This window comes from Meriones unguiculatus, chromosome 2 (genome assembly GCF_030254825.1).
Source record: "Meriones unguiculatus strain TT.TT164.6M chromosome 2, Bangor_MerUng_6.1, whole genome shotgun sequence".
In the NCBI taxonomy this organism is placed as follows: Eukaryota; Metazoa; Chordata; class Mammalia; order Rodentia; family Muridae; genus Meriones; species Meriones unguiculatus.
The window spans coordinates 106,764,015-106,885,910 of record NC_083350.1 but is presented as its reverse complement, the minus strand read 5'-3'; the positions used below and the strand labels follow the sequence as shown (position 1 = coordinate 106,885,910).

The following is a 121,896-nucleotide window of genomic DNA, read 5'->3' as shown; positions in this document are numbered from 1 at the left end:
GCAAACACAGACTATGTATGTGTAAGACTAACTGGAAAAGGAGAAGGTTGCTACACAGCTAAGGCATAGTTCTAAAGCAGCCCAGGTTACAGAGACCAAACATCTCTAAGAAATCGAGTTCTCCAAAGGCATGAGGGCAAGATGACAAGAAACAGAGGCTAAAGAAACTTCCCTTTCTTATTTAGTTAGCTTTACAAACAGAATATAATGCAAATAGGTAATACATACGTAAGCTCCCAATTTGACAAGATGGAAAACATATTTCATGTTGAGTACTTATCAAAATATGCCATATATAATTATTTTCCTGGTTCAGCATTTTCCTGTGAATTTATGGTAATCATTTGTTATGAAAACCATGTGTCAATTTCATTGTTACTATTTTTTCTTCACAGAGTTAAGATATCCGATTCTAAAAAGTTTGGTTTAATAATTTTTTCTTAATACTGTGGAGAATAAATCTGTTCTAAACTAAAACTTTACACTTCCTGGACAGCATTAATGATTCTGTGGCTGAGGGCTGACCCTGTGGGCACGAGTAGGGCACTATACCCACTTTCCTTCCAGAGGCGAGACCACGCACACAAGAACACTGAGTCACTGTATCAGTCATAACATTCCAAGTATATTATAGAATTTGCATTATGTAGATTAAAAAAATCTCAAGTAGAAAAAAAGGAATGCCAAAATATGATGTTCAAATCATTCCAATATTCAAAAAGCTCAGTCCCCATTCAGAAACAGATAAACAGTATATTTATTAAATGAGTTAAGACAAATAAACTTTACAAATAGACAAATAATAAAAGGCTCAGTGGCTAAAATAGATGGTAAGCATCATTAAAAGAAATCAACACCATCACGGTATCTCAGTTGGCTTACAAGTGGAAATGAAATTTTCAAAGAGCAATTTCACAGAAATGAAGCCAGTTTTTTTTCTTATAAACAAATCACCATTTCTTGGTTCAAAACTGATATCTGTTATGAAAATTACCATATCACATATTTGTAAGATGACAAGAAGTAGCTCATCTTCAGATTGCAACAAGTCTATTTACAACCACAAAAAAGGCAATGATGAGGAGAAAAGGATTTTTAAAAAATATACAAAGATTAAAAACATTTGGGATGCAAAATTAAACAAGTTTTTTTTGATTAGAAGATAAGAGAGAAAATGTGAATTACAGATGCTGATTTAGCTATACATACTATATAATGGGATCCAAAATCTTTTAACAGCTTGCTTTTTTCTTATATTTTTTTCTACTTACATAATGCTCTAGGAAATTTCTGGTAGAAATTAGTCTCTCCAAGAGAGAAACACACACTGAGCATGTCTTGCTATTACTTCACGGATGTCCTAAGACCCGCTTATGGATTCAAAGGTGGTGTAAAAAGCCATTGCCTTGAGTTGAAAAATGAAGACCGGAAAAGCTCGATACAAGCCCTCCAAAGCACATGCATGTCTAAATCTTTTGGTAGTTACATTCATATTTAAGCATAGCCAGAAAAAAAAAAGAAAAGAAAACTGAAAACATTTCCCTTTTCTCTATTCCCTATGCCTTGCAGGCTTCTTCGTGGATAGGGTCAATTTTTAGAGTTGAAAGGGTTCAAGAGGAGTCTAGTCCCCCACCCTCATCCAGGGTGAGTCATTTCCCCAATATCATGCAGCACATTAATGGCAAAATCAAGACTAGGAGCCTGCTTTGGACTCCTGGTCTAAATATGCTTCCCAGCATATCATGCTACCTCTTTTTACAGTATGAATAACTACAAATACCTGATGAGTAAATGTACAATGATGAATGCAACAGACCCAATGTGTTTCTAAGACTTGCAGAGCATTACTGCAGGCAACTGTTGGAGAGAAATATTCCTCCCACCCACCAAAAATTATCAAGCACCATCAACTACATGTTTCTTTGCGGGGTCAGCATTCTTGGATGTAGTAGTCCTCGTAAACTTTATGTCAGCCTGAGGATTGTATATCTGGTGAAATCTGCGCCAGGAAACAATACCAGTTTCTAAAGGGTCAAGACAAAAGGCAAATTAAATAAGAAGATAGATAGGAAAGGAGCAGAGAGCCCAGGAATTCAATTGATTCAGAGATGGGCATTTCAGCATATGGTTGCTTATTACATCTATATATATACTGTGTTTAGAAGAAGCTTTCCCCACATTTTCATGTGTTATCTTCTTTAATCTAATCTGTTATTTGGCCACTTAATAAAAACATATGTATCAGAAACAATGGTGGTCATTACTTCTTATAAAATGGTAAGACTATTTTATCTTAGATAAAACTAGGTTCCTTGAAGACTATGTTAGGTGGCAAAACTGTGCTGTCTCAGCCCATTTCTATGGGGTGACCAAGAAATAATTCAAACAATATTTCATGGGGCTGTTATGAGCTTGAAATTTATTCTAATTGTGGTTAAAGGAAACAGACCAATGCGTCACATATGTAGAACTAAGGAAAGGAGCTGAGCTGTCTTAAAAACCATTGCCGTGTATTTATTTAATAAAAGGGCATATTTATTTATGTTTACAAACAAGTTTCAAAAACAAAAGGGAAACATGTATGCTTCTACCTATTAACCTTTTTCCAAATGCCAAGAGCCCTCCTATGCTGTATGAAGGTCTCTAAGGAGTTATTAGAAAAAAAAAAAAATCAATACAGTTCACTCACAGTTCACCAAGACATCACTGAACTAACATATTTAGACAAAAACAAAAAGGACTAAAGGTTCTCTTGTAGTTTGATAGTTTAATTTGATTCGCCTGAAATAACAAAGGCATTTCAAGCATCTTTCATTGTGTATTTGATGTCCCTCAATAAACAGTCTACTAAATTCTGAACAAAGGTTATTAGCAAGTTTTCAAAAAATTTAAAAATTAAACAGTTCTTTCAAAACCATTAAGTAGTAAATGTATTTAAGAAACTAATTAGGACAGATGCCATAACTTCATTAGAACACCACTGCTCTTTTTTTGTTTTTGTATTGTTTTGTTTTCTTTTTTTGTTTTTTCTTTTTTAAACAAAGCATTAGTGTTATCTATTTGGCTATTAGTATTAGCAATTTATCTACAATATTTAACAAGATAAATTGTAGGCAAAAATTTAGTACAGTTTCAATAGAAACACCCCCTTTTTTTTCCTGAAAATACAGCAGTATTTGAAGGACTAATTTTTCTCTGCATTAGTTATAAGGAAGCTTCCCATCTATGAAGAACAACAACAAAAAAAAGTATCTACAAACCTTGTAAACAGATCTGTATCATTTATAAACATAAATAATCCAAATTATTAACAGCCAACAGCAGAAATTAAAGTATTCATTCAATGATCCAGGGCTCTCTGTCTTGCCCAGCGTCACTCCTCCCTCCCTCCCATCAAGGCCCGAGATAAACCACAGCTCTGCTAGCACACGGTCAGGACCACGTTAGGTACCATGGATGATCCACAGGTCACTTACGCCGAGCTACCATAGTTTACCTGTCAGTTCTTTTCTCCCACACCCCAAAAAGCACCCTCAGTCTGGCAGAAAGCTTTGCTTGTTTTTTTAAAAAAATAAATCTACATTCGTACAAGTGTGTCTTCTGTTGAAGTCCAGAGACAAGAATACTATCTTGTCCGTCACAATGTGTGAAGAGACTCAGTTTCGGTTTGTTTCTTTACAATGCAGCTAGAGTGTTAGCATTCGGCTTACAATCAGAGCGATGTTTCCAAACTATGTAGTGGGCTTCCTGGGGATGAAGAGGTAGCAGACTTGTTCATTTCTATTGTAAGGTGAATCCCGCTGTCAACAGCATTGTTATTTTTGTTAGGAGAGGGTGGAGGGCTGGAATTGCGTTTTGTAGGAGCATCATCTTCAGCATCAGTGTCATCAATAAGGGGGATGTGAGGCTCTGAATCTTCTATCCTAAACTCAGGGTGTGTCATAAAGTTGTGGATTGAACTTCTTGATTCTGGCTTTTCTAACCCTTCGTATAAAGAACTACGAAATGCATTCACCACTCGAATCTGTAAACAGCAGAAAACACAGAAAGATGTCAGAACACCAGCAACTTAAATGCAGCAATGGTTCACTTATGAGTTTGAATCCACAAACAGCTAGGTATGAGTGAATCATATTTGCATGTAATGCAGTGGAACTTGCAATACACTGTAAAAAAATGAGTATTTTAGTAGGACACTACAGAACAACAAAGCCACATACTCTAATTAAGAGGTAAACATTCAAAGAAAAACTAACAAAATCTCATTGTCACTGGCTAAAAATTTAATAGCCATTTTGTAGGATTTTTTTCCCTAAGAAGACAAAAACAAAAAACAAAATGAGAACTTAGCCATACACAAGCTTAGTTGAATTATCTTTAAATCAAAAAGCACATATTTCTCAAAACAACTCAAGCTAAACAATGTCAAGCACAAAGGGCACTATTTATCATGCTAGGAATTAGGGTGTCACCAACTATGAAAAAGCCAAGCAAATAAGCTGAATGCCACAATGAACTCACATCTGCCCCACTACTTCCTTAATTAGAAATTAAAAAATAAAGACAAAGCCAAATACAAATCTATAAAATGCTACTGAACAGCTATAAATATTTGAGTATATGCCATTTTCTACAAAAAGTGTTAGTGATTTTTTTTTTTTTTGTATAAGAGATCATAACTTAATCACTATAGTTCTTTGGAAAGAACAGATTCTAAACACAAACACACCCTCTGGGACTCTGAAAAATTCTTCAAGGAAAAAGACATGAGACTTCAGTTTTCTTTCTAGTAACTACTTAGACTTATATGGCCTTGGGTGTCTGCTATACACAGAAAACAAGGTTTAAAAACAAGCATAAAAATGCCATTGTATTCCCAACAGTAGGGCTCAGTAAACCAGTGTCATCCAAAACAAAAATTTTTTTTAAACATAAAATCAACTCATCTGAGCATTCACATCAGTTAAAATATGAATATTTTTATAATATATAAGTGTTAACTTTGTTTTAATTCTAATAATTTTAAGAAAGAAGGCACCATTTACTCATAAAGTTGAGAACTGACACCGACATTCTGGAAGCAAACAGTAATCACTAAAATCAACAGCAAAATGATTAAGAAACTTATTCAAGTAGGCATTTGAATATGCACAGTCAGGGTCATGTGCCCCTTCAAACTACCCTGTCTTTCTTTGTTTGTCTTCCCCGATTCACTGACCCCACCTGTAATCTGTGCTAGTCTAACCAGTGGTTTTCACACTGTGGGTCATAACCTCTTTTGAGTGTGCACAAATATGTGTGTTTCTCATATATCAGATATCCCAAATATCATATATTTACATTATGATTCATAACAGTAGCAAAATTACAGTTACAAAGAAGCAACAAAAATAATTTTATGATGAGGGTCACCACCTCATAAGGAACTGTACTAATGGGTAGCAGCATTATGAAGGTTGAGAACCACTGCTCTAGACTGGCTTGGCCCTTTACACAGAATATATAGTGGTGTAGAAGAGAGATGTAAATGAGTTTCTCTGTCGTGCCTACTAGAGGGTGAGGCACTGTAGTCAAATGGAATTCCTCAACTGTAACCAGATATAATACAGCCCCTAACCTCATGGGGTTGCTATGGAATTGGTGCAGTGCTAACACACACAGTTCCAGGACCTCTCAGACCTCAATGTGCACATGACCCAACTGGGGATCATGGGTGAAGGCAGCCTCTGAGGTCCCAGACAGCCTGCATTTCCAACAACTTTGTAACTGATGCCAAGAAGCTGGCCACACACACACAAAGCCAAATGCATCCTGCCCATGTATCTTATGACTTTATTACGTTATTCTATAATTCCACTTTATTCATGCATTTTTATTTTAACTCGACAGACCAACAGCAGTGAATACACTGCCAATTTCGTTTGTAACAGCAGACTCTTAGCTATGATGCATCCTTAAGCTAAACTGATTGTACAAAAGGGAAAAGCCCAAGAAACCAACCAAATATAAAGAACATAAAAGCTTATTCAAGGGCACACAGAACAAGGCAACCATATTTCAAGTAGGAAGGCAAGCAGCTGGCTATATACACAAGAGCTTTACTTCATGCTACTAACTTACTTTCTAAATAGGACAATATACAAGTTGAAATATCAAATTTATTCCTTAGCATCATAAATGTAATTTTACAGTTCTGTTAGCTCAGTTGAAAATCACATGCTTCTGGTAACCATGCAGTATGAACATGTTTAAAGGCATATACTCAAAAATTTATAGTAGTTTCATAAATGCTGAGCTACAGTTCTACTCCCCATATGAACTCTAACAGTTAGCATAGAGACAAGCTCCCAGATTTTATGTCTGATCTTTGGTTGTAATTGATCCACCTCTTATCTAACCCTCTAAGAAATAAAACAACAACAATGGCAACACTTGAGGTCTCAATCCACTTTACAAAAAGAAAGCTTTATGAAAAGCCTGAACAATGAACTTAAACATTAAGGAGAAAATGAGAAACGTTAGGTGTGTGAAGTAGGAAATGTTAATTTCATGCACTTAGGAACACACACTCACACCCCACAGGAGTAGAAGCAGTAGAAGAGGAAAACACTACATGTGTAGGGGTAGAAATATTTGTTACATCATGATGCTGGCTGGCGATGGAGGGTTGTCGCCTTAGAGCCCCCTGAATGGAACTTCCACTCTGGAAAGCATTCACTACATCCATCTGCAAGGAATCAGAGATTGTGACAGCTTGCTCAGCAAGAGAGAGAGAACAAGAGAAAGGACCGTTCCATCTACCAACATTTAAAAAGTAAAGAAAAAGGCACTTTCACAGAGCAGATAAATAGGCAAGAGTAGCATTTTGAGATGAAAGGGGAAAATAAAAGCTAGGGAAAAAAAGCTTAGGGCATATAAGAGACATTCTTTCATAATCAGTTAAATGTTTCACTCAGTTCAGCCATCAGTAGTATTTTTCAAAAGGATAAACTTGTGGGTTGGGAAGGCTAGAAAGGCAGTTAAAAAGCACAGGCGGACCTCTTCCCAGGTAAAAATCCTTATTCCCATCGACTTTCCTACCTCTCTACCAGACCCATACCTGTGTCTGAATTCTGTTCAGGCCTCTAAACCACAAGATCTGGCCACGCCGCAACTCCCTTTCAGCATGATCAATCTCTTCAACATCCTCTGCTAACTCTTCCTCAGGTATTTCTTCCTTTTGTGTTCCATGACCAGCTTCTTTTAGGAATTTTAAACGGCTAGTTGGAATTGTTGAAATAAGCTATAATACAGGGGAAAGAACTTAAGGTATTAAAAACTGCAGGACTATCCACCTATTTTTACCAATGAAGCAATGAGAGCTTGGTGACCAGACTTTCCCAGAGCAAAAATTATCCAGTAATACAGAAGAATATACAGTTATACAGTAGGACAAACTGTTTTCTGAATAGGAATCAACCTAATAGTTCTCATATTTTAAACATTAATGACAGTAGATTGTACAACCATGTTTTACTGTGGGTATGTATATAAAATTTCTATATGAACTCCTATTATTTACGTCAAATAAAATGAAATGGCTTACTAGATGCAAAACAAGCTTGTAATTCATTATTGCTATAAAAACTCAACAAGTAAAAACATATCAGAATTTAGAAAACCATTAGTTATACTAACATAGTTCAGTTAACTATTTTTGAAAAACTTAGCTATTTAAAATCTAATCAACATTGATCGATAATAGTAATACATAGCAAGAAATGCCTTCAGAAACAAAGAATATCAGAAACATCAATAATACACATTAATGTTTGAGTGTTAACAGGCAGTACCTATGGAGTAGAGTTTACCAAGGGGAAATCAAGATGCTTTCAGACATAGAACAGCCTGGAGAACTTCTACTCCTGTCATCGGAGTTCACAGAGGTAAAACAGGCTCAAATACGTGAAGCAACTTGCTCATGAAATGGTTAAGATTCCAAGCCTTCCAGGCACCAAAGCCAGGACTTTTTTCTTTTTCTTTTTTTTTAAGCATCACACACTTAAAATCAATAGACAATATCAACATAGGTCTGCTGCTGGCTTGTGTGTGCAGCACTGAGTTTCTTCTTCTTGAAATTAGGCAGATTTTTAGATTGTAGGCTGTGCTCTGCCTAACAGAGAACATTGCGAAATAATTAGAATGGTAATCAAAAAAGAAATGTGGACCAACTAGGGATCACAGAGAAAGAGATTTTTAAGATAATAAAAAACACTTTGAACCCAAAAGCACAATTAAGAAAAAGATAACGAAGATTGAGCTAAATAAAACCCGAGTTTGATCTGCAGAACAGCATTGGATGTGCTCACACAAGTTACATATGGTCACACTCGACGCTTTGAGCATGGACATGTCAGCACTGATTCTCCAGTACTAGTCTGACACTAGCAACAACAGCCTGAAGGTGAACACTGTGTTTGTCATTCCTACTCATCTTTAAAAGAAGAATGGCATGCGACTGCAAGTAAGATGACTATCAGTAGTGCTGAGGACACTATTATTTTCCTGGCATTTTCATTTATAGACACACTGTTACAAGCCACTTTATGCCTTAAAATGCTATTTTGTGGCTGATTTTTCCAGATACCATTTTTTATCCAACTATTTGCTAAATAAGGCTCAAATTTTCTCCTGGGCTTTTAAAAATACTAACTTATATAGTAAAATAATGGAAGTATGTGGTAAAGATACAGATGTTGATATCCTAACCAGTCATATATGTGCCATGCTTGTAACTGCAGCAATGTTTCAAAACTTAGCGGTGAGCAAAAGACCAACAAGCATAATAAAGAGCAACAATCTAGTCAAGCTGCTTAGAAAGAAGAAATCATTCCTGTGTCACTCAGAATTCCTTTTTGTGACCCAAGTGGTAACCAGAGTAAATAATAGAAATGGTTGGGAAGTTTTTTTTACAAAAAAATTACATTAGGTTTTAACAAAAACAGTGAGATTTTTACCTGGCCCCAGAGTAAGGTCCCCATTCCCAGGAATATTGACCACAGCCACTGTTCTATTGAAAGTTCTGAGCAGCTGAAAGGTTTCCCACCAAACTGCACAATTATTATCTGGAGGAGTAATCAAGAGTAAATTTATTTAAATTACAACCTAAATAAAGTAAAAATCTCTAGCACAAATTTTAAATATTTATAGTAAATTACGTTTACTAAAAATAAAAGTCTCACGACCAAAAGAATACCTGTAATATTCTTTCCTATATTATCCCAAATAACCATATCTTTTGGTATGCTTGAATAGTTTATGGCTTTCATGAAAGTTATTATGTGTTTTCTGGGAAGTACATGCTATAGAGATGAGGGCAGAATATACCACGTGTTTTCTCTTATAAATAGCAGTCACTCCTAGTTTACATTAAGATGTTAAGCCAACTATGCATTCTCTGAAACAGAAGAAAAGCAACCTGGCAAAGCTCTGTCAGTCTGTTCAACAGTGAGACTGAAGTCCAATGACACACATACATAAAATTCACATTGTGATTCCTTCCTGATTCTTAGTGTCTGACAACAGTACACCTAGGAATAGTATTAAGCAACAAAATAGTCACTTCTGTCTGAGTTTCACAATTATAAGTAGCTGTCAAATATTGAAATTAAAAAAAGCAATTATGGTACTTAGTAGTATAGTTACCATTTTTATATTTTAAAAAGCATTATAAATTTCATTCTTTGCAATTATTTGTTAATTTTGTTGTTTATTTTAATGTCAAGAATATTTGTATATTTGTCCAGATAGGGTAGTCACCGGTTTGCTAGGAATCTAGCATTCAGTTCCATTATAACTGATTTGGTAATCAGGTCTTGATTTTCATAAAAGAATGAAACTGAAATTGTTTTCTTGTAAATCAAGAAAACATGGAATGGAAAAATAAATGTTCAGTATTTCCAGACTTTTTAAAATTAAAATACCTTTTGTGTATACGTAATGAGGTGTGAAAAGAAAACATTAAGACACTGACAGAAAACTGGTAATTTTGTGACTGGCTGGTTTGGTCTCATTGAAGTAATTCTTTATGGTTAAAAAGAAATAAAGCTATTTGCTAAGACAACTGTGGAATTAACTTCTGAGGAAGCTATATACCTTCAGAATATACTTTAGAGCAGCATGAAGCTGGGAAGATGTCCAAAGTCATCTGGGAGGGAAGGTCCCCTCCCAGCCAATAATGTACAGAACAAAGTACCTGTTTACTGACCATGTCACATACTCAAATCTAAGCTACCCCTTCCATTTACTCACCTGTACCACAAAGGTGCCTAAAACAATTGTGCAGAAGATGGCATTATTAAAGATTCCTTCAAACACATTTCTTTCGCCATGAATTTTCCGGGCATTTATTTCATTGAAAAGCTGCATCAGCACAAAGGTATTGAACACAATAGTATAATGTTCTGAGGGGGGCGCGTGCAGAGGGGCATTCCTTCCACTGTCGATATCAAAAAACTTCTCTCCTGAAATGAAGTCACCATTTTGTAATTATCATTGAAATAACATGTTTCAACAAAGCTCATAAAAACAACAAAGCTTGGCCAGTTTCTGATCTGGAATGACTGCAAAGCAAGAGCTCAAATGGACCCTGGGATTATCTGGTGCAGGCCCGAACCCTATGGAGACACATCAGGATCACAGATGTAAGAGTCCGGATAAAAGCCTCTTTATTTCCGCCACTGTCTCATTCTCATCGTTCTCCCCAGACTGACTAGGCACCATGGAAAGTGACTGAAAATGTAAGGTACATGGTGGAGTCAGGGGCAGAACTTACGCTTCTGAAAATTCCGTCACACTCTAGCATACTGAGTGACATCAGTGTGCAACAGAAACAGTTCAACTGAGACTTGATCGCGTTGAGCTCTTACCAGCAAACAAGAGTGTGAACACCACTACAAGCTGATAGAATGCATGGCCCAAGATGTTCTTCATCATTGTGCGTGAGATGAGAGGCTTATTTCTACCATAAGGCTTCCGAAGCAGGAGCGACTCGGTGGGTGGTTCTGTTGCCAGAGCGAGGGAAGCCAGCGTGTCCATGATCAGGTTCACCCACAGCATCTGTACTGCCTTAAGTGGCGAGTCCTAGAAAAGACAGGCTTCCTAATAGACATTCACAACTGTTCAGAGAGGCCGCGACTTGGGAAGCCTTTAGGATTACAAAGACTTAATGGACAAAACAGATTACATTTTATGTTAATTAGCCTACAATATAATGCTTCATCATATTTAAATAATTAAGGACTTTAAAAAGGTAGAGCATATAATTTTTGCTTTAAAGTAAATATTAACAGTCACCTACTTGAGTAATACAAGCGCCCGTGAAAGCAACAATCACTGCCACTACATTAACAGTTAGCTGGAACTGAAGGAATTTTGAGATGCTGTCATAGACATTTCGTCCCCACATAACTGCTTTAACAATGCTTGTAAAGTTGTCATCTGTGAGTATAATATCAGATGCTTCTTTAGCCACATCAGTTCCAGCAATGCCCTGTTAAAAAAGTCTGTGAATTAGACTACATGTTTAAAATATAACTTAACATATGCAAATGTGTACCACTAATACTTAATAATAAAAATAATTATATTTATGCTAAAAGAAGATAATACTGTAGTTTTAAGATGCCAGTGAGAAAGACATTCAGGCTTAGTAGACATCATACATAAAGAAATGAAGCATGAAAAGCAAAATGCAAATAATGTTGCAAATAAAGGGATACCTCTTCCAAGAAAATACTAACAGAAAAAGACTGGACATGAAGTTGGGAGGGGGACATGTTGGAGGGAAAGGGGAAGCAGGAGGGGTGAAATGGAGGAGGTAAATATGATCACTACATATTGTACATACATACTTATGAATTCTCAAATTTCAAATATATTTTTAAAAATTTGAAAATACTAAGTGATTAACTGTGAGGGAAAGAAGCATTTGCAAAAACAAAAACCTGTAGGGACTGGAAGCAGATGATGAATGTTAAATAACTCAGAAGACTGAAGGAATCTGAAGCTATAAGCCATCAGTAGGAAATTTACTTATTCCCTCATTATGCAATTCCTATAAGGCTTAGGCCCTGCAGTTTCAGGGAACACTTAGAAACAGACACGAAATGAGACGCGCTCTTGAAGATCTGAAGACACTGAGGAAGCAATGAGAAGCCTCTGATTAGTAATACCCTCAACAGCAGAATGGTGCATCAACAGACGGTGGGTTAATAACAACAAGCTAACCGTACCTAGAAACATCATGGATAATTTTGATACTTTGATGCTAAACTAAAGATGGATTCAGTACCTATGACCCTGTATCATTTAAAACAGGCAGAAGCAACAAGCTGCAGAGGTCACAGGTAGCACCTGCTTCTTATACTGCACAGAACAGTGTTTACTTGTGTTTAGTTATGTATCTATGACTTAGATGCCTCTCTGTACATGGTCTACAGGTTAAAAAAAGTACAAGATGCTCAGAGCTCTTTCTCAAATTCATACGAGCAGGCAAACTGTCACTTCAATTCCATGGCCAGATTAAAGCAGGTTAAGAGGTGTGGGAGAGGAATCTCTCCAGTCAAACTGGTAAGCTCACCAACAACGTCTGAGTTACTGCGAAGAGAATCTGAGAATGAGTGTATGCCAAGTACATTAGAAATTATAGAAAAAAATAACTTAAAAAAGATAATTTGTAGGAAATACAAAAAGTTGTACAAAAGGGAACAATAATTGTAGATCGGATGGAATGGAGCTGACAGTCACAGTAAAGCCTGAATATTGATCTAACCAAACTGATGACACACACTGGAAGAATGGTGGGATAGAGACGGGCATGTACATGGAGCAAATGCAGTGCTGTGCCTGTACTCCTGTTAGCTATGTAAGTGTTGAGTCCTTATCTTCCTTGAGGAAGAACCAGTAGTCAACGCTTTGTATGCTGATAAAGCGCTGGAACCCTACGGTTTACACGCCTGTGTGTGTGTGTGTGGGGGGGAGGTGGCGGGTGGCTAAAATGGTCAATTTTCCTTTTGAGAGTCAAAAAATAAGGCAAAAGACATGGCATGTGGTAGGAACATTTGATACCCAATTTTGATACCCAACTTTAAAAATGCTACACACACACACACACACACACACACACACGCTGTATGGATTAGTATGAAAGCTGAAATAGAGCTTTACTAAAGTCTCTAGGTCATCATCTTAGTTTTAGGTTACATTATGAAGGCAAATCTCTTCATATCTTTGTTCAAATCTTTATAGACTTAATATTTAGTTATAAAAAGTTAGTCAGAATCCAAAGAAAACTCAATTCTACAGACAAGTATTTTGGGAACTTTGGATCAAAATAGAGTCAACAGTTTTTAATGCATTCCTCAGTGTAACTACCTGCACACATGTATCTAAAATGATTCATGCTTTAGCAAAAATGGTTTCAAGTCCAAGGCACCTTCTCCTTACCATCAAGCACTTACTCCTTTGCTTCGTAAGTTAATTTAATTTTTTGAATCTAATTTAGTTTTAAATTATTTAAAACCCTACACACAAATCCTACTGCCAACACAGCCTATGTATTGCATTTTTTTGTTTGTGTTGGTTGGTTTTGCTAACAATTATTTAAGACTCACAGGATATGTCTTATGCCCAAGTTTTGAGGAAAAAGAACAATTCGTTCTATGGAACTAGTTTTGTCACCCTGGTTCACCTTCAGGGTCACTGAAGTCATCTGCTAAATGCTGATGTGCAGCAATTGCTGATAGTAATGTTCCTGAAGGGAATGATGTTGCTTGTTGAAAGCACAGGCAGCACCTTCAAGTAATCCTCGGTGCACTTTGGGAAATCTTCCCAAGTTTCAACATTTCATGTCAATACAGCTGTTTAGGTGTAGGGTAAGGTGGGGAGAGAGGCTTATTTTTCCTTGAGAGAAATTTCCTTTTACCATCTCTCTTAATTAAATCCTACCACCATTGAGTTTTCTCTATCCCCATTTTAGCAACAAAATACTTGAGGACGATTATGCAAGTAGACCCTGGTACACAGAAAGATCCTCATACATAAAACCCTTAGTGTCAGACTGTGTTTCAGAATTCAGTGTCTCTCATACTTTAGGATAAGGAGACAAACTTAGCACCCCATAAAACACATTAATACTTCTACAATGGCCATGAATTGTCACATTTAGTGGAACAAATGACTATTCAGAACAAATTTTTGCAGTCCAATGTAAAATTTTCCAGTCCCATTTAAAAAATAAAAGGACTGGGCTGAATATTAAATAAAAATATTCAGATTTTCCAACTTTTTCTTTTTTGGTTAAGTTTTGGATTTGGTAATTAGGGTTATGGGCTATTCTCTAAAAGTAAAATTAAAAAGTAAAGAAAACACTTTAACCGAGGATTTTAGGGAAAAACAATCAGTCCTCACCCCTAAAAGCCACTCTATTGTAATGTGGAATCTAGATTGAAAAAATATGTAGAGTATCAAAGTCGAAGGACAAACTCTGGAGGGTAAAGGGCTAGCAGTGGGGGTGGGAGGGAATAAGAGAGGGTGATGGCTGTGTGGATTATGAGCAGAGTACATTACATACATGTACAGGGATGCCATAATGAAGCACATTACTTTGTACCTCTATTTAAAATGACATTTAAGTATTCTTTAAAAGCTGTTAGGTCACCATTGTTATAAGTTTGTTTACAAAGTTTTTTTTTTAAGTTTTATTTATTTATTTAGTCATTTATTATGTATACAGTATTCTGTCTGCATGTACATCTGCAGGCCAGAAGAGAGCACCATATCTCATTATAGATGGCTGTGAGCCACCATGTGGTTGTTGGGAATTGAACTGAGGACCTCTGGAAGAGCAGCCAGTGCTTTTAACCTCTGAGCCATCTCTCCAGCCCCTACAAAGGTAGTTTTAAGATTCAGGTAAGTTAACCAATGTTTAAGTATTTCCCAGATTCAAAGCAAATGTACATTGTTACAGCTGTCCAAAGGAAATCATCTTGTAGCCAGACTTCACAGTATCAACTAAAGCTAGCATATGAAATAATTAGATTTATAAACTCACTTAGGCTTATCCATTATCTCTTAAACTAATTTTGAGGAACATTGTTTAAAATCAATAGTAATTTTGACAATAAACAAACATGCAGACAACCCAGCTAGCAAACTGTATAGAAAAATTTGAGTAAGTTCCTACCATTGCAAATCCAACATCTGCTTTCTTTAGTGCAGGACCATCATTTGTACCGTCACCAGTTACAGCCACAACTTGGCGTTGCTCTGAGACAGTGCTGTCAATTATACCTTGATAAATAGAAGTAAATATTAGTGCTATCAAAATACTTTAGAATGAATAAAGTGATTCTGAAGGATAACCTGATTAGTTTGTCTTACAGAGTCAAAGGTAAAAAATACATAAAAAGTTAAACAAATATAAAAATGTAAACTGTTTAGCTATGGGGCAAAGATTAATTCTAGAAACTCAGGCTGCTTGGAAGGGAGTAATATCCTGTGGTAATCACTGAAGATGAACACAATTTGCTCAATATTTCATAAGAAACTGTACCTACATTTTAATAAAAAATGCTATTTGTGATATAATTTAATATTCAGGATTTGTCTTCAGGAAGCAGGTGTACTCACCTTTAACCAGTGTATGTTTGTCAGTGGGAGATGATCTTGCAAGTACTCGAAGCTTTGGCCAAATCTTGTCTATCCTCTCTTGTTCAATCTATAAATTTTTATAAAAGTTAAAATATGCCAAAATTAGTCTTAATTCCAAATTAGATAGATTTAGATTGAATTCCAAATTAGATAGCTGCCATGTTTACCAGTGGTTCTTTACTCATGGTCCAAAGAGTAATAGAAGTTCCTATGAACTTGCCAGAATTGCAAATTCTTGGGCTTGCCCTCAGGCCAAATCTGTGTGTTAACAAGCTGCCTTGCTGGTTCTAATTCATGGACAAGTTTGAAAACCAGTGCTATCTATACCTTAAGAGGTCAAATTTGGAAAAATCCCCCCAAAGTCTATGAAAATGAACTTCCTTAGCATGAGAATTCTGAGAATAACCTCACATCTACTCCCATCAGTTCTTCCAGCCCACTTGTTACTCTCGTAGGACTGCACTTATGAAAGTAGTCTACACATACAGTAACTCCTTTAATAAAGCACTCTCGCAAGACACAGCCCTTTCAGTACCACTGTTCTTATCTCCTAGAACGCAAGATTGTTGTGCTTCTGAACAGCATTACTGATGCATGGTCCCTAACAAAGGATGCATATTCAATATGTACTGACCGAGGAAATTACTAACACACTAAGAATGTCAGAATGTCAAGTTAAAACTTAAAAAAGAAATCCTTACCTCTCCTTTTTCATTTCGTATTCTTCGGTTAAAATCTTTACCTTCTAGGCAAAGGAAATCTTCCCCTGGGTGTAAAATACCACATTTGGTAGCAATAGCCCGAGCAGTATTAATATTATCACCTGTGACCATGCGCACAGTGATTCCAGCCCTCTGACATTTCTTTATTGCCTCTGGTACCTAGTTTACACAGAAAAAATGTTTATTAGGATAGAAAATTACTATTTCAGAGAAAAACATCTCATTGAACATACATGACTTCACAGACCCACAACTGACAACTCTATCTCAAGATGTCCAAAATGTTTTCAATCACTGGCACTAATAACGTCTTTTCTCTTATTGCCAGTCATTTTTAGCTGCAATCCTTACTTTGTATACTAACTTCTCAACGCTTTTTATGGCCTCTTTCCCTCTGGAAACCACCAGGCAATTTTTAAGTGGTATTTTTCAACCATTCTATTTTACTGCCCAGAGGTCACCTGAGTAAAATGTTTAGTTACAGATGGCCCACTTTTACGTCCCTTTCTCCTAATACAGTGGTTCTCAATCTGTGGGTTATAACCTTCTTGGGGGGGATATCACATATCAGATATTCTACATATATTTACATTATGATTTATAACAGTGGCAAAATTACAGCTATGAATTAGCAACAAAAATAATTTTATGGTTGAGGGGGGTCACCACTGCCTAAGGAACTGTACTGAAGAGTTGCAGCATTAGGAAGGTTGAGAATGAAGGTCCTAATCCACCTTTAATGTACTTCAAAACCATTTTTGAGCTAATGACTTTAAAATCCACACCCCTCCTTCTTACACTGAGAGTTGTACTGAAGGTTCTGTCTATGAAGTGGGCATCACACTCTGGTATACCATGCTTTCTAAACCTTATTATGTATCAGAACCTAGACGTCAACCCTAATTCCTTTTCCATTTCTCCACCTTGCCTCCAGAAGGCCCAATAAGTCAACATATTTTATCTCAAATTTCTACCTAGTCAGTTCTATTCCTGGAGCTTACTAGAGTAACAGCTTTTAATTATCCCTGTTTCTATGTCATTTATTTCTTAAAGTATCTGATACAAATTCTGATAGGATTTTTAACATAGCAATTCATGTTAAAAATACAGTGGTCCCTCAGCTGTTACAAAGCACAGAGCTCTCTCAGTTGGCTTCAGTAACCCAAAAGCAGAAAGACACACTTAGTATATACTCATTTATAAGTGAATATTAGCCATATAATACAGGATAAGCATACTAAAATCTATACGACTAAAGAAGCTAAACAACAAGGAGGACCCTAGGGAAGATGCTTAATCCTCATTCTGAAGGGCAAACAGGATATATATTGGAAGTAGAAGAATATAGGGAACAGGACAGCAGCCTTCCACAGGCGTCCTCTGAAAGACTCTACCCATCAGGGCACTGAAGCAGATACTGAGACTCATAGCCAAACTTTGGGGAGAATGCTGGGAAGAAGGGGGAGATAGAAAGACCCAGAGAGGACAGGAGTTCCACAAGGAGACCAACAGAGCCAAAAAACCTGGGCTCAGGGGGTCCTGCAGGAACTGATGAATCAACCAAGGACTATGCCTGGGGAGGACCTAGAACCCCTGCTCAGATGTAGCCCATGGCAGCTCAGTCTCCAGGTGGGTTCCCTAGTAAGGGGAGCAGGGGCTGTCTCTGACATGGACTCAGTGGCCAGCTCTTTGATCACCTTCCCCTGGTAAGGTGGCCTAACTAGGCCACAGAGAAAGAGGATCAAGGCAGTCCTGATGAGACATGAGAGGCTAGGGTCAGATACTAGGGGAAGGGCACAAAGGAGAAAGAGAGAGGAAGGGTGAGACCAGGAGGAGATGAGGGAGAGGGCTACAGCTGGGATACAAAGTGAATAAATTGTAATAAATAATAATAAATTGAAAAAAAATAGATGGCCTCAGAATAGTTTAATAGATATACTAAAACTTTACTACACACAGACTGGCATGGCAGTGTGTGCTTCTGCTACAGCAGTTTTCTCAGAAAATCCTTCCCTGTTCTTTTAGCCAAAAAATACATACAAATCCTACTAGAGCACAGGGTACAGATTCAAAAGGCTTTAGGGCCATGCAGACAGCAACAATGAGGAAAGGACACTAGTAATGACACATCCAAGAAAATAAGATGGAAGAAAATAATAACAACAACAACAATAATACTATTAAAGTGTTACTCAGCTCTTGCCTGATTTGATTTTCATGGCAGAATGAGGAAATCCTAATGTCAACACAATTATGATTTCAAGAGAAAGGAGAAACTATTACTTGCATAATCTCTTAATGCTCAACATTTCACATACGTGCATACAGAGGAGGAAGTGTTAAATTAGTCCTGCAAACTGTGTGCTTGTGACTTCTATTTCAGGTCCAGTTTAAAATGTAACTTCTCAGGAGCGCCACTGAACTAGCTAGACAAACTTGGCCTTCATCTTAGTAAATATCTCTACTCTTGGTTACCCCATCATAATACAGATATTTGTTTATCTATGTCCTCTGCAAGTCAATCCTTTTCTCAAGGCAGGACCTTTACTTTATCTCTGAGTTACCAATGTAATTTCTTTCATTAAATAACCAGAGCTTAGTTAAGTACTGTGCTATTGAATTAAATGTGTCTGGAGAAATAGTTACTACAGGGATGCTTTTCAAGGATGGCACAAATAACAGCATATTGGATAGTCTTAAAACACATAAATAGTTACAAACAAGTTAAATATGTATCTACTAAGTTTAAAGGTTCACACTGTTATTTTTCTTCCACTTTGCCAACTTATTTATCTGTATCATTGGAGGGAGACCTCCACATTCACTGTAGCTAATATTTACTGGGTACCAGGGTACCATATGAAGTTCTAGTGATGCAATAGTTGAGTTCAAAGAATGACATTGCTTGAGTTACTTATTTTTTTAATCAACATGATTCATAAAATATTGGCTAGTTGTTTAAATATAATGTACTTCTTGGTATCTCATACAAGCCTAAGATGTATTTCACCCCAAACACCTAAGCAATCGCTGACTGGAAACTTACATAGGATCATTTAGATGGAAGAACGACAGTAAGAAGAAACTGGAATTTGTTTAGAACTATGTAGCAGTAGCATTTAGGAAAGGTAGAGTGGATGTTGGTTACCACAACTTGGGGGTTTAAGCAGTAGAGGGCATAGCGAGATGTAAGCCAGTCAATAGTTACTTATGATCAGCTAAAAATAATATATTCTTTTAAATAGGTAGGTAAATATAGATACAAACAGTGGACAAGTAACTGTCCAGCACCACAGGATGCAAGAAGGGATGAACAGAAGATGGGTACTAGTGATTATGGAGTTTCTGTCTCAGGTGATGAAACTATTCTATCCCTGACTGTATTGACATCTGCACAACTATCAATATGCAAAGGAAGAACCACTAGACTGTACTTTAAATTTGGAGAATTGTATGATACAGAAATTTTATCTTACTCTGATTAATAATGACAAAAAATGTTTATTTCCTGCTCACTAAACAGAAAACATTTCTAACTTGCAAGTCAAACATTGCCTCCATTTTTACAAGTAAGGTACTAAAGCAAGGTGACATGTCTTGTTCAAGTTTGCAGGCAGCTGCAGGAAAACTAGATTTGCTCCATCAAGATTCTCAATTCAGAACTGCACAGGCCAGACGTCAGAGAAGCTGGCTCATACTTCCTCATCCTATCTCTCCCATACACTCATCTTATGTTGTGAAGAAAGAAGTTCTAATGTTTTAAAGCAGTTGTTCTCCATCTGTGAGTTGCACCCCTTTGAGGGGGGTTAAACAACCCTTTCACTGCGTTGCCTAAGACCATCAGAAAACACAGATATTTACATTATAATTCATAACAGTAGCAAATTTGTAGTTATGCAGTATCAATAGAAATAACCTTATGGTTGGGGTCACCATAACATGAGAAATTGTATTAAAGTGATACAGCATTAGGAAGGTTGAAAAACCACTGTTTTAAAGAGAAAGAAAACTCTCTACCAACTAAAATACCAAGAATATAATGGACTTAAAGTTTCTCCAATAAACAAAGTTACACATATCCTCTAACATTAAATTAGATAAGATTTAAGCTTCAAGTCAATAAACAGAATTTTCAGTGGCTTTCCTATGATCAAAGGTTGGCAAACACCATTGATTTGGATGAGCTCACAAAACTGCAAAACCCAAAACTGCATTTATCTTGATCTTGCAAACCACTGTTTTGTTTTACTCTTTCTGACATGGTAATATTCTCTACCACTCAACAGGTTATGCAAGCTAGAGAGACTGGCTCTCTTCCTCTGTAAGGCTTCTAATGGGCTCTCAGCCGGTTTCTTTGGCTATGTTTTCCCAAGGTCTTTTTGTCTCTTAAATAATTTCTCCAGCCTAGACTATCTTGTGGCTTCTAGGTCCAAGCGCTCATTTGACACACATAGGATGTCTCATACACCTCAACTGGATCAAAACCAGCATACTCAAACCTAGCATATTCACCCCTATTAGTCTACCTCTGAAGTCATCTTTCATCCTCCCTGTCACAACTGTAGTCCAAGTATTGCTGGAGGCTGTTACAAAAGTCTCACTGGTTTTCTGCTTCTATTTGTCTCCTCCTACTCTTCAAAATGGTATTTTAGCATATAAATAATGTTATAATACTTAAATTTTAGGAAAAAAAATTCAGAGGACTTCCAGTCTAGTTAGGCCATGGATGATCTTACTTCCTGACTCTGTACACTAGCACCATACTGGCTTCCTCTCTATCTTTAAAATAGTTCAATATTGTTTTCTCACCTGCAGTACCCTGCACTTGGTTGTCAACTTGACTACATCTGGAATTTACTAAAACTCAAGTGACTAGATACACCTATGAGATTTTTTTCTTAATTTATATATATATAATGATATATATAATATTATATATATCATTATATATATTATATATAATATATAATATAATATAATAATATATATAATCATATTATATATATTATATATATAATATATATAATGTTATATGTTATAATTATATATATATGTTTCTATCTATATAAAACATTTAAATAATTTTTGATCTGGATCTTTTCAGGTGAGAAGACCCACCTTTAATCTGGGTCACACCTTCTGCTACAGCCTTTCTAAAGGAAACAGAAGAAGGAAGCTTGTTTGCTCTCTTTGCTTGCTTACTCCCCCTCCTAAGTCTATTCCTTCACTGGCATTAGAAGCCTACGTCTTTAAGATTCTGGCATATACTGAAGACCAGCTAAGATGTTCAGCCTCGTTGACTGAACAACTACTCAATTCTTGGACCTTCCGTTGATAGACAGCAATTGTTGGACTAGACAGACCACAGCCTGTAAGCCAGTCTAATAAATCTCTTCTATATAGATATAGATTTTTTCTGTAAGTTCCATTCCTGTAGAAAACCATGACTAATACAGCCTGGAATGTTCTTCTTGCTGCTATTTATATGCCTGGCTCATAGTAAGCCCCCATATTTCATTTCAGTTCACATTCTTAATATGGTCTTCCTCAATTACCTTATTTTATTACCCTGTGCATATCCTTTACAACCCTTAGGCTCTTTTAAGAGTCTCATTTAACATCACATTTCCATTTTCGTAAGGTCTGGGACAGCAGCATCCTTCACAAGTTCTTTCATTCCCAGTGGCACACTGTAAGCCATCTATTCTCGTACCTATGTGGGTGTGGCCTTCTCATGTGCACACTGTCCAGGTGTCTATCCTTGTATAACCTGGGGGTTTTCTTCCAGAATATAAATTCTCTTGACAATTTTGCTCTCTGAAGTCAGTATTTCCTGTTTTCAGACAGTTGCTCAATATTACGGGTTGAATATATTACATGATAAAATCACTGAAGAAAAGTAGTCTTTGTATTGTTCCTTCTTTGCTTGGATGTACTTATTGTGTTCCCAAAGCTCCCTGCCCTACCTTCTTTAGCTCATATCCCCTGAGTTTTAAAAACTCAAAGAAAAGTGATCAAGCTGTAGGAAGTCTTATTTGAGCCTTGCAGAGGGGGATTATAGCTTAGTGGTCTTTTTAACTTTTGTTTTGGAGTTAGAACTGGGGTCTGAACAACATGCTATGTCTATTGTCTAAAGTTCCACCACACATTTCATTTTTTTTTTCCTTTGTCAAATCAGAGTAATTAATACTCCAATCACTGGGTGAGCACTAAATGAAGTTATATGTGAAATACTCTTGCATTTCAGAGAAGACATAATAAGAAGATGCTCTTGCTTTAGACTAGGTTGATACATCATGGCCTGATTATACAACACTCTCTGTATACAACTGGTAATGGATTAACAACAAATATTCTGTCCACCGTCACCCAAGACACTGACTTTTTTTGAAATCAGGGACCAGATTTCTAAACTTTCTCTCTCTAGTACCTAAAGCAGTGCCTGGGATATGCTTCAAAAGCAAAAAGCTAGAAAGCAAACAAAAATTTCTATCAATTAAAAAAAGGCAAAGCCTACCGCTTCCTACTAGCAGATATGATAGATGCTTATAAGTTAAAAATTCAGTTTTCCAGGGCTGGAGAAATGGCTCAGAGGTTAAGAACAAGAGGACCTGGGTTCAATTCACTGCACCCACATGGCAGCTCACAACCTCAGTTCCAGGAATCCGACACACTCACAGACACACATCTAGACAAAACACCAATGTACGTAAAATAAAAATAAATAGATCTTAAAAAAAAAACCAACAACCTATTTTCCAATTGTACTAGTCAGACCTCAAGAACATAATAGATACATAGTGGTTTTTGTACTGAGAAAAACTGAGACATTTCAGTCTTCACTGAATGCTCCACTGGATGATCCTGGTCTGGAGAACGAAACCTAATCACTTAATGGCATTCATTATTAAGTTAAACATCAACTGAAAATATATACATGTAAGGAACTGTGCTAGGCTGTGGTGTTATAAACTCACAGTATACCAGGGAAGCTGCCCAACTAAACAGCTTCAAGGGTAATGTATGCTAATTATTTTATAATTGTTACATTATTGTTTCATTCATCTTTGATTCACAGCGTGAAGACCACCCACAGCAGAAGCTCTACTAGAAGACGGATTATGGTTAACGCCTAGATTCACACAGCATGAGAATCTGCACATGCAGAATGGAACGTTTCACCACCTCAGGCCTCACAGGATCTTCAATCCCCACAACAGCAATGCAAGTAAGGCCGGTGACGATATCATTCTCGTTATCCCAGTCTGGTTCTGGTTCTCCTGCTGGGAAATCTCTGAATGCTAGACATATGGTTCTCAGGCCTTCTGATGCCATTGGCTCAATCACAGTTTTCACAATGTCATCTCGGTCCCTGGGTCTGAATACTTTCGCCTCACCATTAGCACTTAAGATTTTGAAACACCTACAAGGAAACATTGAATCCAAACAGCAGTAATTAACAAAAGTAAGGGTTAATACCACTTACATGAAGGGCAAGGGAGCACAGGGTCTGATTCCTGGAAATTAGAGAATCTTACATATTGTATTCTAGAGAGTTGTTTACTCTCCCTTTTACAAAACAGTTCTCATCTATTTGACTCTTATCTGTGGTTCTTGACCCGTTACCACAGATAGTCTCTAAATTTTCTCTTTTGGATATAATATTTTTAAAACATTTTTACAAAAATTCACAAGTGGCAACATAAAATATTTTTTCATTTTAAATAAACAGGATAACTTCAATCAACCCCTTACCTGTAAGGTTATTTCATCACCTATATTGTCTTAACCGCAAAAGAAAAAAAGAATCTTTTTGTTGAAACTACAAAGTAGGCATTCTATAGGAGACTATGTCAAAATAGTTTATTTTTTAGTAAAACTAACCCCAAGCTTCCCCTAGTAGATAGTGAAGTCACATCTTTCTATCCTTGTCTCCTGGGGTCTGTTAAATCCACACCTTCTGGTCTAACTGTAGTTCTCTAAGGCTTCCCACCAGCACTGAAGTATTCTCCCATAAACTTTAGCCTTAGTGCACAGCAATGAATGCCGATTGCATGCCATGCAGTTGGCATCAACATTACCACAAGTGCTTTTGATACCTCTAAAAATTTGATCTGAACACTTGCTTCTTCAGCCTTCCCCACAAAGTACTATCATCTCCTAAGCTCCACATTTCTCTCCTCCCAAAGGTAGTTAATATGCTTATTCCTTTGTATTCCATGATACTTCCTTCCCACGGCTCTCATCAGTCTGTGGTATTGGTCAGGCCTTTCATCCCAGCCCACCTTAGTTCCTGATTCAAGAATTACTTTCAGTCACAGCTTTTTTGTTTCTGTTTTTTTTTTTAAACAAAAACAAAAACCCCCACAAGGTTTCACTATATAGTCTGGCCTGGTGTCTACCCTGTAATCCCTCTGACTCTCAAATGCTGAAATTATATGCATGCATCACACCTAGGTTTCAGTGACAGAGTTTCAATGAACAATGCTTCAATGGCATTACCTGGTTTATTAATTCTTACCTGCTCAGTCTCTAAGTAGAATGTAAACATTACTACCAGTAAACCCCTATGAAATAAATTTCCACACTTTGTTTTACTTAACTTAAGGTGGTATTGGCTGCCACTCTACTTTTCTAATGGAGGAGAATGCAAAGTAAGGAGAAAAAATTCTGCTCAGATTTCAAAGCTAATTAGTTGCAAGGAAAGAGTCATGGTCTTTGATTCAAACAATCTCTCCTTTGCATGATCTGCCACCAAGAAAGTCAGTGATACAACAGGTTTCTAACCTGTCACACTGAAATCACATAACTAAGTGTGATATAGATGAGAAAAAGCTGTTTGCAGACTCGGTCTCACAACACTACTACTTCCTGCTAAACTATAAAGGGTGCTTTCCAAAATCACTAATGTTTACCCTATTTAAATTACTACACTAAATGTAATAGGCTTATTTTCCCTAGAGCAAAATATTGGGAAATAAGGCAGAGTGCAAGAAGCAGAACATGGTAGGAAAATCTCTGGATACCAGAGAGCATGCTACAAAGCTCAGTGATACTATTCAAACACATGATGCTCATAAAGCTACAACACAGAGATAATCCATATTCAACAGTCAGCTCATTCATCTGAGCACTTTATGCTTACTTTTTCAGCATTATCTCAGATGCACCCTTGCTGAAGATCCGGTAACTTCCATCTGAATTTTTTAGGACTGTGCTCATGGATTTCCTAACAGAATTGAAGGTATAGACTTTGTACAATGCTTCTTCTGGTATTTCATTTCTAACATCTTGATAATCCCGCTTTAAGTCCAAGAGCAATCCCAACAAGGCACATTCTGTTTTATTACCCACATGACGAGGTAATCCACCCTCTTTCTCTGGTGGCTGTAAGAAAATAAGGATTAGATGCTAGCATTATTTTACTTCCCCATTAAAAATTTAACTTAAAATATAAAACAGATTATAGCATCCTGAAACAAAATGATGTAGAAAATGTCTTCTAATATGAGAACTTCAAAGGACACAGATAAGGGGAAGGGTGATATGGGTTCCACTTCAGCCCATCTAATTGCTAGTCCAGTGAACTTCTGACCTTATCATCAAATGACATTAAGATGCATATATCTTATATAATTGATTCCTCATATACAGTAGGACTTAATTTTATTTCCATTTTCTCTTCTCATTTTTATTTGTTTATCTTTATGCTAAGTAATTAAAATAAAGTCCTAATTTACAGTCAGTTAAAGCTCAGACTTTTTGATAGTAAATGGCAAGACTAGGCCTAGAACCAGAATCTCTTACCTTTCTAATCTACCCACCTATGTTTTCTTCAAGATTTTATTTATTATTTATACAATGTTCTGCCTGCACATACGCCTCTGGACAGAAGAGGGCACTAGATTTCATTATAGACGGTTGTGAGCCACCAGGTGGTTTGCTGGGAATTCAACTAAGGATCTCTGGAAGAACAGCCAGTGCTTTTAACTTCTGAGCCACCTCTCCAGCCCAACCCACACATTTTCATTAAGTAACTTGCAATATAATTTTTGCTCTCAGATTTAATAAATCACTAGACAACAAAAAAGTTAAACATGCATACTATACTTTCTGTTAAAATAAAATCTTAAAGTTTACAAAGTTGAAAATAGCTTTATAAAATTCTCACAGAAATTTATGAATACTTTATGAGCCTTCAAAATGTATAAAGACAACTTTATGGGTAGGAACTACTGAGAAACAAAACAGCAGAACAGCCCATATAACACATGCTGCCAACAGCAGCTCTAAGGCTATCTAAATTGACACTGGATATTCTACTGTAGGACTGCCAGGTCTTTCACAAAATGAATATAGACACAATCATTTAGTATAGTGTGAATGTAGAACCTAATAAATACAAAGCCCTTTGCTCTATACCCACCCCTGCAATAAAATTAAGAATGTGGCCTGGTGTTCTGACTGTAAGGTTTCAAAGTTTCTGAATACCAGAAACTGAAAAAGAAAAATAAATAAATAAATAAAAGTATCAATGTGGGCTAGGAGATGGCTTAGGTGTTATAGCACTTGCATACACCTACAAATCTAAGTTTGATTCCTGGAACACAAGTAAACTTAGGAGAACTACTTCTACAAAGTTATCCTCTGACCTTACAGGTGTTCCTTGGCATTCATGTCCACACACAACCACAATAATAATAAACAAGTAAACAGTAATCATAAGTAGCAATATTTTCATGCATATAAATTTAAAAAAAGCTTACCAATATTTTTGATGTATAAGCACAATTCACAGAAATTCCTGTTACTAGATAGGACAAAATATTTGGTGGAATAGCTTCTGGTTCAGGAATCTTTTTATAATGCTTTTCATTTATGTAAGCTTGAACGACTGTCATTCTGTTCATTGTCAGTGTTCCCGTTTTATCTGAACAAATAGCTGTAGCATTCCCCATGGTTTCACAAGCATCCAAGTGCCTCACTAGGTTATTATCCTTCATCATTTTCTACAGTGACAAAAAAATGAAACAAGACCACAACCAAGACAGTTAAGCTACACAGAAAGACAATCACCTCATTACATCAAAAAGCTAAAACCATCAAATGACACAAACATAGCTTAAAAAGTATCAGCTTAACACCAGAATGATTTTAGAACATGTAAACTATTTAAATTGGTCAAAGAGAATACTACCACCATTTGGTGGTCTCAACCATGTTACCGATGAATTAAATAAGCTGGCACAGAGGTCTCAGCATCTATATTTTGGTGCCACATACCTCTGATATGCTTAGTGAAGTGTCTTACTTTCATGACAATCTTACTGTAGGTATGGTGGTAATTACAGTAATGCATGATAAAAGGATTAAGTTTCATTAAATAGAAAATAAGAAGACTCCTGATCAATTTCCAACAGAAACATAGCTTTTAGTAAGACATCTTGAAAAATGTGAGAGTATGTAGCTGTTTTGGTGCTTGTTGTTTCCCTCCACTTTTACAGGCCTAGTTAACATTCAAAGACATGACTGAATCATTTTCATCTAATCTAAATGCTGGAAATCTTCATCCTTAGGACCAAAGTGTATGTCACTTAGGATGGGTTCAAAGATGCCAAGAGTCTTAACAACACTTGCAAAAGTGTTAAATTAAAACTACATAGACATAGATACACTTACATACACACACACATGAATTCATTACTAATTCACAAAAGAAAATAAAAGTCTAGTGTTTAAACAAACATGGAAAAGAGAAATGTATACTTCCCAATTTACTAATGATCTAAATATGAGAAACAAAAAGAAATTTGAAGTAAAGGAAATATGTTCAATTTCACAAAACACTTGACAGGATATATAAAGACCACACCACAGTGAAAGGAACACATGCTGACTACATTAGGGCCAAACAGACATTTAATGCAAGCTTAAAAGACTTTAAGCAAAATGATCTCTATTTAAGGAAAACAAATCAACTTATCTATCTATTCCTGACCAACTGAAAAGTTAACATCACTAAAGACTACACAAAATGTACTAATAATAATTTTGAAAAATGAATAGTTGGCTTGTCTAAAAAATGTTTATATTCCAATTATTTCTAATCATTTTAAAGCATTAAAAAGTTCAAATGGATAGTTAAAATGTGTACTGTAAGCACCTTAATATATTAAAAATTTTAAATTAAAAAATGTATGTTAAGTATCTGAAAAGAAAATAAAGAGTGTGGACTGGCAAGGTGGCTCAGTGGGTGAAAGCTGCTTGCCACCAGGCCTGGTGACATTAGTTAGATCTCTGGGTGCTACAAAGAGGAAGGAAAGAATCTGCTCCTGCAAGCTGTCCTCTGACTTACATACACACATCTTGTGACACACAAGCATGCAGGGACAATAAATTTAAAAAAAAAAAAAAATCAAACAGTAAGCAAAAGACATTCTTATGACTGGCCATTTTGTAAAACATCTGGAATACTGAAGGAAAGATGTCAGTAAGGAAGCTATGGTTGGTTAGACTTCTCACTGTTACAAGTGTCACTTAAGCAGAAGAAATGCTAACTCTTCACAAGGTACAAGAGCAGCATTCTTACATGAAGTGTAACCTGCATAACCATTATGAAAGACAAATCCTAGATGGAACATTTAGAAACTAGCAGCAAAGGCTGGACTAGAGGGAGAGTGGGGTGGAGCAGATGAGCACTGACAGGTACCTGAGCAAAGGCCAGAATGAGCAGAACTTTGTGGGCCAAGGGGAGGGAGTCAAAGGATTTTACACATGCAAATAATATCTGAACTGTTTTTGGAAATATAAATCTGCCCGCAACTGGGAAGACTTCACTGTAGAAATAAGAAATGCAGAAACAGGACTCAAAAACTGGGCCCAAGTGAAATGTACTTGCTCTAGTGCCATACATTAAACTGCACATAGCCTGACCTTTTTTATAAATGGCAAAGAGGGTACGGTGAGACTGCTGCTCTTCATGAAGTGAAGAGGTCTCTGTGCTCAGAGATATTGGAACCACTGTCTATATCTCTAAAGAAATGGAAACCCTTCACTTTCCAGGCCAGAAAAGGGTGCACCAGGTATTGTGTTTTCTATGCCAGCCAAGGCTTTTAACAACATGACTACGACAGCCTATAGACTGGGAAAGGATCTTCACCAACCCTATATCTGACAGAGGGCTAATATCCAGAATATATAAAGAACTCAAGAAGTTAAACAGCAACAAATCAAGTAATCCAATTTAAAAATGGGGTAGAGAGATAAACAGAGAATTCTCAATAGAGAAATAACCAATAGTAGAGAAACAAAGAAATGTTCAACATCCTTAGTCATCAGGGGAATGCAAATCAAAACAACCCTGAGATTTCACCTTATACCCTTCAGAATGGCTAAGATCAAAAACTCAAATGATAATACATGCTGGAGAGAATGTGGAGAAAGAGGAACCCTCCTCCATCGCTGGTGGGAATGTAAACTTGTACAACTACTTTGGAAATCTGGAGCTTTCTCAGAAAATTAGGAATAGTGCTTCCTCAAGATCCAGCTATACCACTCCTAGGCATATATCCAAAATATGCTCAAATACACAAAAAGGACATTTACTCAACCATATTTGTAGCAGCTTTATTCATAATAGCTAGGATCTGGAAACAACCCAGATGTCCCAGAAATTGTGGTACAGTTACACAATGGAATACTACTCAGCAATTAAAAACAAGGAAATCATGAAATTTGTAGGCAAATGGCGGGAACTAGAAAAGATCATACTGAGTGAGGATGAGTCAGAAGCAGAAAGACACACGTTATATACTCACTTATAAGTGTCTATTAGACATATAGGATAAACATAGTAAAATCTGTACACCTAAAGAAGCTAAGCAAGAAGGAGGTCCCTGGATATGATGATAAATCCTCACTCAGAAAGGCAAATGGGACGGACAATGGAAGATGGAGAAATCAGGGAACAAGACAGGAGCTTACCACAGAGGGTCTCTGAAAGACTACCCAGCAGGGTATCAAAGCAGATGCTCAGACTCATAGTCAAACTTTGGGCAGAGTGCAGGGAATCTTATGAAAAAAGGGGGAGATGAAAGACCTGGAGGGGACAGGAACTCCAGGAGAGCAACAGAACCAAAAAATCTAGGCCCAAGGGTTTTTTCTGAGACTTACACTCCAACCAAGAACCATGCATGAAGATAACCTAGAAGTTCTGCACAGATGTAGCCCATGGCAGCTCAGTATCTAAGTGGGTGCCCTAATAAGAGGAGGAGGGACTGTCTCTGACATGAACTCATTGGCTGGCTCTTTGATCACCTTCCCCTGAGCGGGGAGCAGCCTTACCAGGCCACAGAGGAAGACAATGCAGCCAATCCTGATGAGACCTGATAGGCTAAGGTCAGATGGAAGGGGAGGAGAACCTCCCCTATCAATGGATTTAGAGAGGGGCATGGGAGGAGAAGAGGGAGGGAGGGGGGATTAGGAGGGGACTATAGTTGGGATATAAAGTGAATAAATTGTAATAAAAAAAACATGCTTATGTAACAATTTCCACTAACCTTGACTGAATATGCCAGTGATATCGTGACTGCCAGTGGAAGACCTTCTGGGACTGCAACCACTAGAACTGTAACTCCAATAATGAAGAACTTCACAAAGTACTGTATGTAGATGGGTGTGCATTCAGCAAGCCATGGTCTCTTCTGGACCCAGAAGGTATCAATCACAAAATATAATACTAGGATGATAACTGTGATGGCAGACATCAGTAGACCTTTAAAGACAGAAAAAAAGGTCAATTGCTTAAATACTGTAGGCACTACCCACTGCCAACTGTGTGTTAGCCAGTCACTATTTTAGAAGCAGCTAAGTTATATCTATTTCAATTTTTCTGAGAAACCTGTTACCCTCAGTGTGAACTTTGCTCATCACACCCGACACCTGTCAGACTTACATTTTGCTTCCAGGTATAACACTGACCCCTAAGAACTGTGAGAGGAGCTTCTGTGAGTCTTTGATAACTGCCTCTTGTCTAACAAGAGGCAAACACAAGCAAAGACCCATAGGCCAGCATAAGCTGCTGCTTGCAATGTTCAACAATCTGAAAGACGTTGAGAGAGGTCAAATTTGAGTCTTGAAATTAAATTAACTCCATGTTTAAAAATATACCCATAAAATTACACTATCTAGATCATTTCCTAATTTATTTCTGATTTATCTTTACTAATTCATTAACTCAGAAAAATAAATGTTAACTATGTATTATGAAACATCTCACCCTTATATGACATGTGTTATTTAGCTTCTTATAAATGAGTATTAAAAAAATAAGGCAAGTCTAAACGTCTGGGTCTAACATCCTACCTAGTAGCTACTCAATGCAATTATCACCTCAAGTCTACCCTTTCCAACAGTATGAGTCAACACTGTGACCTTGGGGTCAATATGCATGTGTATTTGCTATTAAGGAATAGACTTACTGAGAATCACATGATACTTCACCGATTATCCTCCTAGCCATCCAATGATGCTGTTTGTGTGACTTTTATAATGTGTGCTGCTTGTATACAGCATCTGTCAAAAGGTGGCATGATGGCGGAGTGCTGCCTTACCCACATGCTCTCCTTTCCTGCCCCTCTGAAGAGCAGTCTCAGTTTCACAACTGCTCTCTAGTAAAGGCAACATTTCAGTACCTCAGCTTCACAATTACCAGTGTTTTCAGCTGAACGAAATTATTATGTTTAGAAAAATACATTTTTTTCATAGATAGCCAATAAAAGGCTAAGCAAAATGTACACTAAGAAAGTTTCATAGTTCTATAGTCTACTAAACAATCTCCCTGACAGCCCCTTTTCATTTCTAACCCTAGAAATTTAGAGATGACTGCATAGGCTTGTAAATTAAGCAAATTCAGGCACTAAATTTTAATCTGACCATAACTGTCTCATTGGCAGGAGGAGTAATAGCCTGCATGTCACAATCACATTATGAGTGCCTATGGTAGTTCAAAAGGTTCTGTATAAAATTAAAGAACATTCCTCTAATATCTTTTACATTTGCAAAGTAATGATTTCCAGCTCTCCCTGGAGAGCTGTGGCAAAAGACACTTTTAAAATAGGTACACGCATTTAAAACAAAACAAAACAAAAAAACACCTCACTTTTCTCTCATGTCATACCTGCTTTGCCAATCTGAACAGCCAGTTTTGTAAGTTTCCCTTGTAAAACGGACTTTTCTTTTTTTGGCAAATTTGCTTTCTTTTTGTCTTTTTCATCACCATCTCCTCCTTCTTCACTTTTTAAAGGCTGCATTTCCATAGCTGCACCATCCTGGGCTTTTGCTACGTTCAGAGAAAACACAATTTTGTTGTATTTTAAAGGCACGATTAACATTTTGAAACATTCTTTCATTTTTTCTTTTTCTTTTTTTTTACAAAATTAGTTTGTTAATAGAAAAAAGGTTGAACTATAAACATTCAACTGTGTGTGTGTGTGTGTGTGTGTGTGTGTGTGTGTGCGCGCGCGCATTGGAGTCTTGGGGGTAGCTGCACAGAGGGAAAACAACAGTGACATTAGTCTGCGGTACTATTCCAGACTTAATAATGTCACAGGAATGAGGCATACCAAGTCCTTAAACTGAGAACTAAGAATATTAAATATATTTCTTTTCATGTGATGTTAGGTATTAGGTTATTCAAAGACTACAGATCCTTCTTGTGGAATTTATGATCTAATATAGAACCCTGTATATGATTACACATACAGAAAAACATGCATGTTTATAGACTTTCAAATGTGATTTACACTATATATATTCCCAGGCATTTTTGCTACCAACTATATATTAATATGTCAGGTATGCTAGAGCACGTCACATGCTCATGTGGAAAGCTACTTCAGCATGCTAGCGCAAATGGTAACGCCCTCTTAAAGACTGTAGAGGCAGCATGACTGCAGCAGTGGCAAGAGAGGTTAATCCAAGTTAACCCTGCTGATGCTCCCTGTCACATGTGCCCTAATTTTGGATAAATATAGTACACAATCTATTTTTGGAGATAAAGAAAACAAGCTAACTGTACTTTTCACCTTCCCGAATTTACCTTTGTTGCGATTCTCAATAGCTCCATCTTGCTTCTTATCTGTAGGAACAAAATGGGAATTAAAGCTTTCCAAAAGAAATGAATACGGCCATGCTAAATTATGCAGAGGTAGTTCACATTTCTATAAGGGAATTGCTACACAATGGCGTAAAGTGTACAGTAGAAAACACCAGCTTACTGACCCTGTCAATCACTTCATTGGTCTTACCATGGGAGAACGTCCCAAAATAATTTAGGGTATGCCTACTGTATTCCTGCATAAGGCTTTATTCTTTTATAAATTATAGTAAGTCCGAATATGGTACAAGAGATTGTCAAGCTAAATACAGACATAACCCTGAGAAAGCAGAAGAGGAGAGGACAGAAAGGGAGGGAGAGACACTATAAAAAGAAAACAGGCATACAGGAGAGCTTTAGTGGGAGTGAGAATGAAAAGAAGATGTAAAACACAGGGAGGTAAGTTAGTAAATCTACGGTATTAATAAGGCAGGATGATTAGCAGTCAAAGTAACTCCCTAAATTAGCTTAGATTCATAAGACACAGAAAGATCACATCTGAAGCAGTAATTACTGTTTGGAACAAGCAAATGAGCCTACTTTCTTCCAAGTTCTCTATCAAGAAGAGCATCTTCAAGCTGGGAACGTGGAACAAATATGGTCAGGAAAGAACAGAAGCTTGGGAAAGATGAGGCGATAGTAAGAGAATACCTAGCTCCTTTTAGCGAGCTCAGGTTTGGAGACCAGAAACCACATTCCAGACTGGCAAGTAAATGGACAGGGCATGGAGACTAGCATTGGCTTTGTTTGATTAGACACCAAATTAGGTAAAGTAGGAGAAGGGTTGGAGGGAGGAAGGAGAAAGAAGTAAAAAAAAAAAAAAAAAAAAAAAAAAAAAGCTAGATAATGGTTTTGATGTAAATTTCTAGGGCTATTCCAGGCTGGACTAATAAAAACAGTTTTGTAAGACATTAGAGTACAGTGCCTATTGGAAAAGTTAGTGTAGGTCAATAAGGGCGGTCATTAGTATACTTTTTGTTTTAATAAGATTCAATGATGTTCAACAACTATGTATTAGGACAGAGATGAGCAGAAGGTTTGATCAGATACTTGCTGCACAGTCAAGTTACACAACCTCCATAAGGTTCACCTAGGGTAGATGAAGATGGAGTGTGCAAAGTAACCTCTACCACCATGATTCAAGAAGCCTATGGTGGCTCATCAAGGGCTGCCTGGCGTACAGAAGTGGAGAAATCTAGAACAATGGGTTAGCCAGCCTCAACTTCTGCCACAACTTCTCACCTGCCCCACCCCAGGTGTTAGGAATGAACACAGAGACTGAGTATGCCAGTAAGTTCTCTACCACTGAGCTACAATCTCAACACAAATTTTCAAATATATTTTCCTTGAAATAAGAATTTCATATAGAAAGATTATATACAAAGACCAAAAAATCCACCCAACCTTTTTGTTTGTTTGTTTGTTTGTTTTTTGTTTTTGAGACAGGGTTTCCCTTTGTAGCCCTGGCTGTCCTGGAACTCACGATAAAGATTGAGCTGGCCTTGAACTCAAGAGATCCACCTGCTGTTGCTTCCCAAAGTGCTGTGATCAAAGCTGTGAGCCAAAGGCTCTGCTGCAAGTCAGGTGTCATGGCTCATGCCTGTTATACCAGTAATTTGAAGCAGGACGATTGCCTCAGGTTCAAGCCAGCCTGGGCTAACCACTGAATTCAAGATTACCCTGAGGCAGAATGTGACACCCTGCCTTAGAACTAGTCCAAACCAACATGCACCTCTACTGAGAGGCTGACTCTGGGTTCTATACCCAGCATCACAACAACAGACTTCCAAAATCCAACAAAATAGAAACAATGATATAGTTATGGCAAGCCAAAATTTTACCCAGGCATTTATTTTAGAAGATCATAAAATACTCATGTGAGGAAGCAAAATATAGGCTTACATCCTGAAGAAAATTAAATCCAAAAGGTTACAGGGCAGTAAACTGCTGTCAAGGCAAAGGAGATATGGTCCTGAGATGGATGGTGCAGAAGATACCAGCAAAGAGGGTACAGAAGGGCCTTTTACAATGGCACCCCAAACTTACATTGTGAGTTGTCTCCCTGTGTAGATCAGTTTGCTCTAAGATTTCTGTGCACAAAATACATGCTTATGTTATCAGAGTCTGCTGACAAAGCACTTGGAGGGATAGCAGAAACAGTCAAGATAAAAGACCTGGACATGTAGTGATGGAGTCAATATGGTGAGACAAGCATGGGTGTCAAAGCATTGCCCTAGTTTGTATGCAAGCATTCCCGCATGTACACACACAGAATGGAACACATGGAAGGCAAAAACGTCAAGATTAAAAACCAAATCTGAGCAAGACACAATTGGCTGAAAAGAAAAACTAGCAGTGAAGGAGAAAAACAAACAAAACGAAAAACCCAGGAAGCTAGAGTTGAAATCATTCAAATGACTAGAGAAACAAAACAAAACAAAAACAAAAACAGGATAAAGCCCAAACTGAAGGACTAAGTATATGCTGACTGCCTCTTCCTGTGTTAGATGGGATGGATGTACTAACAAAAACCCTTAAGGACTATTATTTTGTTACTGAAAGTGTATTAGGTAAATAACATTTTACAGACATTTCCACATCATAGTTCCATGAAAGAAACCTATTTCTGTACCCGTTTTCACGATTCCCAGTTGCTGTTATTTCCAAATACCAATTCTTATAACAAACTGGTAGACCTACTTTTCTTTTCTTTTTTCTTCTCATCTTTCTTTTCTTCTTCTTCACCTCCAGCTCCAAGTAAGGTAAAGATAATTCCAGTTTGAGAATTCACACCTACAGCTGTAACTACCATTCTTCCAGAACCTTCCATTACATGAGTACCTGTAACAACAGAGAACTTTGTAAAAAGTATAATATGTTTCTCTCCAACTACCCACTTTCATATTTAAGTAGTATTGCTTTTAATAAACTCAATATTTAGTAAAGCAAGCTAACATTGAATCTTAAACTCTTGGGCTTAAGGCTTAAGCAGTCATATATAAGTTCAAAACTTATCACCAAGTAACAATAAACAGAAAAATAATAACATACCGACTCCTTGTATAAAATATAGATTACAGTATCCATACTTCATAAAATGTAAATTATTTCTCAAAAAAGCCTATAAATGAAAAATTAGTACATTGCTTGGATTGAGTGGCTATTCTAAGAAGTCAGTATTATAACATAAGCATGTAGGGCATGAGGGGATAGCATTTAACATTGTTCATACAGAAATATGCTTATAACCAGAAGAATTTTATGGCACAAACATAGTCCCATACTTGACCCTACAACTTCTAACGCAGGCTTCCAACTCAGCCTGCCAAGAGTACTTACTGCCACGCTCCGTAGTTTCTCTATGTCCCCAGTTTATCGTGATACGATTTAATATTCCTACAGTGTGATTTAACATCCCTCTGAGGGCTTAATCATTTCTGACTCTACACACTAACTACTGGATCAAGCCTGATACCTTCACAAGAGACCAACCAACCTTAGCAATTTTCTTGTCCACATCTCTAACATAAAATTCCAATCCAGACAGCTAGTGAACATAGACAGGTACACTAAATTCAGATCATGTCCTACACAACAATCTTACAATTTGACAATCAGTATTATTCTTTTCTAGAAATTTGCCAAAAGTCATAATCACGAACAAGGAAAGGATTCAACTCAGCTTTGTCAGAAGAAAACGGATACTTAGTTTTCAGCTTACTGTTCTTCAGTTTCTACAAACCTTTCTACTCTGCTACGATCTGTGCATTTTAAGCAGTTGTGCGGACTGAGTTTTCTCTCTTTTAGATTTTGTATTAGTTGTTTTTTACAGCTATCATTTATTTGTATTTTACCTCTCAGCTCACAGACTTCTGGAGGCCTGGGTCTGTAGCATTCACCACCATCTTGTATGCCAACTCAGTGCTCAAGGTAATTTGCTAAGAAAGACTGTGGAGTTCATGCATTTACTCTGGTGTCTAAAATTCATTTTGGCTACAAATTACTGGGTAACTTATCCAATGTAGACTTTTGAGGTCTTTGACTTTTCTTGCTTAGAAACAAAAAACACCCTATATTCTTAGTGTTTTCCTTTGTCAGTGAAAATACAAGGTAAATACATGAAATTCAGGAAAACAGCATTTATTATGTACATATAAAAGACAGTTTCTTTGAACAATTCTGCCTTTTCTTTTATTTCAGTTTTTATGCTCTGTTTTTCCTTAGTCCAAATCTGCTCAAATGTTAGCAGTGAATGTGCTCAGGAAAAGTAAACAGTTTCTGTTCAGGTCCTATCCCACCACTAACTGAACATTGCTTTTAAAAATCTAAATTTAAGATGCCAAGAACAGCAGTGAGAGATGGCATCATGAGAGTAAATTTAAAAATAAATGCATGTCATGGTTTTTAGAACATTTTTGGAACAGGGAAATAAATGCAGAGAAACTTTCCCACTCGTACTGTGATAAGGGACTGTACAAAGTTATTTCAGTCTTTTCTTGAACATGGAAAATTTATAGAGTTCTCTTGGTATCTTGGTGTGTTAGGATAGTGAGTGTATGTAAAGTTTACCAGTCATTTTTGTTGGAAGATCAAAGCTCAGTTAAAGGGACCACCCTCAAACAGCTAAGCACTATGTAAACAAACTTCAAGCACATAAAAATCCACAAATCACATATATCAAAAGGCACCACAAGACTGTATCTATATACTCAATGATTGCCAGTGAGTCTACAGTGATAAAATTATAAGTGGGATACTCCTCTCCTTTTAGAAAGGACTATTGGTCTTATCTGGTTAAGAATGATTTTAGCTTCTCAGAAACATGACAAAGAAGCAATAAAATTAGTATACCTTACTTATGGGCATTATCCTTATACATCTAAGACACATTTTCTTAGTATGAACTGTAAGTACATCAACACAAACCCCCCAAACAAAGAATGAGCACTTTACGTGGCCTAGGATATTGACAAACAGCATACAAATCTCCATTTTTTTTTTGATAAGATATTCCTATAATTGACATCTACCCTTGTCATAAATAAATGCAGTTATTCTTGGGTATTGATTAATTTTTTGTGGTAAGGTTTTTCATCATAGTTACAAAATTTAAAAAGATAATGGTTAGCTTAGGTGCTGGTCTAAAGTTGTGATTATAATTTAAGTTCTGTAAGTTTTACAAGTTTGAGTTTGGTTCAGTAAAGTAATGTTCAATCTATTAAAATACAAAGCTCACAAGACCTGAACAAAATATAGCTGCTAAGTTATTAAATAGTCATTAAATATTAAACAGCAGGAATGTTTAACTTATAAACATTTGATAATGATGATGGAAGACAAATTGGTTAACCTTCTCAAGCACCAGTATGATATTTAATCTGAGAATTCTGACAAGAGGGAACAAGTCAGGAGCCTGACACAGAGGACCTCTGAAAAGCTCTGCCCTGAAGACTATCAATATAGATGCTGAGACTTATGGGCAACCTTTGGGCAGAGTGCAGGGAATCTTAGGAAAGAAGTGGGAAACAGTAAGATCTAGAGAGGACAGGAACTCCACAAGGAGAGCAACAGAACCAAAAAATCTGAGCACGGGGGTCTTTCTTGAGACTGCTATTCCAACCAAGGACTATGCATGGAGATAACCTAAGACTCTTGCACAGATGTAGCCCATGACAGTTTAGTATCCAAGTGGGTTCCATTGTAATAGGAATAGGGACTGTCTCTGATATGAACTGATTGGCCTGCTCTTTAATTATCTCCCCCTGAGGGGGAAGCAGCATTATCAGGCCACAGAAGAAGACAACTCAGCCACTCCTGATGAGACCTAATTGACTAGGATCAGAAGGAAGGAAAAGAAGTCCTCCCCTATCAGTGGATTTGGGGAGGGGCATGCATGCAGAGGGTGGAGGAAGGGATTGGGACGGGAGGAGGGAGGGAACCACGGGGGGGGGGGGATACAAAGTGAATAAAGTGTAATTAATAAAGAAAAAATGTTTTAAAGAATACTGTAAAACTAAGGGTCGGGACCCCAGAAATTTAAATGTAAAAAAATGAGCATGTTTCTAGAGACAATCCGCAGTACTCTGGCTTTTTTTCATTTTGTGTGTTGAAAGGCAGCTAAGCAATTTTTGCAGTGTCCTTTCAATTTCATTCCCAAATAACCTTAATTCATGTTATCACTCCTACATATGACCAACAGTGTCATAAGCAGAAATCTACACCATCCTTTCCAACAATCTGTGCAAACCCTTCCTATAACATGTAAATTCAAATTTACTCCCAACTAGGACATGCAAATGTTACTCCAGTATTCCTACTGTCCATTACTCATGTAACCTGACATAATCAGTTTACATTTCAGGCTATAATGCTACCAATTAAGTGAAGTAGTCGATATGTAAATGTTTGAGTTATATTTAAAACTAAACTAACCAGTTTGTTGCAGTCAAAGAGCTCATTTTTTTTTGTCTTAAAGCTAAAAGCTGTATCACTCTTTAATATTTTACTTTAATAGGCCATAAAAATGTGATATAGAAAAAGTCTAATAGATAGCATTAGGCTTATATTTGAGTTTTATCATTAACACCATCTTTCAAATTTCTTTACTTTTGGATTCTATCCCCATTTGTGAAATACAGCTCTGTATTCTAAGACCTGTCATTTTTATAAAAATGTACCTGTCATTTTTATAAAAATTTCTATGGACTGACTCAAAGGTTAACACTTCCTTGTTTTTTAGTAAAATTTCCCAAGTTTATAAGTTCATACCCGAGAGAAGTAAGGGATCCTTATCTAGAGACTTCTTAACATGGTCAGATTCACCAGTCAATGAACTTTCATCAATTTTAAGGTCATTGCCTTGAATCAGTATGCCATCAGCCGGAAGAAGATCACCTGAAACAGAAGGCAGTGATATGCTAAACCATCCACAAGTTCAGCCCAGCTTTAATTTTGCAGGTGGATGTGGGGCTCTGCTTGGCTTACCATACTTCACTTGGGCAATGTCTCCCACAGTAATATCAGCTACAGGTATCTGGATAACCTGCCCACTCCTGATCACGGTGAACTTTTGTTCCTGTTCAATTCGACTTTGCAAACCTCGGAATTGTTTCTCCTTACTCCAGTCATTAAAAGCTGTCACCAATACCACACACACCACGGATAAGAGGATTGCAGCTCCTTCAATCCACCCAGTTTCTCCTTCACCTTCTTCTTCCCCAACAGAAACTTCTCCACAAACTGTTAGGAAGGAAACAAGATGGCAATTTTAAAAACTGAATGAATATTTTCAGTTCTTTACTTCATCAGTTTTACTCAGTGCTTTGAGCACCACTGAACTCAATTCTTCTATAAAGGTAAGAACCTTGCTTTGTCAATTTCAAGTTCTTCGCCTTTAAGATTTACAATCTCAGTATAAATGAGGTGGCAGTCCAGGCTGCCAGGTAAGAGTGGGCATGTGGAGAAAACCAAACTTCAGCCTGAAAGGAAGTTCTATTCATTCCTCTGTTATATCGAGTGCTTCATCCCAGGCAGATCCAACAAAGTCAGTAGTATTTCAACTTACACAAATTTTCAGCTTTCAAGCGCCTGTCACCTCTATCCATACTATATTATATAAAGTGTGAAAAAGTGTGAAGTTTAAAAATGGACACAGTATAATTACAAACAGCTTTGTTGCTGAAACTGCCAATGATCATCTCAGTCCTTAGCAGTAACTTTTTGGTGATGGTGGAGTGTTGCTGTGATGCTGACAGTGGCTGATCAAGGTAGTGGGTCCTGCAGGGAGAGGTATGAAGCAATAATTCCCATAAAGAAGACAAGATGACCAATACTTTTTTTAAAATTTTATTTTAAAGGCAGGGTTTCAGTATATAGCTCTAGCTGGCCTGGAACTGACTGTGTAGGCCAGGCTGACCCCAACACACAGAAATCCACTGCTGATGTTTCTGCCTTCCTGGTTCTGGGATTAAAAATTGTTTTTAGGAATATATATGCATATACAACACACATGTAACAATTAATGGTGAAAGAGGCCATGAATCTGAAAGTGAACAAAGAGGAGAATAGGGAAGGGTCTGGAGGGAGAAAAAATAATGTAATTATTTATAATGCCCCCCAACAAAATAAATAATAAAAAATAGTACGTTTAAAAATGAAGCCAATGATGAGGCCTGCACCATCTGATGACTTCTTTGCTAGCATTTCCTGGAGCATTTAAGGCTGTTTGGTGTCACTTTATCAACAGTAGAATCCCTTTCAATGGTGAAATCAATCCTCTCATTATTATCACTAGACACATACAATATTCTAAGTCCACGGGCCAATTCCACGTTAAGGCACAATTTTCTATGCTCACTCATAAGCAAGCAACTCAGTCACATCTTTGGGGTGGTAGTCCTTAAGTTAGTCACACTCTACACAGTTAATTCCTACAATGAAGTCAAGGGCTGTTCAGCATCACCTATGCAGGTAGAACCAGCATCTTCCAGACCTCTGCTAATGCGGATGCTTTTCTCCATGAACCATAATGTTCTTCACTGCATCTCAACTGGTGAATTCTTTCCTTAGGTTTTCAGTTTACTTTTCCTTTGTCAAATTACCTATGGTAATTTGGAAAATTTGTTTCTTAAATGAAGATACCCAAAAGACAATATTACTTCCTGAGTCCTTAGGCTGTAGAACAGATGACGTGCAAACAGATATGAAAACACTCATTTCAACAACATTTTCATGGGAGCACTTGGGTGAACAGGTGCATTGTTACTGACTAACTATAGATATTATATACATAATATATATATTATATATAGTTATATATATAATATAAAATAGAAATATAATAGTTTTGTATATGATTTGTTTAAACATATATAGTCTAAAATGTTTATCTATTTATAAATAACCCTATTACTAAACTATCAATGATCATCTTCAGCAGTCTTCAGCAGCTCCTGTTTTGTGTGCTGGAGAAGTGATACTATGGTAGTGATGGCTGATGCTGATGTGTATATAAAACAGTAGGCACAGTAAACCTCAATAGTGGCCTTAAAAGACTTGCGACCCAGGCTTTGCTATTCCATTTACAGAGCACAGGCAGAGTAAACTTAGATTTCTGGGGACTGGCAAAATGAGTACTGGCTTCTACTAACTGCATTAACCTTTAACAAGAATAAGCCTGCCCTTGGAAAGCAGGCACTGAAATCTTCTCTAGCTGCCAGTCCTCAATGGTATTTTCTTCCAATACAAGCTGTTTCATCTTCAAAGAAAACAGTTCTGTGTGGCCACTCTCACCAATGACATGGGCTCCATCTTCTGCAGAGTGTGCTTCAGCTTCTGCACCAACACCTGGACCCCAGGTTGTGATGAATTGAAAAGGTTTCTTTACTTAAGCCTCATGAACCAACCTTGGGGAGCTTCAAAGTTTTCCTCTGCAGCTTCCTTACTTTTCTCAGACCCCACAGAATTAAGAATTAGGGCCTTGCTCTGGATTACACTGTAGCTGAGAGGAATGATATGGCTGGCTTGAGCTTCTATCTAGACCACTGAAACTTTCTCTGTATCAGCACTAAAGCTGCTTTACTTGGTTATCTTTTGTGTTCACTAGAGCAACACTTTGCAGTTTCCCTTAAGAAACTTTCCTTTGCAATTATAATGCGAATGGCTATTCAGTATAAGAGGATGCCTGCTATTATTATAGATGGCAGACAAGATATAAGTAAAAAGCTAAGGATAATATATAGTCCATTATTCATACTCAGTTCCACGGTTACAGTTTGGTTTCTGTAGTATACACAGTTAAGCTAAGGGCTACTTGTCTGTTCAACTATATGAACACCTATTGGGTGGCAGACACTACTTCAGGAAACCAAGGTTGGGATGAAATACAGAGTTTCAGGTAAGACATCAATAATTACGCATTCATAAATTCATGAAGAAAATCAAACATGGTTGTATATTACAAAAAGTGAGGGTGAATGAGCCACAGAGGCTACTCTATGATGCCCATGACATGTCATAGGATGATCAGAGGCCACCAGCATATAGATCAAAGGAAAGAGAATTCCAGGGAGAAACTGAAGTCAGTAGTAATGCTCCAAAGCAGAAAAAGCAGTCAGAAAAGGATGGGCTGTGACTCCACAAGTTCCTAAAACCACAGAAAGGTAATGGAGGTGGTCCTTGTTCAATGGCTGTATTCTACTAAAGTCTAAAACTGACTCAGTGGTCCACGATGAGCTCCTGAAAAATGAAAAAGAACACATGCAGGGAATCTTCTTCTTTTTATTGTTTTGGCCGTATAGCACTGGCAGGCTTCAAGCTCTCCATCTTCCTGCTCAGTCTCCCAAAGTGTTGGGATTACAGGTGTGTGCTACCATACTGTCACTGGCAATATCCTTTCCGGAAGCTTTGCTTTGAATGTCTAAATATTCACCAGAAGAGATATAGTCTCTGGACTACTACATAAAATTATGTCTTCTGAGCTGAACTGGAATGTCTGAAACTACTAGATGGACAAAGCTCAAAGCTGGGAACAATACTAAAAATAAAAGTGAGTAAATGAGTAATTCTAGAGATGATTAAGCATATTACAGAGATGTTCAGAGACACAAGAAAGAATCTAGAGTGTGAGGTTACTAGGCAATGGTCAGTCTTGGAGAATAATATGTAACTGTTCAAGGAAGAAAAGACGAGAGAACTATCCACTTGGGATGAAGTTAATAATCACAAAAAACATTTGGAAAATGATTAGAATTCAACTCTTCTTGGGAACAGAGCATTTTTTTCTTTGTAAGATAAAGTGGAAGCAGGATGATCTATTTAGTGTTGTGTTAACCCTGCCTGATTCAGTTATCAGAACTTGTATTTTAATTATTTTCAAGTGGAAGAAATAATCACATTATTGTGTACAATAACCAATTGAATAAATTTATGACTTACACATGTAAAGATAACCCACAGACATGAAAGATAAGAGACTTTCTGAGTCAGATCAAGTCTGGATTCACAAACAAATGAAGGTCAAAATACCATGCTGAATACTTTTATCAACTCAGAAAAATGCTAAGATATTACCCAATTGAAGCAATACATTGAGCTTTCATTTCATTTATTAAAAGCATAAAAACAGAAGATGGTATTATTATTTCAACAAAGCTTCTGTGTCACTGACAGGACTGAGACCTAATATGGGCTTGGTAATTATGTTTTCCCACTATAAAATGCCGCTAGTAAAACATGGAAATAAATATAGGGCAAAACTAAGCCAATTAAGTCTTACAGTTACTTCTCTACAATAAAAACAATTAAAAATTTTAGTCTTTAGCTTATCACTTTAGTCTTCAAATTTCTACTTTTAATACATAAAATTAAATTTACACTTAGAGGTATATGCTCAAATTTTTCCTGAAAGGGTAACCACAAATGATTAAAGACATCATAATAGAGGTTAAAGGGAAGGAATTGTGAACAATTATGGAATTATCACCTTTAAATGAAACACATTTTTATCTCTAAACTACTGAATATTTCAAAGAAAACATGAAACAATGACATATTTCATTCATATATGGTTCTACTCCACATCACCCCAATGATTTTTGAACAGAGAATAGTACAGTATCTCTAGGAACTGAGACCTTTCCCAGCTGGTGACCACTGCAAAGCTTTTAGAAGCTATATGGGTAAAGAAAGTAAATCCAAGATCAAAGGTGCAAAAAGTTTTATGCTGTCACTCCTACTGGAAATACACTTTACCAAAAAGTGTTCCCTTGGAAATATGTTCAAATGATATGCAGTCTAAATCCCACCTATATCTACCTCAACGCAACTATTCCATTTAAAAATTATTTATTTAATAATCTTTAAAAAATTATCTTATCAAGGATCACATTACATGGGATGTGACATATTGAACACAGACACAGACATGAGATCTCAGCTCTCTTTAAGCCAGAAAACGTACTAAAATAAATGCCACATGAGTGTGGCAGCACGTGTCTGTAATCCCAGGAATGGAAGGTTAAAACAGAAGGAAGGCAAGGTTGAGGGCAGTCGGAACTACATAGCAAGACCATGTTTAAAAACAAAAAGTTCCAACGTTCTTTTCACTCAAAATTACTTATACAGATATGGGGGAGTTAATAACTTTCCATAAAATGCCAATTGTAATAGGCTTATATTCTAAGTTGCATTAGCAAATATTTAGTTTTACTAAGAGTCAAAAAACATGGAAATGTAATCATTTTATGTGTGCATGCTTATAGGCGTCCATTGTGAGTGTATGTGCATATGCATGTAAGGCCAGGTCAACAATCACTCATCACCTCATTTTTTTAGATGATGTCTTTCATTGAACTTGGGGCTCAGTGATTCTGCTGCTGGTAGGCTGGCTGACCTGTGACCTACGGGAACCAGCCGTTCTTGTCTTGTACTCTTATAAAATAACTCTACCACAGGACAAAAGCCTAGGTGGATTCTGAATCTTAAAGGGCTTTAGGATAACTCTAGAATCCTATCAGATTTAGTCAATTAGCAGCATTTCTAACAATTCTGAGGGACTTTCTAGTCACTACATCCTATAAATGAAGTAGCTTGGATGCAAGGAAGGCATCCAAGACATGCCATAGACATTGCTCATAATAATCTTTGCACCACTGAAAATACTTTCCTTACAGTCTTAGGGAAAACTGTTAAAATAAAAATTGTTTGTACTAACTTGTTAACTAAAAATCTAGAACATCAGTTTTCAATATTCTATAATGAAGGCTGAATAAATTCACTTGTATGTTTTAAGACCTGCAAAAAGCATGCATACACTCATATAGACGACTGAACAGAAACATATAGGACTTTAGAATCTGGAAGGGTATATACTAAAAATAGGAAAATGTAGAAAGTGGTATTTTCCAGGAAATATTATTTCCTTCTGATTACTTGTCTCCCTCTATTTTTCTACAGAAAAATTATACAAAGTATTTGCTTAAATAAAAATTGTTTTTTATTTTTATTATTTTTGCTTAAACACTGACTAATATATTATCCAACTACCTTGTTATTTGCACCAGTGATTCTGATCTGGGAACAATTTTATGTCCCTTTGAGAGAGGTTATAATCTGAATGCCTTTTTTTTTTTTTTTTTTTTTTTGTGCCTCATCTAGAAGAATGAGTCCAGTGAACAATGAGGACTGGTTTTGATCAAATTTTAATAGTATTGCTGCTCAGGAGCTCTACTCTACACGATGTAAGAATAAACAGGCACACACTGTGACTGACTGGCTTAAAAATCTGTGAGGAAAAGGTATTCACACAAGCTCTATGCACATCTCTGTGAAATGTCTTTGTGTAATTACCTCGTCAACTTCTAGAGCTAGCAACTTTTTATAAATTAAACTCTTCATAGTGTAGAAAGCAGAAGAATAAACTTCCATGAACAAAACATTTTGAAGAATGGGTCCTTTGATAACTTGAATACAGTATCCAGAAATCCAGGCTAGATTCCTTAATATACAGACTAAAGTAATGCTAATATTCATTATAATAAAGCCTCTTAAAAGGCAACGAAGAAACTGAAAGAATAAATGAAAAGCAAAGAACATTAAGAGCACAACAAACCATCTGTGGATAGACACTAAAGCTGATCTGACCTTCCATGCTATATTTCCTCATGGGTCACAATGTCCCCCACAGACTGAATCCCCCCAAGTCCAAAACACTCAAATATCTGAATTTTTCTGAGAACAGACAGAACGCCACAGTGGAAAACTCTAGCCAGGAAACTATGTAGATAATTCCTTAAAATACTGTATAAATTACCTTCAGGGAATATATTTCTGAACCATAAATACATGTGGCACTTAGGCCCTTTCCTTAGGAATCTCATTATATATGTATTTTGCAAATATTCCTGAATCCAAAGACATGAAATCTAACACCTTAGGTATTAAGCATTGCAGGATGAAGGGTATTAAACCTGTGTGTAAGCATTTCTATATAAAATAAAATCAAAATTTTAAGACTTGGAGCTCCTGCTAGCAGGCTGTTATCATACACATGTAGTACCCAGATGTATAACTATGTCCACACAGTATGTACGCATGGAAGAAAAATTAAACTGTGTTTCCTCATATGATGCAGGCAACACTGAAACTCAAGGCTTACTGTGACAGACATTCGTAGGATCACACAAACCCTCCCCAACCCTATTTACTTACGTGTATTTTCTCCTTCTGGAGGTTGATAAAAAGACAGACCCAATGATATTATGGCTGCAATTTCTAGAATAATTAAAGTGACATCTTGTAATGCTTCCCATACTAACTGAAGAAAGGTTTTTGGCTTCTTAGGAGGTATAAAGTTCTTTCCAAACACTGCTTCTCTTCTTTCTAAATCTGTAGGGTTTCCACCTAAACCTGATAAAAGGAAAACAAATCTCGGTCAAGTCTGAGGACTTATAAGTGAAAGTATCCACTTTACTCAAAACATATTAATTTGTTACACTTCAGACTGTAAATCACAGGACCATATCAGAATGTTTACTTTTGTTCTTTTTAGTCTAAACACACAGCATTTAAGTCAATGAGAAACATAGAGCTTTACTTTAAGTACAAATTTTACGTAGCTAACTTAAGAGTGGATCACATGTGCTGGGACACAGATCGGTGGTAGAGTACACGTAGCACATGGAAGGCCTTGGGTCTGATGCCCATGACTGCAAACAAACAAACACACAAACAAACAAAACCTTTTAAAAGTGGCTTTAAAAATTTCACCTTCACTTTCTTAGCTGCTTCCTTTGACCATACTTCTTTATAGACGCTAAGATATCAGAATCAAGTATGACAATTTGAAAGTTTATGTTAAAATTGAATACATCCCTGGTTTTAGAAATGTATTCCTTCTAAAATAGGGGAAGTTTCTGTAAAAACACACAAGGCAGATTTGCTTCAGGTACGGAACCCTGGCTAGCTAATCCACAAATCAGCAAAATGCTATTTTTTAGCCTTAATTACTGAAGAACAGAGTTCATTTTAACATAGCCTCTAAAAGCACCTCTACTAAAATGCTAGTTTTAGGTAGATTGATTGGTAAGAGAGTCACAACGGCCTCTCAAGGGGAACTGCAGTTGCCACTGTTGTTGGGGGAAAGGTGCACTGTAGGATGGAACTTTCAATGCTTAGGCTGTGGAATCTGAAAGCTAGGAAGGCAGATGAAGAAGAGTTGGACAAACACCAATTTGCCTTTCCTTCACTCTATTAAGCATATCCTACCTCAATTTGATCTTATCCATCCAGAAAATCCCAGATATATCAAGAACCCTCCAACGAAAAGTGCACATGCATGCACATATTGAACATGTAAAACGCAGCATACACAGATCTCATTTTTCCTTACTTTATTTAACAACGTTGAAGGTGTCAGAGGTTAACAGAGAATACTACCTTCTAATTTGTCATATTAGACCTTATTTCAACCTTTTCTTTTTAAACCTTGTAGGAGCCCATTTATGAAAAGCAACATAGTAAACAAAAAAGGGCCGCATTATTAGAAGGCTCTCGTTTTTTTAGTGCATCACTTCAATGCTGAGGCAAACAGAGAGCTGAAGAGGCGTCAGAAGACATAGCTAAAACAAGACACTAACAGGCAGATCCAAAGTCATCACTGGCCTTGTTGAATGTACCAAAAGAAGACTCCAGAGAATGGTCTCACTGGTAACTGTGACATGGTCACACTAGGCACTTCAAAAAGCCTTGATGATAAGTCAATCAAAACCTTCCAGCACTGTATACTCTGAGATAGTCACCAGGATAAAGACAGAGACAACTACAGTAATAAAGATGACACTAGATACTGGGAAGTCTGGGTAATTTGTTTCGTCTCTTGCTTCAATGACCCCACACTAAGGAGGAACAAGGCTGAGTGTTAATCTGTTCTGTGCTGGTCTCCACTATCTAAGAAATGGGTATAAAATTCTTTTAAACTCATATTTAATAAAGATTACCTTTCATTATACAACTTAAAAATTACCATTATAATCACAAAAAATAGGTCAAATTTTATCTTTTATTAGCTACAGAAAATGTTTTATGTTAATATTGAAAAGATAAGCCACATAGTTAAAGACAGCTAAAAGAAAAGCTGGTTACTCTAAGGATTTCTGTGATTCTTCTAAATATCATGTACAGTTAAGCAGATGATTCTACCATACAACAATGAAGCTGCTGCAGAATTAGAAGTCCTAGGATGCAGGTTCCATACTGAAGTCTTGTGTCATTTTTCCTCTCCGGTAAAGCAGCAGTATTATTTGTTGGAATAACTTAACAAGGTTGTTTTGAAGGAGAAAGCATTAAGTTTGTAAATCATAAATTGCAGGGTAAAGTTTATTAAGTTAAGTAGGGGGAAGACAAATTACAAATATGGATGCTAGAAGTATCAAGACCATTGGGAACATAAACTTTTAGATTTAATAATCTTGGTATCATGAAGCTAAGACTTTTGTGAGCTGCCTGAAGATATTTACTAATCATCAACCACTACAGACACCAGACACTGTTCTATATCCTGGGAGCCAGTTCTATACCCAAAAGTGTAAATTATATCTTAAGAGAGACAAATAGATAAAATTAGGAATTTAAGGATACCTGCAGTTCAGGGAAGGTGATTTTTAAAAGGCTACCAGAATTCACTCAGTGGACTGACTACATTAGCCTTTCTATCAAACTACCATCTGAATGAGTTTGAATGATGAGGAGTCAGCCACAAGAAGACCAGAACAAAGCATTTTCAATAAGCTCGAATAGCAAAAGCCAGAGATCAAAACAAGGTTACAAAATTTAGGAACCAGAAAGCAAGCCACTGTGGGTGCTAGGGTGATAGGTTCCAGTGAACAAGGAGAAAAGAAAGAAGAATGGGTCAAAATGGAAAAACAAAAAACAAAAAAACAGAGACAAGATTATGGGGGGATATAAAGGAAGAGTATTATTCAGTTTAACTATGATGAGAACTATGTGAAGGTTTTAAAGAAGGAAAGTGATAAATAATGTGCAATTTAGAAAGGTCACTTACACTGCTATGTTGGAGTGCTCCAGGGAAAAGACCAGTCGAGGGGATGTTGTACAAAGAGACAAAAGTGCTTGATTCTGGGTTTTTAGATGTAGAGACTGAGAAAGACTAATTGCATCTGCCAGGTACCTTGGAAGGAGATCAGACAAGATGAGGAATGATTGGATGTGAGATGAAAGGGAAAGAGAAGAATAAAGAATGGTATCTAGACTTAACTTTTAACCTTTTTTTTTTTTTTTTGGTCCAAGGACTTGAGTGGGGGTGGTTCACTGGAATGTTTGAAGCAGGTGGGTTTAACTGAAAATCACCACTAATGTGTATGCATGTGAGTGGGTAGATGGCGGTTTTTTACCAAGATAGTGCAGGCTTTGGAAACCACAGGGCTGGTGGAAGGGGGAGAAGGAATTAATAGTTCTGTTTTGCAGACTTGAGCAAACAAGTGACGATGTCTAGTAAACTGACTGCTATAGTCATATTGAGAATTCTCTGCAAAGTTTGAGCCAGACAGTTAGCAACATACCAGGACTCTGGAGACAGCTAGATGAGTGCTTCTTAGAGCCAGAATAAGCAGGAAGATAGGATAAAATGAAAGATGCACTATGATGCAACCTAAGACAGAATAAAGTATGTTCATGTAGTACTATAGAAGCTTCCATAAGAAGATTATAGTGACACTACAGGAAATGTTCATGGCATGAGAAGGCTGAAAACGGCCCATTTTCTTTCGTTAGACAAAAGATGGTGACCTTGACAAGCATTTTCCAGCAGCACAGTGTAGAAGAAAGTCTGATCGGAAAGAACCAAATAGATAATGGGAATGAGTGAACAGTAAGTATCCATTTTTTTTTTCTCCAGAAGCGTGATACATTGGGGAGAAATACATCAGTAAAGGTGAGTTTAAGAGCGTATTATTTGTTTTTTTCAAAGATGAGTGACAGATATTAACGCAAATTATTTACGAAAGAAAATGAGATAAATAGGGAAGATGACAGATTGCTATAAAAATCATGAATTTTATTAGTTAAGACCTGTGAAGAGGTAAGGGGGGGATGGAATCCAGGCTGAGGACATCAGTGTGATGGAAATCAGGAAGATGCTGTCCATGCAGGAAGAATAGAACTGGCAAGGAAACTACCTGGTTCCAGCTTTTGAATTATAATAGTAACAAATTATTATGAATAACTTATCAATAAATACAATGAAGAATCTGCTGAATCCTGTGAGCCTGGCTGATTATAGCATAGTAGCAACCAGTCAAGGTCAAGCACAGGACAGATTTCTAATAGCTCAGTTGCTTCATGAAGAGAAAATACAACCACAACCCATAGAAAGCAGTTTCAAATTTATATACTTGCCCTGTCTGCATCTACTGAGGTGGGGAGTAAAAATGGCCTAAAATTGATCCTATGAACAGATAATATAGAGTAACAGCTACCTTATACTTGAATGCGAGAGAATAAAAACCAATTTTATCAAATCACTGTGACACTTGTAAGAAAATATGGCAGCTCAGTTGTTGATTCTAAATTAGGAAAGGAGTAGGTTTCCTGGAGTGTTTGAAGCAGGTAGATACAGTGAAAATCAAGGATAATACATTCCACATACAACTAGGAACTGTGTGACTAGGGATGTACATGTGTGTTCATGCACATGATGGTGGGATGGGTGTAGCAGTTAAGGTAAATTTCTTATGTGGGAAAAAAGGACAAACTAAAAAGTATGTGGAAATGTGTTCATGTACATAATTCTTCATTGTTTCAGTTTTGAAGAAGGAGGTAATTCCCTCAAACTTTAAATTCATCTATCTAAAGTCAGACTTAAATACTGATTACTATATGCTACCATGTGCTAGGCAGTGTAGAAAGATACTGAACATACAAGAAATGAGTCAGGCACGATATCTTTCCCTAGTTCTTAACCTTAAAGATCTCAGAGTTTGGTAGGGATGACTAACAAACATTCACTTAGACGCACCCAGTGTATTAAATATTAGATGGCAGTGGAAGGGAATACTACAGGAATAAGCAAGGAAATGGACTTCAAACTCACATGGGGTAAGGGGTGGGTGGTTGAAGGAATTCTAATATATTTATTTTGTTATCTCAATCATGATACTATCCTTATGGAAGAATAACATATTTTGTCCTTCACATGGTGTTGTAGGTGGAGGTACTCTAGAAACCAGTACTAAAAAGACTAGAAACATGAGCTAGCATGACATACTATTTGTAACTGAAAAATTCACTGTTTCAAATATTAAGAATTAGGGAATCAACTCAGAAGGTAAAAGGATCAAAAGGAGAGTTCTAGGTTACGTGAGAAGTCTAAAAATCATTCCAAAAATAATGCCAAATAGTATATTGTTGGCTTTAAGGCTAGATAAAAAAGACAGGCAGTGTATGAAAGAGACATCAGTTACTACCCTAGCTGAAGTTTTGAAAGACAATACAGTGTACCCCACCCACAAGGTACAGTGAAGGAGACACTGTTGGCAAAAAGAAAGTTAGGAGTTAGAATTCCCAAGGCTTAATGACTACATGAAAATGGGTTAAAAATTTTTACATATAAGTCAAAGCCATTCAATTTTCAACCTTGGATGCAACATGGGTAACAGTTTCATCAGGAAGTTTGGAGAGGTTCAGAAAACAGAGCCGGGGATGGGGGAGAATGACGAATTGGGACTTTACGCTCAGGCTGTGGGGAATCCTGGGTTGGGGCTGCTAACATGGGAACCATCAGCACCCAGATGATGGCATTGCCTCTGAGAGTGTACAAACCACCAGAAGCAGTAACAGTCCGGGAAAGCACAGGAGGGAAGAACTACTAGCAAGAAATAGAACTCCAGGAGTATGTTGGGAAGGAAGACAGGGAATATTCTGAAAAGGAAAATCTACTGTTGCCTAAATACTAAACTTAGAAGCACAACGAAAACCAATGACATGCTACTTTAGGCTATGTCAGGTTCAAGTGTGACTTTTAAAATTATAATACACATGCTTCAGATTTTGGGAACTTGCTAAGATGATCTTTTTGTTGTTTTCAAGACGGGGCTTCTCTGTGTAGCTGTGGCTGTCCTGGACTCACTTTGTGGACCAGGCTGGCCTCGAACTCACAGAGATCCTGCCTCTGCCTCCCAGAATGCTGGGATGACAGATATGTGCCACCATGCCCAGCTGCTAAAATGATCTTAAAAAAAATATAAGCAATAAAAACAAGTGACCAAAGCAGACATCAAAAAAGATTTATTTTTTTACTACAGTGGCAATACATTTCTTGGACAAGGTCATGCAGGATCAACACAGAACTCAAAAGCATAAAACCATGTATGTTAGCACACCAGGGTTGGCGGAACATCTGTGCTTATCTGCAAAGCCAAGCACAAACCATGGGGCATGAGAGCATTTTTTGTACTAGCTCCTAAGTCAATAGGATGTATCCCTAGGGAAAAGTCAATTTTCTCAGAGTAAAACACATCACAACATGGACAAGGTCAAAGTACACCAGTACCAGAGACTTACTTCTAGGGAGTGCAAATATAAACTGTCACTTAAAACATGGAAACTAGGCAACCAGTGACAGTGGCTATTGCTCCTATCCTGCTTCCTATCATATACCATGTTTGTTTCTCTTCACTGCCACCTTTCGCTTCCTACGTTGGTTTTATTTTAGCCCCTCTTTTATCTCATTTTTGACAATTACCATTTACAAAGCTCAGCTTTACTCGACTTCTTCCCTTGATGGTGCACAAAGCCATGACTATTAACTCAGCATCTGCCTTTAATTTTTATTAACTTACTTTTGATACTTTATTTAGTGCACTACTACTACATAACAGATACTGACTGGAGCTAGGGGTCTGCATTCCAGAAATCTGCAGCAGAATCTTCTTTGCCATCCAGTTTGAAGCATAAGAAAGATAATGGAGTTCTAAAATAGAAAAGACATCTGAAGCTAATGTGAAAATTAACTGACCGAGAAATGGGATTTAGAGTATGAATAGTAGTCAATATAGAGAAATAAGATACAAAAGAAAAATAGTTTAAAATGATGTTAAGTGTTAGGATATTATAAACATATTATTCTGGCATAAACCTATACTCTAGAGCTGTGTGGACTGTAAGATATAGCTTGTTCTAAAAGATACAGCTAAAAATATGACATGCCAAGTCTCAACTTCATTTTACCCTCAACTTTTAATTTCTATCTCCTCAGAAATTATGATGGTTAATCAAAAAGATGGGAAGATTTCATCTGGCCCAAACATGTACAAATGTGGTCAACATATATTTGTAGTATTCTTGAAATAGGTTCAAACAGTACCTTTTAAGAGAGCACGTGGTAAGCTGGTGGAGCAAATGAGGAAGAGAGTAACACAGCTACCTGGATAGGAAGGGCATGCTTTTTAAAGGGTACTGAGGAGAACTTCACAGCCTGGATCTTTTTTTTTTTTTTTTCAATGCAGTTTATTCAGGAACCTTGAACAATCCTCGGACCCTGGGGAAAGCCAGCCCACAGCTTAAATAGCCTCTGGGTAGCCAACCCAGGCGTGCCACGTGGGCAATGCAGATAGGTCCACATACATGGAAGCAAGCCAGATCCTTAGCCAAATGGGAATTGTTCGTGACAGAGAGCACTCACCATCGGGAAGGTGGAAGGCGGAAACCAGCTCCATCTTTAAGGCATAGCATTCCGCAGCTCTCTACAGTTCCCCCTTTTTGTTTTAGACGCATCAGGCAAGAGTAGAGGTCTGATCTCTGATATTAGAAATAAATTGGGACTTTGTACCGATGTTCATTTAGGTGTCATCCACCCAAAGAGCATCAGACCCGTCCGATACCTTTTTCTCAGAGGCGGGACCTGGGGCATCAACCCGCATGCAACCAGACATGCTCTTCTCTGGGTCCAAAGCGGCTGACCCTGAGTGCAGTGCTTAGCCTCGCATCCTGAGCGTAACATTTTAGCTTTTTATGGTATCCAACCATGCTTGGGGAGAATGTCCTGCTTCAATGGCTGTAAAGGCCTGAATGATCATGGCTGCATCACACTGTTGTGAGACTCTAATCTTGCATATATACCACAGGCAAACCAAGGAGACCAACACCAGAAGGCCTGCTAACGTTCCCATGCCCGCCCATTCCTTCAGATGATTCATGGCTGCAGCAATCCATGATGATCAGAGGATTGACCTCGTGCAGGAGCAAATTGATATCCTATGGCAAATCGCTCAACTTAGCTGTCAATGAAAATATGCTGGACTTTGAGTCACTAGCATATAACATGAGAATTTTTCCTGTGCTGCAAATCTGTCTAAACAATTGTCGAGCTATATTTTAGGTAATTGGACTGGAGAATTCGATACTACGATGGAGCAGCTGAGAGTGGCCATTGTCACAGTAAATTCTACCAGAGTGGATGCAGGACTATCCACAGCCTGGATCTTAAATGCTTCCCAAAGGGCTCTTGGTTCCCTGCCCCCTCAAGCCACCAAGAGAATGCATTCCTCTGCCATGCATGCTTGCTAATGATTACTGCTTCCATGCAGCCCACAGCCAACAGGCCATGTAATCATGATAACATTCATTAAAACTTGAGTCAAAGAAAACTTTTCCTTTTAGTGTTGTTTATTTCAAGTTTTTGTCACTGACTGAAAGTTGACACACAAAACTATTTATCCACCATGTAACTCCAAAAATAAGTCTGTTATTCCACTGGGGGTAAAATTAGGAGACAAGAACAAAGTGGCTCTTTCTTAGTATCTCAACTCTTTTGTAAAGTGTCTGGACTGAAAATTTATAAAAAGCTGTCTTGTTGCCACTTACAAGCTTCCACTCAGGGAGACCACAGCTCAAATGTGACTCTGGGTAAGCTTTTTTGGGGGAAGGGTGGCATTCTTGCCTATAAAACAGAATAAAGGAGTTTTAAGGATAAAAATGGTTTGTAAGAAAGCACTAATAACGAACCTAGCACAAAAAACTTATCTAATTTAAATGTTTCTGTTATTGCTATTCCTAAGAATAGTCTTGAGCTGCTCCTTCAGATAGTACACAACCTAACACAGGCACCTCCAGAAGGACTGTTTTCCTTCTCCACTTACTTTTCTCTTAAGCCCAACATACTATCACTGTATATTTCATTTAGTCACTATACATTTAACTTGGTGAACTGTCTATCTCCCACTTTTGAGAATAAAGTACAGATCATTGCTTTATTCATGGATATACATCCAGGGCCTTAAAAAGTACCTGCCACTTTTAATGTCACTTAATGCCACTTAAAAAGTGACATTAACAAAAGCACTAAAGGGACAGGGTACACCTTTTGTTTCAGCAACAAGGCCCTTGTACTTTGAAGAACCATTTCAGTTTTCACTTTTTCTGCATAGCAATTATTTTAACAAAAAGGTGTTTATTAACGGTCTAGACACACGCTGACTATACACATGCCAACTGCTTACTTTTGATCATGGTTCACTTATTATGAGTTAGCTGGTTGATCAGTGACAAAAATTTAAGATTTTGGGGTGAAAAATTTCTAGTAAGTGAAGAGTCCTTTGGAAATATTTCTATGAAGTTTGTTGCCATTTTTGTTAGATTTCAGTAACTATAAACACAAATCTAATACTGACAATGGACTGTTTGTAATTTTTTAAAAGAGCATTTCAAAATGACAAATTATTTATATAAACTGTAAAGACCAGTTTAAATAAATTTTAGAAAACATTATAAAGTATTATAAAGAACATGATCAAGAACTTTGCAAAAGAGTGCATGGAATCAAAAAGAAAAAAAAAAAAGAGGGGGGTTTAATATGACCTGGAGAGGAAAGGAATTCCACAAGGACCAAATATATCTGGGCACAGGGGTCTTTTATGAGACTGTTTCTCCAAACCATGTATGGATGTAACCTAGAACCTCTGCTCAGATGTAGCCCTTGGTAGCTTAGTATCCAAGTGGGTTACCCTAATAAGGGGAACAGGGACTGTTTCTGACATGAACTCAATGGCGGGCTCTTTGTGTCCTGTTCCCCCCCCCCCTCCAGAGGGAGGAGCAGCCCTACTAGGCCACAGAGGAGGACTTTGTAGCCAGTCCTGAAGACACCTGATAAACCAGTATCAGATAAAAGGGGAGGAGGTTCTCCCCTATCAGTGGACTTGGAAAGGGGCAGGGAGGAGATGAGGGTGGGAGAGTGGGATTGGGAGGGAAAGAGGGAGCGGGATACACCAGGGATACAAAGTTAACTGTAACTAATATTAAAAAAATAAATAAAAATAAAAACTTTGCAAAACTAAAGATGAAAAAACAGTATATAATTTCACTTAATGCCCAAAGCATAAACAATAAAGATAAAATGTTAAATGTTACATCAGTTCTCTAGAGACCACTCATGGCTTCTACCATGTTGTCAAGAGTAAATAATCTCTTCTTCCCAGAATTTACTAGCAGCAAAATTTCCAATTAATTCATTAACTGAATCAAACTCAATGTGAAATACTACTTAAAATAACAAGAAGCTACAGTACAAATTAATGAGAAATCATGCTTATAAAAAAATGACAAGACATAGGAAAGGTATATTCAGTAATTGGGAACCAAAGATTCTAGGAACTCACAGCAACAAAATACTAAAAATAAGGTTGGGTGAAGGGCAGTCAATTGTATATGTGAAACTGAAGTTCAGTATATACATTTTGCAGTACTAGACATCCAACCTATGGATTGTGCTTATTAGGCAAGTGCCCTGCTACAGGACGACATCCCTCACCACTCAATATGCCTTTTATGAACAAATGTATGTGACAATGAGGGTTTCCTAATGTTAATATTTCCTATTAATCTGTTGATCATGAAGCATTCATAGGTCAGGTTTAGATGAAATACAGTAAATATGTCTCAGCAAAGAAAACTAAGACTCAACAATGAGAAACAGCATATCAATGAATAAATCTAACATGGTAAAAGTTAAGTGATCTCAAAGCATTTTTGCACAATGAACAAGCTTCATGTTTTATCATCTCACTAAGGTGTAACTGGAGGTCTACATTGTTAACAGTCCTGACTTGAAAAGATAAAGAAAAATCTTGAGGTACCTCACAGTAAAAGACCTCAAGCAGTGAGATGATGTCATTTTAGGACAGTTGTAAGCTCAGACCCTGAGTTCCTCAACACAGAGAACTCCAAGGGCCTACCTATCATATCAGTCACAAGTACATTCATACATAATTACACAAATACTCTTGAAGAACTTTCTGGTCTGATTTAAAATTCCCAAATAATTTTGGAAATTACCTTTTGCTATTACATTAAGTACTGTCACCAGCAGTAATTTTCTAAATATGTTGAGAAAAACAGCTTCCATAATTTCTCTATAACTAGCATTGGAATGTATATCAATATAAACTTTAAAAAATGCTAAGCCTACTAAAATAAAATGTACTCACTGAACATTTATCCTCATGTCCAGTGCTGTTGCTTAAGATGTCACAAAAGCAAGCATACACTCCTCCAATACTTCTCCCTTCCCCTTTCCATTAACTTCTCTCTTTAAGCATATGATACTAACATACTATACATTCAGTTTAGTTGTTCATTTTCTTTTCAGAAATTTGGGAAAACTTTGTATTCTTAATTTTATGAACAATAAGACTAACTTTGTCAGATCATTTCAAAGGTCATAATATAGCAAAGTTCATACTATAAGATAAGGAATTCATGACAGTAAAGCCTTTTCAAACATAGGGCAATTCAACATAATCTGACCACATAAATGTTTACTAAGTGAAAAACTTAGTGTCATCTAATCTTGCACTCAGACCTCGTCAACTGATTAGTAAAAGTTTAGATTAAGTCCCATGAGCTAAAACAATTTTGACGGCTACTAGAAGTGAGAACTATTTTAAGCCACAGGCAAAATTAAGGCTAGTGAACAGTTTATTTCCACTGAATCCCCTGGGGGGTACTGCTCTTAGTTCTATCCTCTATATCTCCAGTGAAGGGCAAACCTGTTATTGTAAACTGGAGCGCTAATGTAGACAAAAGGACAAAATAGTTCTGCTCACCATTCTATAATGTGCAGGTTAACAGACACTAACCATAGTAATCTTAAAATCATGGAATGATAATGCAGTAGTCAAGACAATATAAGCACGTTTCCATCTGAGCTGAATAAACACTGTTCTCTGCACCAATGATTAAACAATACAATCAGACTAACCTTCATTGGGAGATGTTTTCAACTTGGTGCAAATTCCATAGACATCTCCATAGCATTCCTGTATTTTTCGTAATGCATCTGTGGACCTGAGCTCCATAAGAGCCCGCAGATCTGTGAGCGAAATTCCAAACTCTCCATCATGATTAGCTTCTTTCAAAGAGTTTTTCACACCACTATATGCAACTGAGTTGTTTGCCATGTCGCCCATTACAAGGATAATTTACTAGGAGGAAAATGTTTCTCAAAAGAATGAAAATTTCACTTGATATATTTCCAAGATGAAAATCTTTTAAATATGAAAATCTTCCTTAAACCAAACACTCATTGTAAGACTCTATAAAAGAGATTATCAGCAGCAACAATTCCCAGAGAAGTATCTTGATGACTGGCCCATGTCTTGTTTCTTCCTCTCAATCCTGAGATGCACACATCTGAAAGAAAAGATTGAGATGTTAATGGCTCATTCCCACGAGTATTATGCATGCACGTAAGCACACTTCTTAAATGCCACCAGGTAGCTAAACAAAGTACATTAGTTACAGATATTCACAAACTACAGTTTTGGATCACAGTGTAACTTCTGAATAAAAACTGTATATCTAGTCATCAGAACTCAGGATTAAATGACAATGAACAGCATGACTGAATTTTCTGCTTGTACATTAGTTCTAACTTTGCTAGTTGCCTTAAAGACATCCTCTCACTTAACTATTAGAATTAATAGTTACTCTATCTAGAACAGTAAGGCATAGAGAAATTGACTTTTCACCTAACTGCATTTCCTGCATCACTCCTTGGCTCCCTTGATGTTCCATTGTCCTTTCACTTTCTAAAGCTTTCTTCCATATGGTTTCAATCATCTTGCTACCTCTGGATTTCTATCTACCTAGAGTTGATAGTTGATAGAGTTTTTATGCCTTAATCTTTTCTGTTACTTCATTTTCTCACTGCTTCAATTTATCTACGTCACTCTATTTTTAGAACCAAAAATTATAGTAGACCAGGATAGACAATAGAAAGATGAGTATAATAATGAAATATAAAAATGTAAAAGTGAAATAGATAATAAAAGTATGAGGAACAAACAAATACAGTTTTAATTTCTTTACTATACTTTCAAGTCATCTTTTTCAAAGCACCTAAAATTAACTGTCAATTCTTCATCTAATGTGCCAAAAATTGAATTTATTTTCTTTTTTTAATTAATTTATTTTTTTTTATAAATTACAACTTATGCATTTTGTATCCTAGCTATAGCCCCTCCCTTGTCCCCTCCCAACCCCACCCTCTTTCCCTTTTCTGCTCCCATGTCCCTCCCCCAGTGCACTGATGGGGCAGTCCTCCTCCCCTGCCACCTGACCCTAGCCTGTCATGTCTCATCAGGATTGGTTGCATTGTCTTTCTCTGTGGCCTAGTAAGACTGTTCCCGCCTCAGGGGGAGGTGATCAAAGAGCCAGCCACTGAGCTCATGTCAGAGACAGTTCCTGTTACCATTACTAGGGAATCTACTTGGATACTGAGCTGCCATAGGCTACATCTGTGCAGGGCTTCTAGGTTATCTTCATGCATGGTTCTTGGTTGGAGTATAAGTCTCAGAAAAGACCCTTGGGCCTAGATTTTTTTGGTTCTGTTGCTCTCCTCCTGGAGCTCCTGTCCCCTCCAGGTCTTTCTATCTCTCCCTTCTTTCATAAGATTCCCTGCACTCTGCCCAAAGGTTGACTATGAGCCCCAGCATCTGCTTTGATACCCCACTGGGTAGAGCCTTTCAGAGGTCCTCTGTGGTAGGCTCCTGTCTGTTCCCTGTTTTCTCCCTCTTCTGATATCCACCCCATTTGCCTTTCTGAGTGAGGATTAATCATCTTACCCAGGATCCTCCTTCATGCTTAGCTACAGAGTACAAAGAGTACAGCTTAGCTACAAAGAGTACAGACTTTAGTATGTTTATCCTATATTATATTTCTAATATCCACTTATAAATGAGTTTATTCCATGTGTGTCTTTCTGCTTCTGGAATACCTCAATCAAGATGATCTTTTCTAGTTCCCACCATTTGCCTACAAATTTCATGATTTCCTTGTTTTTAATTGCTGAGTAGTATTCCATTGTGTAAATGTACCACAAATTCTGTATCCATTCCTCCATTGAGGGACATCTGGGTTGTTTCCAGGTTCTGGCTATTACAAATAAAGCTGCTACAAACATGGTTGAGCAAATGTCTTTGTTGTATACTTGAACATATTTTGGATATATGCCTAGTAGTGATATAGCTGGATTTTGAGGATGTGCTATTCCTAATTTTCTAAGAAAGTGTCAGATTGATTTCCAAAGTGTTTGTACAATTTTACATTCCTACCAGCAATGGAGGAAGGTTCCTCTTTCTCCACATCCTCTCCAGCATGTGTTGTCACTTGAGTTTTTTTATCTTAGCCATTGTGATGGGTGTAAGGTGAAATCTCAGGGTCATTTTGATTTGCATTTGCCTAATGACTAAAGACGTTGAGCATTTTGTATTTTTCTGCCATTCGATGTTCCTCTATTGAGAATTCTCTGTTTAGCTCCATACCCCATTTTTAAATTGGATTACTTGTTTTGTTGCTGTTTAACTTCTTGAGTTCTTTATATATTCTGAATAATTAGCTCTCTGTCAGATATAGGGCTGGTGAAGATCCTTTCCCAGTCTGTAGGCTGTTGTTTTGTTCTGATGACACTGTCCTTTGCTTTAAAGAAGCTTAAAAATTGGATTTATAATATTCCCTGATAACTACATCCTTCCATGACTATCATTATCCTAATTATCTGGATTTGAATGCATATCATCTTTGATTACATCCTTAACTGTTTCAGTCACTGAGTCTGGTTAAGTCTTCCTATAATAATGTTTCCTGCATTCAATCCCTTGCATATTTTGCCACTGGTTTTGGTTTTTCAAGACAGGGTTTCTCTGTGTAACATAGGCTCCCCACTCCCACGTTGCCCTGGACCAGGATGGCCTGGAAGAGAGATCCATCTGCCTCTGCCTCCTGAGTGCCAGAATTAAAGGCATGCTCCATCATACCCACCTCACTGCACTGTTTTTAAAGGCATTCAAGATCAAGATTCAGTTAACTGAATCAATCTTGCTGCCTGTTAAGCAATCTAACACCTCAAATATTTAATAAAATGTTTGGCAACGGGGAAAGATCCTGGCAAGTAAAATTACTTTTTATCTATGAAATTACTAGAAGGGTGTATGTATACCATGGTGTGTGGTCCACATACTTCAGCAATCATCAAAGTCAAATGAAAGGTTGTTTATAAAAACAAACTGCTGGGACCTTGAGTTGAGTTCAGTAGAATTAAGCATGTACCCCAAAAATATAGGTGCTATCTATCTGTTCAGGGAACATTCTGACAACTATTGGAATAAAAGCTGGTTGGAAAAGCTAGGCACTTATACCAGCTGTGCTGAGGATGGCTGGCTAAATTTGCAAGAGCATACCGTGATGGATTCTATAAGGCATTTTCTTATACTACCTTTTTCCTCTTGCTTCATAAACCCTACACTTGCCCAATCACTGCCATTTTACTCATCTCCTAGGTCAAATCCTATCTACTCACACCAATTATTAGAATAACCAACTTAAAAAAAAAAGGAGAGTGTAGTTGTTTGATAACCTTCAGTTTCCACTCAAAATCTGCTGGCTAGAATACCATATTAGCCATAATATAGATTGTAGATATTATTATTATCGAAAAGATGAAGTTAAGATTCTTGCCTATGTTGTGACAAGGGTATGTGTTCATCTAAATCCTGTCCTGCTACCCCATCAACTGCCATGAAAGTGATGGTCTGCCTGAGGTATTTTCAACAGACAGGCTTCTTAACCTTTCTGCTTTTTTTTTTTTTTTTTTTAAGGAATGGCATAGCTGTACATCCTATGTATTCTAGACTGAAATTTAATAAGGAGAATTACAAGTTATAAAGAAAGCCACTGCTGTTTAAAGTGCCTGGAATAAAGGAAAAGTGCCACTCTGGGTGGAACATTAGAACATCATTGTGGTTATACAAAATCATCTTCCTTTTAGTGTTAATCAGTAGCAACATTATTATTATTATTATTTTTTGAGTTACACACACACACACACACACACACACACACACACACACACTAATTTCAGCTATGCCCCTACTCCCCCTTCCCCGCACTACCTTCTGGTATCCCCGCTCCTGTTCCTCTGAATCCTTTCTCTCACCCCAGTGGCTACTGACTCTATCAGGAAAAAAAGAAATATGCTGTTTCCACTGCAGTAGCTGTTAGCAGTACTAGCTCTCACAGCCTCGCAGTCATCCCCACATCCATGGTGAATGAAAAGTCAGAGGACTGATCTTGTACAACTGTTCACAGCTGCTATGTTTTCATGATTGCAATGGCGATGTCATTATCTAGATGGCTGTGCTTTATGACACTCTTCCTCATCTTCTGGCTCTTAAATTCCTTCCACTCTTTTTGTAATGCTTTTAGTGTGTGATTATGTGTGTATATTATTGATATAGATGTTCCATTTAAGGCTGAATGTTATTTTCTGCACTCTGGCCATATATGAGGCATGTCCCTGCATTAACTATTACCTCTGCAAAAAAGGAACCACTCTCTGCCCTAGGCTAAGAGCTGCCCTAGTCTACGAAGGGCAGACTGCTAAGCATGTTCATTTATGGAAGCAATGGTAGCACTTACAATTTTTATTCTTAGGTACCAATATTTGTCTTTTCTCTGTACAGATTTAAATAAGATAAAAGAAGGTTATCCATTGGATGCTCTTTAAGAAAAGGGATAATAATTGAGCTAGGAGTTGAAGGGACATGCCATGCTCATTACCCTAACATCACGGCCTCTAGTAAGTTTTCACATTATTAGGTCACAATGGACATTCCTGTTGGTCAAAAAGCAGTCAAATATCACCAAATGTAATGCTTTATATAATCAAATCAATACTAAGCAGAAACTGTTGTGGATTTTTGTTGTCACCTCAACAGCCCTTCCCCCTGTGCTTACTAAACCCGAACTTGGTTCCACCGAAAACCATTTCCCCATGTTCTCCCCACTTCAGAAATGTGAATGAGACCTGAGTAGACTGACAATAAATCTTCTGCTCTGCCTCTGTGTTACCCTACCAGCTTGGTTCTTCTTTCTGAATTTAAATCTAAGAGAACCATAACAGGTGAGCCAGCAGGGAAGGCGTGTAAGAACAGATGATGGATAGGGGCACACATGGATGAACATGGTACTTCCAGGACATCGTTTACGGCCCTGGTTTAAATAATGAGTAAACTCTGTCCTGTCCTTGATTTTTTCAACAATTTATCAAGAACTTGATCTTAGAAGTTGAGTTTCTATTACTGGATGACCACAGAGCTTTGGTTGAGAACATGATTATGTTCAGTTTCACTACACTAAATAAACAGTTTGAGAAAAGGCTGTTCAGGAGGACTGAAATGCAAAGCACTCACTCTCCAAAGTAAACTACCTAAATTACCAATGGTCCACAAATTACACATCAGGCTGCTTTTTCCTTCTAGATTATCTATTACCTCCTTCTGTTGTTTTCTTCTTTACTAATTCATTCACCTAAGTGAGTGATTGGCAAAAATGTCAATGGCAAAAATAAAGACTTCTTTATTTGTTAGCCTTAAAGTTACAGTCATATAAGTGACAAATTATTTTGGTTTCAAATAAAATACAACAGAAACCGGATCATCTATTTTGATTCTCTTTGTTCTTCAAAAAAAAAAAAATTCACCTTTAATTTTAAAAACTTAAGAACAACAAACAAACAAACAAAAACCAACAATCTGAAGTGGAAGTTGAGACCTCAGAAAAGGTGATGTCTCAGAAAGCACACAACACACTCTATTTAGAGTACGTAGCCCATATAATTTATCTCAGAATAAATGACACTTCTGATTAAACCACGATTGGTAGTCTGGGGTTTTGTAAAAATAGACAGCTGTAACCCGGCACAGGAAAAAACTAGCTATAATCTTCAAATGGGGAAATAAGATGAATTCTTCCCACACATAAGCTTTCCTACGAATGGGAAGAGACACAAAAGACACAACAGATGATTGTGAAGCCCACCCACTAAGTGAAGTGCAGAGACAGCACTGTTAGTAACACAATCTCAATTCCTTCTTCCCCACTGTAAACCAACTTAAAGAACATGGGGGAGGTTTTACAAAAGCTAACTAGATGCAATGAAGGTAGTCCCAGATTTTAAGAACCATTTACACAAACTAAAATAAATACAGAAGAGCTAAGAAACTTATGAAATTAAATATGGAGTCATATAAAATATTCTGGGAAATGATTTCAAGACATACACTAACATGAGATTCCTGTAGCCGAAACAGGAAACACGTGCTGAAATAAGAACATCAGCAACAAGACCATCTTTTAAATGGGCTTCCTAACCCTTAGCATGATTCTATATGCATGCTAGTGAGTTGAAGATGTGAAAGCTGTGTTTACTCAATCTTTTTTTTTTTAGGGGAATTTTTTTTTATTTTAATTTTTTTATTAATTACACTTTGTTTATTCAATCTTTAGAGCTTGGTAATCAACATATATGTTAGATAACAAGAACAGGATCCAAACAGACAGGTGGGAAAGAGCATAAATTTAATTGATACACATATATGATCATCCTATATTTAATTCAAAACATAACTTTACAAATATATATATAAGAATGCACCAGCATATATGAAAGACAAAACCCAATTTATTAAAGCTAAATATGTGTTAAGTTGTATTGATCAGAATTATCATGTCAACAGTGTCAAGCTTAATCACATAATCACCAATTTTCTGGAGTAACATATTTTGTAAAATGAATTAAAGCATAATATTAACAATAAGCAAGCTCTAAAGAGTGTTCACTTCATTAATTAACAGCCATGAAGGAAAGAGTCATACAGCTTAAGAGATATGGAAGATAAAATCAAATTTCCTATTTTACAGATATTGAAGCCAAGCACTCTTGATCACCAATCACAAAAATGCAAGTATTAAACACTGAATCATTAAAACAAGAGCAAATGACTAACACTGAAATCAGGGTACACTTCCTAACAACATGCTATGTGAAGGTCTACCTGCCATCCAGTGAATGACTGTCACCATACTCTAAATTTAACAATTAGATAGATCAAAGAACTCAAAAATAGTTTGGGATTACAGCTTCTCAAAAAAGAATGTGTTAAGAGAACTCCATCTTCTTACCACCCTCCTTCTTTCTCAGCATGTGTGGAATACTCATGCATACATGTCTCAGCATAAAATCAAGTCTATTTCCTTTGTGCCCTGACAGGTAGTTAAGAGAATCACAACCACCTCAACTGTTCCTCATGGTAGCCAGCATTTTATCCATAGCTGCTCTGTAAGCTAGAGAACCAACTTCATACAGCTAGTCTTCCTCAATTACACTCAAGTCAGTGTGAACTTAAACTCCAGCCCCTTAGAGGGGCTTCCTAATGCTGCGCCCCTTTAATACAGTTCCTCATGTTGTGGTGACCCGCAATCACAAAATTATTTTCATTGCTATTTCATAACTGTAATTTTGCTACTGTTATGCTTCGTAATGTAAATTATCTGTTCTATAACGGTCTTTAGGCAACTCCTGTGAAAGGGTTATTCAATGTCTAAGGAGTCGTGACCCACAGGTTGAGAACCACTGCCTTAAAGGGTCCCTCGAGGGATGGGTAATTACTCCATGTTAGACAAGACTGATAGCTACTATACTGAAAAATTATCAAAAAAAGAAGACACACTCTATGCTATCTTTTTGTCCCAGTAAGACAAACTACAATCCTTCACACTTCTTCCACAGCTACTTCTGCATTAGCACAGAAACACCTTTCACCAGATTCCTCTCCTAGAATCTGAAATCTTTCAACAACTGAAATTTTTTTTTCAATATTTACTGCCAACGATTAGTATAAATGTAACCGTGGAAACAGCGTGTGGTCTGATACTAGTTTCAGAGAATACTTATTTTAAAATCATGAATGGCCAGGAGTTTCCTTTACAAATTACAGCACATCCAAGTTATTTCATTAAATCAAGTAATCAAGTAGGAAAACAAGAATCAAATTTAATATTACCGAGAACTCCTGTTTTATATTTTTCAAAGGACTTAAAGAAAACAGTCATATAAAAGAAGACAAAGTTTCACATAGCTTAGAGAAGTTAATTCGTATTAAATGAATGTACGTGTACACACACAGAGAGAGAAATTCACCAAGCAGGATCTCATTTATATAGAAATCATCCACCAGAAAACAAACACTGTTCACAGTGCCTGATTAATCAATCCCAAAAGCCTGTGACCATCATTCTCTCTCCCCTCAGTAATTTACATCTCTTCCAGAAGACTATTCCAGGCAGAACAGTCTTGGTACTATAGGAGTAGTTGTAGCTGTGTCAAGATGTAAGCCGAACATGAACACTTCAGCAAGTGTGTGGCAGTGGGTGGGGGCAGATTATTCGAACAGAAGAGGACCTAACCTGCTCTCTTGTCACAGCTGTAAGACAACTGTAATGATCTGAGTTACCTGTCTGTGTCTTTCCCAATGAATTGTGACCTCAGGATAGGATCTGTCCTATTGATTTTTAACGCTCATCTGTGTCTGAGATATAGCAAGGGTTCGATGTTTATTTTGTAGAAATCCTCTTGGTTTGTGCCTTGAAGCAATAATCTATTTGAAAAAGCAGCTCTGCAACAAATAGCAATTCAAATAACAGAACAACAAAAACCCTACAACACATTTAAAATATATGCTAAGAACATTATGATTTCTGAGAAAGTTAGCATCTGAGGAGTTTTCAAGCCATCATGGTACTAAAGATGTATCATTTTTATTTCCTTTTCAATCCTTTTAGACAATAGAAATTAAAAGGTACTCCAGGCTGTGCATGATGACACATGCCTTTAATCTCAGCAATGGGGAAGCAGAGGCACGAATAAACCAGTAAGTTCAAGACCAACCTGGTCTACACAGTAAGGCTACATAATGAGACAAACAAACACGCATGCATGCATGGATACATACATAATACATTTTAGAGAGTCTCAAATGAATTATACACTACTAGTGCCAATGGTTTTGAACAATGTTCCTTGATCTTTGAAAGCAGGCCAAACAACAATTTTGAGCTTTAGTATTTCATAAAGCCAGGAGGATATGGCATGTTTATTTGAGGAATAAATTGTTAAGGTTAATCATTTCAAATAAAAATATATCAAATCAGTACAGGAATTAACTTAGCAAGTGCTCCTAAGAAACAAAGATTTATGTTGGGCGGTGGTGGTGCAAACCTTTAATCCCAGTACTTGGGAGGCAGAGACAGGCAGATCTCTTGTCAGTTCCTGGCCAATCTGGTCTACAGAGTGAGTTCCAGGACAACCAGGGCTACAGAAACCTTGTCTCAAAAAAACAAAAATAATAACAACAAAACCACAAACCACAGAAAATCATAAAGCAAGCAACCAAGCAACCAACATATCCCAGCCAAAGATATAAAATTGAAGGCCATTTAATCAAATCCTCAACTCAAGGTAGCTACAATGCTTTAAAATATGCTGTTCCTATTTACCTTCTCCCCTCCCCCCCATCAACGTATTCCATTCCAGTTTCTCCTGTGCTAGAGAAGCCACTTTCTAGGTGACCAGTGATTCCCATGTTTCTGAGCTTGAGAAGCACACATGGTCCTTGTTTGACATCCTGGCCACTTTTGCTACTCTTCACCACTCCCCACTCTTCAAGTTCTGCTGTTTTAATTCTCTACTACTGGACTCTGGTTCCCACCACACTGTCATCTCTGGTTGCATGTCTTCACTTTCCATAGCTTGCTCTGCTTCTCTGAACAAATATCAGGGGAATCAGCAGGGCAGGGTTGGTTGATATGGTTAACTGTTTTTATCTGGTTTAGTCACAGAAAATGAGGTTGGCTCTTAGATAAAAATTTATTTGCAAGTGCAATTTCAAGGCTTTTGTTTGTTTTTCTCTTATTTCAGAATTTCACAATTAAATTAAAATACACATATCTGATTCAGAGAAAGTGTGAAAAAAATCATTTTCTTTATCTCCCTATCCAGTGCAACTTTTACTCTCATTAACTTTTAATCTATAAAAGTGTATGCCAGCTTAAATCAAAGCAGGGGTATAAACCGGCCATTTAAACACATTTCTGGGCTTTTGATAACTGCCACTTCTAGCACAAACTACTTATTCATGACAACACAGAACTTTAGAAGAGTGTATGATAAAAATGTTAATGTCTGTGATCCAAAGCACAGATATCTTGACAATAACTAAAGAACTTGTTTGCCTTATGGTCAGTAAGTTGATAGAATTTTATCCAGTGTATTGGTGAAACCCACATCTCTGAGGAGATTGGCCTAATCATGCAGGGATATACCTACAGAATCAACAAACCATGACAAATATTAATGTTGATCGCTACATACTGCAGACCTGTGTTTCTTAGTGCCTATTAGAAATGCTTATAAGGCTCTTAAAATAAGCATCACTGGGCCCCACCTCAAAAATTTCTTCTATTGATACAGTGCACAGTGTGAGAGTGTACATTTCCAACTTCTGGGATAGTGGGGATACTGAGCTTGCTGTCTCTCTGGTATAACACTATTCTAGGAGACTGTGACCTGAACTTTTTGAAACTAATTGTTGGATGTCCACTTGATCCAAAAGTTTCTGGACAAAATAGGCAAATTACTCACGATTCTGCATTATGCTATTCTTAATTTGCATAGTTTAAAGTAAACTATCTTTTAAAACTATTTTGTGAGCTGGTACTTTGAACTGTTTTGGTTTTAATTCCAAGCACATTGATATTTTTCTATTTAAGTCTCATGTTTCACAAATACTGTGAATAATTTTCTTTTTTCAAACTAAAAATGTTTAAACACCATTGATTTTTAACAAACTTAACAAAATGCTCTAATTTAGACACCTACCTTCTATTCACACCTCTAAGATAAACTATACTTGTTTTTTTTCCCCCCTATTCTATTGTTCTAAATCATCTTAAATCTTTCATTTTTAAGATTCTTGGTTGGAGGGGCTTTTGAAAAGCTCCAAAATAAAGTTAATTTTATGTAATCCTGTGCAATTTACCAAATATAAGAATATACTATAGCTCCAGTTAAATATGAGAACCAAATGTTCTATCATTTTCTAGTCTCTCTGGTGTTGAAATTTTCAGCTATAGTCAAGGAAGAGATTTCTAAATTAAAACAGTGTTTTTTTCCCTTCTGTTCAGGAGCTAAGAGGCAACATGAACACTTGAATGTCACACCAGCTGCTCCACCGGCCTACTCAGTTCTTAAGAGCTTCTATCCTGTCAATTCACAAGAACCTACACTTAAATGCTTAAGGAAACAGGATGCTCATTATGTCAGTGAGCAGGCTCACAAAAATAAAGTTGGCAATACTGAGGGAGGCTAACTCCTTTCTGTAAATTAACATGAGCTTTCTGTTTTATTAACTGAATATTCTGTATTTCAAAGATTTAGCCCAGTATTTCAAACTCAACATAAAACTAAGAGGAAGAGACATTTCCCTCACATCTTCATTTTTATTTTGTTTATGTAGTTGGACTGTAGATGGTCTTCTGCAATTCCCAGCTATAGATACTGTTGAGGAGCTTAAGAAATCAATACCTGCTTTCATGCTAGTTCAAGTAGTCTGGCTGAAAATATAAGCTTTATTTTAAGAAGATATTAGGCAACGTTGGATTTATGGTTAACTCAATAAAGTACAAAGAACCTGGGTAGTAGGAATGTAATCACCAATGATCCTCTAAGCTATTCCCATATTTCCAATCTTTCTCCTTTAAATTGCCCCCACACCCCAACTCCCACATTCCTGACCTTCACTTTGGTTTGTATTCTGACTGCTACTGAAGGCCAGTGCCACCCATTAAAGTTATCGCCTAGAGTAGTTCTATTCTCAGATTTCCTCTCTGGTACTTTTCTCGATGTTCCCGTCAGTCTTACCATATCCTGCCACACATTCTGACTTCTAAGGCCACCAGACTCTTTAGCAATACTAGCTTCCCTCAAAAGCTAACTTTCCAGTGTCTTTATGCATTCTCTGATCCTCCTACTATACCCATCTGGTTAATTAGAGACCCCTTGAAAAAGACAAACCATCTGGTTAAGCAATATTGAAAAAAGGCATGTTTAACTAATTGAGGACAGGGGTGAAAGAGGGCGCGCGCACATGTGCATGTTGACAAGGTCTCAGTATGTATCTCTAGGTTGCCTACAACTTGGTATGTACACTAGACTAGGCTTCAACTTGATGTAATTCTCTTGTTTCTGCCTTTAGCTTGCTTGCAATCCCATGCCCACTGGAAAACAATTAAAACAGTTCTTAAGGCTAGACATAGTGGTGCACAACTTTAATCCCAACACCCAGGACGCAGGGGATGCAGAGGTAGTCCAACTGTTGTGCGTTCAAGGTCCACTTGGTCTATATAGCAAGTTCTAGGCCAGCCTGGGCTGCATGTGACCTTGTTTTTAAAGAAAGAAAGAGAGAGGAGGAAAGAGCAAGTGAGAGAGAGAGAGAGAGAAAGAAAGAGAGAACCCCCCAAAACCCAAGTTTTGGTTCATTAATAACTTACATGTCTCAGTAATAAACAGCTGACTGACATACCTTAGCTTCCCGAATATTCCTATTCTGATTTCAAGATTTTCTTACATTATTTGCACTCCTGAAATAAGACTCTGTTTCCTTAACTGCCACTGCAAGCCAGCATCTAAATGTCTTTTTCTGTTAGGTCTCTCACTCAGCCTTGCCAATATTCACATACATTCTACTCCATAAAAGACCACCTCTTTCTCTTCCCTTAAAAAACAAGCTATCCTGTTTCATCTCCTTCTACCACACCTACTAAAAACATCTGTCCTCAATGCAACTTCATCCCTGTTTCTCACCTTCAGATTGGCAACTGGATCCATCCTTGAGTCCACATACTACTGAGATGACATTACAATGACTAATGATCTCAGGTTGCCTTTCTCTATGGAGCTGTCTAATTATACAGTGTTCCTCTCTTCTATTCAGTGTATCACTTAGTTCTCATAGGTCTCTAACCAATTCACTGGCCTTTTAAATCTTTACAACATCCTTAATGAGGGCATCCCCTGGATCTACTTGCAGGACTCTCTTGGCAACTCATACAACATCATGGCCTAATTCTACCACCTTGTTCTCTTGCTCCAGGTTACCTTACAGCTGTCACCACTTAAGCATTTTGCAGTACTTCTAGTGAAACCATCAATATTAAACTTAACACTGCCACATTCTCAACTGTCTTCTCCTGAAGTTCCTATTAGTCCCAAAGACATCTGAATAAATCACAACCCCAAGGCTCTGACCTCAAGTTCAGTCTCTATAAAGGAAAAAGACAAGTATATAAGCAAGTACAAACATTTAACAAGGACACACACACACACACACACACACAGGCGAAGGTGAACAGGCGAAGGACAAAATATTAAATAACTGTATGACTTTAAGAATGACTTCAGGTTTCAGAATACACTTCACCTGGACCAGAAGATGAAAGCAGTCTGACGTCCCCAAGTATAGGACAAAAAGGAGGTAGCACAAGAAATAGCTGGTCTTGTGATAAAAGCATTATTTCTATCTCCAAAGAGTTTCACAGAAATTAATCTTCTCTCCTAAAATACAACCTAAGCTTCCATAACTGAAAGCTAAACAAAAGCAGCACTCACATAAATAAGTAAATAAATGAATACATAAATAAATAAAGGGCTTGGGAGATGGCTTAGCAGTTAAAAGCTCTTGCATTTCTTTTAGAGGACCAGAGTTCAGTTCTCAGGATCTACAAAGGCCACATAAAACTGCCTGTGACTCTAGTTCCAGGGAATCTTACAGCTTCTGGTCTACATGTGCATACACACTTATGTATGCTTACACACACACACTCTCTCTCTCTCTCTCTCTCTAAAAGTTAGTTAAAGTTAACAGAGAACCAATGATGAAACAGGTAAACTTCAAATTTGCAGACTCTGTGATTCTATTAATAAGACAAGTGAAATCACTTTATAAGACTAAAGATATTTATGCCATGTTTTGAGAAGACTAGAAACAAGTTTAATTTGCTTTCTAAGTATTCTAGAAAGTAAGTTGAAAGAACCCAGAAGATGAGAATTACTTTTAAGACAGTGACGAAAACTGGGAGGCATCTAGATTATGAGCATTAACCCCTCCAAAGATCTTCAACAGACCGACGAAGTATTAGAGGTTCCTGACTGTCACACTGGTGAATACTCCCTTGTGAAAGGCGGCCCATTCCTTTTCCATTAATTGGCTTTTCTTTGAAGGGACGCTTCCAATGCCTCCCAACTCCAAACTGAAAGCATGGAAGCTATCCATTTATGTGTTTCTATGGTCTTTCTGGGCCTCTGTAACACATTTAGCAGGTACCACAATCTCTTGTGCAGATCGCCTTCTTCCTTATTAAAACCCAAGAAAGGTCTGAAAGCAGGATGGTCATTCATTTCTGTATCTCCTAGTGACCATTCCAGGAACAGTACTTTGTCTACAGAAACTGTTCGATACTGGGTAATTAAGCTGAGCTGGGACATATGTGGCAACACCATTAAAGACAGGATGGTCCTTTATGAAGGAAGGCTCATTCAGGTGCCAGCAAGACAAACTTAGTTTCACAGAAGCCAGAATTCTTTCAGCACTCACAATGACATATGGTCAGCAGTTAATCAGAGCAGGAATGACATTTAGTCCATAGCTTCTTAGACTCTATGTCATACTTTTTTGAACAGGCAGAGCGACCTTCCTAATTTTTAAAATTATGAGCAAACTGCTAATTTTAACTCTCTAGACTCCGCTTGCTGTTAGAGCTAGCACTGACACATGATAATAAGTACTCACTGAACTGTAGCTATTGTGATGGTTTTGACCAGCAACAAAATATTTTAGTTTTCTGTCATACTTATATCTAAATTAACCCTGTATTGTAGAGTACATAGAATATACATTTATTAAATAGACAAAAATGTTAATTTTGGTATTTGAAGGTAATATCATTCATATAATGACTCCAAATAAAATTTAAAAATTTCAAAAAGCTGAAGAACTTTATAAGAGCTAATATCCAAACTAGTTTGGTCCATATTTGAAAGATTAGTATAATGGTCATCTAAAGGGAGAAAAGTTTTCTTCCTGTGATTAAAACCAGGTATTTAAATTATTAGATGTTTAAGATTTTTGGAAAAATCATTAAAGAAAACTAAGACACAAACTTGGAAAACTTTTTTGCATATATTTAGGGAGAAAACAGACATATAGATGTACCCAACAATTACAACCAACCCAGAATTCAAGCAGTATAAAGAGACAAGAACTGGCAAACATGAAGATGTGAGCAGCTAACTTCCAGATTACTTTCTAAATAATAAAAAAAGAGTAAATATATTTAAGAATAAATAGTAAGCACACTTCCCTAATGTTTTAAATGTCATTTGTACAACAGAAAGAAGTGCTGTTTCTTTCAACTACTCGGCATTCTGATTGTAATCTACCATCGGTTTACTAAAATGCCAAGTGCAACGACATAAATGTGCTAATTTTATATCCTTTGGCCACTATGATGAATAATGGGCAGTAAGTACTAACATCTTCAATACACTTATGAATACACGGAGTATACTATATGTTTAATGCCAGCCTGAGCATGTAAAGAAAGAAATGGTACAATACACATGAGACACATGGCCTCCAGAAAAACCTTCTTAGAATCTGAACACAGGAAACCAAGTCTAAATGTCCAGGCCTTTTTAGGGAAGAAGGAGAGAAAGCTTCAGACTTCACCTGACTTAGTCTGCTTTGATGGAAACGTCTACGAGGAATTAAAATGTAAATGCTTTTATTAGGTCAAGCCGAATGACAGTGCCATTTCTGTAGATGAAACCAGTAAAACGTCTGCAATTTCCTAAGGGTAAATAAACCCAGTGTATGAGCTGAGCAAAAAGAAAGAACACTTAAAGCAAACATCCTAAAAAGAGTAAAACAGAGGCCATGACTCAAGATCTATGATTAGACAGACTGAAAAAAAAAAATCTATTTAACTCAAGGGAGGGGCATTACACAGGGAGAAAACAGGCTGGTCAATCACAGCAAAGCAAACCTGAGAAGGAAAGCCCAGCCTTTGTCATTCAGTGTGAGAGTTCTCTAAGCACATGGTGAGGTTAGTACTGTCTGTGCCACAGATGGAAGGAAGTGAATCACTAACAGTAGTTACCAGAATTAAAGAGTACACCTAAGCAGATACTGTGCTATGGTACATTGTATGGATCTTGCTATGTAATCCTGCCAAGCCCCAAGAATAAGATATGACATCATACATTCTAACGTGATACTTGTTCTTGACTAACTTCCTGCTTCTTTGTCTATGTAACCTGTCTATAGTGGGGAGAATATCCAAGATTGGAGAGTTTCTAATGATAAAGAAAGAGAGAGAGAGAGAGAGAGAGAGAGAGAGAGAGAGAGAGAGAGAGAAAGAAAGAAAGAAAGAAAGAAAGAAAGAAAGAAAGACTCTTAGGTGGGATTGACAGATGGCAACAGTGGGTAGCTGCTTACTGTGAAATCAGGAGGACCTGAGTTCAGATACTCAGGATACTCAGCACCATGTGAAAGCCCGGGGTGGGGGCACTATCTCCAAACCACCCCTACTAGAGGACAGGACAGGGAGGGTCGCAGAGGCTTGCTGGCCAGGTAGTAGAGAGGGCATAGTGAGCTCTTGGTTCATTGAGCAACCCTGTCTCAAAAATGGGTGGAGAGCTTACAGAAAGATATAGACACCATACCATACCATACCATACCATACCATACCATACCATACCATACCCACGCAACCATGCCATACACAAACACAGTCAAAAACGTGTGTACAGGAACACTCATATACCACAGACACACAGACAAATAGAATTTAAAAACATAAATCAGTAAAACGGTATTCTAATTTTTATATCAATTTTGCCAATGACTTAGTACAAGCTTCAGTGAAACACCTAAATGTCGTTACACTGAGCTTCACTGTCTGCAAGTCTGACTCATCAAGACGTAAAGCTACTAAAGGATATAATAATTGCCATCCTGTGAAATCCTCTCAAGGACAGCTGTCCTCTCCTTCCCTAGATGAGACACTTTCATACTGTCATCTGCTATCTCCTTCTTCAAATTGTGAGTATAAAAAGGAACATCAAAGGAACAAGATTTCTGACTAGGCTATTCTGGCCCTTAATCTTTTGGCAGACCACTGTCTCTCCTGGCCTCATTTTTCTCATGTGTATGCAAATAAGCCAAATATCTTTCACTCCTCCTTAGCTACACTATAGCTGGCTGTCTACCTCATTCACATTCTGTGTACAATTCCTAGTTTTTATATCGCCGGCATTCCTTCTCTGTGTCTGACTGGCTTTCCTATCCAGTTTCTGTCTCTCCCAACCACTACCTCTACACCCACCTCAGCCAAGTCAAAGGTTTGCTACTCAATCTTTTTTTTAAATTAATTTATCTTTTTATTAATTACAATTTTTTCACTTTGTATCCCAGCTGTAGCCCCCTCCCTTAGCCCCTCCCATACCCTTCCCTCATTCCACTGAAAGGGGCAGTCCTCCTCTCCATCTGCCCCTTGCCTATCAGGTCTCATCAGGACTGGCTGCCTTGTCTTCCTCTGTGGCCTGGAAAGACTGTTCCCCCCTCAGGAGGATGTCTTTAATCTCTTTGGCACTCAGTTATGACTTTAGGTTCCTACTCTATTTACATGGCACTGAGGAATATAGTCTTATATTATTTCTGTACATGCAAGGTTTTAAAGACCAGTACATACCTGAAGGCCAACACACAATTTAACAGTGCTGTTCAGATTGCGTTTGCACACTGCTGTTTTCCTTTACAAGTTCTATCTCTTGCTTTCACTTGCTTGACCCTAAAATTTCAAACTCTTAAGCCTAAAATTTATTCCAATAACTGATACTCAAGTTCCTCTATACCAGACTTCCAAACTGAGGTACTACTTCACAGTACACTCACAGAGGTAGTTTCTACCAGCCCAGTTAAACGTGTTTTTTAAAGCTTTTTCACAACCTTGCACACATGTGACTCTAAGAGAGAAATGGTACATGTTCCATTTCCTGAGCTGCTGCTGCTGCTGCTTCTTTTCCTCCTCCTCTCCCTCGCTTTCCCTCTTTCCCCTCCCTCCCTCCTCCTCCCTCCCTCACCTGGTGCCTCTGTTTCACAGACTCTGTTAGAAATACTGCTCCAGTCTTTCTTATTTTAGTCCAAGTACCTACCACCTACTGGCAAAATCAACCATGATCTCCTGTTCTATCTACCCAATATCAAGTCAGCCTCTCTGTAACAGTGGTTCTCGATTTATGGATCAAGACCCTTTTGGGGGGAGGATCATACATCAGATATTGTACACATCAGATATTTACATTACAATCCGTAACAGTAGCAAAATTTATTATGAAGTAGCAATGAGAGATGGTTTATGGTTGAGGGTTACCACAAATGAGGAACTATATTAAAGGGTCATAGCACTGGGAAGGTTGAGAACCACTGCTCTGTAACTCTCACCTATTTTTGAGTCAGAGTATCTCACTAAACCTTCAACTGGCTAGAGACTGCCTGGCTAACAAACCAAAGAACTCTGCCTGACTGCCTCCCAGCACCGGGACTACAAATATGTGCCACCCTACCCAAGCCTTTAGGTTCTCAGGATCTGAACTTGCTGAGCCATTTCCCCAGCCAAATTCTCCTTTCTCTACTTTATCACATCCATGCTCTTAAAGTACTGAAATTTCGGATTATGTCCTATGTAAGAGTTATAGGTCCAGTACATTAAAAATAAAATACAAATACTGCTATCAAGATTTCAGGGCTGCCATAAGGATTAGAACCTAGTGTCACATCTTTTATCTGTGATACATTTGGAAATCGGAACATAAGGATTTATTACCTTGAAAAAGGCAGCACTGATGTTGTAGATATTAGCTAAGACTTTTAAATAAAATAAAGGCTTTTAAATAAAATAAGTAAGAAATGTGGACAAAATATAATATGAAGATATAGAGATGGTAACAACTTACAGCTAGTTTCTTATTTAATCAAATATTTAATGCTGTTTTCCAAATACATTATTACCATACAGTACATCTTTCAAGTAGTCTATAAATTTCTCAAGACCATCATGTCCATTTGGTTTTAACCCATGAACACTTATTAACATGAGAAGCGCACAAATATTTAAATGCTGTCTCTTCAGTCTCAGGTATTGCAGGGAGAGAGGAAGACAGAAGCCACCCCACAACACACACAAAAGTATACATCCGCCTCCTGCTGCAGGTACAGCAAATAACTGTACTGTTTGCTTTGAGAAAGGATTTCACTAAGCAGCACAGGCTAGTCTAGAACCCATGATTCTCCTGTCTCAGCAGAGAATAGCTGCATGTCCTGATGCTGGTTGATTTCCTACCATTCTTTCTCCATGGTTATTTACAGTTCCATAAAATTGAAAAGGAAAAGGTGGGTGGTGGAGATGGTGATTCCAGCTTTCTGTTTAGTCTTTTGGCAAGAAAAGTTAGGAATTTGAATGAAGATAGGGATAACAGGTAAGCTGTGACCACGACGCAGAATTAGAAGAAAATTTCTTTAAGAATTGTTCTTGCGATAGCAAACATACCTCATATTAATATTCTTTTGGCTTACTGAGGGAAGGAAAGCCTCTCAGTTTATTGTAGAAAAATGATTATAATAATGACACTTAACAATAGCTAACATTCACATGGTGTTTAATTCAGCCTTACAAGATTGGTACCACAGGATTAACATATAATGCAAAGATCTGAAATTTTCTTAAGTCTGAACATTCTGAGGATCACGTTGGCTTCTGGAGCATTTATGATTTCAAGTTATGGATGTTTTGTCAGTAGTCTACATAAATGTTGCAAAGTATTAAAAACAAAACAAAACAAAACAAAACAAAACCTCCCCAAACTGAAAGAGTTTTGGACCCAGGCATTCTACATAATGGAGAAATCAATCAGCACCATGCTCTCTCTGTTTTGTGGAAACTACAGAGAGGTAGGCTAATTAATTCTCCCAAGGTCACACAGGTAATAAGAGGCATAACTGGGATTCAAACAGGGGTCCTATGTGTTGTATAGCTCCACAATTCTAAGGTCTTCTCGTGTGTTTACAAGGGTCAGGGTACTTGACCTCTCTCAAATGATCATCTACGTGAAAGATAGCAACTCACTAAAATAAAAATAGCATACCATTAAATGTGAAATACTGTCCTACATTACTGGAAATGCCATTATAGAAAGCACACTTACCTGAACCAGATATCTGAGCACTTAAAAAATGGTCTCATGCTGCAATAACCCCAAATCTGCAATGCTCTTACAGGTATTACAGAAACGCTAAGTACATAGAGAAAGGAATATTTATTAAAAAGCAAATACTGAAATTCTTAAAGTTGTAATCTTGAAACATCCTCCATTTTAGAATTCAGGGACTTTTGTTATCATCAATATTTATACGGAAGCTCATTAGGTAAAAGGCGTCATATTACATTTTAGAAACAAGAAGAGGCAGAGGGTAAAAGTACTATTAAGTTTACAATCCAAGAACAGAATCATTCATTAAAAATGAATTAGGAAACATCAGTTTGTTCTAGCATAAGTCTACATTCATGCTTTTCATAAAACATGTATGTAACAGTATGAAGGGAATCATTATATAAATAGCAATTTTTGCCTTCGGTATCAAAACATCTACGCAAGGCTAACTGACCTATTCTGAAGGAGGAACACTTTATTCTCAACAAGCACTACTACTTGTTCTTTTAAAATTGTGATTCTGAACTCTGAGAGCATTCTGCTGCTGTTTTATTAATGGTAAACCTAAGATAAGCCCACCTTTTACCCCTGGAGAGCTGGTATAGCACACGTTTGCCAAATAAGTCAACAGAACCACAGAGCTGGAAAAAAATACACAAATATAGAATTTGCAACCTTTGTAGTATATGGCTATTACATAATTTAGAGCTGAAGCAATGGCGTTCTTATAACTACATTCTGGAAAAGTGGCCTCTGCAACTCAAGTCTATCAAAATATTTCACATGCTTCAAACACTACAATAAACAGGTTGGAAAAGAGGCCTTTCTACTGCCCTTGTCACCATGGTAATTTCAGTATGAGAAAGGATAATGCTTTATCTAAAAGTAATGATAAGGCAGGCTTAAATTTTGGATGGTGTTATTTCTAAAAATGAAGGGATAAAAAATTTTGGAAACAATGCTGAAAAATATGTTGGCTCATTTGCAAGCACGCAGGAGGCTAAGGCTGAGAAAGCACTGCCCTACATTCATGGGAAAAATAGTAAGTTCAAGGCTGTGTGGTTGAGATGAAACCTTGTTTTTTGGTGGTGGTGGTAGTTTTACAAAATAATTCATATATAAATATATTTAAGCAGAAGAATGTCTTTTTAATAATCTCAAAGGTGAGTGGTGTTACATATCAAATATTCCTTCATCATGAAGGGGCAATTTGCTATCTAAAACACAAAACCAGCCAGCTTAGATTTTGTTTTACATTTTACATATTTGAATCATTAGGTGGTGGGGGCTAAGGTGTGGTGACAGGAGAACATCTAGTCTCCCCCAATCATACCAAGTATGCACTTAAAGGCAAAGGTTTTCAGTGCATTCTCAATGCTGTATTGCTGTAGTTAATCTTAGATGGACAGAACCACATAACGTACTACAAAAGAAATCAATGCAAGCTTTCATAAGCCATGGTTGCAGAGCTCCTGGTGATAGGCTCTTAAGTTGTGTGTGGCAGTGAAAGCTACAACTGCAAATGCTTGCAGCACTCACTAAAAATCGAAAGCCTTCTAGATAAGGTCTTAACAAACAAACAAAAAAGACACAACATCATATGAGTGATTTGATCATGGATAACTATGTACATATTGTTGGCATTACAGGATAAAGTCACAGCAAAGCTTGTGTAAGGCACTCTCCCCTGGGTGAAACTATCACCTACTTAACCAAAGGTATACATCCACAAATAGAAGCAACTCATTCATTTGACATCTGTTGCCACATTCAAACAAAATAATACTTCCAGATTTCTACATTCATACAACATAATCACCCTTCTAAATTGCCATTTTTGAAACAATTCTATTTTCCAATTCCATGATATATAAAGCAAAATTTAAAACTGTTATATTTACAAGACATCAAAGAGAGGTAGCACCACCATGGTCTCCACAAACACAGAGGCAATCACTCTGCATAGAATAAAATTCTGCAGAACTACTATCCATATGGATTTTAAAAACTCAAAAGTCATTTGAAGAAGGAGAAGAACAACAAGAAGACCTCTCCCAAATCATAATGCTACTCTGAAAGATATTTCAGAATTTTAAAATATTAACGGCCTTACAAAAGTATGTGAGGGCAGAGAGAAGCTTTCTTAATCACTGCCAAATGATACTGAATACAGACTCTGTGGGACACTAAACACCTTGCATTTACACGGGTCTTGGGCCTAGCTTCTGAGGCACTCCTGTGCAGAGCCCAGCTGTTTTGAGTGATTTATCCACAGGAGTTTAATTTCAATTGTGTGTAGGGAAGTGGGAGGCAATGATTATACCTTCCCCAAATCTTTCCAGCACATTAATGAATATTTTAAGGAATAGTCTCCAACTGAGATTAATTTGTCTTGAAAATATTCTCTTGTTTCTCCGATTGCAATCTCTGATCCACTACACTTTAAATGGAGGAACAGGAGACCAAACTAACAATGAAACTTATGCTTTACTCATTTTAAGACTGAAAATGCTACAGAAACAATGTATCACCTTGGCATTCTCTATATTTAAAAGAATACTGTAGTAAAGTTTCTCTCCTAAATGCATGGACCAATTCCTTCAACTCTTTTACGATTGCTATCTCCTGGATCCAAACCTCAAATTAGTATGTATTACTTCCTTGTAGTATCAAAATGTCAGGTGTGGCTATTCAGAATTTTACCATTGGTAAGATATCTATCTATTTATCTATTTATCTATTTATCTATTTATCTATCTATCTATCTATCTACAAATAGATATCCTCTTTAATATAAAAAACAAATAAGACATTTTTAATAATGCAAGGAGTACATATACCAGATGGCAGATTATATGTTTAAGGACTACGACAAAATATGGAGCAGGATGAACATTTAAAATATTAATCTCTCCATTTAGACTCCTTAGAAGGTCAGCATATATAAATATAAAATGGAGGCATCAAAACAAAATGAAGGGGTCTTAGATCACTACCAAGGCAAACGTAAGCTTAACTGTAATAATCTACATTAAGTATGGATAGCAGCAAAGACACAAATTGAAAGGCACTCTGAAGGTATCTCTGATACCAGGAAAACCTGGCCAACTTTGGAGGTTGAGCACAACACTTGAAAGCACCAAAAACAAGCTCCTTTTCTGTGTGGGTCAATGTTTAAGGCAACCTGGGGGAGGGAAAAATCATTCTAAGAGAAACTAAAACTGAGAGGATCTTAGGGTGTGTGTGTGGGGGCAGTAGAGGGAACCACACACTAAAACATCCTGCTTAAAAATAAAGAACACTTTTGAATTTCTTGTTATTCAATCTCAAGCACAGGTATATATAGTTCTCTAAATTACAGAACTGAACATCGGTTGCTCTTAAGGTAACTGACTACAATCTTCCTGGTTACAATAGCTATTGATACAATACTATGTGTTCACCATAAGGCTAAAATTTTTCTTAAAGAAGTCTTTGTTCAAGTCTACGAATCAATGACAGAGAACATTAACAGTTATCACCACATACACTTCTAAGCTGAGACCAACTGCCCATTAATTTCCATGGAGATAAATGGGGGGAACTTTATTATTGTTCAAATTTTATCCATAGGAAATGGGATAACCAAAGCTAAAAAATACAGAGGGGTGAACATGGTGGTTATGTCCCTGGCTTAAAGAAACCTTAAAATTCTATTAATCTGTCTATCTCCCCAATATGATTTCAAAGAATACAAATAGTTATAAAGGGTAGAATGCCACGGGCTCTCAATGAGGAGTCTTTTTTTACTTAAGATAAGGAAGCAGCTTTAAGAAGACATGAGTGTAATGCATTCCTAGAAGAAAAAAATAACAGGGTCCCAAAGGTAAGAACAGGGCTATAATGTCCAGAAATATAGAATGGTCAACTTACTAATGATAAAGCAAAACCAGGTTGCCAATTAGTTTGTGAGTTAGAAAGGCCCAGATATTGAAGAGTTCTCAGAACACAAAAAGGAGTTTGACTGCTGTTCTACAATGCACATTTCAATTCATGCTGTATGATTACTATGGCTTCGTGAAGATAAGGGAGAGTGGAAGTGTTCCATAGAATTGAAAGTTTACCTTTAAAACTTGATTTATTCTTGTTATGTGCATGTGTATGAGCAGGTGTGTATGAGAATAGAGACCAGAATAGGGTGTCCGTTCCCTTAAAGCTGGAGTTACAGAACAGTGTCCAATCTCTAGGAACTGGAGTTACAGGTATTCTTCAGGACAACTGCCTTGGGTGGATTCTGTGATCTGTACTCTGGTCCCAACGATTCAGTAGTAAGCATTCTTAGCAGATGATCATTTTTCCTGTCTGGAAACTCGTAACATTTCTAAACAACAGCAAGTTACCAAGATACTGCATTAGCCATCAGCATTACTAACCTAATACACTGCCTTCCTATTCCCTGTGTGAGCCAGTCTGTATAAAAGACTTTCATATACTGACCACATGAGTGAATCATGAAAAATAGGATGACTAGTGACCAAAAATAGAGGTGACTAACACAAGAGGGGTGGGTATGGATGACACCTTCAAACCATAGTGATTCCACAATGAAAAAAACCTCTTCATGAAATTCAGAAGAGTGACCATTTGACCTCCATTTCATGCTTTCTTTCATGCTTTCTTCTAGTGGGTATAAAAAGAATTTGTGGGTGAACCATTTAATGAGAATCTGTTAAATGAATGTTATTTGTTCCTATCTCTATTGTTATTCATGTTGTTTACTCTCTCAAATAGTCTCTTAAATGCTGTAACCCTAAGGAAGTGCTATACCACCTGTACCACCCCTGGCCAGCACACTGCAAGACCTCTTTTTCTAATACATTCAGTCAATTTGGTTGAACATTTAGACAGGCCCATGCCCTTTGGCCCTGGAAACTAGGAGGCTATTTTACTAACACAAGAGTTGCTCGAAGAAGCAATGGAACCTGTACACTGTTAGAAAAGCGTAATTTCAGCCACACAAAAGTCAAAGTTATTTTGGTATGCAGTATTAAATTAAAAAAAAAAGCTTTTGGGATCTTCACAACATATTCTTTAAGAAATTGTCACTTCTGTGTTTGCAAGGACAATAGATGCTCATCATTGTACTGGTCACTACTCAAGGCATCCGTTTAAGTGCAGCAGCATTTGTAAAATAAGCTGTTTCCTGGGAATCCTAGACAGTTCCTTGGGTGCATAAGCAACTAACCAGTAACACCTGCATTTACATTTGTGTTCTGGCTTGTTCTTATTGGTTTATAGCCAGAGCAGGTCTAAGGCTACTAAAAACATTATTTTAAATCATCAGAAGTATACATAACATCAAGCCAAATAAACTAAATAAGCAAAACTTTTGAAAATAGAATATGGCAGAAGTTGGCCCAGATCACACTGTCTTTTTCTTTTCCTTTTGTTGTTAATTGTTTTTTAATTTTTGAAAGGAGGGGAAAGGAAGAAAAAGGACAGAGAGGAAAGAACATTCCACAAAGATTACCTGGTTTCCAAATTTCTAAAAGTTCAACAAATGACCTTTTACAGAAAAGTCTGCTTACCCCTGGCCTAAAGTAAGCAGTTCTGCAAACTAGCTCTGTATCAAGTCATTGAAAGAATGTCTATATCCACATGCATAGATACACATATGCAAAGCAAAGACTTACAAACTGAGCCTTACACCAGGAGAGTAAGTGTCCTGGATTAGCATCTGAAAACCTTAATTTTTGAAAGGTTCCTTTACAACTTCTGAGCCAGGAGGATACCAATCTCCTCTAAAAGCTTACAAGAAGTACAACAAAGCCACATAAGGCCTCCAGTATTACAAAGAGAATACTACAGGCTTTGAATGAGTGTGCATGGTAAACACCACAATCCAGCAACCCTTCTTCATGAGTCTGTGGGCACCAATCAATCACAGAGCCTCCCACTCCCATATAAGTCTGTGGGCACCTACCACAGGAGAAAAGAAGCTCAAGAAATCTTGTGAAAAGGAAGAGAACAAATGATACAGACACACCAGATGAAGTCACTCACAGAGAAAAAAAATCGAATACCAAGTGCCAGAATGATGAATATTCAAATATGGATGGTCATGGTAACACCCAATTACACAGGAGGTTGCAAGGCAACAACAAGGAAAATGGCCCACCCACAGAAACAGTGCTTCTGAAGCAGCAGCAGAGAGGAAATTAAGGATGCTGTACAAACCAAGACATACACTGAGGACACAAATTCCTCCGTACTTCTCTTCACCGCCACCATTATCCACTTTTAAAAGACTTCACTTTTTTAACAAGGCGTTCTTAAATCATGAACACAGTCCACTGCCCTGGGACTGGAAACTTCAGGGCAGATGTCAGGGTATGCCAGCCATGTAGTCAGCAGATAGGGACCTATGTATGCTGGGAGAAGCCAAGCAGGACACCGTGGGAATCTGGGGGGAGGGGTGGAAATCAACCCCATTCTACCCAAAAGAACTAGATGAAAACAGAAAATGTCACTCAGATTTAAGCTGGTAAGAACTCTTCCTATCAAAAAACTTAGCCACACAGATATTATGGAGTGTGAGAAAGCTGTGAAACAAAGTCCTTCATGCTGAATAACAATAGACACACACACACACACACACACACACACACACACCCAGAAGCAGTTGAATAATCCCGATGAAGAAGCTTTATTTCTTTACTTTTTCAGAAACTCAGAATAAATTCCGAAGGCCCAATGTGGAACACATCTGAACATCTAACAAGAGTGAAAAAAGTAAAGTAGAATAAAAAATAAGAAATAGGAGAGAAAAGATCCTGACAAAAGCAGTGGCTGAAATTTAAGACATGGGAAAGACTCAATACTGTGTAACTGAAGCTCTTTAAGAAAATAATGGAATAAAACTAGCATTTGAACTATTATTAAAGAAATCACTGAAAAAAAAAAAAAAAAAGGAGGACAACAGTTAAAGCAGCCATACTGGAAAGGACCACAGCACACCTGGGAACCAACCTGATCCAAAGCAATCTTCTTCAAGACATGTACTAACCAACTACTAGAGTTTAAAGACAAACAAGAAAAATCTTCAGGTCACGAGCAAAAACAGAAAATGATTTTAAAAGACAAGAAAATTAGACTTTCAAGGCAACAAAGACAATAGCATTAGTGAGAAAGTTAATAAAACCAGAGCCAACTCCACCAATAGGAAAGTCATCAGAAAAAGGTTACCTGTGGTGCTCGGGATTGAACCCAAGTTCTCCCACATTTTAAGCACTTGCCAAACACATGCTCACACAAAACTACATATCTAGCCATGAAAAAAGTTAAAACTGTATGAAGACTTGGGACTGTTGCATACGTAAGTTCCATTAGGGACTTACACAATAATGAACTTCAACTCAGTTACAATTGGTATGGGGTTTGACAATAGATAAGAGAACACTATTTTTACCCAAGCAATTTCAGTTTTAGAAATTTACTCTGAAGATATACCTTAGTAATATGAAGCGCATAAACTCAAGGTCATTCCCTGAAGTATCACTTAAACTTCACAACACTAGGAGCCTCCTCACGCTCCAAACAGAGGATGGTTTAAAAAGAAAATGGCACACAGATCAGAACACGGCTCACCTGTGATGGAAGGAGTTCGTCTACCAAACAATACAATGGTTTCTAAAACATATCAAGTACAAGGAAAAGTGCCAGCCAGCCTTTGTGAAGTAAGATAGCTTATGCAAGTTTGTTTATTACGGGGAGAGAGAACAGAAAGAATAAGACAGTAGAAAGATTACTTCTTTAAAAAAAAAAAAAAAAAGCGTGTGACAGACAGAAAAGGAAAGGACTGGGAATCCTGAATGTGCCTATACACTGAGAGAAGCACACATTAAACTGGGACAGGAGAATAAGATCTGAAGCAGCAGAGGCAGAGACCATTTTACTGAGAGGACACAAAAGTTGACCAAAGTTCTGAATATTAGAGGAAATAAGACTGTTAATAAAGTTAGGACTTATTTTCCAGACAATATAAGTGACTGGGCTTCCAATCAAATCTCTTTTAATGTCACTAAATTGGGACTAAATGTGACTTGGTAAGCTGAACCAAGAAAGTCTCCTGAACATCCCACTGTAATCTATTTCTGACCATATCCCTCTCTCTCCTCTCAAGAGTAACACCCCCATCCCACCCTACAATCTAAAAGCAATCCTCCAAGTATGGTCTCTAGAGTAACAACATCAGCACCATCTTGGAGCCTGACAGACCTGAAAACATGAGACAAAGTCAGGAGCTCTGAAGGTTTGCCAAACCTGGCAGAGTGTGGATTTCCTTTCTTTCTCAGTTATAAAGTACATTATATTGACCCCAAAACCCCTATGTGGAAGCCTTATATTCCAGTAGGACTTTTCTGGTGACTACATCTTCAAAAAAGCAATGAAATATTAGATGAGGTAATAGGGTGGGGCTCTACTCCAAGAGTGCTGCCACTGCTAGGAAAAACACAAGTCTGTGTTGTTTTCTTACTGCAGCACCAGCAGACTAACACATTCCCCTTTTACTTAAAATAATAATAATAATAATAATAATAATAATAATAAAATTCCTAATTTCTGTCTCTTGCTATATGGACTGAAGGCAGCAACAGTCATTGTAAGAATTATTTCTGAAAGTATCTGCAGTGTCTGTTCATCAAATCAGTTTTTACAGTGTTTAGATGGCAAAGGATTATTCTGTTCCTGATCCCCTTGAGAAGACAAATCCCATACAACTCAGCAATGCTGTACCAAACCTGGGACCTCTGAGATACAATTCATCTTTGACTCATTCCTCTTAAAGACCATAGACCTCTTCTCAACCATCTGTCTCCTACAACAGACAAACAAGTATGTTTGTTCAATTATGTTCATGACTATACTTTTATTATACATTATGGTTAGAATTTTAAAACTATACATGTTATTTCCTCTTCTGTGTAGTACAATGGAACAAACGGTCAAACCTTCTAAATTTCCTACAAGTTATAGGAAAATAGCACTATGCTAAGTACACCCTTTATTAAGAAATACTGATAAAATTATGAATGCCTACAATGAAGCCTACAAACCAAATATAAACTAACAGGGTTATCACTATTCTTGGCAGGGGCTTCTGTGAATTCACTATTCTCTATCAACACATGGCGCAATTATGTACAATCTCAACATGAGACTATATGATCTGGGAAGGGCTTCATAGTTCATGTATGTACTGTATGCATGTATACACCTAAATTTACATTAGGAGTCCAGTCAGTGCTTCTACAGTAGCCAAGTGTACATAAAAATAAAAGTTATTTAGAAAAATCCTGCCCCTACCAAATTACTTAAATTATAAAAATTTAAATGTTGATGAAATATAATTAAGTCATTTTCCCTTTCCTCCCTTTCCCTCCAATCTCTCCTCTGCGTCCAATTCCTCCCATTCCCTCCATTTCTCCCTTTGAAACTCATGGCTTCTTTTTCTTTGATTACTGTTATACACAGAGACACAGAGAGAGAGTGAGGGAGAGAGAAGGAGACGAGAGAGGGGAAGGAAGAGAGGGAGAGGGAGAAAGAGACAAAGAGAAACCTGCTGGTCTCATTAGCATTGCTTATGAGTACATAATTTCAGAGATGATAACATGAAACTGGTTAACCAATTTTTTTGTGTGTGCGTGTATGGGGGGTATCTTCCAGAATAGTAATTCTTCTACTCTTAGCAGTCCTAAGCTGTCTGTAGTTCTTTCTATGGGTGGACTCCTTGAGACTTCCCCCCTTGCATGCTGTGTGTCTACTGGTGTTGTTACTGTTTGGGTCTTGTATAGGCACCCATACTGTTGCAGTACTGCAAATGGAGCTTCTCTGCCATTTTTAGGAGACACACTCTCCCAACAGACTTTCTGATCCTCTGGCTCTTACAATGTTTCTGTCTCCTTTGCAATGTCCCTCGAGTTTTAGGTGCGGTAGTTATGTTGTAAATATATCAATAGGGTCTGGGCACCCCACAATGAGTTGTTCTGTGTTTGACCAGTTACGGTTTTCTGTGATGGTGGCTTCTTTGATGAGGGTGAGAGCTACACTTACCAGGCAAAGGCAGTGGATGAACCTCTACTAAATTAATTTAATATCCTATCACTTAGGGGATTTTTTCAGAAATAAAATGATTTAAAATGACTCTAGGATCTTTTAACTTACCATGCAGTAAGGTTAAAGAAATGAACGTGCTAATCACCCAGTCCCTTTCTAATTCAAATACCAACAAAATTATTTTCCCATAGACAGCAATGCAAACTGCTCCTTTAAAATGATACAAAACTTTAATTAGAATTTAGATTGAATATTTAATTAGAAAACGAAACTTAAAGAGGTAATCAAGCATATAAATAAGTTATTTTAAATTTTATTATATTTCACTTCTTTTTTCAGGTACTTGCAATGGAGGAGAATGCATGCCATAGTCAGTTTGTGGAGGTCAGAAGACAACTTGCAGAATCTGGTTCTGTCCTTTTGCTATGTGGGTCGTGGGGATGGAACTCAGGGCATCAGGACTGGCAGCAGCCACATATATGCACACAGCCACCTTCACAGCATAAGTGTCTTAAAATTACTTAACACCTCATTTCAAGTAATCTTAAGTGGTAATTTGGCTTAGCGTTACCTTTAATTCATTTTTTGTTGTTGTGGTGGTGTACATACATTTTTGTACAAGTGTGTAAACATACATGTGTGCACAGGTGCCCATGTGTGTGAGTGCATGCAGAAGCCTGAAGTGGATGTTTAAAGTCATCCTCCGTCTTTTGTCCACCTTATTTATTGAGACAGAATTTTTCGATTAAAACCAGAGCTCATGTTATAGCTAGTATCTATCGGCCAGCTTGCTGTGGGTATCCTGTCTCTCCCTTGTGAGGCTACAATTACAGGTGGCAACCCTGTCCACTTGGCATTTACAGAGGTTTCTGAGCATCCTAACCTCAGTTAGCACAGCGAGCATTTTAACCACTGACCATCTTCATAGAACCCATTCTTTTTCTTAATGAACACCAGCTGATAAAGAATTGATATTGGTAAGCTGAAAAAGCTCAGTTGGGAGAGTGTTAGAATGAAAAATTGAGACAAGGATCACAAAACTGGGGCACCCAAATTAAAAAAAAAAAAGACAACATTATTTTTTTGTTGTTGTTCCATTTAATTTGCTAAGAGAGAAAAACATTAATATTTTGAAAGTAATTAAAGTTCAACATGGGATTCAAACAAATGTTACTTACACAGAAATTCCATAACCAGGTCTCACAAGTTACACTACCATTTACATTTTCATTTAGCGCAAACGAGACATACTTTCTCTATTTGGAACCACTGCTAAGAATTCATTAGACTGCCAAAATAAGAAAGGCAGATTCATACAATAATTGTGATGTTGTCTTTCTTCTTGATTTATTCTATGCTAAGTCAAACAGTTACTAAAAAAAAAAAAAAAAAAATCCAAGAACACATTTAGAACACTGCCACACGTAAAAGGAAAATCAGGACTATTCTGATAATCAATCCAGGGCCTCCATGTGTTTTCTTATAATTTAGAAACTCTCTATCAAGGTTGCTGGCAGAAATCTAAGTCAGGAAAAGATGAGGCATTTAGTTAAGGTCAGGTTTTTGTTTGTACCTGGTCTGATAACAATTTTTGTTGTACAACCAATGGGGTCTTATCAATATTAAAAATCCCTACTGAGAGTTACTAAGTTAACTACAAGTTACAAAATATCTTCAGACTCATGTGAAATTTTTGTGCAACTATTTTAAAGTACAGAATAGGGGAATAAGCTCCAAGGATCAAAAGTGAGAATTGTGGCTTTAGACTATACACTTTAAATCATTTTGTGATATCTTATCCATATTTAGCTACCAACTATTTATGATTAATAGAGACAATCCAGTTCCATACATACAGGACAAAGCTGCTTTAGCCACTGTCTTTCCTAGTGTCCAACACACTACCTGAAGATTAGTTGTGGCAACATAAAGCTACCACTCAAATAAGTAGAATGCAACTACCGTGAATGTTTAAGATTGAGATCTGAGTTTTCAGCCATCTGTATAACCCTGGGCAAAGTGGCATACCACTAGGTGTCACCTATAGAGCAGATGGTTGGACCAGGTTCTCAAGAGCTTTTCTAGCTTTCTCCTGAGACCAGAATGCTTTAAATCCATGTCTCCAAGGGCAAAAATATCTATGCCTCATTTAGGAGACAGTGGCCTACTTAACACTTCTTATATACTTTCCTCTACCAAAAAATGTATACCCATGTTCTTGGCCTTACCTAATAACCATTATGCTTCTGAGAATAAGCATAAAAGTATCAAATGCCCAATTAGCAGTTATAAAGGGGGGACCGACCTCTAACTCACATTCTCTCCAAGCTCAGTATGGCTGCTTCATCCTTACTCTATCCATTCATTTGCTGTATTAGCATTTATACTTGTTTATTTTTGTTTTTCAAATACCAAGTCAGTTTGGGAAATAGTTATTTTTATCCCCACATCCATGCTTTACCTTTTCTGCACACACAGTGGATCACGCAAATACAATGTTTTGCTTCTATTACTTTGTTCTTTATTTATTTACCCTAAGACAAGATCTCAGCTGTCCAAGGATGATCCTCCTGCCTCTACCTCCCAAATGATGGAACCACAGGCGTGTACCACCATGACTTGTTTTCTAAACATCAAATGGTTTTAGATCACTATACATGGGTGTGATGGCACTTCTGCATCATACTGCATCATACTGATTCCTATGACAAACCTGGAATGCTCTTATTTTGATAAAATCATACTGACTGTTTTACTTTTCTCTAGTTTAAATATGGAATGTATAAAAGTTCCAATTTTTACTTTATGGAAACTTGGATTCTTCACAGTAAGACTTCACTAGGTATTTGATAAAATGTCTAGATTTTTTAAATAGATGTCATTACTTACTACTATGTAATGAGCCTATAAAGAAATTACAAAAATCCTATGATTTTAATTATACCAGAATATTTACAGGTTAGTAAATGACTGCTTGTTACCAAGAAATAATTATCTTTAGCCATCTCATTGCTTGACTCACCAGCAACTTCTACTCTTGGTGCTTTTTAAAGAAATTGTCTCTAAGACAGTGAATTTTCCCGTTTTATAAATATATACTTGAAGTAATTTTGTAAATAAGTCTTATTAATAAGATTAGTGGCTCATCTGTTTATAAGGACAGTGGCAAAGTTGTGGCTTACCCTTTTCTTAGGATATTGGCCAAGTTCTATCACAAAAACAGCCAGAGACAAGTTTTATAACACAAAATTTCCGAAGTGAACCAAATCAGAAAACTCCTGAGCCCAAATTTAACAGAATTGTTTTTAAACTTTAAGCACATTTTAGCATCTATTATTTACCACTTGTTAGTTTTCACTATGCTTTCCCTTTCTCTTGGAATAATCAAAAATTCCAGTTCATTAATTACTACTTCTCCCTCATCCCCATCCATATTTCTGACAGTATGAACTCTCCTTTTAACACCAGCATAATACCACCAAATGTGGCAGCACACACCTGAAAGCCCAGCACTTGGACGGTGGAGGCAGGAGGTCCAAAGATCAAGTCCAGCTGCATGAGACCCTATCTCAAAGAAAGAAAAATGGATTAGGGCAATATCAAATATCCACTAGTTGTTTGCTAGTTTAAATGAGTGGCACAATCTAAACAGAAATAGATTTAAACAGGTCCTTTTAAAACCAACATTTAGTCAATAAAATCAATTAAGAGCATAATATCCCAAACCTTTTTTGCAGCAATAATTGGATGAACAGGCAAGCACTTCAAGAATGATCCAAGAATATTTTAAATTCAAGAAAAGAATATATATATATATAAAGAATATATATATATATATAATCTATCTATCTATCTATCTATCTATCTATCTATCTATCTATCTATGTCATAACATGTGAAAGACACAATTATGGGCAATGGAAAGAGCAGCTGCCCAGAACTACAGAATTGGCCCACAGGCCTTTCAGGCCTCTGGCCACTTGAGCAGGTAAACTTGTTTATATTTTCATCTAAAGAGAAAGAAATTATTACCTTATCAGGAATGCTACCATAGAGATCAAGGCACACCAGGTGTTGCTATAGCATACTTCTCACATTATACCTGACTATGCAAGAAGAAACTAGAATCTAAAAAAAAAAAAAAAAAACTATGTAAGAAAAACTATAAAAACTAAAGCCAATGAGCCAAACCCATTCTCCTAAACTCAAGGCAAAGGGCAAAATCCATAGCTAAAGCCATGTCTAAAGCACTTATTAGAAAAAACTTGAGCCATGAGGTATGTGGCATATGGTGATCTGAATGAAAATGGCCCCCAGAGGCCCACAGGGAGTGACACTATTTGTGGCCTCACTGGAGTAGGCATGGCTTTATTGGAGTAAGTGTGTCACTGCGGGAAGGCTTTGAGATCTCAGATACTCAAGCCAGGCTCAGTGCCTCATTCACTCTTTTTGCTGCCTCCCAATCCAGATGTAGAACTCTTTGCTACCTCTCAAGCAACATTTCTGCCTCTAGGTCACTCTGCTCCCTGCCATGACAAAAATAGACTAAACCTCTGAAACTGTAAGCTAGGCCCAATTAAATGTTTTCCTTTATAAGAGTTGCCAAGGTCATGGTCTCTTCACAGCAACAAAACCCTAATACAGCATAAATGAAAATTTACAAAGATAGAAACTAAATAATTTGCAAAGAAATCTTTTGCCAACATATCACAAATTACCCTGAACAATTTTAAAAAGCCAAGCACAATGAAGGCAGCAGGTACTATTCATCTTCAGACCGGCAATATCCCAGGAACTCTGCTAAGCCTAGGGTTTACGGCATCACCAACTAACTCCTAAAGAACTTCCCACTCTATCCAAAGGCAACAGACCTACAAACAGAAAAATCTAAGACAACAAATGATATTTTAGAAATACTCAGGACTGGCGAGATGGTTGACAGGTAAAGTGTTTGTTATGCAAGCACGAGGATCTGAGTTTGGATCCTTAGGACACACCTGAAAATCCAGGTGTGGCGGGTAAAATTCCATCATTGAAGAGGCAGGCAGAACCTTGGGGCTGGCTAGCCAGGCAGTAGTAGTTAGTAAGAGGTTAAGTGAGAGACCCTGACTTAAAAAATAAATGTAGAGTCATACAGGAAGACACCTGACCTCCATTCATTCTCTTTCTGTATGTGTGTGTGTGTGTGTGAGAGAGAGAGAGAGAGAGAGAGAGAGAGAGAGAGAGAAAGGAGAGAGCCATTTTCCTGGCTCAAATAGTCATTCTTTCAGCTTCTCAGCACTGAAATTTCTTATTTCCCAAATAAGAAATTCTAGCCTTTTGTCATTTGTTGAGTCCATGGGAATTTGAATCCCTCATTTCTGCTTAAATCATCTTTCAGAAATCTGTAATTAAGAAACACTGAAACCAAAAATCTACTTTACATAGATTGCCTGTCACACATCAGGCAAGCAATTATAGGGAAAGGGACTGGCCTTATTCTCAGAAAAGGATTTTCAAATTAAGGAAGGGCAGTGTTTCCTTATTATACATTAGCACACTGGATCATTATTACATTAACAACAGAAATAAAAATAAGAAAACCAAAATTATAAAATGAGAAATTTGGGGCTAAGGAGATGAACTCAACGGGTAAAAGTGCTTGCTGCTCCAGCCTGACAACCTGTAGTAAGCTCCGGAACCCATGTAAAAAGCCGACGCTGTGGTACATCCATAACCCTAGACTTCCTGAGACATGGGGAGAGGCAAGGACAGGAGAACACACTCTCAGGCCGACTTGCCTGGGCTACCCTAAGAGACAGTGTCTCAATACGTGGAGAAAGTTAAGAACCGACTCCCAGAAAATGCTATCCACTGATCTCTCCACATGTGTACATGCACAGGAGCTCTCTCAAACACTTAATTAAATTAAATTTAAATAAACAATGAATCCGAAATTCAAACAGATCTAGACATTTTGCTAAGCTGCAAGGTTCTGTGCCCACTGTAAAGGCTGTAAGAAGGTAAGACCACAAAACACAAGTTATAAAAAGTAACATGCCGCTGTGATGCCATTCTCAATCCAAGATCAGCATATTTAGTTGACTTGAAACTGAAAAACGTTTGAACCTGGATTTCTCTATATTACAAAAGAAAAAAAGAAAAAGATAATATCCTGGTAATAATTACAATTTTTATGTTTTTAGTTGAAAAACAAATTCTACTACATACAGTTCTTGAAAAAAAGAACTGTCTCCAGAAGTCAGTACAGGTTTATCTATGTGAATACTTTTCACTCCCCTACAACTGTTAATAAACTCATCCTTTATTTCCAACCTGGTATTTCAGGGTCAAGGAAATTAACAATAGAAAGCAACTGCAACACAAACACAGGGCAGCTTCTGTTCAGGGAAGCTGGAGGAGTGCTCATCAAAGTCTGGCCTTTAAAAATGGGCCTTGAACAGGAGAAGTGTTTTGTAATAGGAGGGATTTAGTGAAGAGGAGTGTGACATATAAAGGCAAGGAACAGCGACCAGCTGCTGTGCACATCTGGAATCAACAAGGTCTCACAGTCTGACTGTGGTGATGACTGTGCCAGTAGTGCTGGGACCACACAGCAGGGTACAACTAGATGACCACTAATTCCTGAGATACCTGATCTTTGAGAGGGCTAGGTTTCATGAAGGGGTTTCACGATCTTAAACTATGTTAATTCCAGATATGGAGAAAAGCAAAGAGCAAATGTTTTTCAACCAACTGTCCACAATGATAAAAATCTGATCAATTAAAAAATGATCAAGACGTGAAGTTTGGATTTTTAAAACCATGATCCTGTGCTCGCCTCCATACAATTTTATTCTTCAAATTTGATCTGCCATTTGCAATATTTTAGGAAACTGGTTGTGAAAATTTTACAGGGATGAATCTAAAGTATGAGTAAACATACCAAGTAAACACCTTAACTAAAGAGAGGCTTCTGGAGTTTACACTAGGACTTCTGGCTTATTAAAGTACCTTTCTGCCAATTTCCTGGTTTTCTATTTTGTTTTACATGGTTCAGGAAGTTTGATGAACAACAGCCCCAGGCTAGCCCAGAAAATACCCAATAGCCCTAAACCTTTCCTCCAGCCCTGTGCTGTTCTCATTCTTCCCCATTCCAGGAAGCAATCAGTTCACTAAGGAAAGTCTTTAAGACTGTTGAGAGAGGGTTTTGGTGTGGTCCTGATGGCCTGCAACTTGCTATGTAGACCAGGCTGGCCTTCTCTGTGTCTATGTCTCGTGTCTGACCTGGACTTCTTTATAGACCAGGCGGGCCTCAAACTCACAGAGATCTGCTTATCTCTGCCTTCCCAAGTGCTGGGATCATAAGGGTGCACCACTACACCCTGCTCATAATTTTTTCTTAAGGTGGTATTACTTACATAGGAATAACAAATCAAAGGAAAAAAAAACCTACCCTGATGGTTCTGAACTCCAAGTACACATACCCACAACATCCCACTTCTGTAGCTGTCATGTTAATTCGAAAGCCGACAATTCCAGTATTACCTGTGACTTTCAATGATGATCTCCCGCTTCCTGTATATTTTTTGCAGTTTTCAGTTAAGTAAACATTTTTCAAGAACCCTAAAACCAATCTAAATTTCTTCAACTTTGGGGGTATACACTTTATGAGGCGAACAGCTGCAAGTAAATATACTGTAGGAACATGGCCAAAGAACCGTGTCAACAGCTCTCCCTCATTTCAAGACAAATATCTTCACCAGACAGCACCACCTCTCTCAGGGAACTATGCAATTTGAATCTATGGCTGTATGAATTAAAATATGTATCAAGAAAGGAGGCAGGAGAAAAGCCCAAGATTATGTGACTGAGCTGATAGCCTAACTGATCACCAGCCCGTGGCTCTATGTACAAATACAAGTAAAGCTCAGTGCAACTTAGGAAAATCTTCAGCAGTAACTTTTAAAAAACGGGAACAATGGCAGCAAAACCACTGAGGTCTGAAAGTACATTCCAGAGAAGCCCTCTGCTTTGTAGAAGAAAGAAAGAGAGAAAGAAAGAGAAAGAGAGAAAGAGAAAGAGAAGAAAGAGAGAGAGAAAGAAGAGAGAAAGAGAAAGAGAGAGAGAAAGAAAGAAGAGAGAGAGAAAGAGAGAAAGAGAGAAAGAGAGAGAGAGAAGAGAGAAAGAGAGAAAGAAAGAAAGAAAGAAAGAAAGAAAGAAAGGAAGGAAGGAAGGAAGGAAGGAAGGAAGGAAGGAAGAAAGGAAGAAGGAGAGAAGGAGAGAAAGGGAGAGAGAGAGAGAGAGAGAGAAAGAGAGAAAGAGAGAAAGAGAAAGAAAGAAAGAAAGAAAGAAAGAAAGAAAGAAAGAAAGAAAGAAAGAGAGAGAGAGAGAGAGAAAAGAGTGAGCTAGAAATGATATAGCCCTTTAAAATAGAGATCAAGGAAGGGACAGGTGCACACATAAACACTGGTACTTGGAAGCAAGCGGCCCCTGATGAAAACCCTCACGAAAAAGGAAACTGAGAAAGAAGCAGTAGCAGGTGTAAAGACTCACTGCTCTGCCGTCTCTCCTTGGCAGTCTCACAACTGCCCAGCAAAGCAACATGAGCAAGCCCAAGCATGTACACACGCACATGCATATACGCGCACACACATTCTCTCCCTCCCTCCACAACCCTCCCCCATCTCCCCTTTTCTTTTCTTTTTTTTTAAACAGTGTCTCGTAACACTATCTGGTGTTGAACTCCCAATCTTCTTGTCTCCCCATAAAAAAATTACATATATTTAATTAAAAAATATTCTATCTTCAACTTAAAATAAACTAAAAGCTTGAAAAAAAACCCAGAAAATATCATATGAATGTGTACTAAAATACCTTGAAATGTCTGCAATTTTATTTTACTACAATGTAGTGTTATATTTTTAGTTCCACACAAATTTCTACCTTAAAGTTTAGATGTTAAAACTTCTGTAGTTTTTTAGAAGTTTGGCAGAAATAAATTCTCCTTGCAGAGAGATTAATTTATGAAGCATATAGCATTTGTATCAAAATACTTTCATTTGTGTCATTCAGCTAACATATCGGTCAACTCAAAGTTAAAAAAGAAAATAGGAGCTCGTGATAAATTCTCATTCCAAGCATACTATTGTTTCTAAGTGATGGCACAAGAATTTTATTTTTATTTTATTTATACAAATGCCTGCTTGTATGTCTGTGTCACACATGTGTGTCTGGTATCTCAAAGCCCAGAAGAGGCAAACAGATTACCTGGATCTGTAGTTCTGGCATTTGTGAGCCATCATGCAGAGCTTTACCATTAAACCTGGATCCTCTAGAAGAGAAACCAGTGTTCTTACCAGTGGAGCAGAACTGTTTCTGGTGCCCCAAACAAATATTTTACAGAAACCAGAAGCCAATGACACAAGCTCAAAACTAGATACAAGATGCTCATTAATGTCATAAAGAGCCTCACAGGTATAAATAGGCACCATACCAAGGATAAGCAATAGCAAAATCAATATTCTCCACTCTCAGGGTGAACAGCTCCTTGAAGTGTCAAACAGGTATACAATTTTAAAAAGTGCCATGGGAGGTTGAGAAAGTAGTGGAAATTAAACAGGAAACACAGATACAGAACAAGAAAAGTCTGCTCTAAAACCCTGACTCTGGGAAGCTGGAAGAAAATGGTAATAGGTCACAAACTACCACATTTCTTTAAATTTAATGATTACAAAGGACACAGTAATAAGTAGATAAACATCTACAAATAATGATGCACAATGAGGGATTTACACAACAGAAGAAAAGCCAATATTTCAACACATGGGACTAGCCATACAGTAGATGACGTTAAGAAGAAAAACTTAAATAGAGGGGGAATCATATAAATTTCTTAAGACAATACAACCATACTTTATTATTTCAAGGATGTTAAAACATATACAATTTAACATCAAAATAATTAATTGCTGAAGCTAGTTATTTGTCAGACAGAGTAAGTGATTTTCTTTTAAAAATTTATCTACATGTATAGATGGTTTTGTTTGCATGTAGTTTGTGCACCACATATATGCATGGTGATCGTGGAGGACAGAAGAGGGCATTGAATTCCCTAGAAATAGAATTCCAGGAGGTTCTGAGCCACCATGGATACTGGGAATCAGAACCAGTTCCCCTTGGAGAACAGTCAGTGCTCTTAACCACTGAGCCATCTATCTCTCCAGCCTGACTTTCTTTTACATCATTCTGTATTTTCCAACCATGAAATAATTAGTGCTCTTATATGTTTCGGTGGTTAAAAAGTTAGTTAAGTCACTGCATTTGCAGATAATTTTGTGTGATGTACATGTATTTCCTATGTGTAAAGGTATACATACACTTGTGTGTACATGCATGTGGAGGCCAGATGACATCAAGGTGCCTGCCTCATGTTCTCTACTTTATTTGAGGTTAGGGTCTCACTGGTTCAGGAACTCTAGTTAGCCAGCTTGCTCCCTGTCTCCAACTCTCAAGGCTAGAACTGAAAATGAGCCTCCAGGTCCACCTGGCATTCAGCAGATGCTCAAGATCTGAAGTCCTGTGTGCCAAACACTTTACTCACTCACTGATCTCTTCAGCCCGGAGATTAGTCTTTGAAAGCAATTAAAAACCCTTTTCATCTTTTTCTGTAAAGACTGTCTCACCCACAGATTCCAAAGACCTCACTCACTTAGAACAGAATGTTACAGGTAGAAAGCTGGTATACGAGGACTCATTTTATTCAATTATTTTAATTTTCCTTTATATGGTCAAAGTAACTGGAATTACTCAGGTGTCATGAAAAAATAGCTCTAAACCATTACTACAATATTACAGGTGGAAATCCACTGTTCCTCATAATAAAGGACTTATGAATTTGATTTTGAAGTAGATGGATTTGAAGGAGAAATCAAAGGAGGGGGGAACCTGCAAGTTGTTCACATAATATTTTTGCAAAAGAAATATTCAGTAAAATCTGCATTACAAGGGGAGGGGGAGGGGAGGGTGGGACCGAGAGGGGAGAAGGGAGGGGCTTATGGGGAGATACAAAGTGAATAAAGTGCAATTAAAAAATAAATAAATAAATAAATCTGCATTACTCCTTTATGCTTCTATAGAAGCAAGTTATTTTACCCCAAGTAATATGATTTGTGTATCTAAGTCACTAGAGACTGTAAACAGACACAGAATTTAACAGGTGACACATGTGGGCTATCTACACATTTAAATTTATTCATCTGTAGTTTTGACAAAATTCAACATGCACAAGTTTGTTCAAAGACCCACAATGTTCTTTTACTTTTAAATATCAATAATCCCCTTAGTTGTCTGATATCATTTTATACTCAGAAGCGACTACAAACTATACCTTCTAATCTATTAATTGTAGTAGTTATGCTTTCAGATCTTAAATACCCTGCCCACAACTGCATGTATTAAAATCTGGTAACCAACCTAGGATGCTACGATGAGGAGGTGGACATGCTGGAAAAAAGTTAGGTCACTGAGGGGTACCCTTGAAGGAGATATTGAAGCCTGCCCATTCCCTGCTCTGGGCTGCCCTGAAGTTACCAAAAGTCCTCTATCTACCACATGCTTCTGCCACAGCATGCCTCACCACAAGCCCGGAACAATGGGGCAAAGCAACCACAAACTCAAACCTCTGAACTCATGAGTTCAAATCAGCTTTTCCTTCTTCAAGCTGACTTCTTTGGGGTATAGTATCACAGTGATGGCAAGGTGGTTCACACAGTACCTATCTTCATCTTACCAGTCTGAGGTTTCATATATTCCTTTTACCGACACTTTCCTCCAACCATCAGCACAAACACAAATGATTCCTAAAGGTCTTTGATCTAAACAATAAAGAGATAATAAAACCCAATAATAACAACAAACTATGCTTTACTAGAACAAAAATGTCCATTAATAGAACCAAAATGTCCACAATTTCCATTAACAAATTGTGTTACAGCTATACAGTGACGTCCTCATAAGCAGAAAAAGAAACAAAACTATTAATAGAAGCAACGTGGATGAATTTCAAAATAATTAGATCAAACAAAAGCCAGACTACAAAAGAGCATATACTGTATGATTCTAAGTACATATAATTGTAGAAATTTAGAATAAATCAGGACAGATCAGTGGTTACCTGAGGAAAGCAGCAGGGAGCTGGTGGGAAGGGTGGTGGTATAAAGAGGCAGAAAGACATTTTTATGGGGAAAAAAAAAAGAATGTTTTAGGTCTAGCCACACATAGGAATATTGTAATAATACAATGAAAATGCTTCAGCAAGAGGACCAAAGTGACAGGGAAATCAGATGGACCCCAGTGTTCTATACACATAAAATGACTGATGTTCAAACTCGAAGGCAATACAACCCAAGCATTACCCTAAATCTGCAGTGTGCAAAGGGGATTAGCTATTCTGTTTCTAATACCTGACCTGTTGTTTGATGCTGAGAGAGCTCCTTTTCTTCAGCATGCCCATCATCTTTGCTGTTTCACTAACTGCCCATCCTTGTTTGGTGTCGCTCAGTAATTCTCTATCATAATTTTAGCTGTTCTGAGTATATAAAGTACCCAAAGTTCATGAGTCACTTTTTAAAGACACAAAAAAAGAGTAGTTGCAGCATGACTCAATTGACTTTGGGCATGAATTGAGAAGAAAGGGATAGAATTATAAAGCAAAGGAACGGATAATTTCACACAACCACAGGCATCAGGAGGCTGTACAATGGATATGATGGTAGCACCTGTATATAATCTGGTACAAAAAGATCAAGACTTAGTGCTTTCATACCGTTTACTTTACCTGCTACTACTAATCCTTGTCTTCAAATTCCTTAAATTATCTACTTAGAAAACAACTCCCATACATCTTATTACAATTATAATGATAAGGTTAAAGTAGGACCAAATTCCGACACTTCCTATAACACCTTATCAAAATTCTGTCTATGTACACTGGTCAGGAAACACATCAATGGTCTCACTTAGCTGTAAACCATGTGTACTACAATACTGACCAGCAGGGCAAGATATGCTTGCTAGTGCAACAGTGGCACAACTATTTGGAGATAACTGGTTGTGACTGAACTGGAGGTCTCCCCCAATGAAAGAATACCTGGTAAAGCTATTCAAAAGCCTGTTTGAGGAGGTCATGAATGTGTTGTCAAATTGCCTTCTACATTTTTATTTTTATACCTGTGAACCAGTGTGGCACTGGTGCAGCAAAACTCCTTGTTGCAGAGGGTCATGGTTAGTGCAGACTTCCATCTAAGTAACTGTTGAGCGTTGAACTCTAAAGAAGGTGTCTTTCTGTCTGTCATAGACACACATAAACATACACACTGGTGGGGAGGACATTGCAGAAAGGGAAAAAACAACTATGAGGAGTAATTCCATAAAACATTGCCATTCAGATATGATATTACAATTGTGAAAATAAGGTACAAGATTTGGCTCTTTAACATGCCATCATAAATGGAAAAGGTATCCAAGAGGCAACATTCCTTCCTAGAAACTGCTTACTTAACGTTTGTAAAGGTTTTCTTTAATGGTGTAACCACTGGCAGACTAATTGGGAAGCAGAGAATCAGAAGGAAAGGAAGGGCTAACAGAGGATAAAAGAAGATGACATAAATATAACCATAGTAAATTGGATCTACACAAAATAATTTTTAAAATTTAAAGGTTTTAAAGAAAAACAAGACACTTAAAATATAAGCCCTTAAAGTCTTTTCAAAAATTATATGTATAAAGTTCAAAATAGACAAACAATAGCACAATGTGCTAATTACTGGAAAATGGGTTAATTTCTAGAGATTTTTTCCAAGTATTTTGAGAGTGATGATTTATAGGGTAAATTTATATAATTAGTTGATGTTGGAAATTAATATTGTGTGTATAAAATAGCACTCAGTAGAAATGACAAATATGGTCTTTCTTGATCTGAAGGTAGAATTACCACATAATCATACTTTTAAATCTTAACAGACTATACCCTTATACTTCTTCCTGATTGCCTACAGTGACTGAGCACTAGGTCATGGACTAAAAGTTCACTCTCAGTTCAAAAACCCTTTCCAAAACAATAGAACCTGTAAACAGTTCCATAAGCAGTGCTATCAATACACAAAAACTGCAAGAATATCACCTTTACATTATAAGCCATACTTCAAATTATGGCCTTGTATACCATGCAATTACCAACAAATTATATACAGACCCAGGAAGCACATCCAAACACTGATCCAAATAAAAAGACGGCACATGCCAAAAACGAAATTAGCTATTTAAAAATATAGTTTTCCCCCAATGACTTGTTCTCTTTTTTTTATTAATTCTTTGAGAGTTAAGTTTCATATGTTTTGATTAAAAATATAAATCTTTAACTACAGTTACTTTTTAGAGTCAGAATAAAGTCTAATAAGGACGAATACACCATGCTGCTTACAAATGGAAATAGCTTCCCACATAGAAGGTACATTCTATTGTCCTAGTAATATTCAATGAGAAGGAACACTCCTCCTTTCCAGTTAAAACAGACTGTCCTGTGAAGTAATAGGAACAGGGTTAATCTACAGAAAATACTGATTGAACACTTGTTTTACAAGTCATAATCTTTGTTGTTTCTTCATGAATACATTTCTCAACCTCTCCATACTGTCTCAATTACAGAAAGCGGATATGTAACATAAGATGTGTATAACTGTGACTGGAGAGATGGCTCAGTAGGTAAGCACTTGCTAGTCTTCCAAAGGACCTGAGATCTGCTCCTAGCACCCCTATCAGGTGGCTCACAACTGCCTGGCCTCCATAGGCACCTGCGCACACAAGGGACACATAAACTTATGCAAGCACATACAAACACATACAAAATAAATAAATAAATCTTAGAAACAAAACCAAGAAGCATATAGCTAAGAATAGAAGCGTAGAGGAATTCAAACAGACAATTAAAGAATGACTAGAAAGAATAGACAGGTGCTGAGCTTTGAATAACAGGCATATTTAGACCAGAGGATTTCATTTTCCAAGGTTAGAGGATACCATATGAAGTCACAGGAAAGGGAAGAGGGAGACGGCCAGACTGTACACTGTCTCTAGTGGACAGTCAACGGTGCTGTATAAACAACACTGTTCTCCATTTCAGAAAATACCATTTGTTTGATGTTGTATGTATGAATAACACCTCCTGCAAGTGTACAAAGTAGTAACCCTGGTTAGGAAATATTAAGGTTGCTGGGTGTGGTAGATGTTCTACTGAAACTGTCTGTGAAATAGACCACTGAACACATTTGGATAGCTTCTATCCATATTCCCAAATTAAAGAAGCGAAGAAATCCCAAAAGGAAAAACTACATAAACAGTATATCTTAGATTTCAGATCTGCCCACTTCTTCACATAAAATCCTTAATATTTCTAAAACCCAGTGTTTTCAAACTTTAGAAAACTCTGAGTTACTTATTTGATGCAAGGTCTCCAGAATCAAGTTGTATACATCAAGCAGAGCAAGCCGTGGTCCATTCAAAAGTATGCTCCCTGTCTTTACAGGGCTAGGGGACAGTAACTAGTACAAAACCAGAATCCCAGACTGCTGGAAACCACAATGTGAGAAGTTACTATACTTATAAAAAGCAGATAACTTTCTTACTGAAGAAGTAATGTAAAATATCATTTATTATTTTTAGAAGGAGGAAAAGGAAGAGGAGGAGGAGAAGAAGATGAAGAACAGCAACAAGAAGGAGGAGAAGGAGGAGGAGAAAAAGAAGAAGCACCACTACTAAATGTTTTAGTGAAGAAATGACATCAGGTAAGGCTTAAAAAAAAATGACAACAAATTTCAACACAAATATGAAAGGTAGACAAAAGCAAGAGAACTGGGGATATTGAAAACAAGATTATTTTAAAAGTCCTCCTGGCAAGAGAGGACTTGTTTATTAACGCTCTAAGTTAATAAACAAGAAAGATCTACATTGCTAACAAAACAATTATTGTAAAAGCTCCTTTTAGGTTAAATAGTCAAATTCTAGGACCTACTTTCCAGAAAGCATACATTTTATTCTCAAATTTATCAGGTTTGTACAGTAGTCATACCAGTTTTCAGTGAAGAGTATAATCTCAGATTTCACAGTGTAAGCAAGAAGAGCAAGCAGTGGTCCATTCAAAAATATGTCCCTTGTCTCTAAAGGCCCAGGTGACATAACGTTAAAACCAGGATCCCAGACTGCTAGAAACCACAATATGAGAAGTTACTATACTTATAAACAGCAGATAACTTTCTTACCAAAGAAGTAATTTAAAACATCATATATTATTTAGTTAACATTGTTTTTAGAAAGTTAATACACAACAGCTTTTTCCCCACTACGCCAAAAATACTAATTTAGATTTCCATAATCATTAGTAAATTATACCCCATGATTCCTAACTGTTCCCTAAGGTTCAACCAATAAGCCTAAGTCTTAAAAATAAAAACAAGTTCAGTAGTCTTGAGATGGGCTCTGAACCTACTTTCATTTTTAACGCATGTATGGACTATTTATTACATTGATATACATGAAGCCAAACAGCTGCATTAAGACTGGTTTTAAACAGGAAACTTATTAAAAGCGGTTAGTCCATATGTAGTATGTAAAAGTTAAAGGATTCCTAACAGTCAGAAGAAATGGACCTTACAGTAGATTACCTAACTATACAAATTATTAACGTGCAAGTCAAATAGCACTACCTTTTGTTTTGTTATACAGCTGGTAAGTGATCAATATGGTATCATTTATATTCTTGATTTAAAACACTAACATGTTTTGAAGTAGCTGTTTGCTAAGTGAAATTTAAAAGACTATTTACCTACTAGTTTATGTCCATTTACTTTCTCCACTACTACAAAAACAAAAGGTAGACAGACTGAAGCCTAAAAATGCAGAACTATGATGACACAACTTGAATTACTATTAGGAAGAGAAACCTGTGCTCAAATCCTTTGATGACAATAGACATTTAGACGCAAAAATAAGAAAGAACACTATCTGAGAGTTTACAGTGGTTAATGAGTAACAACAGACTTTCTGAAAGGCGACTCAGCACACAGGTAAGTAATTTCCATCCATCAATTTTTACAATTGACACAAAAGCTACCCAACCCATTAGGTCAAACTTTTCTACAACAAACTACTCAGAAACACAAATTTGACTATATTCAAAATAAATTACTGATTTCCTCCTGACTCATAAAAGGATTCTTCATAATGTTACAATTCCATCTAACTTATAAATTCAGTATCATTCTTTTTCTAAATGCAGACTGGTAGGCCCCACCCCAAATCTGCTGACTCAGAGTGGCAGAGGAGATACCAAGGGTCCTGCTCTCTGAGCAGCTGTTCCAGGAAAATGTACTAACAGCAGAGAGCCACTACCTGTTGTGTGAGATTTGTAATAAGGTTTTGGATTTCATGAACTAAAATCTCCTCACCTATTTAAACTTCTAAATTCCACTGCGCAGCAAACTAATATTCTAGAGAAATTTACATAACATACCTGTGGCAGAAAAACAAGTGCATAAAACATTATAAGAGTTGAAAGAAAAAAAAACTTTCTTTGCGCTACCATATTTTGTTTTTAAGTAAACTATTTTAAAAGTCACTGAAAGCAAGATTTAAAAAAAATTAAATTTAACTATACTATTTTACAAATGTTCATTCACTTGCTGTTAAGTAAATCAGGGTGTTATGAATTATTTACATTACTACAAGCATAAACAATAAACTATAAAGCTAAGCCTGAACAAATTTATTTTTATATTATTTACATTGCTCCAAAGCAGACCTTTCATATACTTCCATAAACTTATACAACCACATACAGTGAGCAGAGCAGTGAGCAGAAGTTGGAGGGTACCTCTGGCTAATCTAGAGTCCAGGTCTGGCTGATTTATCTGTCAGCTATGTGACACTAGACCTAGATAAATCACCTTGACTACCAGGGGGGGAAAGGTACAACTGTCTACGTAACTCAATTTGAAAATCACTTGTTATGAGAGTCAAACTGCACAGTTGTGTTAAAAAAAAAATAGACTAGATAACTGTGAGCATTTCTAAGTCATTGTTACAAAGCATCAACAAGAGTAGAACCTGAAAAGCTACTATTAGGTATCTGCTATACAACAGAGTATCAGGAGAAAAACTAAAAACTCCATGCCACATACACAACCAGAGTCAATTTTTCAGATACTATTCAATACTGGGTAGTGCTGAATATCTCCTATGCTTCAAATATTAAATGTAAAAATTCAATTTAACACTCAAAAGGAGGAAGCAAGTGGGTCTCTCTGAGTTCAGGGGTAGCTAGCTGGTTTACATAGTGAGTTCCAATCCAGCCAGGGATACACAATAAGAATCTTAACATAAAAAAAAAAAAAAATTCATTTATTTACCTAATGTGTCCATTTGTAACGGGCTTATTTCTAGTATGGTGATATTGATGGTAGATAGGCTATGCCTTGTCAAAATGCCATTCTATTTTCATTGGCAACTTCTATAATAAAATTTTAATAAAACAGTGTATTTGGTATGTATATAAATATCAGTTCTAGAAGCTAATAAATTGTTATTTCTTTTGGGAAATGTTCCTTGTATATCATTTTCCTTGTAATGCTACCTCAGAGTCTCCAAGTCCCCAAATAAGCTACTAATAGCACCTTTCTATAAGACTTTCACTAGAACATATTTTCCCTTCCAATTGATCAAGAAAATATCTTAAATGAGACACACAAACTTAAGCTTTAAGTCTCTGCTTCCTGATCCTTACTCTTCCTGTTCTCATATTAATCACAAAATTCCATAAGAGATGAAAATATCAATTCAAACCTTATATGTAATAAAATGTAAGGAAAACTGTCAAGTGTTTTTCATCTTCAATATAAGTTTTACTAAATGACAATACATTTAAGCCTCATTTCACATAAGAGACTGTTTCATTTAAAAAGAATTTGACATGTTTGTCCAAGAAAACTAGCCAACTGAATCCCCAAATAAAGGATTTTACCAAAATACATTTAACTGTGTATTAATTATTCTGCACGCATGAACTTAATAGCTTTAAATGTCCTTTAACCTAGGGCCATATTCTATGGCTTTAAGGAGGCCTTGTAGCAGTGAAAGCATAAATAATCTATCATCTCAAACGGATTTTTTGTTTAATTATAGCTTAATACTTATCTGCAGCTCAACATCTAATGCTTTACAGTAGGCAGAAGAACTCACAAATGTTGAATTAAAATTTAAATGCAGATAGAACAGCAATAATAGCTTGTGGTCTGTAATTAAAACACCTACTGGGTAACATCCATGTTAATTTACCCATTATTTAAAAGCTACATCTTTTTGTTTTGTGTTTTATGGATGACAAAAAGAAATTATCCTCTGCCTAAAGAGATAGTGTACCTTAAAATTTGAATTTGAGAAGGGAAGGAGAAAGACACAAAGCAAGCAGGGAAATCTCATCAGCTCGGCTGTCTCTACAGCATCTCTTCCAAGCCTGAAAAAGCCCATTCATTTTTATATGACATGCATCTGAGAAGAAGCGTATGCAGAAGACACTTTTTCCAAGACGGTATTGATTAAACTTTGAATATAAGCACTCCTGCTCAAAGTGCTCATTCGTATTATCTTAAAGCAAGTAATCATAAGCCCTCAGTGAAACCACGAAAGGCAGGTAAACGGAAGATAACTAGTTAAAAAAAAATTACTATGTCGTATTCAGGCCAGAAAAATAATCTTACCAAACTTTCAGTATTTTAGAACCTGTTCATAGCTCAGTAGTTAAAAAAAAAAAAAAAGGGACCATGCTGGTAGGTACTGGAATTTGCTGGAATGGCTAAACAATGTTGACAACACTGCCGCACTACTGTCTTCCCCTCAGTGGATCCGCACCATCGTTAACAACATGAGTCAAAACTAGCTCCTCACCTCATCTCCGAATGCTAGGTAAGATCTCAAGCTTCAACTAAAAACAAAACACCACATTTTCCCACACAGCTGCTGAAATTCCTCTCAAGATCTAGAAAGTATAGAAAACAGAAAAAGGAGGACAGATCCCCTCACTTCTAAAGGGGCTCCACCGGTGAGGACAACTGCGAGAAGAAGGCGCACTCTTGATTTTCACCATTTGACGGGGATGGGGGTGGAGGGGTAACAAAATTTTAAATCAGAGGTGGCGCTCTGTCCTCAGCTCACCCAAATGTGACTCACTTTTGCAGAGTATATGGTAGGAAATAACAGTTACTTTTCAAAGATCTTTGCAGTTACACCCAAGCCAAAATCAGGACAGAGATCCACCCTTAATGACAGCAATTTAACTGTCTTATCCAAAGCAAGGTAGAAACTAAAACATCTCCCCGAAAACATGGCTTAAAAGGCCCATTTCATTACACTAGCTTTCAAAAGCTCCCAATAAGAAAAAAAAAAAAATTCTATTTACTTCAAATTTGAACTGACCAGGAGGGGAAAAGTGGGGGAGGAGGGTGCTAAACGAAGCGTACAAGTACAAAAAGCAGATTCTCCTCCTGCAATCCCTCTCTAATTCTCCCAATCCGCCCCTGCCACACACAAGGACAGGGAGTCTCCCTAGGGAAGGCTGGTGGCAGGGCAAGTGAAGGCTCTCCATTCACTCACATGGGCCACCATCCAAAGGGATGCCCTAGGAGCGCTTTATACAAACCAGGCCCTTACAAGTACTTATTATTATAAAATACACCTACGCTGAGCAAGAACCTTATTTTAAAGTAAGACTGTCCTCATGGGGGAGGTGAAAACAACAAAGCCTTCCATGTTGAAAAGCAGACAGTCTAGACGTGCATATACCTACACACGTATGAAAAAATCCATATAACTAATTTATCAGGAACGGCAATCGATACCAACAGGAGCCATTAGATTATTAATAAACCCAGAAAAGTAGCATGCATAGCAGCCAAAGGTGGCTATCTGCAGCGCGCTAACCCACAGAAAGGGGGGAAAAAGCCTACTGAAAGGTCTGTGTCCTTAGCGGTCCTGCAGACCCCTGTACCCACGTAGACCAAGCCCAGCTTTCCCTTGGGGGTCCTATCACCGCAACAGCAAGAGCACTCCCAAGGCTAGTCCCGCAGTAAACTGGTGAATGAAATGTGCACGGAGACCAACCTGGGCAGAGACCGAAGCGCAGACCCAGGGGTCGCTAACTAGCTAAGCCACAAAATTCTCGTGCAAGATGAAATAGAACCCCCGCCCCCGCCGTCCCCCGCAATTGGAATGCCACCCTCCTCCTTACTGACCCTTTCCGGGGACCCGACGACAGCGCAATTCTTTTTTTTTTTTTCTTCTTCTTCTTTTAAACTAAGTACATAAACATGATTCGGAAGCGACCGTGAACATCCTGGGGGGCCCGACTCCAAAGCTGAAGAGGGCGTCCAGGTGGCTCTGCAACTCCCCGGGAGTCGCCGTCCTGTCTGACACGCACCTATCACACCACCCCCTCCGGGGACCCGACGACGAACCCTCACCTGCCACTGGCACTACCCCTCGGGGGCCCGGGCTGGGGATTAAAGGGGTGACCCTCCCGGGGCGCGGGGAGAGGGAGTGCCGGGCTCTGCTGCCCTCAAGGTCACCACACGCCGGGGTGGGGGCGACCGGCGTTTCGGAGGGGCTGTGGCGGCCGCTCGGGCAGCCCTGCGAGGTCGGATCGCCGCGGGGTGTAGACCAGAAGCCGCCGGGACGGCGACTCCAAGCCGGACCGGGCGCTGAGGCGGCGCGCCGCGAGGGAGCCTTCTCACCTTTACGGTCCCCGAGGCGGGAGCGAACCCCGGCGGCTCCGCCAACTTCGCGGGGACTCGCCGCGCTCCACCCCGCGCCCAGCTGTCAGGACCCCCGCCGCGCCCTGCGCGCTCCACCCGGCCTCCCCCGCAGGTGGCCGCCCCCGCCGCAGGCGGCCACCGGCCGCCACTCACCTCGCCCGCAGCGGGAACCATTTTTCCCCCGAAGGGAAGGATCAAGGAGAGCCGGGCGGGAGGGTCCGGGGGGCTGCGGCGCGGGGGTCGCGGCGGGACGCGGCCGCGGGCGGCTCGCCGGGCTCCGGGAAGCCACGCGGACGTGCGGCTGGCTGCACCTCGGGAGGAGACGGCCGCGAAGCCCAGAGGCTCGGCGTCCACCAGCCGGGGCTCCCTACTCACGCCGCACCGCGAGGAGGCGGCGGCGGCGGCGGAGGAGGAGGAGGAGGAGGCGGCGCCCGGCCGGCCCCCGCCCAGAGCCCGGCGGCCGGCGAGTGGCCGCTCGCGTCCCCGCAGGACCCGCCTCCTCGGCTCCGCAAAGCCGCGCTCGGGGCGCGCCGCGCTCGGCACGGCAGCTCTACCGGCCCCGCGCGGCAGTCCGCAGCAGCGGGCGGGGGTGCAGCCCCGGGGCGGGGTCCAGCGGCACCGGGGCGCAGACGGCCGACCGCGAGGGGCTCCGGGCAGGGGCCCGTGTGCACCGGGGGACCCGCGGGGCCGCCCGAGCAGGCAGGGCGGAGGGCTCGGGGCGGGGAGGACGCTCACCCGTTCTGGTCCGGCGCTCCCTTCTCCGCACCTCCACGCCTCCCGCTCCACGCTGGCGGCGCAGCTGCTCCCGCTGCCTCTGCCGCCGCCGCCGCCGCCGCCGATGCTCGCGCGGCCGCCGCTGCCGCCTTGGCTGGGCGCGGTCACGTGACGCGGCCCGCGGGGAGCCTGAGGGCGGGCGCGCGCGCGCGAGCCGAGGGGACGCGCCTTGCTCGGAGCCGGGGGCCGGCGCTCTGCCTCACCGCCAGGAAGGGCGTCTGAGGGGAGGATCCGGCGAGCGCGCCCCCGAGCGCCGAGCGCGCGCCCGGGGAGCAGAGCTTGCCGCGCGCGGGGCGGAAAGGGTGGCCGGGCCGCGGGGCGGGCGGCTCTCGCCTCCGCGCGCCCCTCCCTCCCTCTTCCTTCCCTGCACGCCGGGGCCGGCGGCTGCCCCCGCCCCCCTCCCGCGCTCCTCTTCCCTCCTGCGGCGGCTTCCGATTGGCCGCCGGGCTCTGACGTCTGTGTTTCCATGACGTGTCCGCACGGGGAGGGGGCGGCGGGGGAGGAGGGGGTGGGGACTCCGTCCGTCAGCGCCGCCGCCTCTCGCGCGCGCCCGGGCGGCTCCCGCGACGCGTGGAGGCCGGAGAGCGGTGCCCGCCGCGGCGCTGCGACGCCCTTCGCCCGAGGGTCCCGCGCGAGCCGCCCCCGGCTGGCCGGCCGGGCCGTGGACCGGCTCCTCGCGGCTCGGCGCCCGCTCCCTAGCGGACCCATCTCCCGTCCCGGACGGTGACGCACTCACCCGACGGCCGCAGTGCCTCCCCCTTGGGGAAGCAAGCGCACTCTCCTGCGGGCGCGCTAGCCCGGCCGGCGGACACCGGGGATGCCCAGACGGCGTCCTCGGGCTGGTGCCTGCAGGCCGCGCACGCTCCGCGCTGAAAGTCCTCGTGTTTCTCTTTCGGGTTTGCTGGGTTCTTGTTGGGTTTTTTCCTTTTCTTTTTTTTCCCCCCTACCTGTAGCAAGCTTTAATTCATAGTATTTCAACCCCACCCTCCTTTCCTGAGGAGCAGAGCAAGGGGCAGTACTTAGATGGTGAAAGGTGGCCGATTCTTGTCCGACCTCTCGAACATGTTGCAGTTAAAAAGCACCGCTCGTCGTTGCATCTACTTTCAGAAAGGATTTTTCGTAACTATAGCCACATAGTCGAAGATGGGTATCCTGCCTCATCCTTGTCTGATCTCCTCTGTTTGAACTAAAGGTCCCCCGATGGTTTTAGACCTTATCAGTGTTATTTTCAGTAGCACTTAACCAGGAAAAAAAAGTTCGGCAGGGTTTTGTTGTTGTTTTATTTGTTTGTTTGTTGAACCCCCGAAATGGAAGAATTAATGGTTTCAAGGCAAATACTGCATTATGTATCTTCCCTGTCTTGTAGCACTTGTTTTAAAATAATGGAAAGGCTTGAGAACAAAATATTTGAGATTAAAAGCAAATTTTCCAAGATAAAACTGTTGAAATGCATTTTTCCATTTATATCTTTCACCAGAGTAGATATTACCAGCCTCTGAGCTGTGCCCTTGACATGTAAAACTGGCATTGGGTATCTTTTTTCTCTCTTGTTTCATGACAGAATTGGTTGATATGGTACAATAGCCCTTCCTGATACTGTTTCAAATCTGCAAATAGAAAACCAAATTAATTAAATTTCACTTAGGTAATTTCCAGTATTTTCTCGCTCTGAAATATCTTTCAGAATAGCTCAGACACATTTATGAACTCTTGGCTCTTTCCCAACTTTCCTCCAAGGAAGTCCCCATAGAAAATCGAATTATGGATTCTACTTTAATCAAGAATGTGACATTAAAGTAATAAGTGAGTCACTGTATGCTACACTAGCAAAATTGATAATAGATTAAACTAGAACCTGTTCACTTTGTGGGTTTGTTGCAATTTGAACTCATAAAATGCCTGTTCTTAAAGCATATCTCGTTGAAAACCCACTGAGCATCCTCCTTATAGAACATTATTGCAATGAAATCTTTATTTGGTTGTATAGTTGCACCCACAAGTGAAGACATATTTATCCTAGAACATAGTTAGTTCTATGCACTTTTCTTGAGTTACATACATAATAAACTTACTCTTACATAGTCAGCATAATCATACTGTATATTTGATTTGTATGTTTTCATTCTTCAGATACAAAATTAAAGCAGAAAGCAATATAGAAGCAACTGCACATTAAGAAATTAAAATTTTCCCTCCTGTAGGGCTTCACCCTAAAATATCCCAAATGACATACTTCTTGATGTAAAAATGATGAATTACTTAATTAGGGTTTTTGGTTTTCTTCTGGTGCAAGAGATGAAACGAGGGCCTCATTGGTGACCTGGCCCTGGACTAGAGCTCCACCCTTCAGCATTATTTCTTATAAAATATTGAGCTACCTGAAGTCAGCAATGACCCTCTATATTATATGAGCATAATATCTTCATGTTAGACCTAATTTATGCCATGGATTTAATTGATCTGGAGAGATACTAATGTACAATAAGGACAGTACAATACGATTTCCTACTCAATCATGTCATAGTTTTGTAAACGTGCTTTTTAGTTACAATGCAAAATTTATAAAGATAAACGCCAGAAAAGTTACTGTTTAGGATGCTATATTGAAGAGGCAATAACATATTTGGCAATTTTAATAGGTGCATTTCTTTTACTCATTTTAATGGTATAATTGTATTGACATCTTTACTGGTAAATTGGTTAGTTCAAGCTGTGTAACTCATGCAGAAATTCCTCAATGTAGCCAAATGTGAAAAGAAACATTAGGGTCTTTATTCTCTTAAGAATCCTAGCCAGCATGATTTCACACTTCTATAATCTCAGCACTCAGGAGGCAAAGACCAGGAGGATGGAGAATTCCAAGCCAGCCTGTGCAATACAGTGAGTTCCAGGCCAGTCTGTTAATACATAGCAAGACCTGTCTTTAAAAGAAGGGGGGGGGGGGCGATGGCCAGGTGGCCGGAATTGTGGCCCATGCCTGTAATCCTAGCACTCAGAGAGGTAGAGGCAGTCTGATCTCTGTGAGTTCGAGGCTAGCCTGGTGTACAAAGTGAGTCCAGGACAGCCAAGGCTACACAGAAAAACAAAACAAAGCAAAGGGTGAGGATGGGAGTGGCTCCTAAGGTAGCTCAGCAGACCAGGGTTCAATTTCTAGCAACCTCATGGCAGCTCACAACTGACTGTTAACTCCAGGACCCAACACCCTCACACAAAACTACATGCAGGCAAAACACCAATACATATGAAATAAAAATAATTACATTGTTTTTTTTTAAAGCATCATATGTGTTAAACACTAGAGCAAAATTAAGATGCCAACAGTACTATGCATTTAAAACAAGATGCATTCTGTAAATGGACTTTTATATGTGAATATGTCAGTCATGATTATAATACAAGAGAACTAAGGGGGAAGGGGAGGGAAGGGGAGGAGGGATATCAAATACTTCATAAAACATGCTTACATGTGTTCTCAAATTTCCATTAACCTGGATATATATATATATATATATATATATATATAGAGAGAGAGAGAGAGAGAGAGAGATAAACATTACTTAGCTGAGGATCCACAGAAAACTTATCTATTAGTAACAAATTAATTACATTTGCTGAATTAAATGGATTAAAATAACAATCTTCAAGTCACATAATAGAAAAATAGAGATGTGATATAAAATAAAATTTGGGTGAACTATTTACATAAAAATTCAACACAGTTTTTGTTGTTTTGTTTTTTGAAAGATTCTCATCCTATATCCCAGGCTGGCCTGGAATTTATATGTAGAATTTGAATTCCCACTTTCTTCTGCCTTCTCTGTGTCAGGTGTGTACCAATGTTCTCATCTGAAAAAAACAAAAACAGTATTTAATGTATAATATATGCTCAGTAAATGTTATTAGTCAAAAATACTCATTGTTTTTTACTTTTTATTTTGTGCACTACAAAAATGCACATTTGATTTGTGTTAGTCAAATAAATAACCATAGAACTGAATGATTTGCTTGTGAAAAGGAGACTTTTTGTGATCATCTTTAAAGCACAGCACATGTAACTATTAAGTCACTGCTTCGTTTCACTGATGAGACTTCTCCAGCAAATAATACATTAAATTTATTAAATGAGACATAATTCTGGCTACCATTTACCAAAAAGTAGACTGTGAGTGGCTTTTATGAATACAGGTTATGTTAATTTACATTGTTTTGGAAAACACAAAGGAGAAAATACATAGGAAGAGCTGTTTTACCTCATGCTTTCATTCCAGTCAATTGTCTCCATTGCTCTACCAGTGATTCTCAACCTTTCTGACGCTGCAGCCCTTTAATGCAGTTCTTTATGTTGTGGTGACCCCAGCCATAAAACTATTTTGTTGCTTCTTTATAACTGGAATTTCGATACTGTTATGAATCATAATGCAAAAACCTGATATACAGACTGTTTGATACAGGACCCCAAAGGGGTTATGACCCACAGGTTGAGAACCTTTGCTTTAGGCCATATTGAGGTAGAACATCCTAGTCAGAAGCATGTGCTAGAGCAAAGCTGCTAGCTACTTGGTACCTGAGAGAGAGGCAGAGTAGGGTAGAATAAAGAGAAGATAGAGCGAGGGAGGCCGGGAACCAAGATACAGCCTCTAAAGATATTCTGCTGTCCCAGTGACCCACTCCCTCCAGGTAGGCCAGACTTTATTATAGTCCAGCCAACTACAGATACACCAATGGATTTTTTCATTGATGGCTTTAGTGCATCCATGATCCAGTCACCCTTGAGTACTGTTGTGGGACCAAGCCTTCAGCACAGAGCCTTGGTTGCATATCCCAATCACAACAGGTGCTGGCCCCACTTCCAAGTTCACAGTGTGTTTGAATCAGCTGCTCAACATGGCCATCTGGGATGCAGAATCGCAGCTTTCTGCCCTTCCATGCCCACGAAGCAGTGACTAGAAGGAAGAAGAAAAACTGAGGATCAGAGCAAGAAGACACAGGCAAACCCATGCTAATCATGTTATTCCTTACGTACTGGTGAAAACCAAAAGGAAGTAAAACGAAACACTGAAATTGAAGGAATTAAAAGATGATTAAAGACTAAGAATAGTATAGATTTTCCAAGGCCGGGTAAATTTAGAGTGATTTTACAGCAATATGAGTTTGCATGACATTTTGTCAGAACTCAGAATTGGGATTTTTTTTTTTTCTATATGGCCTCAGCACATAGGAGTCAACGGTCTGGTACACGACTTCCTGACAAGAATGGGCATAGCTCTGATAATCAGATTGTATTTTTTTTTTTTTTCTGACTGGCAACAAAATACCACAGACTGGATTGCTAAAACAACACAAAATTATTTTCTCACCATTCTAGAGCCTATGGTGAGGTTCTCGTAAGGCTTCTATGCATGGCTTGCAAGCTGTACCTCCATGCTTTTTTTGTCACATGCCTTTTATTGGTAAAAGTGAGTATAAAGAGAATCTCTCTCTCCTTTATGACAACACTGGCCCTGTTGGGTTAATCACCTATTGCAACAACCTCATTTCATTTCCTTACTGCCTAAAGGCCTTTTCTTTGTACGGGCACATTGAGCATTAGGATTCAAACATATAAACGTTAGGGACACCCAACTCAGTTCATAAGGCAGATTCATTTATGGTAAGATTTTAGAGTTCGAATATGAAGCCTCTTCATTTCCTGTGTTACATAACCCCGCTCCTCGACTGTTTGTGGGCGGTGCACGTAAATGGTGCTGAGAATGTAGGAAATGATACTGATAAGAAGTGCGTGTAAAGATGCAAGAACTTTGTAAGTCTGGCAATGGAGAACTAAAGGCAGAGGAACAAGCATGCCATAGGCAGATGTTAGCCCAGGGAATTCTTAAACCTGGAAATAATCCAGATACATACAATCACAGAATTTTACTGATAACATGTGGCAGAATATGACCAAAGCAGCAGAGTGGGTGCGTGTGTTCTCTCTGAATGTTGTGTCCACATGAATAAAAGTCATATGTTAAATTCTAATCTCCCAAACTGATCAAGTAGTCAGAATTCTAAAGAATTCTAATGAATAGAATTAATTTGTTTATAAAGTTCTATTTGTTTATAAAATTCTATTCTAATGAATAGAATTAATTTGTTTATAAAGTAAGCCAGAAGATGTATTCTGTTCTCTCTACTATTTCAGGACACAGAAGACACTATTTATGAGCAAGATCCTCACCAGAAGCTAAGCTCCTTTTACCTTGATCTTGGTCTTCCCTGCCTCCAGAACTGAAAAAAAAAAAAAAAAAAAAAAAGCACCTGTTGTTTATAAAATATCAACTCTATAATATTTTGTCAGTAATCTGCATGGCTATAATACTATGCAAAGGTAGAGCCCCACCTCTCACAATGGCAGGCTTGTACCGACTCCTCCCGATTCACTTATGCCAGGTAAAAGCATCATCAGGGAGATTTCTGCCCAGAATTGAAAAAAAGAGGCACCAAAGAAAGCCATCCGAAATGCTCCACTAATAAACCACATGATACAGAGATGCAAATAAAAATGGTTGAAAACAAACAAATGGTTAAAAAAAATTGTTTTTTAACAATTAGCCTCAGGGCTAATTGTGTACTAACAACAACCTGGGTGGAGGGATAACAGATGCTTTCTCCAGAGTTCTTCAGTTCTCCTAGAATTCCATATTTCGGTAAAATGCTGCTGGCTTCCCAAGAGAATCACTCATATCCAATACTGGAGGTTTCTGCCTAGTCAGAATAATGAAAATTGGAGAAGGATGCCAGTAAACACGGACATGACAGAAGAGATGACTAAAGGCCTGTGATAGGACTGGATATAGATACCAGAATGGTATCTAATGGGCAGCTTGGGGTGTCCTTACCAGTAGACTGCAAGGAGTTGGACCTGGAGGCACAAGAGGTTGGTAGAGAGCTTATGGCCCATGATAAGAAATAACAGCCTGGCTGTGCCCTCCCCCAAACTCCCACATTCACCTTTTTGAATGTCTGGATGCCTGCCACTTAGATGACATCCAGAGTCAGCCAGAGGGGAGCACAAATGCAGCACCGCTAAGAAAGGAGATTTGGTGCTTTCTCGTCACTGCGTCTTGTCCTTAGCGCTGGGAGAGCTACATCTTTGAGAAATGAGACAAAGAGAACGGAAGTACAGACTAAGCCTGCTCTTCCCCAGTCCACACAGATAGTGAGGAGGAAAGCAAGCCAGTGATCTTACACTTTCCTTGTTGAAGACTCTCAGAAGGTAAAAGGAGTCGCTTTCAGATGTTAATGAATAGGCAAGGGAAGTTCACTAGGTCTTGGATGAACTGCTGAAATTGTCCTTCAAGCGAAATACTTCAGTTTCGCTTGAGGCCATAACTGAATAGGCACATCTGTTTAAAATAAGAACACCTGGGTAAACTGAGAAGGTTCTAGCAACTGCAAAGCACAGCCTCCTGAGATCAGCTTAGACAGCGATCTAGAAAGCTGTACTGACAAGTAATTTCTTTGATCTGAACAGGAAGAGAACACCTACCTTAAAATTTTGTGGATGAAATCCTGAATGCTTATCACCATGAAAAACTGGCAGTAAGCGGGTCCCAGTCAGATGTGTGTTCCTTTCTACTTGTGAGACCCAGAAATGCTGAGCTCCTTATAAAACTTCTTTACAGTGATGATGGAGAAATCGCTGGGCACAGTGTGTCGCAGCCTCATTGGACCCCACAGATGAGACTTTGTGGGTTACAGACCATTCCAGGGTTTCTGGATGTTTGCTTTTATTTTTTTTGTTGTTTTGGATCTAGACTCCTCCAGGCTCTCACTGTTTGCCGTAGACTCCAAAAACTCTGTTCTCTTATTACCCAGTTTCTGATACAGTGATTTCACTTCTTCCATATGTTAGTACTCACTTCTGCTTATTTGCAGCTTAGCCTGTGATCTCTCTGGCCCATCTTAAACTTTAATTATACCTGTCTCTGAAAAGAGTTCCAATGACTGACTATTGGCTTGCCAAGATTCTTGACTCTTTTGTGCTTTTTTAGCTTTCCAAGTTCCAAATTCTAGATGCCTTTTAATGCTTTGCTGCCATTAATTGTGGTGTGTTTCTCTTCCTAAAAGCAATGGGTTTATGTAAAACCTAACTGCCAAGTTTTGGAGAGCTCCTTTAGAGTTGCTAGTAGAAAAGCCCCCAAGACAAAATAGGATCTTACAATTCCTCTTGTTTACAATTCCATCAGAAATAATTGAGAACACCATATTGCTAAAGACATCCATACTTCTTTGTGGCGAAATATAGTGGAATCAAGCTGGAACTGAATTAGAAGTTTCCTCCTTGTTGGTTAGCTTCCAGAGTGCTGGATGGTGCTAAGCGAGTTGCTAGGGGAGAAAAGGTAACAGCTCTCTTACTCAGCTGTGAGTAAGACATTAGGAACTATAATATCAACCTACCAGAGAAGATGTACTCACTGGCGCAATGCTGGCATGACAGTTTTGTGGGTAACCAACCACTCTATGCCTGGATTGAGGCTCACTCTGTATGAGGGAAGCCACACCTGGCACTGTAAATTCAGTCAGCACCCTACTATTGAAAGAGATCTTAGGCACTAGAGAAAAGCTTGTACTACTGTTTAGCTAAACTGACATGACTTCAAGCTGCCTTCTAAATATTTGTTTATACCCACAGATAAATGCTAGTCTCCACCTTAATCAGAGAAGCTTCTCTTTGATATGAGTGGCATTGAATGCAAAGGCTCACAGCTGCTTAAGGTGCTTGAGAGTAAGTGACAGTGGAGGGCTTATCCCTAAATAATACATTTAATCCATCCCCTCTAAGGCTCAGGGAACACTGAAGAGCAGGGGACAGAAAGAATGTAACAGGAAATGAGAAGGGCCGGTCAATGCTGTTTT

The 121,896-nt window shown here is 38.1% G+C and overlaps 1 protein-coding gene across 7 annotated transcripts; it reads right to left on the bottom strand.

The window, feature by feature from the left end:
- Positions 1–733: 733 nt before the first annotated feature.
- Positions 734–113,098, bottom strand: Atp2b1 (ATPase plasma membrane Ca2+ transporting 1). Of its 7 annotated transcripts, XM_060377953.1 has the most exons (23): positions 112,960–113,094; positions 93,887–93,952; positions 59,834–60,264; positions 47,776–47,973; positions 40,552–40,806; positions 40,336–40,461; positions 36,268–36,408; positions 33,511–33,549; positions 32,590–32,751; positions 30,971–31,185; positions 27,179–27,421; positions 25,558–25,799; positions 23,598–23,835; positions 16,392–16,571; positions 15,670–15,757; positions 15,224–15,330; positions 11,339–11,530; positions 10,908–11,121; positions 10,291–10,502; positions 8,997–9,104; positions 7,100–7,282; positions 6,641–6,727; positions 734–4,024 (listed from the first exon to the last, which is right to left on the bottom strand). In XM_060377953.1, exons 3-23 carry the CDS (start codon positions 60,039–60,041, stop codon positions 3,713–3,715), a joined length of 3,750 nt encoding a protein of 1,249 aa, XP_060233936.1. In that variant the 5' UTR covers positions 60,042–60,264; positions 93,887–93,952; positions 112,960–113,094; the 3' UTR covers positions 734–3,712. The 7 variants fall into 7 exon arrangements, with proteins under 7 accessions (XP_060233936.1, XP_060233938.1, XP_060233935.1 ...); XM_060377955.1 differs by lacking the exon at positions 93,887–93,952 and having other exon boundaries at positions 6,576–6,727; positions 112,960–113,098; XM_060377952.1 differs by lacking the exon at positions 93,887–93,952 and having other exon boundaries at positions 112,960–113,098.
- Positions 113,099–121,896: the final 8,798 nt, after the last annotated feature.

Excerpts from the sequence above, each read along its gene's own strand:
- Atp2b1 (XM_060377952.1), bottom strand. The coding sequence starts at position 60,041 with ATGGGCGACATGGCAAACAACTCAGTTGCATATAGTGGTGTGAAAAAC. Across the intron at positions 40,462-40,551 it reads CATTGCCCAAGTGAAGTATG|GTGATCTTCTTCCGGCTGAT; the intron begins GTAAGCCAAGCA and ends CTTCTGTTTCAG. Across the intron at positions 10,503-10,907 it reads GTTCACACTCTTGTTTGCTG|GAGAGAAGTTTTTTGATATC; the intron begins GTAAGAGCTCAA and ends ACTTCATTTCAG.